At 34.9% G+C, this 144,179-nt stretch overlaps 6 protein-coding genes, 2 long non-coding RNA genes, 1 other non-coding gene and 3 pseudogenes across 13 annotated transcripts; 7 read left to right on the top strand and 5 right to left on the bottom strand.

Moving 5' to 3' along the window:
* The first annotated feature begins 6,153 nt into the window (after positions 1-6,153).
* On the top strand, positions 6,154-6,259 carry LOC132305895 (small nucleolar RNA R71). The gene has a single exon (XR_009481734.1). It is a non-coding gene; the product is annotated as a small nucleolar RNA R71 (small nucleolar RNA).
* Positions 6,260-19,199: 12,940 nt separating this feature from the next.
* Positions 19,200-24,370, top strand: LOC132303791 (replication protein A 32 kDa subunit B-like). 2 transcript variants are annotated; one of them, XM_059801216.1, is made up of 5 exons: positions 19,200-19,440; positions 20,301-20,407; positions 20,525-20,623; positions 20,712-20,791; positions 23,898-24,370. In XM_059801216.1, exons 2-5 carry the CDS (start codon positions 20,309-20,311, stop codon positions 23,899-23,901), a joined length of 282 nt encoding a protein of 93 aa, XP_059657199.1. In that variant the 5' UTR covers positions 19,200-19,440; positions 20,301-20,308; the 3' UTR covers positions 23,902-24,370. The 2 variants fall into 2 exon arrangements, 1 of the variants encoding a protein (XP_059657199.1); XR_009481333.1 differs by having other exon boundaries at positions 19,227-19,440; positions 20,332-20,407.
* A 10,805-nt stretch (positions 24,371-35,175) lies between these two features.
* On the top strand, positions 35,176-35,274 carry LOC132305814 (small nucleolar RNA R71; annotated as a pseudogene).
* Positions 35,275-52,771: 17,497 nt separating this feature from the next.
* On the bottom strand, positions 52,772-62,955 carry LOC132305269 (cytochrome P450 736A117-like; annotated as a pseudogene).
* Positions 62,956-63,883: 928 nt separating this feature from the next.
* On the bottom strand, positions 63,884-66,883 carry LOC132305268 (cytochrome P450 71A3-like). Its single transcript, XM_059802938.1, has 2 exons — positions 65,957-66,883; positions 63,884-64,784 (listed from the first exon to the last, which is right to left on the bottom strand). Exons 1-2 carry the CDS (start codon positions 66,881-66,883, stop codon positions 64,155-64,157), a joined length of 1,557 nt encoding a protein of 518 aa, XP_059658921.1. The 3' UTR covers positions 63,884-64,154.
* Positions 66,884-73,455: 6,572 nt separating this feature from the next.
* On the bottom strand, positions 73,456-79,889 carry LOC132303790 (cytochrome P450 736A117-like; annotated as a pseudogene).
* An 8,540-nt stretch (positions 79,890-88,429) lies between these two features.
* On the top strand, positions 88,430-93,150 carry LOC132303788 (serine/threonine-protein kinase AFC2-like). 3 transcript variants are annotated; one of them, XM_059801213.1, is made up of 12 exons: positions 88,430-88,660; positions 89,950-90,142; positions 90,638-90,664; positions 90,758-90,911; positions 91,016-91,064; positions 91,162-91,276; positions 91,548-91,639; positions 91,808-91,964; positions 92,059-92,123; positions 92,234-92,331; positions 92,459-92,561; positions 92,693-93,150. In XM_059801213.1, exons 1-12 carry the CDS (start codon positions 88,559-88,561, stop codon positions 92,840-92,842), a joined length of 1,305 nt encoding a protein of 434 aa, XP_059657196.1. In that variant the 5' UTR covers positions 88,430-88,558; the 3' UTR covers positions 92,843-93,150. The 3 variants fall into 3 exon arrangements, with proteins under 3 accessions (XP_059657196.1, XP_059657197.1, XP_059657198.1); XM_059801214.1 differs by lacking the exon at positions 89,950-90,142 and having other exon boundaries at positions 88,521-88,660; XM_059801215.1 differs by lacking the exons at positions 88,430-88,660; positions 89,950-90,142; positions 90,638-90,664; positions 91,016-91,064; positions 91,162-91,276 and having other exon boundaries at positions 90,762-90,911.
* Positions 93,151-93,350: 200 nt separating this feature from the next.
* On the bottom strand, positions 93,351-94,135 carry LOC132303789 (uncharacterized). The gene is made up of 2 exons (XR_009481332.1): positions 93,967-94,135; positions 93,351-93,877 (listed from the first exon to the last, which is right to left on the bottom strand). It is a non-coding gene; the product is annotated as an uncharacterized LOC132303789 (long non-coding RNA).
* A 6,263-nt stretch (positions 94,136-100,398) lies between these two features.
* On the top strand, positions 100,399-109,514 carry LOC132303787 (manganese-dependent ADP-ribose/CDP-alcohol diphosphatase). The gene is made up of 2 exons (XM_059801212.1): positions 100,399-100,515; positions 108,016-109,514. Exon 2 carries the CDS (start codon positions 108,019-108,021, stop codon positions 108,997-108,999), a length of 981 nt encoding a protein of 326 aa, XP_059657195.1. The 5' UTR covers positions 100,399-100,515; positions 108,016-108,018; the 3' UTR covers positions 109,000-109,514.
* A 5,045-nt stretch (positions 109,515-114,559) lies between these two features.
* LOC132303786 (uncharacterized) lies at positions 114,560-120,581 on the top strand. 2 transcript variants are annotated; one of them, XR_009481330.1, is made up of 6 exons: positions 114,560-115,053; positions 115,731-115,922; positions 119,630-119,740; positions 119,829-119,939; positions 120,035-120,103; positions 120,191-120,581. It is a non-coding gene; the product is annotated as an uncharacterized LOC132303786 (long non-coding RNA). The 2 variants fall into 2 exon arrangements; XR_009481329.1 differs by having other exon boundaries at positions 114,560-115,922.
* Positions 116,166-119,396, top strand: LOC132303785 (uncharacterized). Its single transcript, XM_059801211.1, has 2 exons — positions 116,166-118,270; positions 118,358-119,396. The coding sequence occupies exon 1, from the start codon at positions 116,628-116,630 to the stop codon at positions 117,414-117,416; it is 789 nt and encodes a 262-aa protein (XP_059657194.1). The 5' UTR covers positions 116,166-116,627; the 3' UTR covers positions 117,417-118,270; positions 118,358-119,396.
* Positions 120,582-123,556: 2,975 nt separating the features above from the next.
* LOC132302294 (high-affinity nitrate transporter 3.1-like) lies at positions 123,557-124,893 on the bottom strand. The gene is made up of 2 exons (XM_059799137.1): positions 124,697-124,893; positions 123,557-124,275 (listed from the first exon to the last, which is right to left on the bottom strand). The coding sequence occupies exons 1-2, from the start codon at positions 124,821-124,823 to the stop codon at positions 123,791-123,793; spliced, it is 612 nt and encodes a 203-aa protein (XP_059655120.1). The 5' UTR covers positions 124,824-124,893; the 3' UTR covers positions 123,557-123,790.
* Positions 124,894-144,179: the final 19,286 nt, after the last annotated feature.

The raw sequence follows: 144,179 nt of genomic DNA, 5'->3' as shown, positions 1-144,179 counted from the left end.
ATTGATGGGTCTCATCGACTATCAATAATAATCAACCCTTTGCAATAGCACAAATCATTATAAAATAGGGTTATTGGACAAGTAAGTTAAACCACTAAGATTGCTAATTTATGGTAACCAAGGTCTTTAAATTCACTTTTAGTTTGATGAAAGGGGATATAAGAGTTATATTTGATTTGTCACTTAGAAACTAGGAATTAGAGATTGCATAAAACAATACTTGCAAGGAATTGAAGAGAAAAGAAATCTAGGTAGAGAGGACTAGGGAAGTGAATCCACTACCTACCCTATAAACATGCTAGAAAATGATTTACATGGAAGAACAACATATATAGTAGTCATGATATGTAGCAACACATGGTTGCTACATTATCTTCGAGAAGTTCATTGAATTAAAAGGCAAGAATAACCTATCAAAGTTTCACATGCTTGAACTACCTAAACTAGGGTGTAGCCTTAAACATGCTCACTAAGCTAGAGATTATCAAGCCCTTAATCAAATGATGAAAGCACATGAAGCAAGAAATCAAGAATAGTCTATCAAAGGAAGGCCCTAAGCTATAGACTATCAAACTTTCTAAACATCATGCCATTAAAGCCATTCCACGTTCTCATTTTCATTGTCACTATGAAAAAAAACAAGCAAAACAATCATGAGAAATTGTTATCTAAGACAAGAAAATAGCTTCAACATAATTATTTATAGAGATTAAAATTCGTTACATCAAAATGAATGCTCTAGACCATGAAAAACCCACATATATACATCATTCCCCAAAAATAAACCAAAACTAAGACATGCTTACAAGATAGGGCTTCATCACCTCCCTAGAAAGGGAGTTAGTTACCTATAGGAATAAGGAATGAAGGAGTTGAGATGTTCATCATCTCCATTTTCGCGCTTCGAGCAAGCTCCAACCTAAAAACCCTCTAGAACAATATTTCTCTCTCAAACTTGCAAAAATGTGTTTTTTTTTTTTTTTATACCACCCTCCAAGCCTTCTATAAGCAACCATAGACTCCTAAACACCCCAATTTCGTGGTCTAAAATCCCTAAAAGCAGCAGAACCACACAATAGGGTCAAAGGGGACAACTTTCAGTAAATCCATGGAGTGGTTGATCTGCTATCTGCAAATCGGAGGGCGCCTGCAGGCGCAAGGCGGGCGCCCGCGCCTTCACGAAGATACTGGCCAAACGGGCGGGCGCCCGCAAGTTCTAGGCGGGCACCCGCGATGTCTTGTGCTCATTAGTTAAATGGGCAGGCGTCGGCCTAGAAGCTGCTGGCGCCCGCGATGCGTCGGGCTCACTGAATAAATGGGTGGGCGCCTGCAGCTTCTGGGCGGGCGCCGGTAAGTTCTGGGCTTCTGTTCTAAATTTTTGCTCTTGAACCTCCTTTGCGCAGACTGATGACGCAACTCTTCTTCCTAGAACATTGTATAGAGCGTCATGAGTTCCATGGATCACTTGACTTGGCCAAAATGACGGTCCCCGGCAACGGCATACTTTGATCTTCAAAAACTTATCAAAGCATCACTTTTAACTTTCTTTAGGGAACCAACCTGAAAATAGACAAAAGCATGCAAATAAAACTAATATATGCAGTATAACCAACTAATGAACTTAACTAATGCAAATAAGGGCGCTTGAATATGCAATATTCGGCGTTTATCAACAAAAAGATGACACCATTTACCATAGACAAAATGGTAAGGTGACATACCAATCGGAGTCTTATATGCAGTCTGGTAAGCCTACAAAGCATCATTCAGCCTATAAGACCAATCTTTACTATCTGGCTTAACCGTTTTCCCAAGAATTCTCTTAATTTCACGATTGAATATTTCTACTTGGCCACTTGTTTGGGGATGATAGGCAGAAACAACTTTATGGGTGACGGAGTATCTTTGCATTAAGGTACGAAAATATATATTACAGAAATGAGTACCTCCATCACTGATGATAGCTCGTGGCATACTAAACTGACTGAAAATGTTTGTTTGAATGAACCTAACCACAATTGTGTGATCGACGGTTTTGGTAGCTACTGTTTCAACCCATTTAGACATATAGTCAACAGCCACAAGAATGTACTCATTTTTATTGGACAGAACAAAAGGACCCATGAAATCAATACCCCAAACATCAAAAACCTCAATAATTAAAATTGGAGTTAAGGGCATCATATTTCTTCTAGAAATTGATCCTAACTGCTGACATCTAAGGCGTTATTGGTAGAATAAATATGCATCCTAAAAGAGTGAAGGGCAAAAGAAACCGCACTGAAGAATTTTAGCTGCAGTTTTCTTTGCACTGAAATGACCTCCACATGCCAAACTATGATAGAAAGTCAGAATACTATGAAACTCACTCTCAGGAACACATCTATGAATGATTTGATCAACATAGTATTTGAATAGCTGAGGGTCTTCCCAATAATACATCCTAATTTGGGAGAAGAATCGATCATTTTCCTGCTTTGACCAAGACAAATGAATTTTGCCTCTTGTGAGGTAATTCATAATATCAGCAAATCAAGGCAAATCCTTATAAAAAACCTCAAACAGTTGTTCATCCGGGAAGGAATCACAAACTGGAAGTGAAGTTGAGGTATCCTCAATTAGAATTCTAGAAAGATGGTCAACTACAACATTCTTTGACCCTTTCTTATTCCGGATTTCGTAATCAAACTCTTGAAGCAAGAGGATCCATCGAATCAAACGGGGTTTGGTTTCCTTTTTGGAGAGAAGATGTTTCAAAGCAGAATGATCAGAATAGACTACGATTTTGGAACCTAATAGATATGATCTGAATTTATCCAAAGCAAAGACAACTGCAAGTAACTCTTTTTCAGTAGTGGTATAATTCAATTGTGCATCTGAAAGAGTTTTACTAGCATAGTAGATAACATGAGGAAGTTTATTCACTCGTTGTCCCAAGATAGCACCCATAGCATAATCAAATGCGTCACACATAATTTCAAATGGAAATGCCCAATCCAGAGGATTCATGATAAGAGCTGACAAAAGAAGATAGCAAAGCTTTTGGAAAGCTTCAAGGCACGATTCATTAAAGACAAAAGGAGCATCCTTTGTAAGTAGATTACACAAAGGATGGGAAATTTTGCTAAAATCTTTAATGAAGCGTCAATAGAACCCAGCGTGTCCAAGAAATGATCGCACTCCCCTCACAGAGATAGGGGGAGGCAATTTGGAGATCAAATCTAATTTAGCTCTATCAACTTCAATACCTCTCTTTGAAATGATATGTCCTAAAACAATACCCTTTTGAACCACAAAATGGCTCTTTTTCCAACTAAGAATAAGATTCGTTTCCCTACAGCGCTGAAGCACTAGGGAAAGATTTTGAAGACAGATTTGGAATGAGGACCCAAAAACAGAGAAGTCATCCATAAAGGCCTTGAGAAACTTTTCAACCATGTCCGAAAAGATAGACATCATATACTTCTGGAATGTTGCTGGAGCATTACATAATCCAAAAGGCATCCGTCTATATGCAAACGTACCGAATGGACAAGTGAAGGTAGTTTTCTCTTGATCCTTAGGATTAATAGCCACCTGATTATAGCAGGAATAACCATCTATAAAGCAATAATAACTCTGGCCAGCCAATCGCTCTAGAATCTGATCAATGAATGAAAGGGGAAAATGATCTTTTCTAGTAGCGGAGTTGAGTTTCATGTAATCAATACACACACGTCATCCAGTGGTGGTACGCTATGGAACTAATTCACCCTCAGAATTCTCAACTACTGTAATACCTGTCTTTTTAGGTATTACTTGAGTAGGAGTCACCCACTTGCTATCTGATATGGGATAAATTATTCCCGCGTCTAGCAACTTCACAACTTCCTTTAACACTACCTTCTTCATATTAGAATTCAATCTTCGTTGGAGTTCCTAAGATGCTTGAGAATCCTCCTCCAAATGAATCTGATGTATGCAAATTGTGGGACTAATTCCTTTCAAATCAGCCACACTCCACCCAATAGCCTCTTTATTTTGCTCAAGAACTTTTAAGAGACTACTTTCTTGGGAACTTGTAAGATTGGAAGCAATGATCACCGGGAGGGTCATTTAAACCCAAGAAAGCATACTTGAGCTTTTCCGATAGTGGCTTAAGCTCAAATTTAGGTGGAGACTCTAAAGAAGGAATATGCGAAGTACTAGAAAGTGGTGGAAGTGGCTCTAACTTAGATTTCCATGGAGGAAAATATCTGATAGGAGTAGAACCTAACAAAGAATTCACTTCAGCTATTGAAGAATCAATATCAAAATCTTCATAATTGAAGTGATTCAGACACGCTTCTAAAGGATCCTTGGATAAAATAATTGGGAGTGATTCCTCAACCAACTCATCAATAACATTAAGGAAGAAGCATTCACTATCATTGTAGGGATGATGAATAGCATTGAAGATGTTTAGCTTGACTTTCATGTTTCCAAAAGATAAATCCATGGCTCCAGTCCTACAGTTAATGCAAGCATTTGCTGTGGCTAGAAAATGTCGCCCAAGAATAACTGGAATATACTTTTTGGAATCGTGGACCGGTTCCGTATCAAGAACTAGAAAATTGACTGGAAAATAGAACTTATCCACTTTTATGAGTACATCTTCAACAATACCTTGTGGTTGTTTAACAGAACAGTCAGCAAGCTGTAGAACAACCGGCATAGGTTTTAACTCTCCCAAACCTAACTTCTCATACACCGAGTAAGGAATAAGATTAACACTTGCTCCAAGGTCAAGAAGTGCTCGCTCTATCACATTGTTTCCAATGGTGCAAGAAATTGTTGGAGCTCTAGGATCTTTAACCTTTAGAGGAGTGTTATACTTAAGAATAACACTAACATGCTCGGTGAGACAAACTTTCTTAAGAACTTGGCTTTTGGATTTTCTCTTTAAAGTGCACAAGTCCTTTAGAAATTTAGAATAGGCTAGAATTTGCTTTATAGCATCAAGCAGAGGAAGATTGATTTTGACTTGTTTAAAGACCTCCATCATATCTTGAATTTTCTCCCCTTGTTTACCAAAGTGGGAGGGTTCTTTGAGACGTTTAGGATAAGGCACTTTTGGCTCATAAGCTGTCTCAAGGTTAGGAGCAGATGAAGAAGTGACTCCACCTTCAACTCCTTTTGTGGATTGTGGAATAGCACTTGAGGAAACATCCTTGGGATATGGATTATGAATGATAAGAATAATGGGAATCCTAAACCTTTTTTTTTCCTCCTGTCCTTTCTCGACTTGGTTTTCAACCACTCTACCACTCCTCAATGCAGTGATAGCCTGAACCTGCTCATGATGAATACCTAAATAATTGGTTCCATCAATTATGTAAGTCTGCCCTTTCGGGGTTGGCTATTGGCTAACTAGGCAGCTCTCCATCCTCTCTTCGAGATCGAGTATTCGCTATTTGCCCAACTTGTGCCTCTGACTTTGCTATGGCTTGAGAATGAGAATTAAAAAGTTGGTTGTTGGCTTTAATTTCACCAAGAGCATTGAGCACTTATTTCTCAAAAGCAGAATTTCTAAAAGGAGGTGGAAGATTAGGAGCTTGAGTAGATTGATTCCTAAATTGGGGCGGACGGTAAATACCAGATTGGTTGAAAGAATTATTTTATGGCATAGGATTGGATGAATTTTGATACTGTCCCTGAGATTGGGAAATAGTATTCCCTTGATTAGGATTACGCCATAACAGATTGGGATGATCTCTCCAACCAAGATTATATGTAAAAGAATAAGGATTATAAGCTGGCCTAGAGAATGCAGCATTCACTTGTTCTTGTGGGATCTCAGATGATTGTCCTAGCATAGGGCAAGCGTGATTAGTAACAGGAGCAAAGCCAGATGATAGGATTTGATCGAACCTACAGTTTAAAGCTTCTATTTGAGCGGCTAACTCACTAGATTTATCTACCTCATAAAGTTTTTCAACCTTATACATTCCAGGTGAAGACTTAGACCTAGAGGAAGAAGCATATTGCACTGAGTTTTCACTTAGGGCCTTAAACAGTTCCCAAGCATCAGCCGGACTCTTATGCAGAAAAGCTCCATTACTGGAAGCATCAACCATGTTTCTATACGAGTCTGTAAGACTATCATAGAAGATCTGTATTAAGTGTCATTAAGCAATATCATGGTGTGGACACTTTCTTAGAAGATCATTATATCTCTCCCATGCAACATGGAGCTGTTCCCCCGGGATTTGGGAAAATGCCATGATTTCTTTTCTCATTTGTGTGATTTTACCCACAGTGTAATATTTATTCAAGAACTCCTGTTGCAACATGTCCTATGAAGATATGGAATTTGTTGGAAGGGACTGCAACCAAATTCTTACTTTATCTTTAAGAGAGAATTAGAAAAGACGCATTCTGAATGAATCATTGGATAAAGTGGTCAACTTGGTATATGAACACAATTCCAAAAACAAAACCAAGTGCTTATAAGGATCCTCTGTTGCATACCCATGGAAGGTATGAAGCATTTGGATCATAGTAGGCTTGATCTCAAAATGGGTTACATTAGCATCCGGAAAAACAAAGCACGAAGGGAAGGAATGAAATGATCCCTCAATTGTGGTTGTTGTGGAGGAACAGGTGGAACCCGTTCTCAATTACCATTACCATTATTACCCGGTGCATTATGTTGCTCAGCCATGTTATCAGAGGAACTATCAATATTATTCAAATGTTTTTTAAGCTTTCTTAACTGAATCAAAGTTCTCTCTATTTCAAAATCATGCACTAAAGGTTTTGACCTAGTTTGGCGAGTTAACATGTACTAGTTCCACTAATCCTAACAGTAACAAAAAGAAAATATTCCAAGTAACAGAAAAATAATAAGAACTTACAAAAGGTTTAATAAACTGAAGCTTTTCTCCCCTAAGTGTCTTTATCCTCGCTGCTAATTTGTACCTGAAAAGAAAAAGAAGTAAGATGAGATATCAGAAAGTCCAAAGACTAGTAAACCAAAATAACTAATTAAAAACTAAAACAAAAACAATCTCCCCGGCAACGGCGCTAAAAATTGATGTGTCTTTCTCAATCGTACAATATCGTGTAGGATATAGCTCTATGCAAAGAGGATGTCGAACCTACAGAGAGATAGAATTTGTATTTAGCCTTTAAATTAGGTTTATGGTTTATAGAAACTTGGCTATAGAGTTTGTTGGTTGTCATTATTTAACAAACTTGAATAAAACAAAATATTAAATTAGAGCAAATTAAACAAGATTGAATAATCAGAGAGGGAAGATCTTATTGAATAATCAGAGAGGGAAGATCGTTATACTATGGTCAATTGAATCAATTCTAGGATTTTAACCAATTCTGTTTTCAAATGAACTGAACTTAATAACATTCGTTCAGTTCGGAGTTTAAAGAAAGATGTTTTATAAATTTAGCTAACTATAACCTATCTGCGGTTAGCGTGAACTATTCACCTACCTACGCTACCTACTTTAACTACTGTGTGAATAAACCACCTTTCCTAAGCATAGATTATAAAAATGTTCGTTTGTAAAATTCATTGGAACACTATTATATTACCTTTATCCTTGTGTCCAGCAGGGCTCTGCCAGATACCGTACAACAAGGTAGGTTAAGAATAGAACATAAATTATTCTATCTAAGACAAGGTAATAACAATTTATATTCTATTAAAGCTTGAAAAACCACTTGAGTTGTCTCAAGTGTTCATAGTCATATAATCAAGAAAACATAATATATTGAAATAAACCCAGAGTCAAAACAATCAAACCATAATATAACGTTGGGTTTCATCAGTGCCCTAAGAAATGGATTTTTTACTCATGACAAGGTTGGATAACATTTGTGTTGAGTTCATCTTATCGTCATGGACGGCACCTATCTTATCAGGATCTGCACTTTCAAGTTTGTAGAAACCCTAAAAGCCACCACCCCTTCATCCTTCTGAATAATATATAAAAGAGATTGGAATTTTGAACCCCCTTCTATCAAGGCTTACGCCTTCTTTTATAGAAAAAAAATATGTATTTGGTGGACTTTTAGGTCTTCTGACCCAACTGGGATGAGATACGGCTGAAAAGATAACAATCCCGCAGCTTTTAATCTGACATGTCATGCAATGCTCGAGCTTTAGGAATGGATGCTCGAGCTTTAGGGCTCATTCTCAAGCTTTAGGAACCAATGCTCGAGCAATACTGGGTGGATGCTCGACTTTCAATAAGTGGTGCTCAATCATCACATTGACACTTAGCCAATTTTCTTCAACTATTTTCCGAAGCATCTTTTTCTTTTAACATTGCTTGATCCAAGCTTCTTGGGCTCGATCACTAGGTACCATGCTTGAGCATCTGGGGCTCAATGCTCGAGCATCAAGGGATGATGCTCAATCCTTTGTTGATAGTGGTCGATCATGGAAGTGATGCACGAGACCTGGGAGCATAGCCTTCAATTCAAAATCAACTTATTAATTTTTGACGCCTCATGCTCGAGCTTCAGGGTCAAGGCTCGAGCACCTTTGGTTAAGGCTAGAGCACCCTTGCAGTTAAGGCTCGAGCATCTTTGCAGTAAGGCTGGAGCATCAAGGTATTGATGCTTGAGCATTTGGCCTTGTTGACTTTTTTCTTTTCTTTGTTGTCATGCTCGAACCTCAACACTTGGGCTCGAGCTCTAAGGCTTCAATTGCTTCAAACTTCACCAATTTAGCTCTCGGCTTACTCTGAATAACCGGCAACGACTCAGTAAGCTTCGATATCAGCATAAAATCCCGATTTTAATCATTTATCTAGGAAAGTACTTGAAACACACATTAAGCATAAATTAGTCTAATAATGGATAGAAGTATCACTTTAGGCCTTAACATATACGTACTTTGGGGCTCGAATATGCATATATTCAGCGCTCATCAATACCCATGTTTTGTGCTAGCCGTCCTATTATCATCCTTCTTCTTTGCTTTTCCCTTCCACTTGGGCCGAGAAGAAAATGGTATAAACTAGGTTAGATTGATAGGAACGCCTATACTTTTGATTATCCCTTCATATGTTACCAATTCTATAAGAATATCAACGAGTGTGAACTCAAACTGGTTCCTTATTTAATTCACTCCAAAAGAGTCAAAAACAATCATGTCAACTTGAAACTTACCACCCAAGTCAGCCCCTATTGACATCCAGTTAAATTTTTAAATAATAAACAATCATTTTCCAAAATTCGATCTCATACTGGAGTTCCTTAGGCTATCTTGATGGTATTCAAGTCTGACATAATACTTGGGCATACTTTCTATCTAATCTCACCAAAACATCTCATTGATATTTAACATGATGCTTACAGAAAATAAAATAATGCAAATGTTAGCCTTGGAACGTATTCGAGATAAACTCTAAAATATTGCACCAAGTCATATTATTTGTCTTATTTCACTTATTAAAAACATTAATGTTCTCTTGGGTATCTGAAAATAAGAATAGAGTAATAAATACATTTGTATCCTTACGTTGTGAATAAAATATCTAAGTTCTTTTTTTTTTTCAGTCAATATAAATGAGGTCCAAATACATTGAATATGTAAGCAAGCAGATAAAATGGATTATACATAATTAATCTGAATATAAATGCATTCATACAATATGCAAGGTGAATTATTAATACTACCATGCATATTTAAAATTAAAATGAGTTTGTTAACCACATAATATAATAAATCTCAATAGAATAAGAGATCATTATCATTATTGGTGAACAATCCCTTTTAATTAATGTGGGTTCCTCAACTTCGTAGCATAATAAATCACACAATCAATACGTTAATAACTTATCATGTTGGAGGAGTTCATTATTACTATTGTTAAGATTCATTTGCTATTAGGCGAGCACTTCCTTTAAAATAGTATGTGGGTCCCTTAACCACTGCATGAAAAATCGGATAACCAATACGCTAATAACTTATTCGGTTGGCGAAATTCATTATTGCTATTGGCGGGAAAATCCCATCATTTTCATATCTCTTAAGACAATGCCTTGTCTATCTATATGAAATGATTCCCGATTATGTTTAGCCTTTCTAAAATCACCTAATGTAGACCACTCCGTTGGGGAACTAACACTATTGATTTTAGATTGAGTGTATAACGTTATTAATACTCCAATAAAAAATAAAACATTAAATATCTTGCCATTATAATCTAGACTCTTTAAATCATGCGTAGGGCCTTATTTTTAAAGATCTAATTACAATAAATATTTAATATTTTTATTTTCATAAGACAACTATTCTTATAATATTAAGACTCTTCAAATCATGCATGGGGCCTTATTTTTGAAAATCTAATTACAATGGTTTTAATAACGAAGGCCATAGGGTAATGTATAAAAATCCCCGCTCCCACTCAATTTTTAATCGTTCATAATTAGGGTTTTTAATTTATTCATTTACATGATATAATGCATGCAAAATGCCTTGATCTTAATCCAATTAAATTTAGAAAATATTTGGACTTTTAAATGATTCACTGATATTTAATTTGAAGCACACTTTAAAAATAATTCACAAAAATAATTTTTCTTTTCCCAATAAATGCCCTCAAATTAATTAGCAATCAAATCCAATTAATTTTCATAATTTAATTAATATAAATCAAGTCATCTAATTAAGGGCAAACTACAATGACCTCCCCTGAGGTTTGAACTAATTGCAAGTAAGCCAAAGGTTTGTCTCTTTTTTGCAAAGACCTCCCTTCTGACAGATTTGAGGATTTTTTAGATGAATTTACTCAACTACCCTTATTATTATATTGTTAAAAAGGTTTAAAATATTTGAAAATAATAAATGACCATTTTGCCTATGACACATTTTTTTTTTTTCTCTTCCTTCAATCCTATTTAGTATTTCCTCTCTCCTTTATCCGTTCCCTCTCTTCCTCCACTGCCCCAACCACGACCCCTCCTCCCACCATTACTTCCACTAAACCACCCCCAAAAATCGCCACCGCCCACCTTACCCTCAAATCGCCACCACCACTCAACCTCGAACCTCTACCACTACATTGCCCATCTCAAACTGAACCACGGGCCAGCAAAATTCAGGTCACCGGCGAGGCCAGAATGTCACCGTCAGAGACAAACAGGAGCGTCCATTAAAACCGGCGAGCTCCGAGCGGCAACGCCCATTGAATTCCTCATGTTTCGAGCAGCTCCATTGAAAACCCAAAACTGAGAAGCTCCATTGAAGACCCAAAACCAGTGAGCTTCAGAGACGAACCAACAGTAAGTTCCATTAAAGGTCAAAGTGTCAACCTGATGCACACCATTGAAGACCCAACTGAAGCCACGCTATATATTGAAGACCCAACAGCTCCGGCGAGCTTGAAGATTGGTGTCCATAGCCTAAGTATATATATATATATATATATATATATATATATATATATATATATATATATATATACATACATATACTGACAGAGAGAGAGCTTCATTGATGATCAGAGTGCTTCAGCGACCCAACCGAAGTTGAGTACAGAGCTTAAACGATCCAAATTAACCATAGAAGATTGAGCAAAAGCTTGATATAGAAGAGCTTCCCTAATCGTCCCTCTAATGCACAATGCGAATCCAATCCCAACTCTGTGATCAGCAAACACGATTTCCCAAATCTCGTCGCCATCGTCCAGATCAATCTCGACGTTAACCCCAAACCAACATCATCACACTGTCACCACCAGACCAGCATCATTGTATTGTTGCCGCCACGGCGAGATCAATCTCGACATTAACCCCAAACCTCATTGCCGTCGTTGTCCAGCCATCTTCTAAGGTTCTCTGGAGTTTTAGGGTTAATTCTCTGCTATGTATATATACAACTTCTTAAGGAGGCAACTAACATCTCGTCGATGGGATTTAGAATAGCGATCTGGGTTAGCTTATTAACTCCTTGCTCAATCTCTCACCCAAGCAAGCTGTAATGTGATCAAATTGGGGTTTGGAACCCGTTACAAAGGAAGGAATATGAATCGAACCCCCTTTTTGCCGTCGAGTGAGTTTATATATATTGTTCTCTGTATTTGGCTCACTGTATGTGTGTATATATGTATAGCTCTATGTATATAACTCATTGTATTTGTATGTGTGTGTAGATATATATATATCAGATAACTACGAGGCTTTCTTATTGGGTCTCAGTTGGAGCGGCAAGAAGCTTCGATTGAGTCATTATCTCGGTCTCGGATTAGATATGATCTTCAATGGAGTTTCAGTTTGGTTCAAACTGCTTCAGTGCCGGCTTCAATGGAAGTTGCTGCTCAAAGCTTGCCCATTTCAGTGTAATTACTGTAGCTTTTGGGTGGGTGGAGAGAGAGAAAAAGGGTAGGAGAGAAAGGTATTTCTGTCCATTAAAACAAAGATTTTTTTTATTATTTCATGAAATTATAAGGGTAATAGAGTCTTTACACTCAGTTGATAGGCATTTTGGTCTCTTCAACTAATTTTTCTGACAAAAAGTACTAATTTTTGTAAGAAGGGGAGGTCTTTGTAAAATGAATCAAACCTTAGGGGAACACATTATAAAAAAAAGGCAAATCTCAGGTTTACTTGCAATTAGGCCAAACCTCATGGGAGGTCATTGTAGTTTGCCCTTTAATTGATCCAATACATGAATAATAATTAATAAACAATTATCTATTCCATGCACTTTATATATCACATAAATAAATAAATAACAGATAAAGCAAATAAAATGGCCAATGAATTTAACTTTTAACATTTAAATACTATTCTTGTTGTACAGGCATCCACCAACGGCTTATAAATACCTGTAGGGAGCTGGTACGAGCTGGGAGAAGCAAAACGACGCTTAGAACGCGCCTGGAGGACCCCACACGCGCTTGTACGCGCCTGGGGAATGCAACAACTCGTGGCACACGCTGAGACGCGCCTTCACGCGCCAGGTAAGCTTTGCAACGCGTGGCACGTGCAAGGACGGGCCTCCATACACCTGCACGTGCCAGGAAGGTGCGTCAGCTACAATCAGCACGTGATCCCACGCGTCTGGTCTTCAAGTAAGTGCGCCGCACCAGATCCAACCTCCTGTGCTTGATGTGATCCAACCACTAAGGATTCGGGTGCACCGAATGATGGTGCATCGCAAAGCATGGGATAAGCCGTATCGTTTCCGGCGCTGCTGAGCCATCGGCGCATCTCCGGTCGCCGGTTTCTTGCCGAAAATTGTAGAAAATAAATAAAAATTCCCAGAAAATTAAATTTGGCCTTAAAAAATTCTAAAAAAATTCTAAAAATTCCCAGAAATTAAGCCTAATTTAACCCTTTTGGACCTTCTTAAAACTTTATGGCATCCTTTAATGAATATTACATGGCTTTAAAAATATTTACACTTGAAATACAATGAAAAAAATTAAATTACATCATTGAACTTTTAAACGGCTAAATCAAAGCCTATTATATACATAATCCTCCATTAGATGAGAAAGCAAACCCTAAAATCTAGAGAGAGAAAAATATATATTGCTTTTTCTTTTCTTCCAAAAGTCTGCCCTAAAATATACATGAACCCATGTATATATAGGCATTATAAAAATAAGAAAAGGAAATAATAAATCATTTTCCATCTCTAATTCACATATCTCAAATCTAATAGGATTCCAATATCAAGTTGGGCTATGACTAAGAATCCTATTGGGCTTATTATTTTCTTGGCTACAATGAATTAATAATTGGCTCGATCCATGGACCCAATTCAATTAATTCATAAATTAATTTCTACTCCACTAAAAGAAATTAATTGAACTCCAATTAAATAATAAATAACCTCTAAATCAATATTGCACTTTGACCCCTCTATGCATAATTAGTTATCGGATAAATAAAGCCATCAATCCGACTACTTAATTAATATATTTATTTTGATACCTTTGATTATTTTCAGCTTGATCACAACAAAACATTTGTTTGACAAAAATAATAATTTAAATAAATAAATATATAATAAATTATTTTGTCTAAAAACATACGAAGACCTTTGAATTTACTTTGTGATCAATCATAATCAATACAAAATAAATACAAGTAGCAATGATACAAATATTGAAAATATAACACTCTAACTATTAATTATATAATTACCCAAAATGCTGGTCTAAGGATTCCGAAGATTCCGCCGAACAAATCAAAGTAATTACTAATTAATAAAAGAGTTCATATTTATCTTATGCTTAAGAGTCAAATGCCATGACGGTGATAGGGAGCAATTGCATACGACAGCTCTCGCAATATATCTCAACCTAACACGGATCCAGTTCAAGTCTTAATTAATTATGAGTCCATCCATAATTACCAACTTTGAACAATTTATGATTACTATTTATATTCATCTATTAATCGTCATCACATATATATATAAATATCTCTTATAATCAAATAGACACTATCAATTCCATAATGCATCGAAACATAATACATTGAATTCACCAATTGTATAAAGCACAAATATTTCAGAAACGTTAGGAACATATGCCACTATAATCCAAATAGGAATTTGCTATACCAGGGCACATAAATCCCAACAAGAACACCTTGAACATAGACGTTAAGTGGAATGATCCCTTGTATTCATCTATATTGATCTTGCAATGATATTGAAACTTTAGGGTATACGCATATGCTTCTTCCTACGAGTAACTTGATTACTCACCCTAGTGGTTTGGGTTGTTTTATAGGTAAGGAGATTATGTTCTTGGATGCTCACCATCCTTAGGAGCTTATGAGCAATTTGAAACATTTTTGTATATTGACATGCAATTGTTTAGCATGCTTTACTTTTGAAGTTATATTTTGTAAACCATGGGTGTATGGTGCTTTAAAAGCTAATGTAGCTTCCTTGATGTGTAATGATACTTAAGTACTTATTTCTGACTCTATAAGTATGTATATAATGAGATTAAAGGTCAAGCATGTTTACTTTAGTACTTGTATTCATTTGGTACCAAATTTCGCTTCAAAAATGTATTTAAACCAATTTTGGAGGTTTAACATGAAATTCTTAAAATTGACATGTATGAGGCCATTGGTGGTTCGCCGTCCCACCACAAGCTTAAGAATGTGCATTAAGGCGAGGGCCAAGTTTTACATTTATAAAAACCACTACTTCTTTCACTAAAAATATAGTTATGGTGAGTAGGGATCGTCCCAAGGGATTGAGTTGTCGTACTAGCTTGAGGAATCATAATTAGGGTTAGTAGGTCGAGTGATCAAACAAATAGTTGGTTGGTTATTAAACTAGAGAACAAATTAAACTAAATAATTGAATACAATAAAGAGTAAGTAAGAGAGAGAGATCTTGGGGTTTAGAGTTCACCACCAAATAATACTTTTTTACACCCTTAACAAGTGACTAATAAGGGAAATGTGTGTTGTAATATTGTTGTGTGTGTGTGTTTGATTGATTCAATTAGCAAGGATGACCGATTAAGTATATATTATCTAAACAACATGTGAAATTGTCTATGTAGCATGTGAAAAGCATAATATATCTAACAAGTCATTAATCATTTCTTTAAGCTCACAAGCCAAATACACCACAAGGTTAGAGACATATACTACTTGCATTCAAAAGTATGGAACATCAAACAACAAGTACGGATTGTCCTCCCATCTAACAACTAAACTACCACTACACTACAATTAAGCTAATGACATGAAATTAAACTAATTAAGCTAAGGGAGAGGCATAATCCATCAAGAAATGAGCATGAACCATCAAGAAAATTACAAAAGCATTCCATTAAGCACTATGTTTTGACAATCTCTAGATCTATGGCATTAATACACATAGACATGCATCAATAACATAAGAAATAGAGACAAACACATGAACATCTATTCTAGCATACATAGATATATGGATAGAATGAAATGATCAATTGGAAGTATTAAACCACATAAATCATTGAATAAACAGGATCTATATATATAAAAGTGCCAAAACATGTATTACAACACTAATCTCAATAATACACAAAATCAAGATATAGAAAGCATGCTTGGGGCTAACTCTAGCTCCAAGAGGGTGTCTAGCCACTCATGGTAATGCCCCCTACAACAAACTTGGTCTTTTGCGACCAAATTATTTGCGACCAAACTGAAAAAGTCGCAAATACTGTCGTATTTGCGACCAAAATGAGTTGGTCGTAAAAGTTAATATATTAGCGACTAAAGTAAATTTTGGTCGGAATTGATAAGTACATTAACGACCAAAATAAATTATGGTCGCAAAAGGATTATTCTTCTACGACTAAATTTTATGGTTGCAAAATGATCAAAGTTTGGTCGCAATTGGTTAACGTATTAACGACCAAAATAAATTATGGTCGTGAAAGAATTGTTCTTTTACGACCAAATTTTATGGTTGCAAAATGATCAAAGTTTAGTCGCAATTGGTCAAAGTATTAACGACCAAAATAATTTATGGTCGTAAAAGAATTGATCTTTTACGACCAAATTTTACGGTTGCAAAATGATCAAAGTTTGGTCGCAATTGGTCAAAGTATTAACGACCAAAATAATTTATGGTCGCAAAAGAATTTGTCTTTTACAACAAAATTTTATGGTTGCAAAATGATCAAAGTTTGGTCGCAACTGGTGAAAGTATTAACGACCAAACTAAATTATGGTTGCGAAAGAATTGGTCTTTTACGACCAAATTTTATGGTTGCAAAATAATCAAAGTTTGGTCGCAATTGGTGAAAGTATTAACAACTAAACTAAATTATGGTTGCGAAAGAATTGGTCTTTTACAACCAAATTTTATGGTTGCAAAATAAGCAAAGTTTGGTCACAATTGGAGAAGGTATTAACGACCAAAATAACTTATGGTCGCAAAAGGACAAATTTTGGTAAGAATCGTACTTGCTTGTACTTTTTAAGTCTCTTAGAGAGATGACTTCTAAATTTTTTGTAAAATAACATGTCAACTAATTAATGACTCGGCAAAAATATCATTAATGGCAAGATAGACAAATTAGTCATTTATTGTTTCAAGCTTAATTAATTTGTAAAAATGTTGATATAAGAAAAATATAAAGAAAAATATGAATATATAATTACTAAATGTTTTATTAATTCTCAATCTAAAATGACCTGTACCTTAAATATTTTAATAAATAACTATTGTTAGTTAATAAAAATATTAAAAAATACTAACAGGCCTGTGGCCTAACGGTACTAGACCTATACTTTCCAAAAGGAGGTCAGGTGTTCAAACCTCAGTGGAGGCATGTAATTGACTAAGGTTTAAATATTGAAAATTTTAAGAGCGATATCAACGTCGCAAACACTATTATTTTATAAAAAGTATAAAGAGTTTCAGTGTTTTAGTATTTCAATGTTTCAGTATTTCATTATTTATTAATTAATATAAAAAATGTTTATTAATTAATATAAATTACCTATTTATCCATTTATTATGAGTTTTTTAATAAAAGAAAATCTAATTAGACAAGAATTATTAATATAAAAAAATATAAAAGAATTTTTTTAATAGAAAAAAATATTTATTAATTGATATAAAAAGAGTTTTTTAAAGAATTTTTATAAAACTCTAACACAAATTACCTATTTATCTATTTATTATGAGTTTTTTAATAAAAGAAAATCTAATTAGACAAGAATTATTAATATAAAAAATATTTACTAATTGATATAAAAAATAAAATAATTTCTCTATAGCTCTAACGATGGCCATCTCTACCTCTTACACCTCCACCCTCTAACGATGGCCATCACCCCTCTCTCTCAACCTCCTACCACCACCCCCCTCTCCCCCCTCTCCACCTACCACCATACTTATGGATGCATATACCTTGGTAAGGCTATGCCCCTAAAACCATATATATAAATCTAATTTAAACAGGAACCAATGTATCACGCAAATACACTCGTAAATAAATAAATATATATATATAATCACACATTGTTCTTTTTGGTTGAATTTTTTTTTAATTTTTTTCAATTAATTTTCATCATGTTGATTTATTTTGAGGGTTGATTAATATTCCAAAAAATGCAAAATAGATTATTTAAAGGAATGGACAAATACCACCTTAATTAGTTTAATGTGATTGCCAAATACATTTATTAGTAATTGTTAGTATTTATTTTTTCATTGGCAAAATAAACACACATTACTTACACTCACTTTGCCTCTTTTGGTACTCGAACCCTCACCATCCACTTTGAGTGATATCATGGAATTTAATGTCGTAAACTAAAAAAATTGTTTTTTTTTTTTTTTTTTTTGAATGAAATTTAAATATTTATAACTTTTCTAACAAAATGTTTTTACTTTAGATAAATTTTGAATTTTGTTTTTCTTATTTTTTGCATAATGGCCAATGTTAAAACATAAATTATATATTAATTAAATACATTATATAATTAATAATTAAATTTTTTAAATGTGACAGTCTCTATAAATACATTTATGAGTAATAGCTAATAATTAAACTTTTCAAATGTTCTTTACAAATATATATTTCAATTAATTACAACTTTATAGCAAGTCACGCCAATTTCTCCATCATCGATCATTGAGTAAAGTTATCCCTAATTGATCAATTTATTAGCAAGTAGGAACAGAGCCAATGAACGCCTAGGGGGGGCATGTGCCCCCTGAGTTGGCCCACACTCTATAATTAGAATTTATAGTTATTTGTTACTTAAATATATAAATTAGATTAATAAAATCAAATGTAGAAACATTAATATGAATGTGTGTATATATAAATATATAATATTCATAAATACCCAATAATAACAATTCATACCATTAATTGATAAGTTTTGCATTTATTTTAAAAGATTATTTGTTTGAAAATCATATATAAAATGTAAAATGTTTAGAAAACTTAAATTTAAACATATATATTATAAAAAATAAAATTACTTGTAATTAAATTTTTTTAATTATTTTATTAATTAAGTTGATTTAGTTAAATATGATAACATATAGTAAGTAGTTTATTTATATATTTAAATAATTTATAAAACATTTTAAAGGAAAAAAATATTAAAAATATTTTCAAAAAGTTTTTATTTATTTATTTGCTTTTTTACCAAAAGTTTTTAAGTGGGTTGAAGCTGGAAAATATCGCGCTTCGGATTTACCCAAAAAAAAAAAAAAAAAAAAAGGAATCTATTTGAGGCCTGCAAAGTTACCCGCAACAAATAAAGTAACAGAACCCAGGTCCGGGTTTGGTAAGCCGGACGCTCTGCTCTATCTTCCCTATACCCTATTCGCGCTCTCTATCATCCTCTACTCCGTAGCGAGTATTCAACGCTCTGTCTTAACGTCTACCCGTAGCAAACATAGCCGAAGCAAAGTTTGGTTGCCTTGAGTGGATTAAATCATCTCAAATCAAGGTTAGATTTTTGGAAAACCCTCATTCGTAATGCTTGCGATTTTTACTGCTTTTGGGTTGATTTTTTAGAGTAATTTTTTGTTCCTTTTTGCGTTTATTGTTGAATTCCATTCAATAATCATGAACTTGAATCATTTATAAATTGTGTATTCTATATATATGGGTATACCTGGGCATTGGGTTTTTAATTTTTAGGGTTTTTTTTATATCAAATTGTTAGTTGATTTTTTAGAGAACTTTTTGTTAATTTTTGTGTTGTATACTCCTGAGTCATTAATCATTTGCATTTATTATTGATTTCCATTCAAGAATCATGAACTTGAATCATGTATAAATTGTGTATATATATTTTATTCTATGTATGTGGGTATCATTGGTAATTTTTAGGTTTTTTATTTTTTTATTTTTATTTTTTTATAAAAAATTGTTAGTTGATTTTGGTTACATTAATAATTATTTGCTGGTCTAACATGATTCTAATTGTTTGGAACACGAGTTTGATTCAAATTGATCATGTATGGGTGTCTATTGTGGGTTTTTTGGTTTGGGTTTTTTTTATTCGAATTTTTTTTTTTTTTGGCATAAGTTTAGTTTCTCTTCAGAATTATTGTTTCTGGTAGAAAGAGCTTTCTTGTTAGTTCAACGCTCCATTTTTGCTGATAGAGTTATTCCAATGCATTCTCAGTGTTTGATCTTTTCCTTGGTTTTAGTTCATTTGTTTAGTTTAGTTTACTGAGTTCATCTACAACAAGAAGTTGTAATATTTTTGTAGGACACATTTCCAATGATATATTCACACACAAAAAAGAAGTCCTGTTGGTTCATTTCTTAATGCATGTTTTTGTTCTATTTCTGATTAAGATGTAATCATGAGCTTGGTGATGATGTTCAGGCCAGTGACGGACCACAATGAGATTGCATGCCACTTCGTTGAATGCATCTATGTTTTCAACAACACTAGATTACGGGTATTGATATTGCTCATTTTAAATTAAATGTGAAAAGTAATGTACAAGGATCTAAGTAAACATTCTATACGTTCTGCTTCATTCTCATTCTGATTTTTGTATTTTTGCTAATTGAAGCTAGAGGGACAGGGTGGTGTCCCTGCTCCAGCCCATATGCTGAATTCATCAGTTAGCAGCATCCCTTCAAAGGGATATCAAGGTGCCCGACCAAATCAGGTACGATAGTTGATATCAGGAGTTCTATACTCTGCTAGTTCATAACTAACACATTTACTCGTCCTTTTGATTTTTTTTATTTAATCAGTTTTCTGGACAATACAACATTGATGGTCTCAAGGGCATTGATCAAATGGTCATAGACTATTTGCAGCAACCTTCATGCTTGTGAGTTATCTATAATGACCTCTATTCTTTTACTTTTGTGTTGTTCTTCCTCCAGCCTATAGGCCATTAAATTACTCTCACATGTGCGCTTCGTGTTTGCGCAAGTGCACACGATAATTTAGGAAGAGATGAATTGGAATCTCTGGTGAAATGTTCTAGAGAGCCGGGTTTCTTAGTATATTGTATCTGAGGTGCTTTCTTAGGTTCGACTATGTGCACCCCAGTGCAAACTCCTGCTATTTATAGGGTTACTACAGAAAGAACTTTTACTCCATTGCCAAGTTAGAGGTCTGCCTCTTTGATTTACTGCATATATGGCCATAGACTAATGGTGGGGGAGAAAGGTGTTTTTATTTTTTATTTCCAGTTGAGAAAAGTAACAAAACAAAGACAAAAAATGCATATTTCTCTTCTACCGTTCACAAACCATAATTACATTGCAACCAAAAAACCAAATTCAGCAGAAACAATAAATTGTAAATGTGTCAAATTGTGGTGATTGATATCAAATAACAATGAAAACAATGAATTCAAACCCAAATTCAACACAACAACCCAATTAGTGCCTCAATCTCGCCATCAGATTTTTATTCCCAAAATCTAACTCACAACATTAGAATTGAAAAGAAAGTAGAAAGTCAAAATAAAACTCACAATTAGTTGAAGACCTCCTGTTACTCATCGATATGTTGTTACATATTCCTCGAAAGATCTCTATTTTGGCTAGTAGCGTTCCATGACAATGTATATTAGGGATGAAATAGATTAGGGAAGTCTGGTTTGCAAGCTGTATTTGCCTCTCTCTGATTTTGCGTCTTTGTGTTGCTGCTTTGCTTATCGCTGAAACATAGGGTTTATAATGGGAAGAGAAACGATGTAAGTGTAGCTGCAGACTCGTGTATAAGTGTGCTTAGTGTGATTTTGTTTAAATCTAATATGAAGGAGTCAACAACAAACAAAACCCAGACATACAAATCAAGAGACCAAACCCAACCAATAGTTGCAGGGCTCCAAGTTGTCACTGAATATTTAGCCGTTGTTTTGTCTTGTTTTGATTCAGAACTAAAATTCTTAGATAGCTTTCTCTGAAGTTTATATAGAAAGCCATTTAACCTTCTTGTTATGTGATCTTCATTGACTTACTCTAAATGTGACTAGTACTTCAAATTTTAGTAAGTGGGTAAAAATGGGACCTTTTTTTATTTTATTTTTTTAAGTGGGAGTAAAACAGATGAAGAAGCTAGACTATGGTAATTGCATTTATGGCAAGGTGTCCTTCTTTGGTTGTTCCTATTAATGGCGTGCTTTTCTTGCATTGATGCCTTTTATCCTACTCTTTACTGAATTGATGCTCCTAAAAAAGTCATTGCTGGACTATAAAGTGAGTTAGAACTTAGAAATAATTGAAGTACTTTTGTTTCTTCAAGTTCTAAAATTAATATTTCATCTATACATATAATAAAAGCATAACCTGAATAACCTGAATTCATCTTAGATAGAATGCTTATAAGGGGCTTATGGTCTTATAATGCTACAAATTAAATTAGACAAAAACCTTTCATATATTATGCAATCCATTTATGATTTTCACAGGATTCAGTTCCTGCCAAATTGTGGAATTCTTAGCACAAAGACTTTACAACCCTCAATTCTAATTAATTATAGACAGAACTTGTTTATTCTTTTATTTTTTAAAATAAAAAATTCAGAAGTCCATCATTTATACCTGTCTTTTACCGGCATGTGTGTACACAAAGACTTATTTTGGAAATTATGTACACAATTACACATATTACAATATATATATTTTTATATATTTTTCCTTTGATAAGGTTGTTAACATTGTCTAATTAGCAGAGGGAGCTCAATTAAATTAATTTATGCGTCTGTCAAACGTAGTTCGGAACTACTCGAATATGGACTTTCATGTACAAATGAAATTATTTATGCTTTGCTCTTAAATTCACTTTCTTGTTACTTTCTCGTATTCTTATTAGCTTAAACCCTTCCAAAGACAACTTTTCCTTATCACCATTGAAGAATATCTGTTAGCTCTCTCTTACAAGAATTTTAGATGACCACAATTCAATACCATTCATTATATAAATGATAAAAATTAATCTCGACAAGCAAGATATTCTAATAGCTCCTCATTTAATATTGCAGTGTAATTTTATATATAGTTACAACTTAATTATATATATACTGTGTCTAATGGACAAAAAGAAAAGGTTGATTTAACCATCTCCTATTAGACAATAGATTGCTGTTAAATTATTTTCTACTGTACAATTTGAATTTAAACAACCTTTATTCATAGTTTTTGAAGTTTACAATATATTTGAAATGTTTATATTTTTGTTTCGAATCCTAGTATAAAGATTACTATGATTATGCTAAATCAAAAGGGCTGGATGTAGGTGTATCAATATTTTGACATTTTTACAAAATAAATAAAGGTTACATTTTTACTAAAAGTTCTATGAATCAATATTTGACATTTGCACTTTAAATCATTATAAAGATTACTATGTTACAATTTTACTTTAAATTAACATTACATTTTAATTATTAGGAAACACTACCAATTGTATCCTACCAACTCCCTAGTGAAAAACTTTTTGAAAAAAAAAAAAAAAAAAACTTACTAGGAAAAATGTTGTAATTTATCTTTTTTATTCTGAATTTAGTTTGATTCTTTATTTTACAAAAATAAATTTTCTACACTTATGTGTGATTGCGAATGACACACTAGGACCGAGTCTGGTGGAATGGACCAAGTTATATTTTCTTGTTATGGGACAATAGTTCTTTTGCTTGCGTGTCCATTCTGGAATTTATTCTCCACTACGATTGTATTGGCTGATTGGAAATCAATAAAGTTGTAATTTTTATTCAATGTAGGACAACTAAAGTGTTGTCATCCTTTCATTCTTGATGATAAAATGACTTTAACTTTTTATATTATTTTATGAATCATCATATTCAATTTTAAGATATTGTATTTCTAATTGGGACACTCTAAAAAAAATTGTGTTGGCCTGCTCATCATATGAATTATTTGGTGGTCATAACCTATCTTTAAATTTCTTGTTTCTCTTGACAGGTAATCTCTATCATACCTAAGAGAAATGTTGTTATAAAGACAAATTGCATCAAATAAATGGAATGCTGTGAAGAAAAATTATTGTTCTAGGGAGTCTACAGATGCTTAAAGTGAGACTGAGTATGGAAAGTCGAAAAGAAAAACTGTTAAGGCTTTGGAGCAATACGAGTAAACGACACAAATGTATAAAACTATCACGAACAAGCTTGGCATAGCCTAATTCCCTGAGCAAAGTGATATTTTTAGTAGTTAGTTCATATTTTGTTTTCTTATGGACATGTTAGTTCTTTTATAGTTTATTAGCAGGTTTTAAATGTACATATCATTGGTAGATTGAATGGAAATACTATACATGAATGTATTTAATAGTTTTTCTTTTTTCATGGACAAGCCATACTGATATATGTATACGGTGTGTGATGGATGTATTTTATTTGAAATAATTAATTGAATTATTTTTTTAGTTTTTACTATATGTGATTAATGGTATTTAATTACTAGTGTATTTTAAATTAAAAAAATTGAAATGTCGATAGATTTATTAATTATATTAGCTTCTTCTTTTTTCTTCTTCTTCTTTTTTTTTTTACAAATTTGCGACCAAATTTTATGATCACAAAAGGATTAAATAGGGTCGCAAAAGGGTAGCTCATTTATGACCAAAAACAACAAAAGAATTGGAGATTTGCGACCAAATTTTATAATCACAAAAGGATTAAATAAGGTCACAAAAGGGTAGCTCATTTATGACCAAAAACAAGGGTCGCAAAAGGGTACCTCATTTGCAACTAAAAATAATGGTCACAAATGGGTAACTCATCTGCGACCAAAAATAATGGTTATAAAAGGGCACCTCATCTACGACAAAAAATAATGGTTGCAAAAGGGGAATTCATCTGTGACTAATCATAATGGTTGCAAAAGCGTTCACGATTTGCGACTATATAATTTGGTCGTTAAAATTCATTTTGGTCGATAATATAATGGTCGCAAAAAAGGGCTTATTAGCGACCAATTCATTTTTTGGTCGCTAAAAACTATCCGCGTCGCAGGTATCGTCGACCACGAGACGACCAAAACGTTTTGGTCGCTAAAGGGCATTTGCGACCAATTTTTGACCTTTTGCGACCAACAATTTGGTCGCAAAAAGCCCAATTTGTTGTAGTGGCTTCTCCAACCCTCAAGGGCAAACTCCATGGAATAAATCTACCCCTTGGTTGATGAAGAGTTCCCAAGCTTGTGTCTCTAGCCTTCTCCTCCTTTCTTCCTCCCTAAGAATAGCCTCTATTGTGATAGATGGATCCTTCTCAAAAAGTGTATCATATTCTATATATAAGTAGGTCAAGTGACACACAAAATGAGCTGGGGTCGTGCACAAAAAATATTCCCCAATGATTGGATAAGGACAGCTTTCAATGAACTGGAAATTTAACTTTTTTGCACTGGAGGAAGTTCGATCGATCGAACCTTGGACTTGGATCGATCGAACATAGCTGAGATCTATCGAACTGAAGTTGGATCGATCCTCAATGGTGGCGCCTTTTTGGATAAAAACAAATCTAAGATATTTCGAAGATATTTTTGGGAAAAGGACAAAAGTGGTTGGTAGGGTATTACAACTAGATAAGATCAATCATTTGGATATGAACAAGGTAGTTCGATCGATCGAAGAATGATGTTGGATCGATCGAGCTTTTGAGATCTTTGAAAATGTCATCATGGCTTAGATTTATCTTGAAGTGCTGAGATCGATTATGTTGGATCGATCGAACTTTGATCTGAGATCGATCGAAGATGTTGAATTCCACCTTTTGCTTCCACTTGGCTCATTTCTTTGATTCATCCCAGAATTGCTTCATTTTTGCTCTTATTTGGCTGAGTTAGCTTATTTTCGGGATAAGTGCCTGAAAATGGAAATAACACGAAATCAATCTAAAACGGTAAAGTAAGATAGATAAAGGTACTAGAATGCCTAAGCTTAAGGGGTTTAAATACGCACTTTTCAGTACTCATGACCGTGGCGATGCCGCACCACCGTCAAGCTTGAAGAGTGTGTGCATTATAAGGCGAGGGCCAAGAGTTTTACATTTATAGAAGCCACTACTACCTTTCACTATAAATCTAGCTAGGGCGAGTAGGGATCGTCCCAAGGGATTTGTGAGGATCGAGCAATGTCGTGGAATCGTTATTAGGGCTAGTAGGTCGAGTGATCAAACAATTGGTTGGTTGAATGATTAGAGAGCAACTAAATTAAACTAAGTGATAGTAAAAGCATGCAATTAAGAGTAAGTAAGAGAGAGAAATCTTGGAGTTTAGAGATCACCACCAAGTAATACATTTCTATACCATTGACAAGTGATTAATGAGGGCAAATGTTGTGTTGCAATATTGGTGTGTGTGTGTTTGGTTGATTCAACAAGCAAGGATGACTAATTAAGCATGTATTGTCTAAACATCATGTGAAAGGCACAATATATCTAAGCAATGAAGCATATATTGTCTAAATAACATGTGAAAGGCACAATAGATCAAAACAAGTCATTAATCATTTCATTAAGCTCACAATCCAAATACAACACAAGGATAGAGACATATGCTACTTGCATTCAAAAGGTTGAAACATCAAACAACAAGCATGTATTGTCCTCCCATTTAACACTACACTACAACTACACTACATCTACATTACTAGCATGAAAATAAATTAGGGGAGAGGCATAATCCATCAAGGAATAAGTATGAACCATCAAGAGAATCACAAAAGCATTCCTTTAAGCACTATGTTTTGACAATCTCTAAATCTATAGCATCAATATACATAGACATGCATCAATAACACAAAATCTAGAGACAAGCACATGAACATCTATTCTAGCATACATAGACATATGGATAGAATGAAATGATTAATTGGAAGTATTCAACCACATAAATCATTGAATAAATAAGATCTATATATATTAAAGTGTCAAAACATCAATTACAACACTAATCCCTCAATAATAAACAAGATTAAAATAAAGAAAGCATGCTTGGGGCTAACTCTAGCCCCAAGAGGATGTCTAGCCACTCATGGTGATATTGCTCCAACCCTCAAGGGCTAACTCCATGGAAGAGGCTTGCTCCTTGGTTGATGAAGAGTCTCCAATGGTGTCTCTAGCCTCCTCCTCCTCTAAACTTCCTCTCCAAGAGATTAAACCCTAGAATAGTCTATATGCTCGAAAAATGCATCATATTCCTTTTATAGGTAGGTCAAGTGGCACACAAAATGAGCTGAGGTCGTGCAAAGAATATTCTCTAATGATTGGATAGAGGACGGATTGCACAAGCTGGAATTTTAACTTTTTCGCACTTGAGGAAGTTCGATCGATCGAACTGGCTGAGATCTATCGAACTTAGGCTGGATCGATCCAACTGGTTAAGCTTTTTGGAAAAGACAAATCCGAGATATTTTGGGGAGATATTTATGGGAAAAGGACAAAAGTGGTTAGTGGGTGGTATAGCTATGGATAGGATCAATTATTTGAATAAGGTCGATCGAAGGATGGTGTTGGATCGATCGAACTTTTGGACTTTATACTTTTGGGCCAAGGCTTGGATCTATCTTGAAGTGCTAAGATCGATCATTGTTCGATCGATCGAACCTTGAACTTAGATCGATCGAACTTTGCTGCTTCCCACTTTTGGCTTCATTTGCTTTCTTCTTTCTCCACTTTGCTGCTTTCTTTGTTTAATCCCAGAATTGCTTCAATTAAGCTCCTATTTGGTTGAGTTAGCTTATTTTCAAGATAAGTGCCTGAAAATGGAAATAATACGAAATCAATCTAAAACGATAAAGTAAGATAGATAAACATACTAGAATGCCTAAGCTTAAGGGGTTTAAATACGCACTTTTCAGCACTCATCACACCCCTAAACTTAAATATTACTAGTCCCTAGTAATGAACTAGAAAGTAAAGAAATGAAATGAATAACTATACAACTATGAACTAGAAAACAATAAATGGATAATGCCACTTTCGTAGGGAACACGATTGCACTTAGCATATGTAACAAGCTTTTTAAACCCCTAGGTTACCCCTAGTGGACAAGTGAAGTCTCGTGAGGGTTTCCAGAAATGGTACCCACAAACATTAAGCTCATTCTTTCAAAAGAGGCACCAATATTGCAAACAAGTATTGGGAGAAAACTACTTCAAGTATGGAATTTTTCAAACATTTCCGAGCAATCTCCCAAAATTTTAACATCAAGCAAGCAAGTATGGTCCTCCACACATCAAGAAAATGATCATGCAAATCAAAATAACTCTAGAATCCTTTTAAGTGGACCGGCATCAAATGTGTTGCTATCTAAGCCAACAAGAATTAATCACATCCTTACCCTCAAACTAGCACACAAATCTAGTACCGATCATCAAGACAAAAAGTGGACCTTTTATTAAAGCTTCATTGTTCTATGTGCGCTTATTCTTTTCACTCGATAATTTTTTTTTTTTGATTAGGATCAAAGATGGAAGCATGGTGCAATATGTTGATCTATTAAGCTTTCTAGCGATTCATGAGGTCGAGCGTTAGGTCAATGACTCCCAAACCAAACGGCTTTAGGGCATTAAGTGTTCAAACACCCCTACAGACTTACAAGCTTAAATCAACTAGGCTACAAATCAAGACAATAACCATCTAATCATTTCCCACTTCTCACCTTTTGGGAGAAGTCCTCACACTTTTTTTTTTTTTTTTTTTTTTTTTTTTTTTTTTAAACAAGTTCAATTATTAACCTAGAGTTTGGGCCCTCCACTTTTCGGCGCAAGAAATTCAGTGCTTGATGAGGCTAGAATCCCGGTTACTTAGTGAAAAAGGGTTGTTATCCACCTTTATCAAGAATGAAAGCTTTCAATGCACTACTAGTCCAATTAGAATATAACTAATTCAATAATCAACAAAGCTTGTACCTCACAAATGAATGCTAGTGTGCGCCGGTACTAGTTTAGAATCCTAGAATGAATCGCAAAGTAATCACAAAATTAGGATGATGTGGACCACAAGTGCAAGCAAGATATCAATCTTTCGAAAAATTTACTCCTAAATGGTATTCATAAGGCATACAAGGAGTATTGGACCCTCAAGTCAAACAATTTTTAAATTTTAAGTAATATAGTCTTCAAAAGATCAAAATCATAGCTATATATGGACCAATCATAGAAATATCCCTCAAATACACAAGTCATGCTTAAAATTTTGAATTTAAAACTAACACTGTAAAGCACCATTCTCCCCAAACTTAAATGGCATAATGTCCTAAATGTGCAAGAGAATAAATGAAAGAGTATACCAGTGCAACTAAGTAAGAATGCTCAGGACTGAAGTATCCAAAGTGGCTGGCATGGCCCCCCCAAACTTGGGATGAACTGTGGTCCTGAAAATTGGCACTTGGATAAACTCATTAGATAACAAAATGGGATAATCAGTGCACAATGGACATGCAAGTGTAAATGTGATAAACAGATAAAGAAATGAGAGAGGCATAAGGGTGGTCCTGAAAATTAGGTAGCACTCTGTCACTGAAGTCACTGTAATGCACCTAATGGAGTCAAACATACAGATATGAGAATATAATCATATGACATCCATAGCAAAAACAGATATATATAAAATAGATAAAATGCAGGTATAACAAAAATATCAAAGCTGACAGACCGGCTGTAAAAATAATAATGTATAGTGACAATAGTAAAGTGTCAAAAGGAGAGAGGGATCATGAGATAGAAAGGACTGAGAGCTCAGGAGGATGAGGTAGGACGGGCAGGTCGAGCTCCGCGGATGTCTCTGGATAGATCTCGGAACATGGTCGCCACATCCGTGCAGAAGGCAGCAAAATTAGCTCTGTGGGCTGTGAGATCAGCTCGGATGGCAACAACAGCATGCTCAAACATCTGCAGACGTACTCTAAAACCGAGGGTCATATCTGGAGTCTCAGGCATAGATGAATCAAAAGAAAGCTCCTGATTCTGCTCCTGCTCATGAATGGGCGACATGGCTGGAGAGTCGTGCTCTGTGTCGTCTGCAGGGCGCTCTAAGTCCATGTCTAAATGCTCGGTAGCTGGATCGACTGGTGCGTTGTCTACTGCGGGAGCTGCTACTACTGCCTCTGCCTGGGCCTGTGCCTCTGCCTGGGCCTGTGCCTGTGCCTCCTCTAGCTTTAACTCTACTGCAGCCATTACCGCGTGGTCCTGTAGTCTGGTAATAATGGATCGGTAGCTCTTGTTCTAGTCCTTCTTAAGGAAGTAACAGGAACCTTTCTCGGGGTGCTCCCGAGGATGGATGGGGTCGCGCTGATCTATGAGAATCTGGGTGATGAAGTGGCTGAATTGAAGAGACTTAGCCCGTCCGGGCGTCTATTTGCTTATGTACTCGTCATACAGCTTCCTCATCATGGTCTAGATGAGCGCGAGAATAGACACCCAATGCCCGGTGTAGAAGGAATAAAGGGCTGTTAGATAATCGCCCCTCCTCTAAATCTTGTGCACGGCTATGTATATATTTCGATAGAGAACGGAATCAGTGAACCATAGGTCGTCTGGAAAGAATGTCCGAGTGGCGAAGGTTTCGCCACTGGCATGGTGACCTGTGAGAAAAACTGCCATGTTGGCATATGAAGGTCTGAATAGCCTCGGATATGTGTCCTAAAGCTCTGGAGTACAGCGGTGTGGACAGCGGCAAAAACGGGCTAAAGAGTCCACTGTGATGGTAATCGGATGGCCATCGACAGAAGTAACCATCTCGGCTGTCGTATGCGGCAATGGTCAGAGGTTCTGGTAGAACAACCATACCAACTGCGGGTAGATAGGCTCTGTGACCGGGGCAAGAATAATGACCAGGCCCCTCTGAATGATATCATGGTAGGCAGATCGGGTCAGCACTGATCTAGAGAAGAAGGCCGTGTCGAACTTTGACTCATGGTCGATCATCATGTGCGCATATCGAGGCGTGGGCCTATCACGCCCTAGATGAGCTGGCTGAGGTGGTATAGGTGAATGCTCAGCTCCAGTCTGCAGTGGAGATGGTGATAGAGTGAAAGCAGGATGAGCCGCAGAGGTGGATGGTATATAGTCATCCTCGGCCTCATGGGATGGTAACTGAGGTGGGGTAGCCTGTGCTGGCTCCCGCTGTGCATAAGAGGGCTCTGCTGGCTCCTCTGTCCGTGGCCTAATATGTCGGGTGGGCCTGTGTTGCCTGTTGGCAATGGTCTTCCTCTTAACCATGGCCTGCAAATAGAAAAAGAATAACTTGCAATGGGAGTTAGTGCCAGAATAAGAAATTGTTAAGCACGAAATAGAAACATGTATGTTAAGTAAACTAGACAAAACAAATATGACATGAATTTATACAAGTGGTAGAATGTGAAACATGCTAAACAATGTAAGTATGAAATGCATCCAATGTGGAATATCACAGGCATTGGGTATAGATATGATAACATGAACATAAGATATGATGAATGAAGTATGTGTGTGAAATCTGTGAAGTTCGATCGATCATAATAAAAAGTCAAATTAATCACAAAAGTTGGATCGATCGAAAATAAGTGAGATCGATCTCATAACTTCGATCGATCAGAGACATGAGTTCGATCGATCTCTCAAGATCTATCTGAGATACAAGTTCGATGGATCGAACTGTACGATGTTGAAAACTCAAGGGTCACAGATTTGTGACTTTAGAAGCATGGGGCCCACACGAACGTGTTCGTGGGCCCAACAACACATCAAATCAACAATACCCATCACTGAACGAGGCCCAAACTCCCAATATGAGATCAAAATCCGAAAGTATGCAAAATATATACACGAAGCAACACACACATATATATATGGAAATACAGTGCTTCGAAGCTCAACAATGGTGGATTTGATCATGTAATAAGCATGGATTCGACATCTAAAGCATGGATACATGAAATCTAAGCCGAAAATCAAGCATGAGGTTACGGATCTTACCTCAAATGGATGGGAAGAGACTAGATGAAGAGAGGAAGATGAAATCCGAGATTTGGAAAGATGAAAAAACGATTGAAGCTCGCTGATTTCGCCGGAGGTTCACCGGAAATGACGATGAAGATGGGTGCACAGTGGCGGCGACAAGAAGAGCTAGGGTTTGAGAAAGGGTGAAATCGATCTAAATAATCGATCTTGAGAACCCTCGATTCTATTTTTAAAAAGATTCCCGACAGAGTTCGATCGATTAAACTTCAACTGAGATCGATCGAACTTTGATGAACTCTCTTCAAAGTATTTTTGGATTTTTAAAATTTTTGAAAATTGCAAAATTAAAATTAAAAATTGGAAAATAAAATAAAATAAAATATTTTTGGTTTTTTTTTTTTTTTTTTGAAAACTTTTTGAAAAAAATAAAATAAAAATGAAATGAAAATAAAATAAAAATGAAAATATGTTTAGATTTTTGAAAATTTGAAAAGTCAAAACAAAGTCAAAATAATAAAATGAAGAACTGAAATCGATCGAAACAAGAGTTCGATTGATCAGACAGAGAGCAAAAATATACCGGTTTTTGGCTCAGAAAATTGACTAAGTGTTGGAACTTGAAGATCGATCGAACTTGGAAGTTGGATCGATCGAAGAACTTTTAGATCGATCTTGGAATGTTTTTATCGATCAGACAGAGAGGTGAAATATGCAAGTTGATGCAAACTCAAAATTATTCTTAGTGTTGTATCATGAGATCAATCGAACTTTGATGTTGGATCGATCGAAGATCTCTTGATCGATCTAAGAGTTAGTTCGAACGATGGGACAGTGAGGTGATTTGGATGCAGGTTTCTGCAGGTCAAAATTTTTTCGAAGTGTTGGATGTAGAATGGAGTTCGATCGATCAAACTCAAGTTTGAGATCGATTGAACTATGCAGAATGCTCATTTATGACATGAAAGCTTATGCCATCCTCACCAAAGTTCTTTGAAATGCATATGAACCAAAAACAAGTATCTAGACTGCGCAAGAAATGAAATGAAAGATAGAAATGAGGGAGGAATAGGGTTTTGACACCCTACGAAATGTCTTTGCTAGTCTTTAACGTCTCTAGCAAGACATTGGGCTCTTTTAGCTCAGATCAAAGATCTTATAATGCATCCCTTCCTTGTTGGGGTGATAGATGCTTCGAACTCCACCCAACAAATGGTTCTTTGAAGAACTTGTTGGATTAAGCTCAAAAGAAACCTTTGGTCCCTTGTCTATGCAATCACAACCTTTGGGCTTCCATGCCCTTTCAAAGCAAGAATTTGAAACAAGATTTTGAGAATGCAAGGTTGAAGATGATCCTTTGGAAGTTTTGGTTTTACACAAAAGCTCATTTCCTTGATATTAAAGATCATGACATTTATCTATAACATTAACCTCTCCTTCATATTTGTCAAATGAATTAGGTGTGGGATTAAAGATATTCAACTTCACCTTCATGTGGCCAAATGAGATCTTCATTATCCCCATCCTACTATTGATGTTGGCATTGGCAGTTGCCAAGAAAGGACGGCCAAGGATAACGGGAATTTGGCTCTTAAGATTGGGGACCGGTTCCGTATCTATGACAACGAAATCAACCGGGAAGAAGAATTTGTCAATCTTAATCAAAACATCCTCAATTATACCCCTAGGCTTCTTAATGGATCGGTCGGCAAGTTGCAAAACTATCGACGTCGGTTTCAATTCACCTAGGCCTAATTTGACATAAACCGAGTATGGAAGAAGGTTAACACTTGCTCCTAAGTCAAGAAGCGCCCGATTAATGGTATGATCACCAATAATGCATGATGTAGTGGGTGAACCGGGGTCTTTAAACTTTGGAAGAGTGTTATGTTGCAAAATTGAGCTTACTTGCTCGGTCAAAACCACTTTTCTTAGTGTTTGGCTCTTGTTCTTCCACTTTTGGGTGCACAAGTCTTTCAAGAATTTGGCATAAGCCGGAATTTGCTTGATTGCATCCAAAAGTGGAAGATTAACTTTCACTTGCCTAAACATTTCCATGATTTCATTAGTTTTTGCCTTTTACTTGTCTTTTGAAATGGATCCTTTTAAAGTATCCGGAAATGGAACTTTTGGTTCAAACACTTTTTCAAAATTTTCTTTTGAACTCTCTTCAACACAAGAAGTTTTCAAATTATTTTTCAACAAAACTTTTTCAACATCATTTTTCAAAATTTCTTTTTCAAACACATCTTTCAAAACTTTCTCATTTACAAGATCATGTATATGTAATGAAAGAGGAATGGGATGTGAAACAGGACGGGTGACAACTTGAGGTTGCACCGGTTCACTCTCTTCATTGGACATTCCAACTTAATTGTCCACAATCCTACCACTTCGCAAGGTAGTCACCGTATTAACATGTTCAATAGTGTGGCTTTCCGATGAGGAGTGGGTTTCTATAACACATTGTTGCTTAGGTGGGGGCATTAATAGGCATCTTTCCCTTCTTTCTTGCATTGAGAATGCTTACTATTTGCCCTACTTGGGTTTCTAGCTTCGTAATAGATTGAGAGTGAGAATGAAGCAATTGAGTGTTAGCCTCTAAAGTGCCCAAAGCATTCAAAACTTTCTCTTCAAAGGCGGGACTTCTAGTATTACCTTGGGAATAAGATTGGTTAGGAAAATGAGAATTAGCAAATTGATTCCCTTGTGATTGATAAGGTCTATAACCTTGGGATCCTTGGTTTTGAAGTGGAGGTGGAATGTACTTCCCTTGAAAACCGCCTTGGGAAGGGTTTGAGCCCTCTCCTTGGTTTTTTCAAGAGAAATTCGGATGATTCCTCCAACTTGGATTATAGTGAGTACCATAAAGATTATTCCCTTAGTTCACAAAAGTTGTATTGACTTGTTCATCAGGTTCATTTTTCACTTGTCTGTGAGGACAGTAAGAAGTAGAATGAAGAACACTAGAACAAGTCATACATGTTTCATTTGATACACGATGAGAATGGTTAGGGAAGGAAGATACTTGGGTCGCCGAGTTTTAGTTAATCAAAAATTGATCAAACCTTTGAGATAAAGTCGACTTGATGTAAGCCAACACTCTTCCTACCTTGTGAATTTCTACCATTCTTAGATGATAGTATTCTATGTAAAGAATTTTCACTCATGCTCTCATAGAGATGCCACACGTCATCCTCATACCTATCAATGTATGAGCCACCCATGGAAGCATCAACCATACCCTTATAGTTGTCCGATAAGCTTTCAAAGAAGTGTTGAACTAATTGTCATTTGGGCATGTCATGATGTGGAAACTTCCTAAGCAATTCATTGAAGCATTCCCATGCCTCACGAAACGTTTCTCCATCCCCATGTGAAAATTCTCAAATTGAGGTTCTCATGGCATTGGTCTTTGAAATCGGATAGTACTTCTTCAAGAACTCTTGTTGCATTTCTGCCCAAGAAGTGATTGAAAAAGGCCTAAGATTGTTAAACCAATACTTTGCCTTGTCTTTTAAGGTGAATGGAAAAAGTTTGAGTCTTAAAACCTCTTCCGGCATATCCGTATACTTTATGGCGGAACATACTTTAAGAAACTTATCCAAATGCTTATAAGGTTCTTCACTTGAAAGTCCATGATAGTTAGGAAACATTTGAATGGTTTGTGGCTTAATTTCATAATGATGTGCTCTAAATGGAGGCAATTGGATGCATGTAGGTGCATTATACTCATTAGGCACATAATAGTCTCTTAAAGCAAGAGGTGGATTAGCTACTTGAGGTGCAACATGAACACCTTGGTTTTGAATTCCTTGATTGTTGATAGGAGGTTGTGGAGCATACATTGGCCTTGGCATTCCATATGGAACTTGGCCTTATTGTTGTGGTGGTTGGTGAATGAATGGCCTAGGCATACCTAATGGTACTTATATGTTCTCATTGTGCACATTGGGATGAAGGATACCTTGTTGGTCTATGTGACCAAGGTCCTTAACATGATCATTATTATGGTCATCCATTGATAGATTGGCTCTATTTGAACTTCTTCTTCCCCTAGGATTTCTAACGATAGATTCAAGATGCAAATTAAGAGGGACAAAAATTGGTCTCAATGAACGACGTCCATGCATGCACAATGCAAAACACAAAGAAACACAAAGAATGACAAGCACTATGCCTTCACAACAATGCAATTAGACTTCTTCCACAAACACTTAATTCATACTCCCATTCTTTAACAACAATGATGCAAGACAATTAAAAATAAGCCTCCATGTGGGCTGACGATTTAACTAAGGGATTGACTAAAAAAAGAATTTTAACTTTTCGCACTGGAGGAAGTTTGATTGATTGAACCTTAGACTTGGATCGATCGAACTGGCTGAGATCTATCGAACTTAGGCTGGATCGATTTAACTGGTTGAGCTTTTTAGGAAAAGACAAATCCGAGATATTTTGGGGAGATATTTATGGGAAAATGACAAAAGTGGTTGTGGGTGGTACAACTGTGGATAGGATCAATCATTTGAATAAGGACAAAAGTGTTCGATTGATCGAAGGATGGTGTTGGATTGATCAAACTTTTGGACTTTATGCTTTTGGGCCAAGGCTTGGATCTATCTGGAAGTGCTGAGATTGATCATTGTTCGATCGATCGAACCTTGAACTTGGATCAATCGAACTTTGCTGCTTCCCACTTTTGGCTTCATTTGCTTTTTTCTTTCTCTACTTTGCTACTTTCTTTGTTTAATCCCAGAATTGCTTCAATTAAGCTCTTATTTGGCTGAGTTAGCTTATTTCGAGATAAGTGCCTACAAATGGAAATAATACGAAATCAATCTAAATCGGTAAAGTAAGATAGATAAATGTACTAGAATGCCTAAGCTTAAGGGGTTTAAATACGCACTTTTCAACTCTCATCAGCTCATCAGCCATGACCCATTGTTTTATATTCAATTATTCATTTTGAGGTTGTTGACATGTTCATATATTCACATCTCCTTAAAAATCAGTTTTAAACCTTTGTTTCCGAACTAATTCATGAGGGGGTTTGAGGTTTAGGTTAAGCCTCAATATTTTTGGCATATAGCAGGTCTTATAGCAGCTTTTCGAGTCAATTCGGTCGTCGAAATGTTAGTTCAGTAGACCAATGGCTTTTAGGAAACTCATTGCACAGTAAAAACTAATTTCCAGTAGCCTTTTTCACTGTTCAGGACCATTTCGGTCGACCGATGGCTTATTTCGGTCTACCGAAACAACCTCCCCTTAAAAATATGATTTCAGCAAAATTTTTGTCCATTTCGGTCGACCGAAATAGCTTGTATACACACAGCCTCTTTGTTATGTTTTAGCACTGATGTTCCAACTTCAAAATGTCATAACTCCTTCATTTCTAAGCCAAATGGGGTGATTATTGAGCCTAAACTCAAGGATTTTGAGTCAAATTTTCAATGGTACCAATGCCATTCTCAGATTCAAATCACAGTGGGAGTTATTCAGGTTTTAGTAAGATAAGGTCAGTTTTTGCTTAAACCTGGAAAGGGTATTTTTGGGAAATTCTTGGCCAAAGTTCTTAGAACCTCTTAAAATGTTGTGAAATGATTAGATTAGGTTGTATTCACCTTGTTTGACTTGTTTAGAGTCAATTCTATCTTTATAATTGTGAATTAACCATTTTGCCCTTAATTAACCGATTTTACCCATTTTAACTCTAGTTTCCTCTTTCGTTCTCTTTAAGTTCTGTGACTTCATGGAATGTCACATTGGTGTCCTAGAGATGATTTATATCTTAAAGGACTATGGTTTTATCTTTTGCTTCTGCATTTCAGATCCATTTTCGGGTTAACTTTTGGGTCATCACTGACGCACCGGGTTGAAAAACTTGGGCCGTCACAAGGAGGTTGGGCGTCGGCTACCCTCTTCATAGAGCTGGCTTCAAGGGCTAGGGAGCCGGCTCCATGAGCAATTGAGCCTGCTCTGTGGTTTTGAGAGCAGACTCTCTTGTTTTGATGCGTTCTGGAATGGTTTTGGGCACTGTTTGGACAATTTGGGTTTTTTGAACTGTTTTGAATATTAATGAGGGTTTTATATATTAAATCAAAGTGTATTAAAACCCTAGGAGGCATAATTTATCTCTATATGCTAATGGATTTCACAGTGTGGAAGTTTAAGTAATGTCGCACACTATTGACGGCTATAAAGTATTTAGTTGCTTAAACTTATTTTAGCAACTTGGATGACTAGAGTATGATTTTTAAAGTTGTTTTGGATGCATGATAGGGTTTTATACATATTAGATTTTGTTATGTTTCTCCTGGATTTTAATTGAGAAATTATTAAATTACATTCTGTCAATTACATGGAATTAGGTGTTGAATTTTAATTGCTGAATTATTATATTATATTCTGTAAATTACATGGAAGTTAACCTGGACTTTAATTAAGGAATTATTAAATTATAATATGTCAATTACATGGAATTATGTGTTGGATTTTAATTGCTGAATTATTATATTAAATTCTATCAATTATATGGATGTCATGGATTGTATGCACCGGTATGGGACGGTGGCATACTAGGGATGGTTTAGCTCAAAACACTGACCTACCCTATTGGAATAAGGGAATGGATTGTAAAGATTAAATCCTAGTTATATTTTGGTCAGATCAACTGAGTAAGTTGAGTGACTACATAGATTAATTGTTACTTGCGGTTAAGTCAGATCAACTGAATAAGTTGAGTGGCTAATTGGATTTTAAATTGTATGTTAGATCAATGAACAATTGAATGACATACTCTGGTTTTGGACGGAATTTAAATATATGATTATGGTACTACGAGATGAGCTTGAGTCTCAGGCTCGTTGGTTAAGGAGCGTATATGCATTAGGATGCATATATGCTCCCTAACCAAGATGCATAGCTGGCTATGACGGTTGTGGTCTACCTTGTTAGGTCTATGTACTCATGCCCACCACTGGTGTGTTTTGGATGTTACGTTCTATTCAGGTTGAGACCCTCTTTGTAGTCCAATGAGAGTCCCTTAGTGTGGATATATATTTATTTATGGACTAGATAGATATTGTTGAGATATCTATGATGTATCTGCGTATCAGGTCTCCGTTTGGATTGTAGTTAGAATAGAACTTATTCGTGAGCCTGACCCACTCTTATTTTTCAGGTGTTCGACGATTCCAGCCTTAAAGTTTGATCGTGCTAAGCGAAGACAGTCACTCATTCATCTGTTAACGTAGGACTTCTCTCTATGTTTTAATTTGGGATTTTATTTTCAGTTATTCAGTTTCAGTTGGGATTTTGGCTAGGGGTCCACTGGATGGATTCCCGAGTTATACTCTTGGAGGTTTTGGAAGGATTAGATTTTATTAATCTTTATTATTTGAGGATTTTATATTTAGAATTCCTTCGGCTTTATTATTTATTCTTTAATTCAATATTTTTTTTTTTTTTTTTTTTTTTTGTATTCTTGCTTATTTATATATTAATTGTTTGCTATTCCCTCGGCTTTCTACTTGGGCTTAATCAACCTATATCTCAGAGTCGAGGGGTATCACAGTTAGTATCAGAGCACTCCAGGTTCAAGTGTCTCTAGGATATTTCGTATTAAGACTTCTGCGCAGCGTTTTCTCTTGATCAGAGCTTAAGTTTAGGATTCAATGTATTCCTTTACGATCCGTTTAAATTGTACTGACGTCTATCTTTCTGTGTTAACAACATGGTTAACGCTAGAGGAGGACTAAACATGTAAGGAAACAGTCGACAAAGGAGAGCGGCACGTAGGCAGCAAGAACGCCTGCAGCGTCAGTAAATGAAGGAAGAGCAACAAATGCCTAGGTTTTAGGATGATGATGTTCAATTACAAGAAGAGTAGGAGGAGGTTCAGCAGGTTTAGGATCGAGGAAATCCGGAGTATCCTCCTCATATCAATGACCTCATTGCTCAGGCTATAGAACAAGGGTAACAGTTGTACTTTGGAATCAACCACAGATTTAGCAGGCACCGATACCAGCATCGGTTGTTCCAACTTATCCACCTTTATCAAGAATGAAAGCTTTCAATACACTACTAGCCCAATTGGGATATAACCAATTCAATAATCAACAAAGCATGTACCCCACAAATGAATGCTAATGTGCGCCTGTGCTAATGTAGAATCCTAGAGTGAATCTCAAAACAATCGCAAGATCAGGATGATGTGGACCACCAACGTAAGCAAGATATCAATCTTTCAAAAAATTTACTCATAAATGGCATCCACAAGGCATACAAGGAGTATTGAACTCTCAAGTCAAGTAATTTTTAAATTTTAAGCAATATAGTCATCAAAAGATCAAAATCATAGCTAGTCATGGACCAATCATAGAAAATCTCTCAACTACACAAGTCATGCTCAAAATTTTGAATTGAAAGCAAACACTGCAAATAACACCCATTACCCCCAAACTTAAATGGCACAGTGTTCTCAATGTGCAAAGAGAACAAAGGAAATAGTATACCAGTGCAGCTAAGGCAAAGAATGACCAGGACACAAGTATCCGAAGTGGGTGGTACAACCCCAAACTTGGGATTGACTGTGGTCCTGAAAAGATGGCACTAGGAGAAGAGCTGATCAGAGAACAAAGGGGATAATAACAGTGCACAGTGGACATGCAAGTGTAAATGGGATAGGAAATGAGGTAAAGAGAGGAGAGGAATAAGAATGGTCCTTAAAAATTTTGGGTAGCACTCTCTCACTGAAGTCACTGAAAAGTACCTGATAATGGAGTCAATCACAGATAAATATATCAATATAATAACTTGAAATCCAAATATATCATACATACGATAAAGAAAATAAAAGCAGTATAAGGTACAACACAGTGTCTGGCCAACAGATTGGCCGCAAAAATAATAGTATCAATGCCAAGGTAACAGTCAAATAGCACAGCTATATAAAATGATGAAAGAGATAGAGATATAGATCAAGCAGAGGAGGTCGGTCTGGCGGGGCGTAATCCTCGGATATCTTTGGAAATACCCTGCAGCACAGTCAATATGTATGAGCAGAGATTAGTCACGTCTGCTCGGAGAGAGATAACCGCATCCTCTAATGTTTGGATACGCTCTCCTAAGCTAGGTGTCTAGACTAGAGCATCAGGATGACTGGATCATGAAACTGAGGTACATCCTGACTCGGCTCCTGAGATTGTAATGGTGACCCTGCCGGAGAGTGATATGGTAACTCTGCTGGAGGCTCTTGCTCTAAGTCTATATCCATATGCGCGTCCGCAGCCACCAATGGCTCTGCTATATCATTTGCCGCTGTTGCTCTTGTTGCTGCCTGCTCCTCCATCTCTACTAGCTCTGCCTCTACAGCCTCCTCAGCTGCTAAGGCTGCCTCATCCTCAAGGCTCCAAATAAGAGCATTGTAGCTCTTGTCCCAATCCTTCTTGGCATAGCGGTAAGCACCTATCTCAGTATACTTTGCCGGATGGAAAGGGTAGTGCTGATCTCTAAGGATCTGAGTAATGAGGTGGGCAAATAGAAGGAATATGGCACGCCCAGGCTTGGCCTTGCTAATGTAGCTCGTATACAGTCTTATCATGACACTCCAGTAAAGTGCAGGAACAGAAAACCAATGGCCAGTGTAGAAAGCGTAGAGGGCTGCAAGAAAATCTGAACGCCTCTGAATCTTATAGCCCGTTATAAATACATTTCGGTACAGAACCGAATTGAAGAACCATAAATCATTGGGCAGATAAGTCCTGGTGGCATATGTCTCACCATCACTGTAATGGCTAGTCAGAGCAACGGCCATATCTACGTCAGATGGCCACCAGAGAATAGGATTATAAAGGCCGGGAGGGCAGACATGTGGGCATCAAGAGGATCTGGCCAATGTCTCAACTATGATATGGATGAGGTGGCCATCTATAGTAGTCCGCAGTTCCGATAGGTTACTCGGGGCCGGCCGGAGGTTCTGGTAGAACAACAGGACGAGCCTCGGGTAAACCAGGTAGGTGACTGGAGCAAAAATGGCTGAAATGCCGCACCGCTCAATATCATCAAAGGTCGCCCTGGTCAGAATCGACTGGGAAAAGAAGGCAGTGTCGAAGACTGACTTATGTGCCATAGTAAGGTGTGAATATCTCCTGCTAGGTTTATCTCGGACCTGGCCGGGCAGTGCCGGTGGTGATGAAGGAGGTGGTTCATGCTCAGCCTCATCGGCCGATGAAGAGGCTGAAGCAGAAGAAGAAAAGCGCTCAGACTGAGCTGGAGCTGGCTCCTCTACTCAATGTCGCACTTGGCGCTAATACTACCGGTTGGCAACAGTCTTTACTCGAACCATGGCTTGCAAAATAAAAGAAACACTAGCAACTGTAGTCAGTAATAGGAATAACATATGAAATATAGAATTTAAAGCACACAAATGAAACATGTTTATCAGGTAAAATAGACAACTCAGAATAATCGACATGAATCTATGCAAGTGGTAATACAGCCAGGCATGGACAGTGAATGTTCAAATAAGTGAAGCATGCTGAGCAATATAAGTTTGAAAATGCAAAATGATAAAATTTAATCGATCAAGGAAAAGATGAGATCGATCCAAGTTGGATCGATCTAGACATAGTGAGATCGATCTTTCTCTGATTGATCTGAGAACAATGTGATCGATTGAACTCTACAAAAATATGAAAAGTCACAGATCTGTGACGTGGGCAACACGAGGGGCACCCGAACAAGCTCATGGGTCCCTCTACACCTCAACAAATCGATATTGGTCACTTAAGATTGGCACATGACCCCCGAGATTGAAATTAGAACAAAATATATATATAAAAATATATACATATATATACACATGCTTCATCAACTCAAAAATGGAAACAAGTAAACATGGAGAGCTCAGATCTAATCATGGAAATCATGGAGATTAATAGAGTAATGCTCGGAAATGGAAAATAGGAACCAAAACTTACCCAAAATGAAGAGAGAAGTGGAGACCGAGAGAGGAAGGATGAGATCTGAAGCGAGGAAGAGTTTGAAAGTTTCTGGAAGGTCGCCGGAGGTTCGCCGAAGATAGGAGAGATGATGAAATATGGTGGGGAATAAAGGGGGTTTGAGATGGATGGTGAAATCGATCCAAAGGACCCCTGGGTCATATTTAAAAAAAAAAAAAAAAAAACGATCTCCGACGAGTTCGATCGATCACTAAGAAATCAGATCAATCGAACTCAGATCGATCATGAAGGAACTTAAATTGATCGGACTCACAAAACGACAAAGTATTTTTGAATTTTTTTGAATTTTTGAAAAGAATAAAATAAAATATTTTTCAATTTTTAGAAAATAAATAAATAAAAATAAAAATAATAAAAATAAAATAAAATAAAATATTTTTGGATTTTTTTATATATTAAATTAAATTAAAAACAAAATTAAAAAAGAAGTCAAAGTCAATAGGAAGCACTCAGATTGATTAAACTTAGATCGAACGAAATTGATCGATACAACAGGTGAAAACCTACCGACAAGTTCGAACGATCACATAGAGAGGTGATTTTTCATAGGCTTCAAAAAAATTTCGAAGTATGGAATGAAGATCAATCCAAGTGAAAACTGGATCGATCTTGGAATCTCAGATCAATCGAGAATGAAGTTCGCATAATGCACAGAGAGCTAAAATATGCAGGAAATTTACGCACGATGGGACAGAGAGGTGATTAGATGCAGAGATGATGTTCGATCGATTTGACCTCTTCTCAGATCGATCGAACAGACACTAAATGTCTAATTTGAAACTGAAAGTGCAAGCATTCTCAATCAAACTCCTTAACAATGTGTATAAACTCAGAACATATCTAGACAACGCAAGAAATGAAAGGTAAAATAGAAATGAGGGAGCAATAGGGTTGTAAACCCTACGAAACACTAGCCTTTAACGTCTCTAGCAAGACGTTGGGCTCTTTTAGTCTGGATCGAAAATCTTGTTGTGTATCCCCTCCTTGACGGGGTGAAAAGCACTTTGAATCCTACCCAATAAATTGTTCCCTAAAGAACTTGTAGGATTTAAATCAAAGGAGATTAACGGTCCTTTGTCCATGCAATTCTTGGGCTTCCATACCCTTTCAACACTAGCTTTGCACACATTTTTCTTTGAACTCTTTTTGGTAAGCAAACAATGGGAATATTTAACATCAAGCAAAGACTCAACTTTATCAAGTTCATTTTCAACATATTTTTCAACAACACAAACTTCTTCATGTTTACCCATTGAATTCGTGGTTGGGTTGAAAATGTTCAACTTCACTTTCATGTGGCCAAATGAGATTTTCATTATCCCCGTCCTACAATTGATGTTGGCATTTGCAGTTACCAAGAAAGGACAGCCAAGGATAATAAGAATTTGGCTCTTGGGATTCGGAACCAATTCTACGTCAATGACAACGAAATCAACGGGGAAGAAGAACTTATCAATCTTAATCAAAACATCCTCAATGATACCCCGGGGCTTTTTAATGGATCGGTTGGCAAGTTGCAAAACTACTGACGTCGGTTTTAAGTCTCCTAGGCCCAATGTAACATATACCGAGTATGAAAGAAGGTTAACACTTGCTCCAAAATCTAAAAGAGCCCGATTAATGACATGGTCACCAATGATGCAAGAAGTAGTAGGTGAACCGGGGTCCTTAAATTTTGGGAGAGTGTTATGTCGCAAAATAGAGCTTACTTGCTCGGTTAAGACCACTTTCTTTGGTGCTTGGCTTTTATTCTTCCTCTTTATGGCGTAAAGATCTTTCAAGAATTTGGCATAAGTTGAAATTTGTTTGATTGCATCCAAAAGTGGAAGATTAATCTTTACTTTCGTAAACACTTCAATTATTTCATTCACTTTGGTCTTTTGTTTTTTAAGAGAAATAGACCCTTTTAAGGTGTCCGGAAATGGAGCCTTTGGCTCAAAAACTTTTTCAAAATCTTTTTTTGAATCACTTTTAACACAAGAAGTTTCCGAATCATTGTTCAAATCATTTTTCACCACTTTCTCAACAAAATGATCATGCACATACAATAAAGGAGGAATAAAATGTGAAACGGGACAGGTGTCAACTTTTGGTTACACCGGTCCACTCTCTTCATTTTGGACACCAACTTGGTTGTCAACAATTTTTCCACTTCTCAAGGTCGTCACTGCATTAACATTTTCAATTGTATGACCTTCATTGGTTTCTACAACAAATTGTTGCTTTGGTGGGGTATTTAGAGGCGTCTTCCCTTTCTCTCTAGCATTCAAGGTACTAGCTATTTGCCCGACTTAGGTTTCTAGCTTAGCAATGGATTAAGAATAGGAATGAAGCAATTGAGTGTTTGCCTTTAGAGTACCCAAAGTGGTCAACATTTTCTCCTCAAAAGCGGGACTCTTAGAATTTCCTTGAGAATAAGATGATTGATTACGAAAATAAGAGTTAGAAAATTGGTTTCCATGTGATGATTGAAACGAAGATCTATAACCTTGGGAACCTTGGCTTTGCATTGGAGGTGGAACATACTTGCCTTAAAACCCACCTTGGGGAGGGTTTGAGCCTTCCCCTTGGCTTTTCCAAGAGAAATTTGTATGGTTCCTCCATCCAGAATTGTAATGTAAGCCATAGGGATTATTCCCTTGGTTGACAAATATAGCATTAACTTGTTCATGATGTTCACTTTGCACATGTCCATGTGGACAATTGGAAGTAGAATGTAAAACACTAGAACAAGTCATGCATGTTTCATTAGATGGATGACGAACATGATAAAAGAAGGATGACATTTGATTTGCCGAATTGTGGTTGACCAAAAATTGTTCAAATCTCTAAATTAAGGATTTCACCTTGGCTGCTATGTCATTAGAATTGTCAACTTGATATAAGCCAACATTCTTCCTTCCACCTAGAATTCTACCATTTTTAGAGGACAAAGATCTATGCATGGAATTTTTACTCATACTTTCATACAATTACCAAACATCATTTTCATGTTTATCAAGATAAGAACTACCCATAGATGCATCTACCATTCCTTTTTTATTATCCGGCAAACTTTCAAAGAAGTATTGGACTAATTGCCATTTAGGAATATTATGATGTAGACACTTCCTAAGCAAGTCATTACATCTTTCCCATGCCTTATGAAACAATTCCCCTTCCCCTTGAGAAAATTCACGAATGGAAGTTCTCATAGCATTGGTCTTCGATACCGGATAATACTTCTTCAAGAACTCTTGTTGCATTTCTACCCAAGAAATTATCGAAAAAGGCCTAAGATTGTTGAACCAATATTTTACTTTGTCTTTAAGGGTAAAAGGAAAAAGTTTGAGTCTTAACACTTCTTCTGGCATGTCCGTGTATTTCATGGTGGAACACACTTCAAGAAACTTATCCAAATGCTTATACGGTTCTTCATTTGGAAGTCCATGATAGTTAGGAAGAATTTAAATGGTTTGCGGTTTAATCTCATAGTGATGTGCTCTAAATGGGGGTAATTGAATGCATATCGGTGCATTGTGTTCATTTGAAACATAATGATCACACAAAGCAATGGGAGGATTCCCAACCGGTAGTGCTAAACAAACACCGTGATTAACTTGAACCATGGGGTGTTGTGGAGCAATAATTGGCTGAGGCATTCCCAATGGAATTTGGCCTTGTTGCTGTGATGGAATGAATGGTCTAGGCATGCCTATTGGTACACGGATGTTGTCATGATGCATATTAGGGTGGAGGATACCTTGTTGGTCTATGTGACTAAGGTCCTCCACATGGTCATCATTTTGCTCGTCCATTGATGAAATGGAGTGATGAGAACTACCTCTTTCCCTAGGATTACGAACAACTGATTCAAGATGGGAATTAAGTGGGACAAGGGTAGGATTTAATGACCTACGACCATACATGCACTAACAAAACGAATAACAAGTAATCAATCAAATAGCAATCACTTTGCCCCCACAACAAATCAATCAACAAACATCCTCCACATACATTGATCACATACTCCTATGCTTGAACAATATGCAAAGAAAAGTAAATTTACCACCACGCAGGCCAGCGATTTATCTAAGAATTTAAGAACTTGCCACCACGCGGGCCGACGATTTAACTAGAGATTGAGTTAAGAAATAGCTCACAAAGGTTCCTTAAGCACCTTCAATTCATTTTTCAATTTTTGCTTAGCTTGCAATTTTTAGATTTTAGCCTTTTATACTTAGCTTAGCTCCTTGCTTTTTAATTCTCCCTTGCTTGACTTCCTTTGCTCAATTCACCTAGCCAATCAAGAACAAATACAATAAGTAACTAAAAAGAAAATAAAATAAAAATATGATCAAAAGAGTACTAATTACTAATTGTTTCCAAAACACGGCGTTGCCAAATCAATCCCAGGCAACGGTGCCAAAACTTGGTGTGGTCGTGTCGTAACACCCCAAATTGCATATAAAAGTGTGGCTAAGTTTAAATTTATAAAGTGCCACTACTACCTCTAACTACTAATATAGCTAGGGTGAGTAGGGATCGTCCCAAGGAATCGAATGCGTGCTTGAAATGGAAACAAGGTCGGACTAATAGGTCGAGTGATCAAAAGGTGTTTTGATTGGTTAATTAAACTACAATATAAATAAATTCAATACAAGGCAATTAAAGTAAATAAAGGGTAGAGAACAAGAGATAGAGGTCTTGGGATCTGGAGGTCACCACTAAACATCACCATTCTAGATACTCAATGTGTAATGAATGAGGGGAAATATGTGTTGCAATACAAAGAGGTATTGATTGAATCAACAATCATATGTTGACTAATTAAGTATACATTGTCTAGACAACCTAATGAATAGCACAATATATCAAACTAAGTCATTATTCCTTCCTTTAAGCTCACAATCAACACACTAACAAGTTAGAGAATGATACTTCTTCCATTCATAAGTATGAAACATCAAACAACAAGTATGGATTGTCCTCATATCTATGAAAGTAAAGCAACTACACTACATTTAAGCTAAGGACATGAAAATTAAACTAATTAATCTAAGGTAGAGGCACAATCCATCAAGAAATGAGTATGAACCATCAAACAAATCATAAGAGTATTCTATTTAAGCATTTTGCTTTGACAATCTCTAGATTTATAGCATTAACACACATAGACATGCATCAATATCACAAAACCAAGAGATAAACACATTAACATCTATTCTAGCATACATAGACATATGAATAGAATGAAATGATCAATTAGAAGTATTAAACAACATAAATCATTATAAAAACAAGATTCATATATAAATCAAATATCAAGACAAGATTACAACACAAATCCCCTCAAAATACAAAACATCAAGGTCTAAAAGGCATACTTAGGGCTAACTCTAGCCCCAAGAAGATGTTTAGCCACTCATTGATGTAGTCATCTAACCTTCAAGGGCCATCTCTATAGTAAGAATGATCTTCTTCTTGATGGAAACCCTAGAAGAATAGAAGAACTTCCAAATAGTGTATGTCTCTCTAATCTCTAGCCTCATCTCCAAGATAATATATGATGATATGATATTCTATATGAGATATATGTAAAAATGGCTCAAAATCCTAATATAGGTAGCTCAAGTGTCACACCCAATGGTTAGGTCTCGTGCAGTAGGGTCCTCTTAATGATTGCACCATGAGCCATCTTTTAATGAGCTGGACTCTATTTTATTTCGGACTTGAGGAGGTTCGATCGATCGAATTCAGATGAGTTCGATTGAACTCTGGCCAGATCAATCGAAGTAAGGCCAGATCGATCAATCCTTGGCCGCGCCTTTTTGGAATAAGACAAATCTGAGATATTTTTGGGATATTTTGGGAAAAAGACAAAAGTGATAGGTGGGGATAAGATAAAGGAAGTTCGATCGATTTGAAGAAAGTTGGATCGATCGAAGATGAAAATTCTTAAAGATAAGGACAAAGGGTTTAATCCATCTTGGCAGGGCTAGATCGATCACTGTGAGATCGATCGAAAATATGTCTGATCGATCGAAGCTTGTTTTTTTCCACCACTTGCTTCCACTTTGCTCCATTCTTCCATTTAGCTTGAGATAGTTTCTTTTATGCTCTAATTTAGCTGAATTGACTTATTTTGGGGATAAGTACCTGAAAAGGGCAATAACATGAAATTAATCTAAAACGGGAAAATAAGATATATAAAAGTCCTAGAATACTCAAGCTTAAGAGGTTTAAATGCGCACTTTTCAACGCTCATCAATTAATATAAGGGACCACAATTGAAATATAACAACAAAAAGATAATATATAGGGTCCTAATCATATTTAGTGTTTGATGCAATCAAAAAAAAAAAAAACGACTTTTTACCTTTAAACTTTCAACAGTGAAGAACAAAGCATATAAAGCCACAATATAAAAGGGGTTGGTCGGCCATTCTGAAACACACAACAGAGACCTTCATAAATCATGTATAACAGTTAAATCGATCTTCATTTGATAGATTTAGGTTTTTGGGCAATAATGAACTTCCTAACTTATAGAAGTAAAAACAAAACAAACAAAACAAATTTGGGTAAAAAAAAATCAACAAACATAGGTTTTCATTTCTTTCTAAAACAATTTGTCATATCATTCCACATTTGTATAAAACACACTGATGATTATTTAGGGTTAAAAGAATTACTGATTGAATACCACTTCAAACTTCATATCCAGATCAACTGAGTAAAAAATGTTAAGTTACCCAGATTATTAAAGCTTGGTGCGAAGAAAAAGGCGCAAATGCAATGGTTGAGAGAATGATTGGCTTTGGTGGGTTATGGCAGAGGTGGGTTAGTATGAAGGGATGAGGCTGAATAAGGCTAGTGTTGTCGCTTGGTTATTGGTCATGGAGATTGTAATCTGCCACGTCATTAAGATAACCCAGCTAACTCAACATATGACCAATACTACACCGTTTTATTAAGGGCTAAATTGGTCATTTTCTATTTCCGATTAAGTCGCATGCCTCCAAGTATTTGACTGAGATATTGTCAAAAACCCTATAGACATGTCATAAAATTGACTGAACACAATACCCCATGTTGATATTTGTGGGAGCAAAAACCCCACCAATCAGGATATTACACCTGTGGCAGGAGATAAAGTAAAGCCCAAGCAGAATAATAACTAAATCGGCCCAGTTCAAAAAGAAGACCAGCCCAACAAAGCTAAGCCCGACCTACGTTATTGGGCGGGTCAAAAGCTTTCCTCACAAAAGTCTCACAAGGCCCAAATGGAGTTGTATTTCAACTAGCAAAAGGATAAATGAAAGTAAAAATCAAGGAAGACTTCTATGGCAAGGAAAGAGTTCAAAAAAGACTCTCTAAGGGTTAATCACTTGTACTGTTGAGACAAATACACGGGATTAAAGAAGGAATAATGATTTGTGGCTTTGAGGCGTGTAGTCACTTTCCTTAAGGTGTTATTTTTCCCCACTCTAATTGAGTTTGCTATCGGGTTCCATAGCAAAACACCTCCAGGATACAACAAAGCCGGAATCCGCTGTTAGCAATACAAAAGAATTCTCTTAAACACTCTGTTGAAACTGTTTTGAAACTATTGTAAGAATGACTGAATATAGAGTAGGAGATAATATATTAAGGATTATATTCTTATATCAAAACTAAATTAGCCACCCCTATTTATAAAGTATGTAGGGGTGTATACAACAGACATGACTCTTGGTGCAGAGGTTGTCACTTTTAGTTCCAATTCAAAAGTTATGTCTTTTCGTAAAAATTCAACAGGCATAACTGTTGGTACAAACTCAAGAGACGTGACTTTTGGTACATTCACTTAACTGCATTTCTCTCATTCCATATATTCATCTATATATATATTACAATATATTCAACAATCCCCCACTATATTGTAATATATAACTACTAGTCAAAATTACAGTAATATCATCACATATACAAGATGGTATCTCTCGATTTAAACCTTCAATTAGTGTAAGTACTTTAAAGTCTTAACGAAGAACAATGGTGGCCGCAGCTTAAACCAAGTCTCCTTAATGTTAAAATCTAAAATACCACACATGTGATCATATCCAGTTTCTATGAAATGTTCATAATTTATTTGGCACTATTATGGCCCTGTGCTCATCCTGGTTTCATGAACATTTATAAGAGTAAACCCAAATAACCCTTGTTAGAAGTGGCACCACTTCTTATGTTCATATAGGAGAAGTTCCACTATGTGTCCCTACTACTTTAGACATTTCACATTAGTTTGAACTTCTTTAAGAGTATACCATTCATCCTCAAAAAACGTAGCAGTCCGCACTGAACATCCTGGAAGGGGCATTGTACAATTGTTTTTCATTGTATGTACAATCACTTATCAGTAACTTGTTATTACCCATTAAACTTTGGACTAGTGGTATTCTAATACAAAGTCGGGTTACCATTACTGGTGATTTCAAGAAAAGGGTTGCAGCCCTCATTCCACTAGATGTAAATATTTCACTAGATTTTGATATTATTAAAATCTACTAAGTCATAACTTATAAAATATATTCTTTAATGTAATCGATTGACATACTTATTTGTCAAGCCAATATGTCTAGACATTTCATTATTCTTTAAATAGAACTAGCATAAACAAAGAAATAGAGGGCTCCAGTTGTGGCCACAACTTTATTATTATATTTTGATCATAATTCTCAGCCATTCAATCTTCTTTGTGTACCATTGTTTGTAACTCAAATAATGTAACATATACTTCTTTTTCTTAGAAGTCCAAGAGATATTCCTTTTCAATATTATACTTCTTTTTCTTAGAAGTCCAAGAGACATTCCTTTTCAAAAAAAAAAATTTATTGTCTCATAACTTTGCACAAGCATTCTTAAGCTTTGCAATTTTCATGCTCTAAGTTAGAGTACTAGTACTTCGCACAAATAATCAGACCTTTAATGTTTTACAAGCATGATAAATCTTGTAACTTTAAGAAGCTACACTTACCCCCACATTACAAAGTATCCATGTTACTCATATATCAATTATCTATCATGCATGACAAAATAATTTCATGCTTCTTAAGTGAATAAATCAACCAATAAATATATCATTCATATATAGCAGTGAGTAACAGAACTAGTAACCAATTTCACTAATAGGTGACTATCACACATATCCATTAATTAAATATTAACGGTTCATCAAACTCAACATAATATTATATGCACACAATTTTTTACACAAATAAAATGCGTGGAGTGAAGCATATATTCAAATTTGAGACAAACCCAAAATATAAAACGACGTACATAGTCACTGCAACTAGATTTTCTTATTATAAAGTCACGTATGGATTGGATCTCACTTAACCTTTAAAACTCTATCTGAACATAAAAATTTAATTAAAAATCAAATTCTAAAGATATTTGAAACATCACTTACCCTTACACACAAATTTGCAAAGAATATGTAACGACCTGAACCCGTGGGTCTGAACCGTTAAACGGGTCATTACCCGAACCCGAGGCGAGCTAAGGGCATAATCATCATTTCTTGTGTTCTAGATGGCATTTGATCCACTACAAGGCCCAAGGTACCCCAAGAATATAACTTAGAATAAGAAGGCAAAGTATTGGTCAAAGGGGAAAAGTTAGCCGGCTGATGGCCTTTGGTCGGCCGACTGACTGAAATAGTCAGTCGATCGAAACGATTCTCAAAGTTGCAAACTCTCGGGACTTTGCTACAGTGGCTCATCAGTCGACTGAATATAGGGTTCGGCCGGTTGATGAAGGAGTTTTGGTCGGTTGATGGTGAGGTTCAGCCGGTCGAAACAGTGTTTCTTAGGTCTTAACTCACTATAATGCCAAAATGAGCACTATCAGCCGGCTAACAGGCCCTGGGAAGCTGCTATCTGCAGCAAAAAAAAAAAAAAACAAAAAAAAACAAAAACAAAAACAAGAAACAAAAACCTAGGCTCGTTGTGAGCCAAACCTGATAAACACCTTAAGTCCGAGTTCATGGCAAACAATTTATACCATCCTTCCATCATAATCATCATCATAATTCAAATAGGAAATCCAAATACATTACATTCACAAGGATTACACAACATTATCATTTATACATTCCCCAATGATCATATACAAAATAAAGAATATAAATAAATTATGTGTTGCAAAATGATACATTTACAGTTAATACTTTACAAAATGGGGTCTAATTACAAAAAGTACAAAAGAAGTCAGTCCTCTAGTACAAGCTAAGGCTGTGGTGGATTGTCGTCCGCCACCTCTTTTCCCAAACTTAAAAAATGTTAAGATGAAGGGGTGAGCATAAGCTCAGTAGAAGGTGCCTAAGACACACCTCTTGTAACCCCGTAAATCCACGTAACGAATGGAAAATAAGGAAGCGGGGTCATGCCAGACCGGGGTAAACATAATAACAATAATCAACAGTCCAAGTCATAATAAATTATGTCATGCAATGGAATACAATGTCGTTCCCCGTTTTCAAAACATTTTCTGTCATCATTTCCAAACCGTTAGTGCAACTCATCCCATGGCAACTCCATGGTGGCACAAGAAGAGGATTGGTTAATTGTCCCTGACCCATGGCAACTCCATGGCATCATTTGGGGCTAGGTAACTCAACTACGCTACGGCGCTTTCCCCAGTCCCCTCAAGGCCATACTAACGCCACGGTCCCTAGGCAACTCTTAGGCGACCGGGTTTTCGCAAACTCTTTCAAAACTTTTTCCCAAAACCCATTTTTAGTTTCTTTCAAAACCAATTTCTCATTTCATTGCCCAATGCCATGTATGAATGCCCCATATAATTCAATATTGTGCAAATGGAGAAATTTCATGCTTTTCAAGTAAATAATCAACAATGGTCATGTTATATAAAATAATTCTCTAAGTATAATTCATGCTTTCAAATTCATAAATTCTAGCACTAAAGGCAACAAGGGCATAAAATTATCATCAATTTAACATACTTCATCATGATGAACCAAATAACACATAATCACATATTTGCACAACATATACATAATAATTGGATAAATATTCACAAATTTAGCATGATAAATCACAAATTCTAGAGAAAATGACTCACAAGAACCAAAGAGATTGTGGATTAAGAACCCCTACCTCAAAAGGAAGCAAAACCCCCAAAATCCCCAAATCCAAACCCTAAAATTCAAAATTCCAAGGTGCACCAAATGGGGTTTGGCTCCGATCAAATTGTAGATCTCGTCGAGCTCTTCAATTTGCCTCAAATGGCATCAAAAATCTCTCAATGGTTTGAGAGAAAACAAGATTTGAAGCTTTAAGGGAAAAGAAAAAGAAAAAGAATGAGAGAGAGAGAGAGAGAGAGAGAGAGAGAGAGAGAAAGAAAAAAGAAAAGTGAGGCCAAAAATTAGCCTTTTGGCCTTTTTCTAAAAATAAAAATGTGGGTCCCACCTTTTAATACAAATTTTCTTTTTAACTTTAATTTCCACCACATACACACACACACACACACACACACACATATATATATACATATTAATTCACAACCTCATAAAACACATTAAATAAAAATGAATGCGATGCAAATGGACCCAACCATAACCCTCGTACACAACAATTCCAGTAGTGGGTCCCACATGGGACTTTCCGGTCCAAAAAACGGAAAAATGCCAAAATGGCAACCGTTGCATTTCTAGGAGTCTTGAACTCAAAAAAATGCCTCAACTCTCGGACACACCCGGCACACCCCACAGTGTCCAGCACGCAAAACGAAAAAAGATGAAAATACCCTCAAGGAAAAAAAAAATTCCAAAAAAATAAAAATGGCGAAAATCATAAACATTAAAGAATATATATGCCGCCAAAAATTTCTTTCTTATAAATAACACCTTAAGATTGTTGAGACAAATACACGAGATTAAAGAAGGAAGAATGATTTATGGCTTTGAGGCGTGTAGTCACTTTCCTTAAGGTGTTATTTGCCCCCACTCTAATTAAGTTTGCTATCGGGTTCCATAGCAAAACATCTCCAGGATACAACAAAGCCGGAATCCGCCGTTAGCAATATAGAAGAATTCCCTTAAACACTCTGTTAATACTATTATAAGAATGGCTGAATATAGAGTAGGAGAGAATATATTAAAGATTATATTCTTATATCAAATTTGAATTAGCCACCCCTATTTATAAAATACGTAGGGGTGTATACAACAGACATGACTCTTAGTGCAGAGGTTGTTACTTTTAGTTCCAATTCAAAAGTTGTCTCTTCGTAGAAATCCAACAAGCATAACTGTTGATACAAACTCAAAAGACTTGACTTTTGGTACATTCACTTAACTGCCTTTCTCTCACTCCATATATTCATCCATATATACATATATATACATATATATATATTACAATATATTCAACATCAACGCACGCGTGCCCAGGCGCGCAGCGCACATGGGCTCACAAAGGGGTATCAGCGCGGGCATGCATGGCTTGGCATGCTGTGCACTCAGAGACATTTATATGTAAGTTCAAACTTGTGGGCTTGACTTAATGTGGCTCGTGGACCATGGCTAAGGCCATGGCACCGACATATCACTTGGTAGGCAGCAGGTGTGTTTATTAAGGAAGAATCCAATCAAAAGGAGGCATGGGGAGCAGTTGAGATATGTTGTATGGCTTATGTTCAGTTGTTCCATATATGTCTTATGGCATATATTCGGTTGTGATAGGTTATACAGATATGTTGTATTGCTTATGGCAGTTATTGGGCAGTTCCTAACAGTTGGGGGTTGTTCAACTGAGTATATGTATCTAATGTCAGACACATATAAGCTGTTGAGAGAGGAAATTGCTATGCTGAGTTGGACTAGATTGATTAGGTCATTTAGCTAAAAAGTTGGGCATGTCAACCTTATCTGTATGTATCTATAGACAGATACATACATACCAGTTATGGGCAGTTTTCTAGAGGGCCTATATATTGGGATGCAGGAGGCATGGTTTAGGCAGTGAGACATAGAGTGTGTATTCATAGCCTTGGTTCCTTATACGAATTTGGGTTCCTTTATAGTATGTTTAATGTGAGCCAAGGTTGAGGCTTGTTCCTGTAAAGTGTGTGTGCCTTCTTTATATTTCTGTATTGTGTGTGTTATGTTGTGTGTTGGCTGAGACTTGGTGGCCCCAAGTGTCATTACAAAGGCAAAAATTTGTGGTGTGATTTGACCTGTAACAATTGGTATAAGGCAGAAGCCTAGTAAAAATTCAATTCATTCTCCACTCATGTTCTTAGTGTACTCTCTCACTCACTTACATCCCTCTAAGTTAATGTTCAAATCAAATTTAATTAATAGATATTAATTAAACAATTCAAGACTCAAAAGTAAATATAAAGTTAAAACACAATTAACACGTTTTAACACCAAATTCTGCCAATACAATTACTAAGTTTATCACGTTACATAGTAAGTACGCTAGCAAGAGAACTCGGAGTCGCGACAGCAAGTAGAGGAAATTTTTTGTGGATAGTTATACCAGGGGCTTCAGCTATGTCAAAACCCTCTTCTCTTGCTCCACCTGGCAATGCAACATCAAACTTATCCACAAGATTTGCTAATGCAAGCTCATAGACAGATATGGCAAATTGAACGCCCGGACAACCCTTCCGGCCAGCTCCAAATGGAATCAACTTGAAGTCATGCCCCCTGAAATCTATAGAAGTATTCAAGAACCTCTCTGGCCAGAAACCTTCAGCTTCTTCCCACAACAATGGTTCTCTCCCAATTGCCCAAGCATTGATAATCACTTGTGTGCCAGCTGCAATGTCGCAACCCATTACTTTGACATCTTAAGTTGATTCCCTGGGAACTAGTAATGGGATCGGAGGATGTAACCGCATAGACTCCTTGATCACCGCTTTCAAGTAGTGCATTTTCTCTAGATCGTCCTTGTTTATGTCCTCTTTGCCTTTGGCTATTTCTCGCACCTCATTCTGCAGTTTCTTCATGACTTTTGGATGTCTTAGTAGTTCTGTCATTATCCATTCTAGTGCTGTGTATGTAGTATCAGTTCCAGCTGCAAAAATATCCTACAAGAAACAAAAGAAAGATAACCAATATGCATGAGAGTAAATAAGTCGGTATAGTTCTTTGAATGAGAGTAATTACAAAAAGTAATTTCTTTTTGCAGGCTGTACAAATTGGCTAGACTCTTTGCCAAAGCTTCAACTATGCAAGAACAACATTTCAATATTGGAAACTCCGTCTTTTTAACTTTTTATAAATTTGTTTATACCTTCCATAAGTTTATGCCATTGGAAACTCATCCTATTTAACTTGTCAAACTACCATAAACCATAGAAAATGTCAATTGAGTAGTTCTGCAATTTAAGCCCTTCATCAATTACTATCATGTTCATTACATGTTATCGATCATTAATAGAGCCTGAGGCCCACAATTAATGGAGTCAAGTATTCATGAGAAGAGCAATTCATAAATTGGTGGGTGCCAAAAGGATTTAAATATTGAATGGTACACAAGGCTAAGCTATTAAAGTTTCCAGTTCGAACAGCGTCATCACCGTGATAATAAAAATTTAAAAGTTCTTTGGACCAAAATAAGGCCACAGGTAAGAGGCCGTGTAGAAGGTTATTAACAATAGTAATGATTATCGCAACTACGTTAACATCACTGATTGAACTGATTCATCAATTCTTCAAGTGATCAAGTAAATTTTAAGGAGAGAGGTAGGCACCTTACATGTTAAAAATAAATTAATGCCATGCATGTTCATTGTGCATTTGGGTTTATTCATGTATTGTTATTGTATATGTATCAAGAGGGTACATGTATCAAGTGTGTACATGTATCAAGTGAGTGCCTGTATCATGTGAGTGCATGCATCATATGCGTGGTTGAGAATTGTCTTGAAAAATTCAAAGGTCTATGGGAGAATAGTATATATAGTGTAAGGAATTTGTTGTTAAGATATATCAACACAATAAAGAATTTAATACAATACAATATTTGTTTCTCTCCTCTCTTCACTTCTTAACACTTTGATAAGATGGCCACTTTGCCTTTCAACAAGCTTTTGAAATTTTTTGAAAATAGAGAACACATCTGATTTTTGTCTCATGAAATAAATCCATGTTATTCTTGAAAAATCATCAACGAAAAAAATAAAATACTTGTTACCAACATGAGTTGGTGTTGTCATCGGTCCACACACAACGGTATGAACAAGCTCCAATGGTGTTTCAGCCCTCCATGCCTTCTCTTTCGGAAATGACTCTCGGTGATGTTTGCCAAGAGCACAACCTTCACAAACTTCTTTAACTTCTTGTATTGTTGGCAGCCCATACACCATGCTATTTTGTTGTAAATTCTTTAAGCTTTAGAAATTCAAATTGCCAAGTCTCCTATGCCAAAGCCAAGACTCATCAACAACATCCATCTTCAAGGCCATATTTTTTTAACATGAAAAAAGTGGAAGGAAAGCATCTATTTTTCCCCATCTTGATTTTTGCCACAATATGATTTTGTCCTCCCTTGTCATAAATTTTGCAAGAGTTCTCATCAAAATGAATGGAGTACCTATGCTCTACAAGCTGTCCAACACTTAACAAATTTTGCTCCAAATCTGGAACAAGTAACACATCCCGAATATGCTTTCTTCCTTTTTTTTTGTCTCTATGGCAATAGTACCTTTTCCCTTTGCTTAGACCAAGGCACCGTTTCCCATCCTCACTTGAGAATTGGATGAAGAATCAATCTCCAAGAATATGTTTTTATCTCTGGTCATGTGGTTACTACACCCACTATCAAGAAATCACACATCATCCTTTTGTTCCGATGTCGAGTGACAAGCATAAAACATGCTCACTTCACCTTCTTGCTCTTTGAAAAAATTAGCTTGCTGATTTGTTTTCAACCGGCAATCTTTTTGAACATGTCCAAATTTCTTGCAATTGAAACATTGAGATTTTCCTCGAAACCAACAATCTTTGTCAATATGTCTACTTCTCTTGCAAATTCCACAATTTTGTTGAGTGGACTCTATATTTCCACTTTTCTCAAAATTATTTCTTCCTCTTCCGTGTCTTCCACCTCTAAAAGATTCACCTTTGGATTGATCAAAACTTGATGGGTATTTTTCTTGATTTTTGGAACTAACATTGAGCTTGGATTGAAAAGCACTTTCAATTGTCTTTTCGGAGCGCCTACTCAACCTTTGCTCAAATACTTTTATGGAACCCATCAATTCTTCAACACTCAAGTTTTCAAGTTCTTTAGTCTCTTCAATAACAGCAACAATAGAGTCATATTTTTCTGGCAAACTAATTAGAATTTTTTCAACAATTCTTTGATTAGAAATATCTTCCCCATAAGTCTTCATTTGATTTACCACCTCCATAAGTTTAGAAAAATAATCTTTCAACAATTCCATTTCTTTCATTTTCATATTTTCAAAATCTCTTCTCAAAGATTTGAGTTTTACAGTTCTTACCTTTGTGCTGCCTCTATACTCCTTCTCGAGGATATCCCATGCCTCATTTGCTTTAGAAGCATTGATAATTCTGAAAAATATTGTATCAGTAACTCCTCGTTGAATCAAGCCTAAAGCTTTTGCATCTTTCTTCTTATGATATTTCAATTATTGTCTTTGGGCATTCGTCAAAGTTGTTGTATCCTCCGGCTCATCATACTCATCTTTAACATAATCCCATAAATCATATGAGAGAAAAATGGTCTTCACCTTCACATACCAAAAATCATAATTTTCCCCACCAAAAATGGGAAGTGCTGATTGATGAGCACCTTGGTTTTGATTGCCTGTAGTCGCCATTACAATCGATCTTCTTCGGGTTTTGTTTTCCCGTCAATAAGCTTCATGCCCAGTTTGCTCTTGATCGAAATCAAGCTCTGATACCACTTATGTATACGGCTGTTTACTTGATGAATAAGAGTCCAACAAAAGTGGTGGAGAATAAAACTTCATTTGAAGCATGGAGTGGAAGGATGCCATCATTAAACGACTTGAAAGTTTTTTGGTGTATTTGTTTTGTTTATGTTCCAAGAGAAGTGAGGCACAAACTTGATGAAGCTAGTGAAAAATGCATCTTTGTGGGTTATAGCTCAAAATCAAAGGGTTGTAGACTCTTTAATTTGAAGAAGAATAAATTGATTATTTGTAGAGATGTTCTCTTTAATGAGAAGGCTGCTTGGGATTGGAAAGAGAAGAAAGTTCAAGATCAAATTCCCATTTTCAATGAAGAATCAGGAAATCAAGAAAGTGAAAATGAAGATTTTCTTGAAGTTCCACAAGAAATGTCTCTCGTATCTAGCTTACAATCAATCCTAACTTCTCCATCAAACTCAAATTCCTCATCTCCAAGTTCAACTCCAAGAAGAATGAAAAGTCTTAATGATGTGTATGCAAGTTGCAATTTTTGTGTTGTTGAACCGAAGAACTTTGAAGAAACAATTAAACAAAAGGCATGGAAGAAAGCTATGGAAGATGAAATTTATGTGATTAAGAAGAACAAGACTTGGGAGTTAGTAAAGAAGCCAGAAGACAAAGATGTGATTGGTATGAAATGGATTTTTAAAATAAAATTCAATCCGGATGGCTCCATTCAAAAGAACAAAGCAAGAAACGGTGGCGCAATCTTCTGCCGAGGCTGAGTATATTTCAGCATCATTGGCAGCGTCACAAGCATTATGGCTAAGGAGAATTTTTGAAGATCAAGTTGCAGACATTTTTACCAAATCATTTCCAAGAGATAAGTTTGAATACTTTAGAGAGTTGTTGGGTGTCACAACATGGCATTAAGGGAGATGTGTTAAAAATAAATTAATGCCATGCATGTTCATTGTGCATTTAGATTTATTCATGTATTGTTATTGTACATGTATTAAGAGGGTACATGTATCAAGTATGTACATGTATCAAGTGAGTGCATGTATCATGTGAGTGCATGCATCAATATTTGTTTCTCTCCTCTTTTCAGTTAGAAATTATTTAGTTGGTTGAAACTATAGCCAACATTACCAAGATGAATTGCCTAAGACATGTTTTGTTTTCTTTCTTTCTTTGTGTTTGTCTTTGGGCTGCCTTTTGGTAGCCTGTGCTGTTGTTTGTTTTTTTTCTTCAGGTTGAATAAAATTGACTTACCCAAAAAAAAAAAAAAAAAAAAAAAAAAAAAAAAAAAAAAAAAAGTGAAGAGAAAAGTCATCCATGTTCTCTCTGTGAATTTCAAACAAGATGTCCACAAAGTTCTGCTGTTTTTCATCTTGATCAAAAGTACTCCCACCACTATTGGTCTCTTTTTTCTTACTATCCATATGATCTTCAATCATACCCTCCAAGAATTCATCGAGCTCTTTAACAACTTTCTCCACTTTAGCATCCAAACCTTTGATTTGATTCAACCACACAAGCCAAGGGATAAAGTACCCCACATTGAAAACACCCATTAGTTCCCCAATATCCATCAAAATCTCCTTAAACTTTCTCCCAGTTTTTGAGCTTCCACTGTACTTCCTTCTAAGGTTGTTAAAATCGGGATTCTACCTACAATCGTTTTGGATTCTGTAGAATCAGAATCGTAGAATCGAATTGTAAATCGTAAGATTCTACCAAATTAATAAAAATACAACTCAAACTAACTTTCTCAATAAAAATTATTTTCAAAATAAATAAAAAATGAGCCAAAAACACAAATATATATACATATATATATAAATAAGTTCATATAAAATTATCAACAGATTCTTTTTAAAATTTACAATAGATTCTTTTAAAATTTAATTTATTTATTTAATTTTTTATATGAAAGACATATTTTATATAAATGTAAATATTACATTGGGCTTTAAAAACTTAAAGTTTGCAAAGCCCATTTGGCCCAGCTGTACAATAGAACAAATAGAGCACAAGAAAAGTAAAAGGCCCAAGACCAATCTTTTTTAAGCAAGTGTAACCTAGGTCAATTTGCCATCTGAAGAGAGCGACATTCCCCAACGGCAGATGAAGAGAGCAAAATTTCCCTTTTGCAATTCCCCGGCGGCTGCTCCTCTCATCTTTTTTAGGTAAGCTCTCCTAGCCTTTTGTTCCCTCTTTCCTCCTCCTCTGCTTCTTCTTCACCAAAACCCTAGCATTCTTTTTGCCCTTTGCATCTCATCTCTTCTCGGAGCTGTGCTGGAGGCCGCGAAAGTGAAGGAATTGTTGCACTGTGGTAATCGATTTAGGGTTTCATCACAATTCTTAAACCCAAAACAAGACCACAATCATGGATAATTCAGAATCGTTGGGATCGTTTGTAATTGTACGATTCCACGATTCTACGTACGATTCTGGCAATTCAACTCACGATTCTGCACAAGCCACGATTTTTCTGCTATTCGAATCGATTTAGACATGTTGGATCGCAAAATCGCACGATTCTACGAGTCAGAATCGCGATTTTAACAACCATGCTTCATCCCCAAGGCTACGCGACACACTACATCATTCGTAAGTGAAATAAACATTTCACTCAAATTCACATGTGAAGAAGAAGAAGAAGAAGCCTGTTTGATCTTCTTGATCAAAAGGGCTGTTTCTTCTTCTCTCACTCTATGGAAAGACTGAACCCTCCTATTACTTAAAAGGTTAAGCACACAAATGCTTTTTACTTGCCTCCAATACTCTCCATAAGGAGTGAACGCGACGTCCTTATCATAGAAAACTCTACTGGCAATGCTTGATTAAGTCTAGTTGAGAAGATGAGATCATGGGTTTTCATGATCTCGCGAGCTGCATCAGCAGAGGAGACGATTAGAACTGGCTTGCTGCCGAAGTGAAGTAGCATGAGTGGGCCATATTGTTGAGCTAATGATCGGAGGGAGCGACGAGGGAACACACCAAGTTGGTGGAGGTTTCCAACAATTGGGAGTTTTGGTGGAGAAGGTGGCAGATTTCTTTGGGTTTTTGCAGTGGACAACCATTTGAAAAGGAATATGCAGAAGAACAATGGAGGGAGAGAGTAAAGTAGAATATGCAATAAGCACACCATAACTCGTTGGTCTGAAGAGCTGATTGTGAAGGATCTTCGTAAGAAGAAGGCAGCTAATCTACTCAGGGTGTATAGTTTCTACTTCTTCTGGAGAAACTAAATAGGCCTATGTTTATCTTCGCTAGCTTGAGTGAAGTTTGCATTCGGCGAGAAGACAAATTTAGCAAAATGTAACGGTAAGAAGTCAAGTAAAGACAATGGTGATGCACGTGAAGGATGATACTAGAAGAAAAAATAAGCCCAAACAAACAAAATCTTAGAAGCTAAAGAACACAAAACTTTTGAGAACTATCCATAACAACCTTTGTCTAAACTATTCAAGACAAATTTACAAGTAGACGTATCAGGCGAGAAACTCTTAAAATTAAATTGTAAAGCGGTGCTTCTTTATGTCTTTTGGGTTTTCTGTGTCTATTAACCCTATGCATGTATATCAAGTGTTTGGCTGTTAATTGCCTTGAAAATATTTTATATTTTTTGGAAATAACAAGTAGACAAATCTACAAGTAGACAAATCTTGTTGATTTTTGGGAGAACAGAATACATCATTCAATGGTCTTGTAAAATAAACACATTCAATAAATCAACAAGATTATTATGTTCTATTTTCATCATCTTCTTCTCTCTATACCAAAAAAAATCCCTATGGTTGGTTGAAATTATAGCCTACATAAGTGGTATCAGAGTTTGGTAGTTGATTTCAATATGGTTGGTTGAAATTATAGCCAACATAAGTGTTAACAGAGTTTGATAGTTGATTTGGATTCTATTAACAAGTTGAGTGTGAAGATTATTGACAAAAAAATAAACCCCATGGAAGATCGACGGCAATGGCGACCACAAGCAAATAAAATTAAGGAGCCCAACAATTAATCTGCACTTCCCATTTTTTATGAGGAAAATTATGATTTTTGGTATGTGAAAATAATGACTATTTTTTTCTCATATAATCTGTGGGATTATGTTAAAGATGGGTATAATGAACGCGGATACAATAATTTGACGAATGTCTAAAAACAACAATTGAAGCAATACAAAAAAAAAAAAAAAAAAAAAAAAAAAAAAAAAAAAGAATTATTTATAAATATTAATAATAAAAGCTATAATTTCTTTCTTAATTTATCATCTTTATATTTAAGCACTTATTTTTTCTACACGTCATAAAGGTTTACATAGTACAATTTCCATCCATTATGTTACTATGAAGCAAGTACACTAGCAAGAGAACATGGAGTTGCAAAGGCTAGCAGAGGATACTTTTTGTGGATAGTTATACCAGGAGCTTCAGTTATATCAAAATCCTCTTCTCTTGCCCCACCAGGCGCCGTAAAATCAAACTGATGCACAACATTTGCTAATGCAAGCTCATTGACAGTTCTGGCAAATTGGATTCCCGGACAACCCCTCCGGCCAGCTCCAAAAGGAATCAACTCGATGTCATGCCCTTTGAAATCTGTTGAAGTTTTCAAGAATCTCTGTGGTCGGAAATCTTCAGCTTCTTCCCACAACGACGAGTCTCTTGCAATTGCCCAAGCGTTGATAATCACTTGTGTGCCAGTTGCAATGTCGTAGCCCATTACTTTGACATCTTGTGTTGATTCCCTGGGAAGAAGTAATGGGACCGGAGGATGTAATCGCATAGACTCCTTGATCACTGCTTTCAAGTATTGCATTTTCTCTATATCATCCTCGGTTATTTCTGGCTTGCCTCTAGCTATTCCTTGCACCTCATTTTGTAGCTCTTTCATGGCTTTCGGATGTCTCAAGAGCTCTGTCATCGTCCACTCTAGAGCTGTGGATGTAGTATCAGTTCCAGCAGCAAACATATCCTACAGGAAACAGAAGATAGATAACAGAATTTTCCTGAGCAAAAAAATTAAAAATAAATAATAGAAGAAGGATAATTACAAATAAAATTTTGTATGTGCAAGTGGTACCTTCTTAGAAGAATTACCAAGTTTCAGTAATTTCTACACCAACAGTGCTATACGTCTTGAATTTTCTTAAAAGAATTATCAAGTTTCAGTAATTTCTACGCGAACAGTGCTACACATCTCGATTTTTCGAATTTTATTTTGAGATTATATCTTGAATAACTAAAAAAAAAAAACAAATATTCTCTATTTTAATACATATTTTCTATTTTAACAAATAAAACAAATTGACAATTAAAGGAAAAGGTAATAATTTATACTGAGTTTCTTTCTCTATCTATAATTTATTTTTCTTTACTAATATTTTTATATTATATTATATATATATTCTCTTTTGTACTATTCCAACTTTTTTGTATCATTGTTAGGTAATCTCTTTAAAATTTAACTCTAACAAGAAAATTCTAAATTAAATTACAATTATTAAAGGTTTTAAGTGAATTGTGCAAATTAGGGTTCTTATTTACAAAAAACATATCACTCATTCATTGAAGATTTAATAAATTGTAACTTCTAATTTTAATTATTTGAAGATTTAATAGAGAGGGTCTCCCAAACGAAGATATATAGATAGAATTGAATTCAAATTATTGAGTTATATTAGGGTTTAGATTATATAATGAAAAGTTATGCTATTTTTTTTCGATCTTTCCTATATTAAAAAATTACTTTTAAAATACATAAAGCAGCCAAATAAGCAGTCACATAATTCAATATAAAATCACAAGTCTAAATTCGTGAACCATATCATTTTAAAGATTCTGCCAAATTAGCCTCAACTATATATGCAAGAACATTATTTTATTTTTATTTTGATGTAATTCAAGAACAGTATTTCTTTGGAAGCTCATCTTTTTTAACTTTTTATAAATTTTTAACTTCCCAAACAGTCATAAACCATGCTGTTTCAAAAAAATAATAATGGTAATGTAAATTGAGTAATTTATAATTTAAACCTTTCACTTTTTTTTTTTCGAAAATTTAAACCTTTCAATTACTATCATGTTCATTGCAAGTGACAAATTCTAATGTGAAAGTCAGATCATTTACCAAAAAAAGCCACTTACCACTATGAGTGCTTTGATACTGTCTCTTTGAAGGAAAAACTCTTGCATGTTCTCTCTTTGAATTTCAAGCAAGACATCTACAAAGTCCTGTTGGTTTTTAGCTTGATCAATACTCCCACCCCCATTGCTCTCTTTTTTCTTACTATCCATATGATCTTCAATCACACCCTCCAAGAATTCATCGAGCTCTTTCGCAATTTTCTCCACTTTAGCATTCAAACCCCTAATTTGATTCAACCACACAAGCCAAGGAATATAGTCCCCCACATTGAAAGCACTGAATAGTTCCCCAACATCCTTCAAAAGCTCCTTAAACTTTCTACCACTTTTTGAGCTTTCACCGTACTTCCTCCCTAAGGCTACCCGGCTCACTACATTATTCGAAAGCGAAGCAAACATTTCGCTCAAATTCACCACTGAAGAAGAAGAAGAAGCTTGTTTGATCTTCTCGGTCAAAAGGGTTGTTTCTTCTTCTCTCACTCTCCGGTAAGACTGAACTCGCCTATTACTCAGAAGGTTGAGCATAGAAATGCTTTTTAATTGCCTCCAATATTCTCCATAAGGAGAGAATGCGACGTCCTTCTTATCATAGAAAATTCTACTGCCAACGCTTGATTTAGGTCTGTTTGAGAAGATGAGATCATGGGTTTTCATGACCTCGCGAGCTGCATCAGCAGAGGAGGCGATAAGAACCCGCTTGCTGCCAAGATGAAGCAGCATGAGCGGGCCATATTGTTGAGCTAATGATTGGAGGGAACGATGAGGGAACGAGCCAAGTTGGTGGAGATTTCCTATAATCGGGAGCTTTGGTGGAGAAGGTGGTAGATTTCTTTGGGGTTTTGAAGTGGGCAACCATTTGAAAAGGAAAAATATGGAGAAGAACAATAGAGGGAGAGAGTAAAGTAGAATATGCAATAAGAATACCATAGCTTCTTGGTATGGAGAGCTAATGCTGGATATCTCCTAAAGAACAAGTCACCTGCTCAGAGTATATATATACATGTACTACTAGGTTAATTCTTCTCCTATTTCAGTACGTATATATATACTTGTACTACTAGGTTAATTCTTCTCCTATTTCTATATTTCTATAGGTTTAAATTAACAAGGCAACAATTATATATTGAGAACGCAATTACTATAAGTTATTAATGGGTTAATTTCACTCGTACCTTTTTAGGTTGGACCATTTTGCATGTTCAAATCTCTTTTGAAAATAATTATACTCCCTTGGACAGTTCTGACACGATGTTAAATACCACCTTTGCTTTTGTCAAAATAACCTTTATCCTAAAAAAAATTTACATTAAAAGACTAAAATATAACTCAAAATTTTGTAAAATTAAAAATTATATGTATATATATATATATATACATATACATAGAGACATATATATACATATATGTGTATAAACACATTCACATATATATATACACACACACACACAAGCACAACACCACCACCAACACCGGTGAGAATCTCAGCGCAGGAGACGGCGACGGAGCAAGTGTAGGAGGCGACGGAGGGGCAGGTGAGCCATCATGGTAACGAGATCCCGGGCAGCGACGGCGATGATGTCGGCGCAGGAGACGACGACAGGACAGGTGAGCTCGAGGACAGTCTTGGCAAGGACGACGACATTGAAGTCGGGGAGAGAGAGGTACGTTGATGTAAGCGTTGCGCTAGGCCTTGTTGATGGGAGTGGAGGAGATGAGGACGGAGGCGTCGTAGCCCTCTGGTTCGTCTGGTTCATCGTCTTCCTTTCCACCAATGGTGCCGACGTGATCCTCTTGCTGTCCTTCAATTCTGATATGGGTTCAGTAGAATTTGGGGACATGGTAGAATCTGGGGTGGCCGTGAAATTTTGGTGGTGGTGAAAGATGAGATTGAATAGAAAATGAGTTGGCCATGGGGTTATAGTGATGGCCATGGCTGTAATTGTGAAATCGAGATCCAGGAAGGTCTGTAAAACAATGGCGTAGTACTCGATTCGGGTGGGTGAGGCGTCCAAGGGTGGTGATGAAGCCACCAGATGGAGTTGTAATTGTGAACCAAGAAACTGTTGAAAATAAACTTGATTTTAGTATTTAGTATTTTCAAGTATTTTTGTATCCATGATGCATGTGTTAATTTAGCATGTTAGTGGATAGTAAATTGTCTTAGTGGGAGTTAAGGTTATGTAAAATAAAGAGTCATGAGAGTTAAACCTAACAAATACTATGTTAGTAGGAGTTATGCATATTGAAGATTATGTTAGTGGGACATAGGAGAGTTATGGACATTTAAATGTAATGGTTACACATACATATGTGAGGCCTATATATTCATGTACTCTAGTCAAATAATAAATCAAGTGAAATAAAAAGTATTTTCCTCCATTTCTATTCTCTTCCAAATAGTATAGTGTTGTGTGTGTAACTAGGCCACTATTTCCAACAGAAACTGCGATTACGAACGGAAAGCAAGAACCTAGGTCGGTAGGTGTAATGATAATGGCTATATTAGTCAATTATATAATTTGATATTTGAAAATAAAAGAGATTAAAAAATTAAGAGTAAAATTGTCTTTTTCTATATTTTTAATGAAAATCGTAACAAAAAAGTGAAAATGGATCTAAGTAATAGTTATTTTCAATAGATAATAGATAATAAAAAATGGCCAAACTTAAAAAGATGTGAATGAAATTAATCCAATAATTAATATAAGAATTTTAAATTAATACAATAATAATGTAAAAATGTTGAATTATTGATTTAATAATGTTGCAGGCCGAGCATAATGTAATATATTACTTTATTGTTATGCTTGTGTATAATTACATTGTTGTTACACCAGTGTGTATGTAAATTAAATAACATGTACTGTGATGAAGCGTGATGCACAGTGAATTTAATGGTGCACAGATCGGCAAAGGACAGGTGAAAAACATGGTCCAAATTCAGATTCAATGGACTTGTGTATATCTTCTTTTCTTGAATGAAGTATGCATTTGACAAGAAATCAAATTTAGAAAAATCGTGTATTATGAGATTTGCTGATTAACTTTTTATATTAAAAAAATGAACAAAATGACAAATAGAGACAATGGTTATGCACGCGAAGGACTATGATTGAGAACCATGCATGCATCACAACTCTTATCTACACATTCAGGACAAATTCTACAAGTCAGTCATTGGTACCATTACCAAAAAGAAGTGGGGTCCAACAGAACAATCTGGAAAGCATATATATATGTATACATACATATATATATATATATATACATGCAGGACAAATTCTACAAGTCAGTCATTAGTACTATTATCAAAAAGAAGTGGGGTCCAACAAAACAATCTGGAAAGCATATATATATATATTGGTAAATCAATGCAATATTGGAAAGGAGAAAATTTGTACACGCAAGGGCAAGCCCAAGCAGGAGGAGAAAATTTGTACAACCAAGGGCAAGCCCAAGCAGGAGGCCCAAAGGCAAACAAAACAAAACAAACAACATGGACAAATTCAAAGGCCAGCCCAAGCAAGAGGCCCAAAGGCAACAACAAACAAAATGAGAACATAAACCACTCAAACCCAGGGCAGCCAAAATCGAAATGGGGAGAGAGGAGAGAGACACCAATAGGTAGTGATGATGATTGTGCTCTGAAGGTTCCACGAGGCTGCAATATTCCTGGAGCTTTTGCAGTTGGGAAGTTTGATTGAGAGAAGCCGCACTCTGACGCTGTGGATGATCGATTTCTGAATTTCATCAACCGATGCCTTTTATCCCACTGAAGATGCGACTATTTCTTTCCTTCCACAAGAAGTAGATACAGCTATTGAACAAAGTTTATAGACGTATGTTGCCAGCCTCTGAATTTGGGCTCCATAAGGAGGTGATCCAGGCTGCGATCGACTGGTAATTAAGATCGCCATGATAAATACCACACATATGCTAAAAGAAATCCCAAATCGTAGCAGAGAAATGGTAATTGAAGATATATGCATGTGGGGTTCGGTGCATTAGAGCAGAGAGTGCAGGAAGTAGAGGTGTTAGATGGACCCATACTCTTAGTGTCTCTAGTCTTGAGTCTGTAGTTCAGGACCAACCAGGTGATGAACCAAACGACAGAGGGGCAAAAGTGAAGGGGCCAACAAGGCCAGGTAAGCTTCCTTGAGATTAAAAGAACCCGTAGTGGAGGCAGTCCAGATGGGGTAATCAGTACCATTGAATCAGAGCATAAATATAACCTCAAAAGATGCAATGAGTGAGTGAGAAGGGTTTTGACATATATTTTCTTTCTTAATTCATAGTAGTGAAGTCTCTATATATATGCTTATGTTGATGTTATTGATGATGTTTCCGTTATATGTGGTGAAGGTTTAACTCTCAACAATAAGAGACCGTTACGTGGTTTAGTGGTTTCGTGGGAGTTAATATCCCCAATAATTGGTATCAAAGCCAATGGTGCATGGATCAAAGCCGATGGTTGGTCTTGAAGATTATGGCAAAAGATTGGTGTGAAGTTAATTTGGCAAAGCAGAGGGTTGATGGTAGTTCCTATGGAGATTTAATCAGAGTTGATGATGACACGAAGATGGATAGATGATGTGAAGATACAAGCCCACGACGACAAACTAGAGAGTAGATGCTAGTTCTCAAGATGGGGTAAGTATAATGTGAGGAATGAAGAGGGTTGATTTAAACCCAATAAAGAGCTGATGTGTGAAGAGTGTGGAGAGGTTTGTTGCTTTGAACCATAAAAGCAATTGATAAGGATGAGTTGATTGATCGTGAGCAATTGAACAACAACGGTAAAGTTGTTGATAAAAGATAGAAGAAAAAGTATGATGGAATTTGAGAATTGTAGAGATTGTTAAAGTGTTTCTCAATTTCATTGTAGTGTTTGATTCAAGATAGAGAGATCTTCAATTGAGGATGAGCCATAAAGATCTTTTTGTTCCAGGTTAAGCCATGTATAGGGATGGTAATTTGCCCTCGCGAGGATGAGTACCCGCCCCACCCTGCCCCGTTTAAAGCGATTTTGGGGGACCGTTTAACTTATTTGGACAGGGATGATTTTTATTAATAAAAACCAGTGCGGGTTCGAGGCAGGGACCAGGAAGGTCACCCCACCCCGCCCTGTCCCACCATTTAGGTAGATAAATTACTAAATTACCCTTATTTTATTAGTATATATAGTTTTAGAAAATTTAAGTCACACTTACTCACTTTTTCAACTGTTCTAGTGAGCGGCAGAGTCCTACGAACTCAGAACGCTCATAACCTTGAATTTTATGTAAAATTATTGATTGCCCATTTTTTATTATATTTTTTAATAGTTATATAATTGTATTTAAGGAAAAAAAAATTAAAAAGATAAAGAAATTCTGGAACTAAATGGGGCGGGGATAGGGTGAAAAGGTTCCTAGTTTAGGCGGTTTTGTGCAGGGACAGGGCATGGGAGGGTACACCCACCCAAAACCACCCCCGTTGACATCCCTAGCTATGAAAGAACACGTGAAGACCGAATCCAATCCAAGGTGGAGATTTTGGAATTTTGTGGCTCGAATTTGGTACACAAGTTATGTTCTGGCAGAAGTAAACATGTTTAAGTTATTTGAAACCTATTCAATTGGGGTGAATTAAGATAGAACCAGTTCAAGTTATTTGGAACGAATTCAATTAGGGTTCCTAATCCGTTTTGGAAGTCAAAGGACTTGCGAAAATAGGATGAAGATTTGGGAACAAAATTTGTAGTGTATTAAACTGTTATTTTATAGTTAAAAACGGATATGGTAACTCTTTGTGGGCAAGTTGGGAAATTCTTGTCCAAAAAGAAATTAGATTTGAAGACTCTATAAATAAAGATAGATTTAAGAGGTAGAAAAATAGAGAAGAAATATGTAAGGGTTTAAAGGTGACTGTTGTGAGGAGATGAGGGAATATATGTAATTCGGAGTGTAGAGATATAGCCTCAAATGATATGATAAGTGAGTAAGTAGAGTTTTGATATCTAATTGTATATTTTCTTCCTTGAATCATAGTAGTGAACTCTCTCTTTATTGACGTAGACCTAGAGTTATGTGAGACATGTAAAATATTGTATTGTGCGTGAATATATATGATTGTTATTTCTGTATATAATTATGTTAGATGTGATGTAATAATACTTCCGCTATGTGTGGTGTAGAAGAGATTTAATTCTAAACAACATCTCACCATTGAATAGATTGAAGGGAGTTAATATTCCTAACAACCTAAGTTTAAATTAGGTGTTTAAATCTAAGTTCACCAAGATCTCAAAAGTAGAAAATAGCGCAAGTATGTGAGTTTTTTACACGGATTAAAAAAATAAATATTCCATAAGAGGTATAAAAATAAATAATAAATAATTAAAAGTAAAAAGTAAAAGGATTCATATTACCTTCAATTCTGATCTGTATTCAAATAAAATTCCGATCAAATAGATATTTTCTATAGACATGAAGATAATCCAAATAAATATCAACATAATTAGATTAAATTGTTTTAAAAATTAGGAGAAAAATTAGACAATTAGGAATGAGGAGAGATAACCTTCCAGGACAGTTTTTTTTTTTTTTTTTTTTTTTTTTTTTTTTTTTTTTTTTGTAAGTAAAGTACAAAGGATAATTTCTTTGAATTATTTTTTGAACCCCAACCCCCCCAAGTTCCAATATTAATATTATCATTTATGGAGTCCATGTAAAGTTCGAATTATGACATTAAAATTTTAAATTTCAAAATTTTTATGTCATAATTCGAACTTTACATGGACTCCATAAATGCTAATATTAATATTGGAACTTGGGGGGGTTGATTTCAAAATTTTTCTATGATTCTCAAATTTATCATCAATTAGAATTTTCTATAATTTTCAAATTAATTTTCAATATTCTTGTAATAAATTTTTTTTTGGGAAATTACATTAATAACCTCCATTGAGGTTTGAACAACCTGTTTTTAATTTGTAGGTATTTCTTTTTTGTAAGTATCCACCTTCGTTTTGGATCCGAGCCTCCACGGTTTTACTCTTGAATTTTACTCTAAAATGTCTCATACCAATTGGAGTGTACAAATTTTACATATATAGCACTTTCTCTTTCTACAAACAGGCAATATAGGATTATGCACTTATAACTTACCAAATGTGATAGCCTGTTAATGCCTCTTGCACCCGCCCTTAACATGCCCGTCCAAAACACTGCCACATTTCCCTTGTATAATTTTTCATGATATATAATAGAAAACAATTGCTTACCATAGGTCAAAGGTACTACATTGTCTGTAGCTTTGGGTACCCCATTATTTCTCTTATTTGCCTTCTTCCACCAGACTCTTCTTAAATTTCTCTTTATGAAGCCATAATTTTATTTTCAACAAAGGCAAGCTAATAAATATTCATATATTGCTCCATTTTAGAATTAGTAACACATATCACAATTTCTTCCTCTGCTAATAAAAATTCATTTATTGCTCCATTTTAGAATTAGTAACACATATCACAATTTCAACTTCTTAAAACACAAGGCAGGGGACTCGAACACGGGCACCCGTTCGAAAAGTCAGCACTCTACCAACTAGGCCACTGAATAAATGCCCCTACCACAATTCTAACATTCAACTGTATATGTGGACCATTACAATCTTCCCCCCTAAAAAGAGCAAGGAGTTGCCACAACAAGAAGAGGAGATTTTCTATGGATGGTTATCCCAGTAGCTTCAATGACATCCAAAGCCTCCTCTCTAGCTTTACTAGGCAATGCCCAATCAAACTTGTGCACAAGACTGGCTAATACAAGCTCAATAATGGCAACAGCAAATGTTGTTCCTGGACAACCCCTCCTTCCAGCTCCAAATGGAATCAATTCAAAGTCATGCGCTTTAAAATCTATACAAGTTTCCAAGAACCTCTCTGGTCTAAACTCCTCAGCCTCTTTCCATGTCGCAGGGTCTCTCCCAATTGCCCAAGCATTGTCAAAAACTCTTGTTTTTGTGGAGATGTCATAACCCAGTACTTTGACATCTTGAATCGATTCTCGGGGAATTAGCAATGGAACTGAAGGGTGTAGTCGCATTGTCTCCTTGATCACTGCTTTCAAGTAGTGCATTTTCTCAAGATCATCCTCGGTTATGTCGGGTTCGCCGCCGACAATTCCTCTGACCTCCTCCTAAACTTTTTTCATGGCTTCAGGGTGCCTTAGCAGCTCTGTCATTGCCCATTCTAGAACTGTGTAACTGGTATCACTTCCAACAGCAAACATATCCTGCAACAATAACATGCATAACATAGGTGACAACTACTTGATATATTTAATTAACTATTATAGATTTTTGTTAGTAATTTTACTAATTTAAGAGACGGAGTGATAAATTTCAAGACAATACTTGTCTATTCACTGGTAAGTAGGAAGTCCCTATTGACTCAATAGGTGACATAATAAAATTATGACAAGTGTTTCAAATTTTATAAAATATAAAATATAACAAAAATAGAATATTTGATCTATTTTAATCCGGTTAACCACATCTCTCTCTCCATATATCTATACACACACTTGCACATGCATATATACAAAATTAGCTTTTAAAGTAAAGAGAAATTAGGATTAAAGCTTCCTAAAACAATACCTTCCAAAAACAAGATTTTCCTAAAACAATACATTATTTTTGTTCTTCGAAATCAGAATCAAAATTTGAGTTCCACCATAACTGTACAAATATATATATATATATATATATATATATATATATATATATATATATATATATAAACAAACAAAAATCATGTTATTAAAATTCTCATTCACCTCCATTTCCAAAGTAATCCTCATTCTCACTGCAACAGTCCTAAGTTGGATAAGAGAAGGGCAAGACCATTTTTTTTTTTTTTTTAAAAAAAGCACAAACCAGAAGCATTTTATAATTCTAGCAATGGTTCTTCATATCAATCACAGATCTTAATTCAAATTTATTTATTTATTTATTTTTGTGATGCCTAGACACATATTCTGATATTTATAGGGATAGTGGTCAAGGATGTATATGGTGTACGAGACAATATTTGATTTGTATAAGATCAGATAGTGTACTATAGAACAATGGCACAAGCAGAAAATTGTGTTATATCATACTAGAGATAAGCTACAAGATATGTTAATCCAATTAAAAATGGATCAAACTAGTTCTGATTTTATTTTTGTTATATTTATATTTTGAAAATTTTAGAACACTTGTCATAATTTTATCGCGCCACATACTTAATTAGTAGATATTGCCTACTCACCGGTGAGTAGGAAAATATTATCCTAAATTTTATATATATATATATATATATGACCACTTATGCAAAGATAAGACCTCCTGACCACTTAATTAAGCAAGTATCAACAATCCCGAATTTTTCTCTTTATAATCTTTGTCAATCACAATTTTAGATACATAAGTGTTAAGTTTTTTATTTACACGTCGAATTGTGATTAGTTGAAACCATATAATATACTAATTCAGTTCTTACGATAGATTTCTCTTTATTTATATATATACACATACATATTAAGATAAATAATAAGAAAAATTATCTCCATTTTTTACTAAAAAGTCCTAACAAAAAAAGGTTAAGACCAATAAGTTCTCCTCTTGCATATTTTCTCATTTAGATCCTAAATCACTAATAAATGTTCCATTTACACCCTTAGTAAATTAGTTCTATTATGCTCTTGCTAAATTTCAAAATTTGATTAAAGGTATACATTTTATTGTTTTTTAAAAATGTATTCTACACTAAAGTTTTTGAAATGGATTTAAATTAGATTGATTATTATTTAACTTAAAACTTAAAGGAATAAAAAATAAAAATAAAAATAGAATATATATTGACTCTTGAGTAAATTTATAATACCAACCCCTACTTTCCAGAGGAATGTAGGGGTTCAAGTCTCAATGGAGGCATGTGTGTCTTTGAATATCAACTAAAGAAAAAAAAAAAAAAAAAAAGAATAAATTAAACATAAAATTTTATTTCTATTTATAAAGGGTATAAATGAAAAATTCAGTACTTTAGAACTTAAATAAAAATAAGGGTAAAGTGCATTAAACCCCCTTGAACTATTGGTCATTTGCAAGAAACCCCCCTGAACTATAAAAAAACCCCCCTGAACTATGATTTTGTTGCAATTTACCCCCTTGAACTATTGGTCATTTGCAAGAAACCTCCCTGAACTACAAAAAACCCCCCTGAACTATGATTTTGTTGCAATTTACCCCCATGACATCAGCTTCCGGTACCAAAAATTTTGAAAGACCAGTTTACCATTATAACACGTACACTGCGTCGTTTTAACTTATACACTTCTTACTTTTTTTTTCTACCAAAAGATGCCTTTCACCCAACATAACCCAAAACTGAGAGCTAGAGAGAGAGAGAGAAGAGACCAAAGAAATCCGAGGTCGGCGGGATGGCTCGGTCTCGGATGATGGCGGCTTGTGCGCTGAGGACTCGGCTATGATGAGAGCTCGGTTGACTTGGCCGTGAACTGTGGAGGCAGCGGCGAGCTCAAGGGGGCTCGGCGGTGAACTGTGGACGGCTGTGTGCTCGAAACACAGATGGCGATGTGCTCGGCTATGGAGATGGCGGAATGGGCCGGCAAGGTTGGAATGGACGGTGGAATGGATCGGCGAGCAAGGTGAGTTGAACGGCGGGCAAGACGGTGACGGCGATGGGCTTACGCAACGGTACAAAGAAGTGCGATATATATGGCCGACGAATCTGGCTAATGGTGCAACGGTTATGATGGAGCTATGACAGGAGACCCACCGATCCCAGCAACAAATTCCTCAGCTTCATCGTCCCTTTCAGTCAATCAATTCGCGTGGATGGGGTAAACTGCAAAAAAATATATAGTTCATGGGGGTTTTTTGCACATACCCCAATAGTTCAAGGGGATTTTTTGCAACTTTTATAGTTCAGGGAGGTTTCTTGCACATACCCCAATAGTTCAGGGGGTTTTTTTGCAATTTTTATAGTTCAGGGGGGATTTCTTGCACATACTCCAATAGCTCGGGGGGGTTTAATGTACTTTATCCTAAAAATAATAATAGTAATAGTAATATCTCAAAAGTGAGAGTGGTATTGAGTGTTGCACCCACCTTTTCTTTCCAACAACTAAATATATATATATATATATATATATATATATATATATATATATATATATATTTATTAATTTGTGACTTTGAGACTTGAGAGCCTTATGGGATAAAAATTTACCCATTTTTAAATCTGGAAGGTAGGGGTTCAAGTCTCAATAGAGACATGTATGTCTTTGAATACCAACTAAAGAAAAAAAAAAAAAAAAAAAAGAATAAATTAAACATAAAATTTTATTTCTATTTATAAAGAGTATAAATGAAAAATTCAGTACTTTAGAACTTAAATAAAAATAATAATAGTAATAGTAATATCTCAAAAAGTGAGAGTGGTATTGAGTGTTGCGCCCTCCTTTTCTCTCAACAACTAAAAATATATATATATATATATATATATTTATTAATTTGTGACCTTGAGACTTGAGAGCCTTATGAGATAAAAATGTACCCATTTTTAAAAAATTTAAAAAAAAAAGTGAGGCAATATGTTAGAAATTTATTTATTTATTTATTTATTTATTTTTTTAACCATTTGATGTCACTGCCAGGTACAAGTTCATCTTTTGCTTGTCTTCTTCTCAAAGGTAAAGATTGATCTAAACCACTCAATTGTGATTCTCTTATCAACCCCTTACTTATCCCAAGATTTTTTTTTTTTTTTTTTTTTTTGTTTTTTTTCTCTCCTCCCGACAAAACACGCACATCTATTTATTTTTATACAGACTTTAACTTTTACGAAAAGAAATTATCACTAAATTATAATATTTTAATGAATTTTATTATCAAAATGTAAAACAATCATTATATGCAAAATCACATTTAGGTTCTGTTCCAATAAATTTTCAATGATTTAAAATTAAATATAACATTATTTAATGAAGTTGGATCCTAAAGTAAGATGATAGTACCATACTAGAGATGTGAAGGACGTATTTTATTAAATTATTACAATCATTTTATACTTATAATTAGAAACTTAGAATCCTTGGCACCTCATTTTGAAATAGCTTATGATAAAGAACTTCCATGATCGTGGTGAGGACACCTATCCCTTTCTTTCTTTTAAAAAAGAGATGTAGTACCGTAGACTTTTATATATCATTGGACCATGGGCTCGATGGTCCATGTATCTAAGACTCAAAAAAACAAATATATATATATATATATATATATATATATATATATATATATATATTTTTGACTCGGTCTAAATTTAGGCTTATTCTTTTAAAGAACAATGGTTTCTTTTACAAGATAAAGAACAATGGTTTCTTTTACATTAATTCATAAACATCATTGCATGTTAAGTAATCAATGGATCTTAGTCCAATGTTATAACCTCTCTTCTTTCAAAGAGGAGATAAAGAAAGTGTTCAATAATTTATAAAATGTGTATATTTATTTACCTAATAAAAAAATAATTTAAAAAATAAAAAATTGTTAAGAAAAGAATTTAATATATGGATTGTACGAAATGTTCCCTCAACCTTTCAAAAAATAAAAAAAAAATTAAAAATTGTTCCCTCTAACTCTAAGGCGATCTATGTTGCAAGTAGCCTCTGATAAACTTAATATATAGTACTATATATATATATATATATATACACACACACACACACAAGTTCCCAACTGGATTCAGTGAATTGATTGTTGTATAGTTTTTTCATTGGAATTACCATAAACTGATACATATGGTTAAATAACTTTTTCCATCTAAAAAAGTGTCAAATGAAAATACAATTAACATCCTTACCAAGATAATGGCTTTGATGTTATCTCTACCCATGGAGGCACCATCTATGCTATTTTCCTGAATGTCAAGCAGAACATCCACCAAGTCCATTTGATCTTCCCCTTTACCACGATCATCCACAACCCCATCAATGAACCGATCAAATTCTCTGAAGTTCCTTTCAACTCTGGCATTCAAACCAGTAACATAGTTCACCCAACCAAGCCATGGAATGAAGTCCCCAACATTAAAAACACCCAACAAAGCACCAAACTCTTCCAACAACACTTTAAACTTCTTACTCTCTTCACCCTCAATATACTTTTTCCCAAAAGCAACCCTGCAAATCACATCAATCATAAGCGAAGCCAAAAACTCAGTCAAATCAATTGGACAACAACCAGCAGTACACGATTGTTTGATCTTTTCAATCAGGAGAGCAGCCTCTTCTTCTCTCACTCGCCGAAAAGACCGAACCCTTTTCGTGCTGAGAAGCTGCAGCACACATATGCTCCTCATCTGCCTCCAGTACTCGCCGTAAGGGGCCAAGGACAGGTCCTTGTAGTCATAAAAAAGTCTTCTTGGGATGCTTGAGTTTGGCCTGCTTGAGAAGATAAGGCATGGGTTTTCATGATCTCCCGAGCCGCGGCAGCAGCGGAGACCACCAGAGTTGGCACGTTGCCGAGGCGGAGCAGGATGAGCGGGCCGTGGCGTTGAGCCAGAGATTGCAGAGTGCGGTGTGGATGGAGACCTAGTTGGTGGAGGTTACCTATGATTGGGAGCTTTGGTGGGGTTGGTGGCAGATTTTTGGTGCTGGTTTGAGGAGTGAAGAACTGTTTTAGAAGAAAGAGAGAGACCAGGAGGAGTAGGAAGAGATAAAAGGGGTGAAGAAGAGTTCCATAAAGCTCAAGCAAGTACAGAGTAGACATGTTTTTCGTCTTGTGAATGTGCGTGTAGATCGAAGAGAGGTTCTTGAGGTATCAAATTGTCAATGGGAAAATATATGGGTTGGGAGACGAGAGGTGTCCAATGGATATGGGTAGATTGTGCTAGTGGACCTGTGGTAGCATTTTAATTGCTAGTGCGTAAAAGAAGTGACTCATTCATAATAATGTAAATAAATAAATGAGAAAAATTTACTTTTGTACATAACAAAATATGTTATTATTTTTTAACTAATCTTTACCATATTCATTCTATGTTTTTTTTTTTTTTTTTTTTTTTTGTGAGTTTTTGTTGTATGGTGACTAGGTATGATATTGTACTCACTTCTCATGTCTTTTACTGTGTACTTAATTTTTTTATTATTATTATTATTTTTTAACTAGATCAAACCATATCATTCAAGAAGAAGAAAAGATAATCTAACAACCACGGGGAAAATGAGCAGCCACGTTTCCTCCACGAGGAACCCAAGCAAGAGAAGAGCCTAAACAGTCCTTCAGAAGGGCTTTAACATCATGGAAAATCACCATCAATGCGTCAACAGAAGCTTACAATCTCATCACAGGTCGAAAATCCCCCTCAACACTAACATCATGGTAACCCCAGACCTTGAGAAGCCGAAGGCATTCGCGTAAAATCAGACCTTCAGCAAAAGAAAGGCCACTAACATTAGTCAAAAAGATTGAAGCAACCTTAATAAGCTGACCAAAATGATTTCGGAGGATCATGTCGCCACCACAAGTTCGTCTGGAAGAATTAAAAGCTGCATCGAAGTTGAGCTTATAGCAACCAACCTCCAGCGCCAACCAACTCAACAACGGGGGAACAAATGGAGAAAGGGGCAGAGATAGCAACCGCAGTTGGCGAGAAATCTCTAGAAATTCTTAAAACGCAACGAACGCTGTTTGAGCAGCATCAAACGGATCCCATCTTTTTTGTTTAAAAATAAAATCATTTCGGCACTTCCATAAAGTCTAACAAGTAAATGCAGCTAGACTTATGCAATCATCTTGGTTCTCAGAAGAGCTCCAACATTCAAAAAGATCCATCCAACTCTTTGGCCAAAAGGAAGAGCTTTGACCATCAAAATTAATTCGAAGAGGACTGAGCTTCCATACCGTAATAGCAAATGGACAGGTACAAAGAACATGATCCACAATCTCAATAGAGGTTTCACAAACTGGGCAACAAGATATATCAGAAGAACCACGCAAGAAAAACAGCTTGTTAACCGGAATTTTGTCGTGCAAACTTTGCCACAAAAAAAGAAAAATTTTACGATGGACTTTAACAGTCCACAACTTCTTCTACATACTGGCCTTATCAGCTTCAAAACTGCAGCCTTCTATAGGGACCAAACTAGTTGGGTTATGAAGAAGAGAAAGTGCAACACGATAAGCACTCTTTACGAAAAAATAACCATCATGTGATACACCCTAATTTTTGCAATCCACACCTCCCATAGAACTCAAAGGGATTTGAAAAATCAATTATTTATCCCTCTGATTAAAATTTTGACCCACCAAACTTATGTTCCAAGAATGAGAAGAATAATTGATCAAGTAAAAAACTAAAGTAAAGGAAATGCCAATATACATGGAAGAAACAGAAAATTTGGAAGAGTCGGGAAACCAGTTGTCCTTCCAACAATTTACCTTTGAGCCTTACCAATACGTCATTTCATACCACGTTTGATAACATCCCTAGCAGACAGAATACTCTTCCAAGCCCAAGATGTTATCCGACGATTCGGGGCATCCACAAAGGTGCAATTTTTGAAGTATTTCTTTTTTAAAGAATTAAATAACAGGGAGTCATCACCCACTTCCATTCGCCATGCTAATTTCACTAATAAAGCCAAGTTGAAAGTTTCAACATTCTTTAAACCCAGACCCCATCAACCTTGTAATGACAGAGCGTATCCCATTTAATCCATTTAATTTTATATAATTTTTCTTTACAACTCCACCAAAAGTTGAGAAACTTACTGGTTAAATCCTTGCAATTCTTCTTTGGGAGCTTAAGACATTGCATAAAATAAGTAAGAAGGGCGGAGAGCACTGCTTTTACCATAACCTCCCTGCCTGCCTTTGACAATAACTTGCCTTTTAGCATCTTGGTTTTTGAAGAAACTCTCTCCGAAATGAAGTTAAGCGTAACCACCTTAGATCTGCCAAAAAAGGATAGAAGACCCAAATAATTGTTAGCCCAGTCAAACCAGTCAACATTAAGGATACCCAAAGTGTGCCTGCAGAAGGATTTTTGAATTGTAAATGTATTTGGAGAAAAATAGATACAAGATTTGTCCAAATTAACAAGTTGTCTAGTTAAGGCTGCATATCGATCAAGAATATCTTCAACACTTCGCACCTTGGGTTCTTTAGCTTTGCAAAACAGAAGAGCATCATCGGCAAAAAGTAAGTGGGAAATAGGAGTGTAGCCTCTGCCCATTCAAAGTCCCAAAAGCTGTCTTCATCTCTCGTAATACTAAATTTACTCTTATTTTTATAAAATGATAAAATCTATATAAAAATGTATAATAGTAAATACATTAAAATAGTTTTCTTTTCTTTCTTTTCCTAATAAGACTATTATCAATTATAATAATAAGAATGTCGCTAAGAAGTGCTAGCAACACTCGGCAACTGCCAATGTGATTGAACTAAAAGAAATACAATAATTATTAATCAATCACTCGAGCTCGTTGTAGTTATAGTTAGTAATTGTGGCTAGTACTTCTCACATTATCATTTTTTTTCCTTTTGTTATTTTTCATTTATAAATCAAACACGATACATGGCTAATACTATCATTTCTATTCTTTTATAGACTATGCTTAAAACCTCACCAGTGAGTGCTGGCAGAGCGAAAACCGTGAATTTTCACAAAGAAATGATAAACAATTTTGAATCCACAAAGTTAAAATAAAATTTTAAAGTAATACGATAATTCATTAATCAAAAAGTTTAATTATGCTCTTACATACATGCATATTTTAAATTTTTTGAAACAAAAACAAAAAACAACCTTAAACTGTAAGGAAACCTATCAGAAAACTAAAAAACATAAGGAAATTAAGCCTAAAAATAATTCTTTTTAAAAATTCTGAAAAAAATAAAATAAGTAGCCTAATCAATAAAAACTACTAAATATAAAAATCCAAAAGAATTTGACTTCATTCTTCATTTAGACTTCAAACAAAAATCACAAAATATTTGACAGACTTCCTATAAGACTAAAAAAACGTTATTTCAAAGTCCCGAACGAAATTTTTTAGCCGAAAAATGATATGAAGCTAGTGGGTTTTGCTTAACGGGTCGTTTCCACCCAAAAAAAAAAAAAAAAAAAAAAAAAACAACTAACTCATTTCAAGTTAAAAACGGACTTATTGAACTGACTGAAATTCTATCTTACATCAGTCCCCTCCACTTCAAAAGCATTCGTCCTCGAGTTTGATTGTGAATAACATGAATTATTTCCTGCCACAAAATCATAATATTCATTGCCAAGAGAACCTCCAAAACAAGACACCAAAATATATTCGTTAGCACTTTTCGGAATAAAATTGTCTTCACTTACAATCTGCTCACATGATGATTCTTCATCAATTTGATGCCCATTTTCTTCCATACGATCTTGGACAAACAACTTGAAAAAATCATTGAACCGCTGATCATCAATTTATTCATATTGCTTGCTTTCATTATCGAATTTCTCGTCACCATCTTTTTCTTTTGTAATACTAAAGTCCTTTTTTCCATATCTACCAACTTGTGTAAAAGAATTGATGTTTTCACATCACTAATTCCTTCATCCTCAATTGCAATAGATGAATCTTTTGAGCATCACTAATGACTTCCATAAAATTATTGTGATTCTTGATATAACTATTTTTATTGTAAAATTCCTCCGTAAACTCGTTGACATACAAACTCTTTTTACTGCAATATTGATATTGGTTATCCGACAACTGTTCATAATCAAATGGAATAAATCTAGCCAAAATTAACCATTTCATCTTTGGCCACAATTGAAAAGGTTGTTTTCCTTGCCTCATCTAGTGTTAATCTTTATCCTTCCTTACCAAACTGAAGCACAACATTTAAACTTAAGAGCAACAATCGAAACTTGCTTATTTTCAGGTATCTTAAAATATTCGAAAAAGTCTTCAACTTAATCGAGCCAATCTAAGACAATATCAACATAAAACCTTTCATAGAAAGTGAGTAAATCAAGTTTTTTCTGAAACTCAAACTCATGTTTGTCCGGATATCTACAACTCTTATTGCATCTACCTCAAATTTGAAGTCCTCATCGTCGGACTAATCATCGGAATAACTTATATAGGTTGGATGCTTACATCAATATATAGGATCATAAATCATGTTCGGTTGGCTGCGAGACACATCATCAGCACGATCCCAAACTAAACCACAAACCTAGTTGCCACTAATCCTAAAACCAGCTGGCACGAACCATTCTTGAGCATGTATGGCTGCCTAAGGGAACTTCACTCTACAATCATCGTCGCCAAAGTGGGTGCTAACAAAATAACCAATCACCATCAAACTAGGGTAAAACAAGGCTTTGATACCAAATGATTGAGCGGAAGCTATGAATGTTTATAAATGAATGATAAACAATTTTGAATTCCCAAAGTTAAAATAAAAATTGCAAAACATTATGATATTAATCAAAAGGTTTAATTATGCTCTACCATACATGAATATTTATAATAATAATAATAAAAAATAAATAAATAAACCTAATTTTTGTAAGGAAACCTATCAACAAAAACAAATTAAAAATATAAGGAAATTAATACTAAAAATAAATCTAAACAATAAATAAATAAGAAACCTAAATAATAAAATTACTCTAGGTACCTTGCTAACCAAATAATAATCATAATGCCAAAACTACCCCTTTTTTTTCTTCTTTTTTCGGTAAATCAACAACTATAGGAAAAGAAAGAGAAATACACGCAAAAGCAAGCCCAAACAGAGGCCCAAAGGCAAAAAAAACAAAACATAGCAAGCACGGGCCAAACCCAATAACTAGCCTAAAAGCAAAAACAACAAGAAGACACACACACAACCTCAAACTCGCCCCAAAGATGTCTAACCCAACTTCACGATGATTGAATAATGTGAAGCTAAGGCAGCCAAAATCAAAACTAGATAAAGGCAAAACGGAGTGATACACTAATCGGCGACGATGATAGTGTTTGGAAGATTCCACGAAGCAGCAATGTCTCTTGACTTTTTGTAATCAGGAAATTTGATGTCAAAGATCAGTTTCTGGACTTCACTAGCTAATGACTTCTTTCCACTGAAGGTGCAATTGTTATGTTTCTTCCATAAGAAATAGATGTATCTATTAAAACATAGCTTGTAGACGTACACGTTGCTAGCCTTAGAAGTAGGGCTCCCTATGGATGTGATCCAAGCTACAATAGATTGGTAGTTCAGATCACCATAGTAGACACCACACATGTGCTGCAAAAAACCCCAAATCGTGACAGAGAATGGACAGTTGAAGAAGATATATGCGTGTGTGATTCGATGCCATTGGGGCATGAAGTGTAAGCAAAGGAAGAGTTTGATAGACCCATGCTTTTGCTATCTCGGGTTTTGAGTCTGGAGTTAAGGGCCAACCAAGTGATGAACGAGTGCGGGGGAATATGGTTGGTAAACCATACCACATATGGTTATATAGGCAAGATCGAATGTGCTAGTAATGCCAGGTAAGTATCCCAAATATTGAAAGACCCTGTACGGAAGCAATCCATATAGGACGATCAATACTATTATGTTTGAGCAGAGGTAAGTGTTTCGAATGGCTAATTGTCCGAACCATTTGGTAAAATAACCGTGGAATTCTTCATTGGTACCTCATAATTAAGGAGCTAACTTTAGATGTCTCTCCCACGGAGAGTGGTTAATGAATCTATGGTCAATTCTTGTGTGTAGCAAAATTACTAAAATAACCTCACCAACCTAAAAGGTCTTGGTTCGATATTATCCTCATTTTATTCTCTCAACCTAAAAGGTCCATTTCTTGTGTATAGTGAGATCTCATCGATAAACACTTATATTGCATTTAGTGTGCAAGAATGGAATGCCCATTCCAACCATTCCTTTGTTTGGTATGTAATTTAAAATGAAAATGTCATTCCATTGAAATGAAAATCCATTCTACAACTAAATTTATGGAATGACTATTCCCAAGTAATTTTTATCTTTTAAAAATCAATTTCCCAAAAAACCCTCATGTTCAAGTCCAAAAACCTCCACTACCTTCCACCACAACCACCTCCGCCTTTCACCACCTCGACTACCGACTTCCATCACTATCATTGCCTTCCACAACCACCAACGCCATCAACTTTCACCACTGCCCACCGCTTTCCACCACCACTACTATTGCTTTTCACTACAGCTACCACGTTCCGCCACCGCTATCACTTTCCAATACCACCACAACCACCTTTCACCACTACCACCACTGTGTTCCACCGCTACTACCTTCCATCACCACCGTCACCATCTTTCACCACTGCCACCGCCTTCTACCACCACCACCACCACCACCATCATCACCGCCTTCCACCACCACCACTGTCACCGCCTTCTACCACCACCATCGCTACCACCACAATTACCGCCTTCCACCATTACCACTGCCGCTGCCTTTTACCACCACCATCACTGCCTTCCACCACCGCCACCGCCTTTCACTACCACCACCGTAATCGCCTTTCACCACCACCACTGTCACCACCGTCACCTACATTGCCTTTCACCATCACCATAGTCACCTCCATTGGCTTCCACCACCATCACCTACACCACTATCTCTTTCCACCACCACCGCCACACTACTGCCACTACCTTCCACCAACACCACTGCCGCATTCCACCACTACCGTCGTCGCCGCTTTCCACCATTGCCACTACTTCCACCTTCCAACACCATCACCTACACCACTACCACTTTCCACCTCTACCACCATCGTCACCACCAACCATACACCACCGCCATTGCCACCCTTTATTTTTAAAAAAAAAAAAATTATGGAAGAATGTTATTTTGTTAATTTAATTTATTTGTTACTTAGATGGATATTTTAAAGAACTCAATTTTAAATTTATTCCATTTTAAATTTTAAATTGGTTCAACTAAACACTAGAATGCTTATTATCATTTCATTCCTACACATTTCATATTTACAACCAAATAATAAAATAAGAATGTTAATTACATTCCATTTCCATTCTCATTCCATTCCCATTCTTATTCTTATACCATTCTTACTTACTGTTTGGTTCGGAAAAGTAAAAATAATGGGATAAACACTTACATTTTATTTCATTGCATTATTGTCGTTTTATTCTCTCAACCTAAAGGGCTAGTTTGGTACGCAGAAATGAATTGGAATGGAGTGAGAATGGAGGTGGGAATGGAATGAGAATGTTGATTCTCATTCTATCATTTGGTTGCAAACACAGAATGTGTAAAGTTGGAATGGAATGAATTTATATTATTTTCTCTAAATACATTTTATTATTAGTAAAAAAATTAGCAAAGCAAAAGGGAGAAGAGATGTTAAAGAGAGAAAATAGACGAGATAAAGAGAGAAATACAGAGTCTCCATAACTATCAACATTCCCGCCGCCACAACCACGACCATCAGTACTATTCATTTCGATAAATGAATTCTGAAATCCACCAAAAATACCAAAAACAACTGTGAGAGAGGAATCAACTAATAGAGAAAAAGATACTTTTGTTCTACCAGATCGTCACCGACAGAGGGGACAACTCCAATGACCTGCAAGAGATCTGATTCCGGCCAAATAACGAACCAACAATGTACTTCAGTCCGGCGACACTACAAGCGTCCTCGACGAAAATTAAAGTTAAGGGCATCGCCGTCCTTACCGGCCATTTAAAGTTAAGAGCATCGTCATCCTTCTTTATATTGAATTAATTATATAACAATATTAATTTTTAATAAAACCCAATTGTTCGCTGGAGATACTGCCAGAATTTCATTTGGTTCTTTCTGATTTGCATTCCTAAAAAAAAGTTATGAAGATGGTCAATAACTCGTCAGTTCATTCCGCCGACAGTCTTGCTCGTCGGGGCCGACTTTGCTTCTTCATTGTTCGTGTGTTTACAAGATTGTTGTGGTGGGTTTGTAATTTGTTAACGACACCACTTCAACTTTATTTTTTAATATTTTTTTTAGTTTGTATTTTTTTAAAGTAAGAATAGAAAAGGCGGAATGATTTTGATGAAATGATTATTCTTCAAAAATGGTGAAAAATGACAATTTCAAATTTAAAATTGGATACCAAACACCAGAACGAAAAAAAATAAAAAAATAAAAAATAAAAAATAAAAAACAACTTTCTTTGTAATTCATTCTACCGCACCAAACTAGCTCAAAAAGTTTTGGTTTGACATTATCCATTATAAAGTAATTAAATAAATAAAATAAAATAAACTATTTTTATAAAAATAAAAAATAAAAAAAAACCAAAGGGCGAAAGATGACACGTGAACGGTGTAGATTTCTTTTATGTGAAACAGAGTTAGATTGGAATTGGGATTAGGTTTCCGATAGAAAGATCTCTTTCGTCATTCAATCGTCTTGCAACTTTTCTGTACTCTTGCAATCCTCCCTCCTCCTCCTCCTCCTGCCCTCTCTCTCTCTCTCTCTCTCTCTCTCTCTCTCTAAACCTCTTTCGTAATTCGACTGATCGATCATGGAGATGGAGCGTGTTACTGAGTTTCCCCACACGTACATGGACAGGCGACCTAGAAAAAGGCCTCGTTTGGGCTGGGACGTTGGTCCTCAGGACCCTAAGGTATCTAACTCTTTTCAATATCTCATATTAATCTGATTTTTTTTTTTCTTTCTATTTTGCTCTATCTTGTCAAAATTAGATACATCGTAGATGCGGGAAAACAAAATTAAACTGTGATCCTGTTATATTTAATTTTACTATATTTGACGGTTGGAGGGTTTGTTCTTTTCTTTAGATAGATCTGCATAATCTGTGAAGATTTGGTTCTTTTTTCTTCTTTTTTTGTTCAATTATAACGTTATTAGCTTGATCTGGGGTTAGCTTTTGATTCTGATGTATTATTTTTTTGGGTGATATCAATTTTTATGTTATTTGTGAATTATCATGGTTTTTGAGATGTATTGTGATGTTGTTAGGTGGATTCTCTTGGTTTTTGAGATGTATTGTTAGGTTTTATTCTGTGTTTGGTTTAGATAGTTGACTCACTTTTTTCTCCTTATGAAGCTACGTTATTAGAATCTGTTTAAGTATATGAGAAGAAACTTTTTTGATTCAATAATTCATTAGCTTCTGTCTCCTCAGATTAAATGCTTGTGTTAGCGGAGATGGTGTGATCTCTCCTCCTCCAAAGGGGAGGTTGAGTGTTCGAGCCCTGCTAGGGCAATATTGTGGGTGTCTGTTTTTGCTTCAACTTCTGAAAAAATATATAAATGATTAAATATAAATTTAGTGATTTTTTTGCAAGAAATTGTATTTTTAGGTATAGAGGGAAATTGTTACTCAATGATATTAATATAATCATATAATATACATACAAATAAATAAATTGATATCAAATTTCATTCCTAAAATATTTTTAAGAAGCTTCACCAAGAAAGATTTGACAGAGGATGTTACATATGTAATAGGCAGCATGTGTAGGTTTAGCTTTGTTATTTTTTGTGGATACTGGTTTAAAGGATTTATCTTATGATTTAGTTTGTAGTGTTAAAATTGTTTCGTGTGCATTGAACAGTAAACCTAAAACTAATGACACAACTTTTAGGCCTGTAATTTTGTGAAATCGCAATTGGGTTGGCCTTCAATTTTGTTCTTTTTTCCTATTTTTTAATTTTGATTAGCTAGTATTAATATGTGAATTCTGTTTTATCGGTGGTTGATTTGCTGTATGAGTTGAAACCTTTATTTGTGGTGCAAGTGTTGGCCTTCTTTGGCATTTCTTGTATCCATAGTCTAATTTTATGTGATGTTTATAACAACTAAATCGTGGTTCAAAGTTCATAAGGCATCAGGGAGCTGAAAATTTAATTTTTTATATGGGTGGAACATGAATGGGTGCCTGTGTGTAGGCTCAGCTAGGAATGTTTTGTGGACAAGAGGTTGGAAATGTGACAAGCTTTGCATCTTCAAAGGCGCCTTCAGGCAATACTAGTTCTTCTCTGTTTGTTAAGGGAGTGGCTCGAAATGGTTCTCCCCCACGGCAAGTAGATGACAAAGATGGGCATTACATGTTTGCAATTGGAGAAAATTTAACTTCTCGCTGTAACTACACTTTACCATCATTAAGAAATTTACATTTATAGTTTTCCTTGATTCATTTTAACATCCAACTATTTTATTATTAATGTTTTTCTTATTGACCTTTTGTTGATTTTTTTCTTCTTATTATTATTTTGATATGTAATCTCTTTTTTCAATATAACACACTTTTATTTTCTTATCCATATTGTTTCTCCGGGGTGTCGTGGTATGATTCCAAAACAATTTCAAGCATATGATTTTTTTTTCTTTCTATATTAACGTACTATAAGTGTTCTTAAAGGTGCAATTTGGCTTTCCAATGCAATCTATTGAAATGCTTCTGATATTGAGTGGGTCTACATTTCTTGTGATTTATTATTTATCTAATTAAAACTAATTTAGCTGAGGCAATATCTTCCATCATTTGTTCTCAATTTTTTGTAGTCGTATGTTCTGTATTATAATCTTGTTTTTCTCTCTGATTTTTCTTATGTTGCTTCATTTCCATGTTTGCAGACAAAATCCACAGCAAAATGGGTGAAGGTATGTTTAGAATGAAATTTTGTATGTTGAAATCCCAAGTTGAGGGCACATTGTTCTGATGTTTTGTTTGTCTCAATCTCTTTCTTCATACAGGTACTTTTGGTCAGGTTTTGGAATGCTGGGACAGAGACAAGAAAGAAATGGTAGCCATTAAAATCATTCGTAGTATTAAGAAGTATCGTGAATCAGCGATGATAGAAGTTGACGTGCTGCAACAGCTTGGAAAGCATGATAAAGGTGGCAACCGGTGAGTTTAATATCTATTTGTTTACCTCTTTTACTGCTTTTCTTACTGGTCTTGTGGACTTTCATGAACTTGTGTCAAAGGTTAAATGGGTTTATTCCTTGCAGTTGTGTGCAAATACGGAACTGGTTTGACTATTGTAACCATATCTGTATTGTAAGTATATAATTGATTTGGTGGATTAAAAAGTTCACCAATTTCACAAATATTATTGAGTTAAAGACTTGTCGATGAATTTAAATGGTTTTAACAGGTTTTTGAGAAGCTTGGACCAAGCTTGTACGATTTTCTACGGAAAAACAATTACCGATCATTTCCCATTGAACTTGTTCGGGAGATAGCCAGACAACTGTTGGAATGTGTAGCATGTGTGTATTATTTACTTAAATGCTAGTTTCTTTCAATTTCATAGCTGGATATCCTGTTTTTCTTCACAAGTATTAATTACTACTTCCATATGATAGATAATGTTAACTATTTCTCATTTGTTCCTGTATATATTTCCTTACCCTTTTCCCTCTGCCCTCTTCCCTCTTCCCTCTAAACCTTACAAAATTTTAACCGAGGTAGATTCTTAGTCAGTTGGATCTAATGTCGCTCTAGTTAAATAATGTTGGTCCTGCTTCTAAAAATTTGCAGTTATGCATGATTTGCGTCTCATACATACTGATTTGAAGCCTGAGAACATACTCCTAGTGTCTCCGGAGTGTGTTAGAGTTCCAGATTCCAAGGTAAAGAATCACTAAAGATGCATCAAAGATATCACTGTTAACATTCTTTTGAAGACTAGATGGACAAGTGCCTCAAAATAGTGAAGAGAGAGTTACTTGTGTATCCGGCTAGAGGTTTTTTAGTAAGGCTTTACTGAAGGTTATTGTCTTTGTCCTTTTCTATTTCAGGTTCAATCAAGATCACCAAAAGATAGTTCTTACTATAAGAGAGTGCCAAAATCAAGTGCCATCAAGGTAATTGATTTTGGTAGTTCAACTTGTGACCGTCAGGACCAGAGCTACATTGTATCAACACGACATTATCGTGCACCTGAGGTTATTCTGGGTATGGTATTTGCATTTGTTGTTTTATATCATGTTATTATGATATGTGTGGACAGGAAGGATATAATTTCTAGTTGTGATTTTTAATTGTGTAGGGCTTGGATGGAGTTACCCTTGTGACATATGGAGTGTTGGCTGTATTTTGGTGGAATTATGCTCGGTACATTACTATTGTTGTTATTGGGTTTTCTGGTTATGTAGCGGTATAATTTGTTGTGTTTGCTTTTTGTGAAGGATAAAATTTTTCACCTCGTTTTGTCATTTAAACAGGGAGAAGCATTGTTTCAAACCCACGAAAATTTGGAGCACCTTGCCATGATGGAGAGGGTCCTTGGTCGACTGCCTCAGCATATGTTGAAGAGAGTAGAGTGAGTAATTTTTCACACAGAATCTCTGTATCTGATTATTTATTTTTTTAATTTTTTGAGTAAGATTTGACACTTTGGTCAACAGTAGTGATTAAGATTAATTAATTACTTGCAATTTGTCGTTCAGTCGGCATGCAGAGAAGTATGTTAGGAGGGGTAGATTGAATTGGCCAGAGGGTGCAACCTCTAGAGAGAGTATCAAAGCTGTTCAGAAGCTACCGTGTCTTCAGGTCTTAATTTTGAACATTTTCAGTCTGACATTTGTTCGAACTAACACAGTAATACTCCAGTAGTCTGGCCTGGCTTTATAAAAGTTGCTTTTCCATCTTGTCTGAAACATGTGAATTTGTTTATATGGCAGAACTTAGTCATGCAGCATGTGGACCATTCAGCAGGGGATCTCACACATCTTTTGCAGTTACTTCTCAAGTACGATCCCTCCGATAGGCTGACTGCACGGGAAGCCCTCAAACATCCTTTCTTCACCAGAGACCATCTTAGTAGGTCTTGAGCAGTGAGATAACAGCTAGTTCGTGTCATTTTTGTATATGGTATGCCGAATTTTCAGCTGGTCAGCGGAGGGCATTGATCTTATTTTGTTGCATTTGTGGAAGGTTTGGATGGATCACTTGCTAATCACCGCGGTCCATTGTGTGTATATATCCCCCTACGCAAGCCGTTTGCATATAGAAAATTCTCTAATTCCGATGTGTATTGATTGGGTTTTTTAATCAAGGACAAGTTGAAATTCTTTTTTGGCTGTTGATTTCTGCAACTAGTTATGTTATGAATTGTATGCTTCTTGATGTTTCGCACCAATTTTCCCTTCAAAATGGATTACCTATAATTATTTGTGGCAGAGGAGACAATTTGTGGTGTTTAGGATACTTCATGGCATTATATTGTCAACTTTCGGTTCGACCCGAAAAGTAGGGCTGATTACGGATCGGTTCGGTTTCGTTAAGTAACGGTTCGGTTCCACGGATTGGGATTTCTCAAACAAAACAACCATGTCAACAAAGAACAAAACACAAAAAACATAGAAATTGTTTATACACACCAATTCAAACATGCAACAGATGTAAATCAGATCTAAGCATTTAAATACAAAAGCCAAATGACATAGATATATATACAAACGTTTTCAAAGACCTTACCACGACTGAATTGACTGAATTTCCCAATTTATTCTTCTATATATAGATATAGATATATATAACAAAGAGGGGTTTTCTTTAACTCTCTGATTGACCTACTATGAACGGCAATTTCACTCAGATCTGATCCACTGTTATCATAATTTGAATACAAGAAAATAAAGAAGGCATCAATGGATGACTTTGGAACGTCAGCCAGAGACTACGGGTTCAGACCCAAGGCAAATCGGCCCCTATGGCTTCATCCAAAACTAACACGGCCGTTGGATCGGACGGTGGAGATCGCCGAGCTCGGGTATCGTCGTCGTTCAGCATCAACGATCACAATCGAGACGGTTTGTTATATACTGATGTCTTCGATCATTGGCCCTCCCAAATACAATACTAAGCTGAAATTTTGAAGAGAGAGAAAGTAGAGAGAGATTGGGCCTAGGAAGGCATGAGTGATGGAAAGAGAAAGTAGAGAGAGATTGTATACCTTATGATGAGTGATGGAGATTTGCAAGATTTCAAATCTTATGGTTTCTTCTGGAGACGAGGAAATGAGGAAGAGAGAGTCGAGAAACAGACTGAGAGGATGCACCATCAGATGTTATGTTAGAAAACTAGGGTAAGATACAGGGCTGAATTTTAAAAACAAATAATGAATAAAAAATAAATAAATAGAAATAATATATTACAGTATACATATAATTATTTATATATATAAACGGATCGGATCGGTTCAATTAACGGATCGGATCGGTTTTTTCAGGTTCAATCCGTTAACCGAACCGTTCATTACGGATTGCTGATTTTTAAAACCATTGCCGAACCATTAGATCAAAAAATCAAACTGAACCGCACGGATCGGATTGATTCGGATCAGTTTAGATCAGTTTGACGGATTAACGGATTATTTGAACACCTCTACCGAAAAGATAACATCACATATAAGCATTTCACTTGTGCACTTGTAGTTCATCTGCATCCGTTTGAGGCACAGACACATACGTCCATAAGATTGTCACAATTACTCCCTCCTTTGGGCCCAAGGTGCCCAACGTCCTCATTCGTCGTAATTCTACAAGGTTTTTATTTTATTTTTATTTTATAATTAGCTAGAGAAACGGTGTTGTAGCGAAACTGTTTGCAAAAGAGGGGAAATCGGCCACATTAAAATTACCTTCTGGGGAGGTCCGTTTGATATCCAAAAACTGCTCAGCAACAGTTAGACAATTAGGAAATGTTGGGGTGAACCAGAAATGTTTGGGTAGAGCCAGATCTAAACATTGGCTAGGTAAGCGTCTTGTAGTAAGAGAAGTAGTTATGAACCCTGTAGACCATCCCCATGGGGGTAGTGAGAAAGTATGCAATATCTTTGGTATTTTTTGTGGTGTTATCAACCAATGGGTAGTTGTCGTCGTTTTTTTTTTTTTTAATCCTAGGCAAATTGAGAGTTGAGATTTTTTTATGATTATTCCGAAGAAATTGAGAGTTTTTATGACCATCCCAATAATTGTGCAAATTGAGATTGAGAGTTGAGAATTTTTATGACCATCTTGGACAAATTGAGAGTTTTTATGACCATAATATGTTTACGTACTACCGAATATATTTAAGTTCTCCGAGTAGTGCTCCGAATATTGTAAACTTTATGTGAAATGGTCACTTAAAAGGGGAATAGGGCTATAGAGGTAGAAATAGGACTATGGAGATGTGAGGCCCGTTTCGATTGGCTTTTTAAACACTACTTTTGGCTTTTTGGACTAAAAAACTATTTTGAGCTGTGTTTGGTAAATTTTTTAGAAGAGCTTTGGGTCTTTGGAAAAGCGTTTTGAAAAAGCTGGGGGTCTCCAGCTTTTTTAAAACGCTCTTTTGTAATAATAAGGAAGAGTTGTGGTATTTTAATGAAACTTGTACCTTTTTATCACCTAACAAAAAAAATATAATTCCAAGCATATCCCTATAAAAGTTCCTTTATTTTTCTTTCCAAACCTTAGTATTACAGATCTCGCCTTTGCATTCTCAAAAAGAAAAAAAAAATATCATTACATATCCCCCTTCATACTCAAAAGACTAATCTGATAGAACATTCAACTAGAGGGAAACTCAGAAGAAGAAGATTCAAGGATGAGAACATTATATATATATATATGCCTGTTGTAATCTGTAAATCGATTTTTTTTTTTTAGTTTTTTTTTTTTTTGTGCCTATTCTCAAATTCATTACCATCCATCATATGTTTTTTCCCTTTAATTTTATTTTGTCTAAGTTTTTCTTGTGAAGATGTGGGTGTGTATACAGGTAATATACGTGTATATATATAATATGTGTATATATATTATATGATTTACTTAATGATGGTTATGAAAAAAATCTCCAAGGCTAAGGCATAATAAAAGACAGACGATCACTACCAACAAAATAAAGAAAATAAAATTCCTTCTTTGATTTTTTTTCTTTTATTTATTTATTTATTGTTGGTCAACTCAAATTGAATTGGGAAAAAGTGAACTTATATGGAAAGTGTTGTTTTTTTTTTTTTTTTGTTTTTTTTTTTCCGGTTGTTTTTAGTTTCCTTCCATTTTTTAATTTATCAAAACACTATAGAAGAAAACAATTACAAAATAAGTTAAATATAAATTATGTTGAAAAAAAATAAGGAAAGAAAAATAATTGACTGTAGCAATAATTTCTTTAGAGTATAATTAATTTTGTTATTTAGATCATTTTACGGGCATCAACATGTAAAAAAAATAACTTGGTAAAAATGGTTTACATAGTAAAAAATAACTTAATTTTGTTATTTAGACCATTGTTTTGGACTCGTTTCATTGGTTTAGATGGTAAAAATGCTCATTTGATTGATTTTTTAATGGCATATTGAAACACTCTTACTAAATTTCTTAAATTGCAAAATAGTTTTTGCAATCTTTATTTATTTATTATTATTATATTTATGACTTGTTACAGATAAATTTGATAAATTGAATGAAGGGCAAAATAGTCATGTTAGTAGTAGAAGAGCTTTAGCAAACTTTTTGCCAAACAGATAAAAAAAACTCTTACAGTATTAAAAGCTCTTCTACAATGCAATTCCTAAATATTGACACATAAGCCAAATAGAAGTAATGGCTTCTACTTATCTTTTTCATTGGTGCAAAAGCAGAAGTAAAAGAAAGTGTTCCACCATGTATTCCCAACAAACAGGCATTATATATAAAATAAATTTTCACTCTTTGGAATTTAAAATTAGATTTTTTTTTTTTTTTTTTTGCTTCTTAATCATTTATTATTTTTCTAATTAATTTATAAATAATAATATTACATTTTAAATTGTTTTGAATCTCATCCATCTAAAAGAAATACTTATAAAAGCAACTGGTGTTGACTGTTGAGAGACTCGAGTTCCATGTGGATTCAATCCATCTAAGAAATACTTGCAAAATCAACGTGTCATGTTGAGACCGTGTTCCACATGGTTTCAATCCATCTAAAAAAATGTACTTATAAAAGCACCACATGACAGCCAACTACCCTTTTATTTTATTTTATTTATTTATCATTATTATTAGGTACACGACCATCCAAGACCAACAAAATAACTCTAAGATAATAATAATAAAAAAAAAGAATAAAGTGCAATAAATCCCCCTCAATTATACCCAAATGAGCACAAAACCTCCTTGAATTTCTAAATTAACAGAAAACCCCCTTAAACTATCTTATTCGTTAAAATTTACCCAATCCGGTAATCGGAGATTAAATTTTTAACCCATGCATGTCATGTGATGGATTTCTTTTCACTAAATGACAAAAAAGCCCTTATGATAGTTAAAAGACTATAACACCCTTTTTGTTCATACATAAATCATGTATCATTATGCTTGGTGACGAGAAACTAAGGATCCGGAATGATGACGCGATTCCGACGAAGGCGCTGATGCTACGATGAGGGTAAATTTTGTAAATTCTCCGAGCTAGGCTTGAGCGAAGTAGTTTGCGAGCTTTCTCATCGCAGTGGCTTACGACATCGCTAACAACCCTGTATGCTTCACCAGCGCGTCGGCGAGTTTGAGATTGTCTTCTTAGACTGCCTCGGCACAGGCTATCAAGCTGTGGACAAGTAGGAATCCTCTCTTCTGCGAATCCACGAGCACCACCAGCCGCCATGGCTCCACTGTGGCAGCTCCAATTTCGGGAATTGGTGATACAAGCGGCATAATTCTCAACCCCAATCACAAGCAAACCAAATCGCAAAATTCTCAACCCCTCACCAAACCTAATCACAAGAATTGATTTGCAAAATCCAATCGAAAACGTACCCAATTGCAAAACCCCATGAATATTTTTTCACAATCACCAAGCAAATCCATCACAAAATTCTCCATGGCCAAACCTAGGAAGGAGAACTGTGGAGCGTAGGGTAATGCTCCAGTTGGTTTCTGAGAAATTCTACAGAAAATCAAGATGAGAATTTTAATCATATGACACCTAGGAATTAAATTTTAAAAAACCCAATATAATACCAAAACAAGAAATTGGGATTTAGCAAAGTTCAATGACAAAATCAAGCTCGCCGACGAGTTGGTAATCCGGCGGAGTCATCATCGTTTATTTATCTCTCTTGCTCCAGTTGGCAATCCGGCAGAGTTACAATTAAATATTTTTCACTGTTCACCATCTTCTTTACAGCACTGATTAAAAAATAAATAAAAAATCCTCTTAAACACCCAAACTACAAACACATCATTATATCAAAACACATAGAGACATATATATATATATATATATATATATATATATATATATATATATAAAACTGTTCATCATCTTCTTCATAACGCACTGATTTAAAAAAAATCCATGTAAACACCCAAAAACACCTCAATCACGCTCAATATCCGTTCGTGGGCACAAATCATCTCTATCAGTCTCGGTTTGTCATGGTCTCCTCTCCCTATCTCTGTCTTTGTTTTGAAACTCAAGAAATCGAAGCGGTGCACGAATCATCTTTGCACGACATGTTCCCGAATCGGTGCACACTAATCCGAGCCAGCTCAGTCAACTCGTCACCTAATTGTCGCTCCTCTTGCTCAATCACAGCCTTCCTGCCCGTGTGCAGCAAATTGCTTAAACGCCATAGTAAAATCCGACACCAGCGGCTTCAACTCACCCCGACTCAACACAGCAACCATCTTCGAGTACATAAAGTGAATGAGTTGACTCAGAAGCAAAACTCGTGGCGACAGAATCTTGATGTGCTCACTCTGATCAGGTTCTTCGTGAGTGAAATTCTGGTATTGTCCTTATCGTCCTCCTCCTGAAACGCATTGTGGTAAACCCGCTCATCAGCGCCGTGGTGAGCCGGAGCAAGTGGTCAAGTTCTAGTTTGGAGACTTGGATCATTAGTGTTGATAGCGGCGGCGAAACCGGCTCAGAAGAGGCAGTTGGTGCCGTGGTGAGTCCGGAGCGAGTGGGTGAGTTCCAGTTTGGTGATCCGGGTCATTGGTGTTGATCGCGGCAACGGAACCGGCTCGGAAGATGCAATTGGTGCCGTGGTGAAAGGCGGTTGTCGCTGAAATATCTGATGGCCTTGATGATGATGACGACGACGAGGGCTTGTGGGACTCTGTGATACATGTGTCGATTTCCTATTAGTTTCGAAGATTACAATTTGCCACTTCAATTATTTAGCTAAGAAACTACCAAAACTATGTCGTTTTAGTGAGGGTAAATGCTTCTTTAAATTAGTTAAGTTCAATATTTCAAAAACTACGTCGTTTTTTAGTAAGCGTATATATGTCTTTTGATTTTTCCGATCTACCCAACTACCGGGATTGGGTAAAATGCAACAAAATAATAGTTCAGAGAGGTTTCTTGTAGTTCAGAGATTTTTTTTGCAAAATCACAATAGTTCAGGGGAGTTTTTTGCACTTTGTCCTAAAAAAAAAATTATTATATGATTCTGGGATTTTTGACTTTCAATTAATCAACACTTGACACAACAATATGTTCCTATTGAAAAAATTACATAAAACTCACCTACCCAAAAAAAAAAAAAAAAAAATGCACTGCCATAAAATCCCATAAGTATTTTGGTTATTGCAACACTGTCCCCTCAATCAGAAAGATTCTTTTATGAGACGAAATTGACCTTCCCAACTATTTGAAGGTTTATTTTATTTTATTTTATTTTTATTATTAATAATTGAAACAATGTCACTTCAAACTATATATATATATATATAAAACATAAAAAAGGCCTTCAAATACAATTAGCTAGACATAAATGCATTTGAAGGTTTTTTTTTTCTTTTTTCTTAATAATTGAAACAAGATTACTTTAAACTTTAAATTATATGCATATTTAAAAATAAAAAACCTTCAAAATGCAATTAACTAGTACGTAAATGCACTTAAAGTGGGTGTGCAAGTGGTATGTGTGAGTTTCTCGCTAATGACATTAAAAAAAAAAAATGCATTTGAATTTTTTTTCGCTAGTACATAAATGCATTTACGTACTACTCGTAACTAATTGCATTTGAAGGTTTTTTTTTATTATTATTATTATTTATTTACGTACTAGCTAATTGCATTTGCTTTTTTTTTTTTTTTTTGGTTTTTTTTTTAAAAAGGTTTGAAGTTACCTTGTTTCAATTATTAAGAAAAAAAAAAAAAAAAAAACTTCAAATGCATTTATGTCTAGCTAAGTGCATTTGAAGAGTTATTTATTTATATTTTTTTAAAAAGAAACTATATATATATACATACATATGGCGACCTTGTTTCAATTATTAAGAAAAAAGAGAAAAAAATAATCAAATGCTTAGGAGGGGGTAATTTAATCCCAGAAAATGATTTTTCTTACTGGGGGCAGTGGTGCAACAACCAAAATTCTTAGGGGGTTTTATGGAAACAATTTTTTTGTAGGGGAGTTTTCTGCCAAAAATTGAAACTGATCTTTTACTGCTTTGATTTGTAGAGATCCTCACGGACCTCTCTCTCTCTCTCTTTCTTGTTTATCTGTTTCATCAATATATCGGTACGTAGATCTCTCTCCTTGTTCTTCTGTTTCTGTTTCTGCTTCTGTTTCATATTCTGCTTATTTTTCTGTGTTAAACTTGCATTGTTTGATTAAACAACTTAGGTTATTTTATCAAAATTATATGTATGTGTGTGTATTTGAAAAGGGTACAAAAAAATTTAATTTGTTGAAGGGAGATTCGCCATTATTTTGATGTTCAGCTAAGTCAAGCTTATAATTAACCCACTATGTCTCTTTTCCTGGCAAATATATATAATGAAATTGAACACCATTATCAGATAAATTAATGCTTCATAAGTCTTTTATAATTTGTGTTATTTCATTCCTTCTTTAATTTATGATCTGGGTGACCAAGTGTAGCATATAGTTATGGAATTTTTGTTTTTTATATAAATAATTTCATGTCCTGAATTTCCCCAATTGGGTTATGGCAGTGAAGTGAAATTTTAAGTTTATCTTATGATTTTCAAAGATTCCTAGTCATATTTTTCTGGGTTAAACTTGCATTGTTTGATTTAACAACTTCGATTAATTTGTCAAAATTACATGTATTTGTTGGTTTATTTGAAAAGGGTCAAAAGAATGTTACTTTGTTGGAATTGAGATTCACAATTATTTTGATGTTCAGCTAAATCAAGCTTATATTTAAAGCATTCTCTCTCGTTTCCTGGCAATCTACATATAAATTAACTTGAACACCATTAGCAGATAAATCAATAATTCATACGTTTATTTTATACTTTCTGTTACTTATTCCTTCTTTCCTTCTTTAATTTGTGAAACATATAGTTATAGTTATAGAACTTTGTATTTTCTATAAGAATATCATGTCCTGAATTTCCCCAGTTGGGGTAAAGCGGTGAAGTGAAATTTTAAGTTTATGTTACGATTTTCAAAGGTTTCTATTCATGTTGGTATAATCATTTGCTAGCTCTATTTGTTTTGATGGGAACAAGTTTGTATAACAATTCCATTTCCTCACCTTCCGCCTTTCCACCCACCCAAAAATTTAGAAAAGAATAAAAAGGTGAATGAAAGAAAAAGAATCTTACTTGCTGCATTCATCCTGATGAATGATTTTTAATTTCTATCTTATCTATTTGGGAAGTTTTTCCATGTCTCTTTAGTAAGCTATGCCAATATACTCTCCCTCACACACACACGAACACATACATATGTATTGTTGGAAACGGAGCATTAAAAATATAAACTTTGGATGAAATTTGAAATAAATTCGGCTAATAATTTTTTTGCGGATCTCTAGACGAGCACGTTTCTCTCCGTAAGAAGATGAACGTGGTATATTTACTTTTTCAAATCCGTTTCCGGGTGAATGAGAAATTAGTTCCAAAGTGTGGTGTTTTGATAAACCTAAATGGGTATGCAAAATGTGGGAAGTGTTTGTCCCACATGGAAAAAATATTGAAACTAATGGAAATTTAAATAAGCCAAATTTGGGCTTGGGCTTGGGCCTAATTGTAAAGTCCAATTATTCTTTTTACTAAATAGAATATTGGATTGGCCCTTTAATTTTGGGCTGGGCTTATTTAAATGGGTGGTTAGTTTTTGAATTTAAATTAAAAGTTAGTTTTTTTTTTTTTTTTTTTTTCCAAAATGTTGCATCTATTTCTAAAAGGTTGCATCTGTTTTTCAAAGACTTGCATCTGTTTCCAAAGGGTTGCAACTCAAAACCAACAGACATAACTATATATGTGAACCATTGCAACCTATTGGAATGGATGTGTCTATTGGTGAACAGACACCATGTGAACCATTGTAATCTATTGGAGTGTATGTATCTATTGGTGAACAGACACCATGTGAACCATTGCAACCAGTTGGAGTGGATGTGTCCAGTGTGAAGAGACACATATAAATGGTTGTGTCCAATGATAAAGAGACACACCCAATCTGTAAAGGCACCTTACTTAAAAACTACTTTTTAGTTTTTTCCAAAGGGTTGCACCCAATCCGAAAAGACACCTTGTTACCTATAAATACCCCCCTTTGGATCATTTGTAAATCATTCATTTTCATTTTCTTCTATCTCCCTCTCTAGACTTTAACCCAACCCAAGTGGGTTCAAACCATAGGTTAAGTGGTCCGAACCACTTAGACCCTAATCCAATTTCATCGAGCCATATTAAGATTGGTCCGAACCATTTGGTTCGGATTGCATTCAATTCAGCATATATAGAGTATAGATGCATTTTTGAGTCAAAGAGAGTATTACACGGAGAAGGTTCGCCATATCCACGAGTTTGTAGTGCTGCTACTGGTGGATGTAGACCGTTGTATCCTGGGAGATAGACGCCATTGAGTCCGTAAGCACCGTAGCCGGGCGAATCTGTCTTAAGGACATAGTATCCAATACTAGCCTCGGTCCAGGTTCTTTATTTATTATTATTATTTTATTACTTTATTTTGTATATTTAATTAAATATAGAGTTGCATATTTAATTAATGATTTCTTAGCATATTGTTAATTATCTTATTACATATTAGTATAAGGTTTGTTATATCTTAAATGTTACATGAAGCATATATATTTACCAACATGTATGTATATGTTTGAATGTCAAAACCAACAGACTTTCAGGATAAACAGTCCTTAACCATCCTAATAGGTACTGTTAGCTTGGTTAATGGCTTCAATTTTCTTCAATGGCATTATTCTAGATGATGAAATTATGTTTCCCACCTTCACAATACACACACACACACAAACACATGTATATATGAGAGAAGAGCCAGTTAAAGTTTTATCGAGTAACCATTCAACATATATACGAAAGGGTTGGTGTTTTCTATCTTCACAATATATATTCCATTTGTTTCTTTTGGTGTCAAAAAAGGTGGCTGTGGTGTCTTATTTATAGAATGATATGAGCAGCAAGACATATTGTCATTAAAAAACCAAATATAAACTAAGAGCTTCAGAATAAAAATTCAGATTGGTTTTTGAGAAAAGAAATGAATAAAAATTTCCCTACTTGATAGAAAAGTCTAACCTTCTCCTCCCTATAGGTTTTCTATTAATTGCTTAAAAAGATAAGGTGTCATAGGATAGTGGTGTGTATTACTAAACCAACAATAAATGTAGTTTTTTTGATCAAAACATAAAAAATTATTATTAAAACAATGAAAAAGTTCTTTAGAATTAAAAGAACTAAGATATACTTATTTTTTTCATAAGCAAGTAAATAAGATATACTTAAATGTCATTGCCAAAGCAGTTACTTAAAGGAACTCTATGTTAAAACAATGGAAAAGGTCTTTTAGAATTATTTCTGCTTAAAAGATGATAAAGTATATGTTGTGATAGAAAGGCAATGATAATAGCTAGATAGAAGTAAAGATCAACTACTTTGAATATCTGCATATAATGATCATTAAGGAGATAGATTTGTGAGGGTGTCTCTTATTGCTGGATGAAGTGGAGTAGTGTTTTATGACTGAGTTATACCTGTCATATTGGAGGATAAATAATGTAAGATGAGCATGTTATAAGGCTTCCATTTATGGTAGAAAATATTCAGCAAATAGAAAACATTTATATCGGATATAGTACTTGAAATGAAAATAATTGATTATCTGCAAGGATCTAGAAGATTGCATCAGTTAGGCTAAGATGAAATCATTAGAGGAAGTCAGTTGAAATGGTTTGATTGTGTGGAATAATGTCTAATTGCGGTTATTTTATTTTATTGGGGGGACAAGATGACGTTGTTTGATTGAATTTTTAAATGAAGAATGTACCATTTACCAACAATGATGAGTAGTTTGCAGTTGTAGTTAAGGTAATATTTAAGGTGTTTAGTGATGTAAGACTGTCACAGAAAAGGATGAGGCTGTATACATTCAAGGGAAGGTGGATTGAAGGTAGGGTTAAGAGTGGAAAGGGGGTAAGTAAGTTGAACTTTGAAGAAAAGTGAGAACCTCTCAGAAGCAAGGGATTCATCCCCATTTAAGTATGCTCTGTCAATCACCTCTCAGTCATTGTAAGTTTGTTAGAAAGAAACCCAATTTGGAAACTTCTCATTGACCTTTCTTTTATATGAAGAAACCTTATTTCCTCCAAATGAAGCTATTGAAGGAAAGCTAAATCTTTGATCAATTCAAATTTGGCATATCCTCTTTTCTCTACAAATTTAGAATAACTTCATAAAATATTTTTACAATTTTCTTCTCTCAATATTCAGTAAATTTAAACATTTGAAATTTTGGGGGGTTTAGGTTTTGGAGCAAATGAGCAATGATTAAGCTAGTTAAAATGGCATTGGTGTTAGAAAATTTTTATTGAGTTTGTAATTAAGAGTCTCAGAGAGATTGAAGCAACAATGGATGGTATTGTTATATCCGGGGCTTAATTAACAAGAGAATTAGAGCATAATAGAGCCAAGAAGGCAGTGAAAAACATTTTTGAGAGTTGATCGGATTTTATTATTATTATTTTATTTTATTTTATAAGTGAGAGGAGATCAGATTCTGAGTCAAATTTGGTTTAGATGATGGGATTTGTCTTTTTATTTTACTTTTTAAGTCTATTCTAGGCTGTATATCGTATGGCAGTATGGAAATTCAAATCTATTAATGGGTTTAAGGGAAAAGTAAAGAAAAGACGATTGATATCTTTCCTGGTAATGCTAAATGATTAGATAAAATTAGTGACATCTATTTCATGGGCTCTCATATTCCTTTGCATGTAAACCATGTCGACGCGACATGGGTATGGGTACAAGATATGTGTTCGACACATGAAACCATATTGGACACTATGATCCTTCACATGGCATGATTGAAGAAGGAAAACCTCTAATTTAATAGTGAAGATGGGTTTCTTATCTATGAGATAAATGAAAACCCTTTTATTTTACCACATCCAATTAAATTTGAGTAAATTGAGTATTCATACAAAACAACATTAAACATTACACTATAATAAAACATATAGGGCCAGGTTGATTTGTCACTTAGAAAACAGTTTTCTATTATCAGAGAACTGAAAATCAGGAAAACGTAAAAAATTCTGCTTGGTTTAGTTTTCTGAAACCGTTTTCAAAAATCTAGTTATAAAAATGCCTATTTTAAGAGAATTGTCTTTTATAGTTCTCTGAAAACAGTTTTCTGTTTCTGAGTTCTTCAAAACTGTTTTCTAAGTGACAAACATAAAATTTAAAATGCGTAGTACGTGTCCTGCATCCAACTTCTGGATACATATTTATGTATCTTAAGATCTGGTATTCGAGGAGGTCTAATACTTAGGCACACACCCGCACTCGATACACTTGTCTGAAGTCCAGTTAACATAGATAGTGACAAGTGATGGGTGTAGATTTATTGGATGTCGTTTTTCTTCTCTAACCCATACAAAGAAAGAAAAAAAAATCTGCTAACACTCAACTAAAAATTGTATAGTAATAAACATGGTCAAACCACTCCCAAGTGAGACTCCGTTATGAGACTCAAATTCAAAACATCAATTTATGGGATGGAAAAAAGAATATTTTAAAACAAGTTTTTGATTTTTTAATAATGAAATTAATAAACTAATACTAAGTAGATGTGATCAAAATAATGGGATATAGAAGGTGAATCGACCACCACAGATCAATATAAATAAATTTTCTATTTTTGTTATATGAATTTTCCTCCAATAAATTAAGCACTCCACCAATCCAATTACAACTTGGAAAGATGAAGGAAAATATGACATAACTTACTTGGTTATTTATGAGAGATGTTCTTGCAAAATTTCTGTCACCACCTCATGTTAGAAACATAAATAGTGGTAGGCATTTTCTAAATTACCATTATTTGGCAAACATGAAGAATCCTCCGTTTATTTCTTTGGCCTCCAACCTCCATTGTGAGGTTTTTGTCATTGAGATTCATAAAAGAATACTCTTGCGAGGAAAAATTATACAAGAAATAAAAGACATTTATTTATACTTTAGCTATGGTGGCTTCGTCACTCCCCTGAGGGGTGTTTATGCTAGCATGTCAACAAGAAAATGACACAGAAATAAAATTGCTTTTGAGGAAAAAAATTACAAGAAAATAATAAACTCTCTCTAATTCACTCTATTCTTCACTTACTCTCCTCCTTCCTCCCCCTTCAGATAGTCCATATTTATAGAGTTTAGAAGGGAAGAATTAGGAGGGAAAAGACAAAAATTTAAAATCAAAATACAGGAGGGGAAAAGAAAAATTTTAAAAATCAAAATACATTTAAATGCTAATTTCCAAGTAGAAGTGATGATGACGATATTTGATGGAGCGCCAATCTAATGCTGATCCAATTCAATCCAATTTTGAAATTGACTGTGCGTATATGATAACTAGAACATTTATGTTGCAATCAAGTCTTGAACTCGAGACCTCTTATAAAGTAGGTTATGCACTGGACCATCTCTCCTACAATGCTTCTGGTGTTCTTCTTCAGCTATAAACAAATATAAATAAATGTAATCATCCGTTTTTGCAGCCAAAATTTTGCCATTTTTGCTTCTTTTCTTCTTGTTTCGAAATTAACCCCTATAAAATATGAAAAGCAAGGATAAGAACATTTAACTAATATAAAAGATTGATTAAATATTTATTTTTGAGTACAAAATACCAAGTTTTGTGCACTTATCAACAACTACTTAAAATATCTTAAATTTGGATTAAGTTGGGGAATATTTTTCCATGATAGCTTGAATTTACAAACTCTTTGTATTACCCACAAATTTTCAGATAAAAATTTCTGATATATGACCTAAAACTTTGAAACTCAAACTGGTTGCCAAAAAGAAAAAAGAGAAGAGCTTTCTTTAGTTTGAGACTTGAGGCATGTTTCAAATGGCCTTAGATCAGTCTCGTGGTGGAAAGAAAAAAGAGGAGCCTTCTTTAGTTTGACACTTGAGGCATGTTTCAAATGGCCCTAGTTGGATCAGTCCCGTGATAGAATAATTGGTTATACTATGTTAATGAAATTGTTGGTGTACAGAGGAAACTTGCTTAAAAACCAGTGTAGAGCATTAACTTCTTTCTTTACTTAGCTAGACCATATCAATTGATTTGTGGTTGGTGTTAGGAATTGTCTAAAACTGTAGTAGCATTCCTCCCTCTGTTTTTAGCTTTTGGCTTTTCGGAGTGTTTTTTTAGTATTATACAATAGGAATTTTTCCTTTTTTGAATTATATACCTATGGAAATTTAATGTTGCCCCCCTGAAATTCCCCCTCCCCCAAATCATTTCTGAAAGAACAGGTGGCCGGTGATTGAGATTCACTGAGATAATAGATTTACCTACCAAAATGAAAAAAAAAGGGCTAGATACTGCAAATTAATTAGGGTATTCCATTAATAGAAAAGATCACTGTTGTTCTCGCATTGTGAGTGCATGATCAATCAGCACTTTTATTTGTTATGTTCTAATAGCAAGGCAACACATGCATAAAAACAAGTTATTAACGATCTATTGTTGCAATTTTATGAAATAAAATCATTCTAGCTGATGATGGGCTCTGCAAACGGGTTAATGAGTGCACAAGGGAAGCAACCACTTCTTTCTTTTGGGGTTATCTCCGATGTCCAGTATGCTGATATTCCTGATGGCCGTTCATTCCTTGGTGTTCCTCGGTATTACCGACACAGCATTTGTGTGTTGCAGAGGGCAGTCCAGAAATGGAACAATCACCAGAAGCTAAAATTTGTGATCCAGTTTGGGGACATTGTCGACGGATTTTGCCCCAAAGACCAATCTCTAATTGCTGTTAAGAAAGTTGCTAATGAATTTGAGAAGTTCAATGGCCCTGTTTATCACATGATTGGCAATCACTGCCTCTACAATCTTCCTCGTGACAAGTTACTTCCATTATTGAAAATTCCAAGAAGTGATGGCCGTGCCTATTATGAATTTTCTCCAATCCCTGAGTACAGATTTGTTATACTTGATGGCTATGATATCAGTGCCATTGGTTGGCCTCAAGATCATCCAAACACTCTGCAGGCTTTGGAATTCCTTAGGATAAAGAACCCAAATTCAGATAAGAACAGTCCAGTGGGACTGGTGGGCCTTGAGAGAAGGTTTCTAATGTTCAATGGAGCAGTTGGGAAAGAACAATTGGAATGGTTGGATGGTGTCCTCCAGGATGCAACACAATCAAATCAGAAAGTGGTGGTCTGTTGTCATCTCCCTTTAGATCCCGGTTCGTCATCCAAAGAAGCTCTTCTGTGGAATTTTGATGAAGTAATGGATGTGATACACCGGTACAACTGTGTGAAGCTTTGCCTATCTGGACACGATCATAAAGGTGGACACTCAGTCGACTTACATGGGATACACCATCGAGTCCTTGAAGCCGCCCTAGAGTGCCCTCCAGGTACAGACGCATTTGGATATGTAGATGTTTTTAGTGATAGGTTATCTCTTTTTGGTATGGACCGAATGGAAAGCACTGATATGATTTTTACTCCAAAGAATATCCGCCTGTAGCATCCTCCACTCATTCTTTTCTAATATGATGTCGAATGTACTTTACTGTAATAGGACCATAATCATTTAAAGGGAAGTTCACAAAGATTGGAATGACTCAGTATTAAACTAGATTTCCTTGCGAGTAGTTGAAATTAACAGCAAACTTCTGATGTCATGTTCTTGTGGAAAAGAGGCAAGGATGCTGTGCTAAATATTTACTAGCTGCATACCTTCAAAAAGGTTAAGTACAACTTCTATTGCACACGTGAGGATTCATTCTGCTGGAATTAATATGATTCTACAATTTCTTTCTACTCTTATGTGCTGTATTTTTTTCTTGCCTCTATTCTCAGGAGTCAGGACTTGTGATAAATTGCAAATTATGCATACTATAGCGAGGACCTAAAATTTTGCTTTCCGGGGGGTTGGGCGGGGTTAGATAAATTCCTGCTCATAGGTCATGTAAATTTATTCACTTTGTTTGGTTCCTGCAAATAGCTTTGGAATTAAAATTCTATGTCTCAATTCTACAACTATAGTTTTATAGTTGTATTTTTTTCCCCTCCTGATAAGTAACGTTGGCTTGTCTGGAACTGAATCCTCATAAGATCTCCACCCTTTTGATGTCTCTCACTCTCACTTCATGCGTGAAGAGCGGAAATGGCAGGTAAGTCCAGAATTGAGGACGACAGGAACCATAGTTAAAATGCCTATGGTGATGCGATGACGATGTTGATACCGTTTGTGTTTTTTCTTTATTTTTCTCAGCTCAATTGCTTGATACTCCTATGGAAAAAAGGGCCTCAATTCTTCTCTTGTCTTCTGGGAATATTTCTATCTGGAAGTGGTTTTGAGTTCATACTGGAACTGTTCCTTAAGATACACCTGAGCATATGGACACTACTGCAGTTTTGGGTTAAATGGGTTTAACACTGGTCCCCAAGTTCTTCATTCTCCATAGGGTTGGTTTTGTGGTAGTTAGTCTCTCAAAATATTATTTTTGTTTTTGTGTTACTTTATGAGTGCCTTGGGACTAATTTGAAACCAGCGGCTTGATAAGAATATCCGATGAGGGCAAGTTTTTGGTTTGTCAGTCTTGGAATTTCAATTGTAAGGTGTGTTTCTTACTGTTGAAGTTTGTTTGATGTCAAAATTGTATTTTGTTCAGTGTGTACTTCCATGGTTGCCAAGATAAGATGAGAACAATGGAGAGATCATTGCTCAATTAGAGTGAGAATTGCTACGAATGATGATAAATGGTGTTATGTACTGGCCCTTGTGTGGTTTTATGATATTCAGACTCATCCATGTTTATGCAATTTTCTGAACTAGCTGGTTAGTGTGACTTATATTAACTAGTTTTTCATCACACATTACTGAAATCTTACAATAGCTTCTTCCTCAAATTTTTTTTTTTGGTCAACACTCATTGGATAAAACTACATTTGGCTTTAGGTAAGAGTTGATATCCCTTTTTTTTTTTTTTAACTTGTTTGGTTTGTTTATTGGTGGATGTGGAGTAGACCAGATACTAAAAGGTTGTTAGCTTATATCAGAAATCTGAAGTATCCCAATTCTACTTGAACTTGCTGACACTGTTGGCATGCTGGTTATGGTTATTATGGAAATTGGTTTTGGCCTTGAAAATCACTAGCCAGATAGTCTTTTTCAATTCCTAGATAAATTATATGTTGATATGACAGAATATTGCTAGGCCAGGAGAAGATTGCGACGGAGAAATATCTTTAGGGTTCCAAAGTCTGTGAAAGACAGCTTCCCGTAGGGGGAGAACCTGAAGGCCTTTATGATGGTAAACAAGGGGACTACTGAAGTTGCACTTAGACATCTAGGATAGAGTTTTGCATTTACAGGGAAGGCTGGCTTTAGTTGTAGGACAGAATGGGCATTTGGTTTTACAACTGTCTTATGTTCCACTTAATAGTGTTTGGCTGCTCAAAGATCTATGGAGAGGTTCTCCTACTAAATGGCGTTCCATTGTCAGTTATGTTGGTTTTAAGTAGGTGTTTGTGGTTTAATGTATTGTTTTTTTTTGCTTGAATGAACTTTGTTGGTTGGTGTTTGTGGTTTAATATATATATATATATTTTTTTTGGCTTGAATGAACTTGGTTGTGTGGCTTGATTGGTCTTATAAAAAAGTTAGAAATGCCAAGTGACTGTATAATCTTAGCCTTTGGATCTGTGGACTCTGCTATGGCAACTGTAAGATTCAAAGTCTGAGTACGCTAAGCCTTTAATGTACAAGCACAACTCAAAAAATTAAGAGGACACTTTTGCGTGTAGTTGCACTCTCAACCTCTAGATCAAAAGGTTACATCTCAATCTAATGACGCAGCGCATGAACTCACGTAAAAATGTCCTCATCATAGATTTACTCTTAATATTATGTCATTTAGTTGTAATTAATTGCACATGATTTTTGTTTTCCATTCATTTGAGAGTAGAAATGTCAATTGTTGATGCAATTACTACTCTCGGCAAAATTTGTTGAGCCATCATAATAGTCAGTGAGGCAACTTGAATTGTTCTTTACCATTCAAAAAAAAAAAAAAAAACTTGAATGGTACTTGATCTGTACTTACATTAAAATAAAAAAGTTAAATACCTATATATATATGTTTTTTGAAAGTTCATAGTCTCATAGAGAGACGAATAATAGTTAATTAGGCAACTTGAATTGTACTTTGATCTGTACTTATTCATTAAAATAAGTTTGATATAGAGATAGAATGGTGCCATTCTTTGCACCAAGACTTGTTTAACCTCTGTAGCTATATCATTCTGAATCAATAGTTGGTGGATCCATTTTGATCGCTATCTGCAATCCCTCTCTCCTCTATGTCTAACATCTACCATTCACATATATACACACATATATATACGGATTATTGCAAAGGATGAGGTCAACTGGTGAATCCTTTTGCAGTTTTGACATTCGAAGAGGTCTGTTAAAAAATATGAGATGTTTCTATGGTGTCAAGGCTACTGTCATTTTGTATGAGGGTATGAATGTCATTTAACATTTTTGGTGAGGGAGTTTGACTTGATAAATTACTTTTGTTCTTAATTATAACAAATTGATAGCTAAAGGAAATTTCTTTAGAGGTGGTTGGTGGTGTTTTTTTGTTTTTTTTACCCTGGTCAATGAGGTTACTTGAATTGTACTTGATCTGTACTTACAGTAAAATAAATGAGTAAAATATCTATCTATTATATATATATATATTGAGATACAGGAATAATAGTTAATGAGGCTACTTGAGTTGTACTTTGATCCGTACTTACTTCATTCATTAAAATGAGTAAGATGTAGAGATAGAATGGTGCCATTCTTTGCACCAAGACTTTTTTAACCTTCTTACTCGACGAACATGCACTTGTTTCTGGACCATAGCCGAAATTGATGGGTTGACTTTCTGTTTCATTGTAATTTACTATTATATGTTACATGAAATCAAACTCAACTTGCTTTAATTATTAATATCTCTTATGCTTCTATTTATTAAAAGCAGGTGGTGGTTTCAAGAGAAATCTAGGTGATTTGTTTAACGAAGAACAGCCTTCAAACATTTATGCTTTCGTATGAAAGAAAAAAAAATTAATAGAATGGAAGGAGGAGGGATAGAAAAAATTTCATTTTTTTGGCTGAATGTAAAAAAGAGAAAAGAATGAACTAATAACTAACTGTGTTTGTTAGGAAAGAAGTGAGAAAAGGGTTTTAATTTAGTATAGTAGTAATTTACTGTGTTGGTATAATTTAGGATAAAAGTCATTTAAAACTTCTATATTAGTTTCAGTTGTTCGTTGGTTCTTTTTTTCTGTCCATATCTAAAGGGATGAAAATTTGTAAAGGAAGAAAAATAACTCATCCTCTTTTATTATTCTCTCTTTGTCTCTTCTTTACTAAATGAAACAAGTTTATTTCTCTTTTCTTATTTTTCCTCCGCACATCTCCCTTCCTTCTTACCAAACAAAGCATTTAATTCGAATCTAAGCAAAACTTTGGTATAATATAGCAATTTCAAATAAATTCTATCTAATGATAATATTTTAAATGTTTAATTTCAAGTTACTAATAGCATCATTACATGATATAATCTTAAAAATTTGGTCAAAAATACATATTAAAATATGAGGACTATAATTTTGTGAAAATGACATGAAAAGCTTGGTTGAAACCTCCTAGAAAAGGACGGTGCTATTATAATATTTGATTAAATCACATTTTCAAGGTTTCAAATGCAGCCTAGATCGATTCATAATGACCCATCTATCTCCAATTTCCTGCCCCTTCTCTCTCTCTCTCTCTCTCACACACACACACACTGATGAGCTGTATGCTGATGTAACTGAACTTGATGAATACCAATTTCAAGCCGTTAACAGTGGATGATATATAATCAAAGTCAATCGTGTCTCCACTAAGATATCATCAATCAACAGATAATCCTTTAAAAAACGAATTTGGTAGTTGTTAACCTCAACTACTTAATCTAACCACCATTAACATTACAGACTATAATTAAAGATTTTTGGAGCTAATCTTACAAATAATTAATTTCATATTAATCTAGTGTAGATCTGCCTGTACTTGGTATAAAGTATGGATATGAACATGGGTATGATTCATAAATAAAGACACGGTAAACATATATATGCATACACATAATATAAGCATCAATTATGTATAATAATATATATGTATATATGGATAAATTTAAATAAGAATTGTTTACATTGTTATTAAGATTTTCTTTATAAAATATTATGACAAACAAAATGAGAGTGTAGAATTATATCGCAGGATAAATTTTGGATTAAATTAGTCATATTATATCTCAATAATTCTTTCTTTAAGAAAACTTGAACCTTCATTAACAATTATATCAATACACGTAGGTTATTGATTTTTTTTTAGTTGTGCTTCATAGAGTCAACATTTCTGAACCATATGCAATCATTTGAAATATCCTACAATCATTCGTTTTTGGGTGATGGGTAGAAAATTCAACTGTAATTTTAAAAATGTGCAAATAACACTCTTTGCGTTCAAAAATCAAATAAAGACTTCTTGTCGGAGGGATAAGTAAATATATTAAAATGCCCCCAATATTCTTTATATAATAATAATAAAATTGGGTAAAGTGCATTAAACTCCCTTGCGTTCAAAAATCAAATAAAGACTTCTTGTCGGAGGGATAAGTAAATATATTAAAATGCCCCCAATATTCTTTATATAATAATAATAAAATTGGGTAAAGTGCATTAAACTCCCTTGAACTATAAGGTATTTTGCACAAAACCCCCCTGAATTAAAAAGAGCCCCCTAAACTATTAGAAAGTTGTAGTTGAGGACATGTGAGGTGTCCGGTACCAGAAAGAGAAGATTACGAAATTACCCATAATGAAACTGCACCGTTTTGATGCTTTATAAACTCATGTTGCTGATGTGTCATATAAAATTTCAATAACCAATTAAAATTGGACTGCACACCACCTACCCCACCTCATTTTGGCACCCGTTCCCACAATCCCACCATATTCTAGTACCACTAAAGACCACCTCTGCAACAAACCTGGAAAGGTCACATAGTACCAACGGCAAAGCAACGATGAGGACGACGACACCAAACACGCGACCTGGAACAATCACGTAACACCAGGGATGAAGCAGCGATGAGGACGACAACACCTCCTCCTCAACACCATCGCTCACCGCACTATCAATGACAACCGCCTCAACAACTCTGATTCATCTTCCTCGACTGCTTCTTCATCATTCGTCCACGTCCGCCACTAACCCTTTCTCTCCCACAAAGATTCTTCTTCCCCCAACCACCTCCACTGTTCACGGCCGCCACCCCTGTCTTCGATCCACCTCTCTCTCTTTTTTTTCTCTCTCCCTGATCCGCATCCAACTCCGGTCATATTCGAACCTATTTTTCATGATTTGTTGCAAGCTCGTGCCGGAAAGAGAAAATTCTACTTCTTTCGCAACCATTCGACTCTTCTTCACATTCAAAATTGTTCCAATTCTAGTAGTTTGATTCAGGTATTTTTTTTTTTTTTGGTTAAATTAGATTGTTTCTTTATGGGAGATGAATTGAAGAAATTTGAGCAAGAGGAGAGATTAAGAAAGCTTGAACAATGCTCAACACCACCTTGGTTTCTATCACTATAAATAGAAGAAATTTCACCTATAGAACGAAAATTAGGATTTGTTGATCACTTGCACTTCTTCGGTTAGTGAATCTTTAGTGCCTTGCATAGAATCAGACCTGTCCATACATAGAACGAGAGAGGACGATTTGCAATAGAAAGGGTTAGGGTTCCAATGGGCAGCAAGTCTTGAATTGGGGATTTATGTTTTATAGCATAATATATGGGATAATTTTACTTACCTCGCCTGAGGTTAGGCGTAATTACAGGCGGTACCCCTTACGTTTCAAAAATTACACTAACCACCCTCCAAACTGATCGGCATTTTATTCCGGCCATTGACCATGTTAAATGACTAAAACACCCTTCAATATTTTATTAATATCACGTGAAGAATATCTTTCTTTTTGAAATTATTAGATTTTCCCTAATGGTTTTGGAGGGAAAAAAACTGACGGCTAAGTCCCATCATTTGCAACCCTTTCATTTCACTCATTATATCAGGCAACCCATTCATTTCCTTTATTTATATCACTAAACCCTTTTATTTCCTTTACACATCTCATACAGCCGGATCGAGAGAGAAACAGAAGAGAGAGATGGAGAAGCACAGAGGTGAAGAGTTTGATGCGTTGCCTTTCAAACCCTATATTTCTAACGACTTTGATCTTCTGTTATCTTTGCTAGCCGTTACATAACCCATAATCGTTCAACAAACAGGCATCGGTATAATATTTTCAGAAGCAGGCATTGCTGGTGAAGGTAAGCCTAATTTTTTTTAAAAAATTAGGGGTTTTGCTATTCTTGTTGAGGTCTTAGGGTTTTTGCTTTATAGATATATAATAGGTTCCTGTTCATTGCTATTTTGTTATGCATGTCTATTTTCGCAGTGATTTTTAAAGTTTTTGTTATAGTTGTTCATAGTGTTTCGTTTCTGATATATATATATATATATATATATATATATTGCCTAATTTGTATTCTAATTTTACCATATTAATATGTAACGAGTATAGTTGTTTATAGTATGAAACTTTTTTTTTTTGAATCTGGATATTGTTGGATAGGTTCTTCGACAAGACATAATTAACACTTATATATGGTATGCAATTATTGTCATAGATTTTTTTTTTTTTTTTTGTATCAACACTTATATCAGTTGCTGGATAAGTTTTTTTTTTTATATGCATCCTAATTATTTTTATTTTTATTTTTATTTTTTTTTATGCAACGAGTACAGTTGTTTCATAATTTGGATTTTTTATTTATTTATTTATTTTTTTACAGTATAGTTGTTCACAATGTTTGGTTTCTAAAATTTTAGTGAAAATTACCATATTGAAATAATTTAGTGAAAATTCATTATATATATATATATTTTTTCTTTCTATATTGATATGTGTTGAGATTACCATATTGAAATAATTTAGTAAAAATTCATTATATATATAGAATTTTTTTTTCTAAATGTTTTTTGTATTCTATATATATAATGAAAATTGTGCTGTTATTTTGAAATATGCATGTGATTTTGTTATATGTATCATAATGTTTTTTGTTATGTGGTATAAACAGATGGTAGATTCTGAATTGCATGACATTATTGTGCACTACAAGTCCATTGTGAAAGGAATTTATAATGTTGACCCTGATAGGTACTGTTTTATTGATTTGATGGATGATGTTTTACAAGTGTCTTTAGAAAATTTACCTGCACAATTAGGAGTCTCAATTATCATGCATTGTGATTTGCCTGGGAGTCATGAGAAAATGGTAGTCCAGAGTGATGCTGATATGTTACAAATGTTTAGCTTGTATACTAATCCTTATAAAAAATTTGTTCATGTTCATGTTGAGTTAGAAACTGTTGAAAATTTAAACATGGTATGTGAGAGGAATGGTGCTGTGAGGGATGGTGAAAAGGATGGTTGTCCAAGGGGTGCTTATGTAAGTGGTGGTGAGAGGGATGGTGGTGAGAGGGGTGGTATGGTAAGGGATGGTGATGAGGAAGATGACGATGATGTAGATTATATATTTGGTTTCAGTTCAGAAGATGAGGAATGGGAAGATGAACATGAAGGGTATTCTAGTGATAGTGGACTAGTAGATGAAGGTACTATGGGGGGAGTTCAAATAAGTAGTGATGATGGTTTGTCAAATTATGGGTCAGGGGATGAATGTGGATCAGAATCAAATATTGAAATATTGGGTGATACTAATGAAGAAGATATGGCTAAGGGTAAAGCCTTTGATTAATGTTTGTTTGGGATAGAATTTCATAGAGTTCCAGGATAAAAGATAGAGCTAATGAAAGGTCACCTAGTTGACAATATTAAGAAATTTAGGGAAATGTTGAGGGATTACGCAATTCAAGAGTGTTTTAAAATGGTTAGAAAAAAAAATGAAAAATTTAGAATAAGATGTCATTGTGCTGCTACAAGTTGCCCATGGATGATACATGCATCACCTCTCTTTGATAAAATCACCTATCTGATTAAAAAAATAAAAAAGAGCATACTTGTGTGAAGGAGAGCACTTCTAGGGAAGTAATATCAACATGGATTGCTATGAAGTTTGCAGATAGGATAAGAGAGAATCCTGAGATTAAAATAGCATCTTTAGGAGCTGCAGTGAAGACACAATACGGAATTGAACCTAGAGAATACAGTTGTATAGGGCAAAGAGGAAGGCACTAGAGGAAATTGGGGGTAATCATGCTGAAGCTTACACATTACTTCCAGTTTATGCAAATGAAATTGATAAAACAAATCCAGGAAGCTTGGCTAAAATTAAGAGGTTTAGGGCAAATTTGTATGTGAACCCAGTCTTTAACAGAATTTTCATCTCTTTTGAGGCACTAGCCACTGGTTTGAAGAAATGATGTAGACCATTTATTAGTCTAGATGGCTGCCATTTGAAAGGACCCTTTGGTGGTGTTCTACTTGCAGCCACTGCACTAGATGGCAACAATGGCCTTTTCCCAGTGGCCTATGGTGTTATGGAAAGTGAAGGAAGGGAAAGTTGGGGTTTTTTTTCTAACACATCTATAGACTATGATTTGTAAAGATTTTGAGGACAACCCATGGACTTTCATGTCTGATCAACAAAAGGTATTTTCATATTCAATGTTATTTAATTTTTATTTTATTACCTTTGATAAATTTAATTGTTGACATTGTTTTAACTGTTTTATTTAGGAACTGGATTCTGCATTTTCTTATATCTTTCCTAAGGCCCACCATAGATATTGCTGCAGACATTTATTTAATAACTTTAAAAAGAAGTACCTTGGTTTATTGTTAAGGAAGTACTTTTGGAGGACTGCAAGAGCTTACAACCAAGCTGATTTTGATATTGCCATGGGGCATTTGAGGAATCTTACAGAAGAAGGGTATAATAATTTGATGGAATTGCCTGTATCATCATGGTCTAGGCATGGGTTTGATGAAAATGTGAAAAATGATCATGTCACAAACAATTTAAGTGAATCATTTAACAATTGGGTTGGTGCATAAAGAAATAGTAAAATTCTGAACATGTTAGAATGGATTAGGATGCAATTGATGGGTAGGATTTAAAAGAGGTATGAGGTGGCATGCAGTTGGCAAACAGTGTTGACTCTTAACATTAGGAAGAGGTTGAACCAACTGATAGAGGAATCTAGACAATGTAGTGTCATCTTTGCTGGAGCGGATGAATATGAAATAATGGATGAAACTAGTACAATTGTGGTAGACCTTGGTGCTAGGACTTGTGTATGTATGGCATGACAAATTTTTGGCCTCCCCAAGCATGCAACTGCTGCAATGGCTTACAAGAGAATGAATATTGATCTGTTTTGTGATGAAATTTTTGTAAGGATGTTTATTTAGAAGCTTATGGGGGAATGAGATATCCCATAGTTGACTCAAAACTATGGCCACCTACTCATGGTGATCCACTTGATCCTCCTCTACCTTATAGAAGGCCTGGCAGGCCAAAGAAAAATAGAAGAAGAGATGCAGATGAACTTGCAGTAGGGACTAGTCAAGTGAAAAGGTCAATGACCATAAGATACATGATTTGCAAGGCTCTTGGACATAACAAAAGAACATGTCCAAAAAATGCAAATAAGGTCCAGAAAGGAAGTTCTTCAAAAGCTGCAAATGCAAGTGGTCTAGAGGGAAGTTCAAGCACATCTTAGGTAATTTAATTATCTGGTTTATTTTAATTAAGTGTTTTAATAAAAACTGAATTAGTGCATGCTATTTTTTCTTATGTTTTGTTTGTTTTTTAATATCATAGAGTTAGGGAGGGGGGGGGGGGGGGGGGGGGGGGGGTTATCACAGCCCTTGGGTGCAAGTAGTTCTCAATCCCAACTTGGTAGAGGCACAACTCAAATGGTAACTTTTTATTTTTTATTTTTTTCATTTACAGATTTCCTTATTGGCCATACAATTATTTGAAATTATTGTGGTTGTTTAACTCAGGCAGTTAGAGGTGGGAGTGGTGGTATAAGCAGTTCTTAACCCCAAGGTGCTATATGGAGTTTTGGTACAAGTAGTTCTCAGCCCCAACTTGGTAGAGGGACAACTCAAATGGTAACTTTTTTATTATTATTTTTTTCATTTACCGATTTACTTTATTGGCCATACAATTATTTGAAATTGTTATGGTTGTTTTACTTAGGTAGTTAGAGGTGGGATTGGTGATATAAGCAATTCTCAACCCCAAGGTGCTACATGGAGTTTGGGTGCAAGCAGTTCTCAGCCCTAACTTGGTAGAGGCACAACTCAAATGGTAAATTTTATTTTTTTTATTATTATTTTTTTCATTTACGGATTTACTTTATTGGCCATATAGTTATTTGAAATTGTTGTGTTTATTTGACTTAGGCAGTTAGAGGTGGGAGGGGTGCGTCTATGTCTCAGCCCTAACTTGGTAGTGGTACCTCTTCTGACATGGTAAATTATAGTGTCATGTAAATTTTAGTTATATATTTCGTTTCGTTTTTTTTTTTTTTTTGAACTCCATTTATTTGTTTTCCACAGGCAATGTGGTAACTGTCATACTGTTTCAATCCTTCTGGCCTCCCTTGAAGAATGTTCTTTTGTGTTCTTATTTGGAGCATATGTGGATAACCTGTCACTTTTGATATTACCATTTTGTTTTGATGGCATGTGGACAAGGGTTTGCTCATAGTTATAGTTGCATTTGGAGTATGTATGGATAACCTGTCACTTTTGGAAAACTTTGCTTGCTACTTGTTGACAATTTTTGGGATATTGTTGGATAGGTTCTTGGACATGATATAATTATATACTTATACTCATGGGTCATGGGTATACTTTTGGTTGTTTTGTGTATGTAATGAAGTGGAGACAGTTGGATTAAACTATATATAAGCTTTTGGTTATTTTTTGCATGCCACTGTGTTTTGCAATGGAGTTCATACTATAAAAGCTTTTGGTTATTTTTGCATGCCACTGTGTTTTGCAATGGAGTTCATACTATATAACTTTCATATTTCTTCTTAATAGACTTATATTGCTTCTAGTTTATATGGAACATATAAGGGTCATATTTCTTCAAAAACATACTTACATTGCTTCTAAGCACAATACAAACTTAATAGCTACTAAAATGTTTTTAACAAAGCTAAGAAAGACAACAACAAAGCTGCAATAATGAACATCTTCATTTGTCCATTTCTTGCTTCAATTAGATCCAACCGCCTATTCATCGCTTCATATTGGTCTCTCAAATAAGCAGCATCATCATTTTGTTGAACTTCACCATCTTGATTTGTAGATGATTCATAACCACCTATTGTACCAATGGGGTTGCACGACTTCCACAATGAACATTTTTTTCGTTCACAGGTATAATACAACTTCCCTTTGTTGTGATAAGTGTCGTAAATTGTAACCCTTATTGTAGCTGTTACACCACAATAACAAGTCATATTATTGTACCTCAAATTCCTTGGAGCATTACCTCTTGCAATATTTGAGCTTGACTGAGACATCTGGTTAAGCAATAATGAAAAGGAAAAATAAAATAATTAAATAAAACCACAAAATATGAGAGATGGAGGGAAAAACTGTAACTATATATATATATATATAGAGAGAGAGAGAGAGAGAGAGAGAGAATCATATATATATATTGAAAGAGAGAGGAAAAAAATCATATATATATATTGAGAGAGAGAGGAAAAAAATCATATATATATATATATATATATATATATATATATATATAGCAGACCTTGAAGGAGACCTTAATGGAGAATAGACCTTGAAGGAGTAGCAGATCTTCAGTTTCACGTAGAGAAATTTTAGAGAGAGAATTGTTAGAGAGAGAAAGAAGGTAGTGTTATGTAGAGAGAGTGTGGGCTTATAAAGATATCATGTAAGGGCTTTTTTGTCTTTTTGTTCTAGGTATATAGGTAATTTTAATACAAAAGGAAGGGTTAAAATGTCTTTGCAAATATAGTAAGGGAAAATGTGGTATTACAGGATTAAAAATAGTTGATGTCATTATTGACCGGCATTGACTTTCACTGGAGGGGGCTAAATGTTATGACGGAGCAAACCTTGAGGGAGGACAGTGTAATTTTTTAAATGTAAGGGGTACTGCCTATAATTACCCCTAACCCCAGGGGAAGTAAGTGTAATTACCCCAGGGGATGAAATGGAAGGTTAAGAGTGTAAAGAGAGAAAGTTAGGAGGAGAGAGAAGATGAAAACTTGTTATTGATGTGGACAAATTTTGATTTATCAGCTGGATCAATTATATATATATATATATATAGAGTAATGTTCAACTGCTTTCTGGTGTGTAGAGGCTTATACACTCATTTTTAATAGTGGCCTTAGGATCCAATCCGATGGACAACCTTCCTTTCACTGTCTTTAAGAAATTTAATAATTCTTTCAATTACCATCCAATTGAAATGACAAAAGTAGACACTCCCTTAAAAGAAACAAAAATAAAAATATTTTATAACTAATTTAGGCAATTGAACACTACGGAATCAAATAAAAAATTAGCAAGTCTCTTATACCCAGAAAATAAAATTAGAGATTATTGTGTACTTTGTGCGAAGAAGAGAGAGAGAAAAAAAAATTCTGAATTACAAAAATTACACTAAAAAGACTTCTATGAGAGTTCTCTGAATTACACTAAAAATACTGTCACTAGTTTCGATGCCATTCCACTAATAATTACAAGAATTTGTGGTTGAGGTTTTGATAGTTAGGGTTCTTTTAAGATAATGTGTTCTTTAAGCCTAATTTTAAACTACGTTTTTTGGGCACATGAACGATAAAGGTTAGAGATGATACAGCCCCAAAGATTACAATCACAACACGACTTCATAAAAGAAAAAAAAGGAAAAAAAGAAAAAACAGGTCAGATTAACCATGTACCAGTATGCTGTCAAACTTAAATAATTTTAAACCCTCTTAGACTTTAATTGATTTTCTTCAAACTTAAATAATTTTACAAGCCTAGAAACCCCTAGTTGTTTCCTCTTCTGTTTTGTTTAGGGTTGCGGTGTATAGGACTTAACTTTTTTGCCCTAATTTTCTTCTGCTTTATACAAGGACTGTCATACACGAAGGGAGTCAAACCTATATTACAATTAGAGTTCCACAAAGATTAGAGGAGTTAGAATGTTTCTTATGCAACAAAAAAACAAAAATCAAATCTTGAAAATTGTAACATTATATCCATAAACAAACCTATTTTTTATTTTTTAATTGTGATCCTATTTGATAAAAAAATTTAAAATTCAAATCTGAAAAATGGCTTATATCTTATAATACACACACAATTTCAGCTAATTATGATAATCTCTAGTTTTATTTTTTGGAAAGAAGAGACTAATTGTCACTGTGAAAGAAAGGTTGTTCGTTGGATTAGATCCTAAGGCAACTATTAAAAGTGAGTGTACAATTTTCTACTCATCAGGGAGCAATTGAACACTACTGTGTATGTGTGTATATATATATATATATATATATTAAATAAGGTTATTATATATAGAAATGAGAGAAAAATCACTTTAGAAATGAGAGAATATATAAAAATATATATAAGGTTATTATATATATTATATATAGAAATGAGAGAAAAATGAGTAAGGGGACGTTTAGTTAGTGCAAAAGGGTAGTATGGGTATTTAATGGTTATTTTTAGTCACATGATAGACACATGCCACTTTAGGAGGTCAGAAACTCTTATTTATTAACTTTTCATATTACAAGAATGGTTTTTCAACGCAAGAATTGTTATTTGCACACTTTTAAACTCGGAGCGGAGGTTCATCCCATTATTTTCTATGTAGGTTGGAAAGCGGCTTTTTCTTTTTTTAGTCCGTGCAAATTAGGAGGTGAACTCGACTGCTCATTTGGTAAGAAAATTACTTTTTGCCGTCAACCTCTAAAAACACAGAATGAGAAGTACATGATTTTCATGCTTTCTTAACAAACATAGACTGTTCCATCCATTCCAAATCCTATAGTACAAGAAGGTTTATTTAATCCCCACATAACACTTCTCCAGATTACCCTCAAAAAGATTAGCCACTTGACATAACATTACAACACTTAAAGTCTATGGCTTAACAACCACCTTTAATTCCCTTCATTTCTGCTGTGACATCTTGGCCTTTCTCTTCTCCAAAAAGAAGAATCCAAACAATGACACAACAGAGAAAGCAGAGAAGCAAGCCGAAGCGATATCGAGTGACATGTGGCGACCGGAGATTGACTGGATCTCGAACAAGTTGGCAGTCTTGTCAGCACTCGTGGTCTGACCATAGGCGGCCTCATGGCCCTCGGAGTTGAGGGCATATGCCCTTATGAAATAGATTGCAGTGGGCACATCCTTCTCAACAGTCCAAGTGAAGGAATTGTTTGAAGGGTCATATGGTTTGTCAATGATCTTGAATTGGCAGGTCTTGTCCTTGGCTAGGTTGTCCACTGTTTTCCTCCAGGCTCGGTCCACTTGGCTAATGGGTGCATAGCAGAGCTTCACCTTCACAGTCTTGTAGGCTGAGTCTGTCCCAGCTGGGAAGCTCTGGTTATATGACCATGTCACCGTGATTAGGTCCTCCCCGGCTTTTAAAACTGCAGGTTCAAACACAATAGGAGAAACTTATAAGCATTAAATATTTATCCAAAAAGAAAAATACAAAAAAAAAAAAAAAAAAAACCAAAAAGACCAGTTAAGGGTTACAAGGATTAAAATTCAAAGGAAGATAAAGTGATTTCATTTTCAAAAATCGCAACGAGTTCAGAGGACGACGGTTGGTAAAGGTTTACCAGGATTAAAATTCAAAGGGAGATGACGTGATTTGATTATCAAAAATCGCAACGAGATCCGAGGACAACTGATATAAATGTAAAGTCAACCCAAAAAGGGAAATTAAATGCAGAATTTATTTCTTCAATATACAAACTCCCAAAAATTGATTTGCTGTAGTTTAGAGAATTGACTCAAATGTGTGTCTGTGTGAGAGGGAGGAGAAAGAGAGAGGCGGAATTATACCTTGTCCCGGACTAGGTGAAGCAGTGACCATAAGAGTCCTTTGCAGGGAAGAGAATGTGATGATACCATAACAAGCCTCTGCCAAGCAAACAAGTACTAAAACCATAAATTGACCACTAATTGCCATCCTTTATAAACTTTCAAAACAAACAGCAAATGCAAAGAAAAAGGAAAGAAACTATATATATATATATATATATATATATATATATATGATCCCAATGTATTACCCTGAGTGATAATGAATTGAGAACTGCACGTTGGGTTGCTTTATATAGAGGTCACAACAGATCTACTAGTCCAAAGTATCCATAAATAGATGACGTAGTAGTGTTCTTAAAGAATATAGAACAAGTCAACTCACCGAATTGGCCCTAGACCATGTCGACGGGGTGGGATTACGTGGGTTTAATTAATTACGTACTAACAAAAAGAGTTGGATTGGTAGGGGATGTGTTTGGCTTTTAGTTTATTCCATTGACTTTTATTGGATGTACAAATACTCCTTTCTATTGTTTAACCGTGATAGTTGAGGGATAAAATTTTTTATTTTGGGAGATAAGAATTCATTCTCAATGAAATTTAATTATATATATATATATATATGTATGTATATATATATATATATATGTATGTATGTATCAATTGCTATCATGTGATTTTATCCTTTACTAACTAAATCATTTTTATCTCTTATATAGAGAATTATCTCGCAATAAAAAAAAAAAAAAAAAATAAAAATTATCCCTCAACTATCACTTTTAAACAGTAACTAAAAGAAAATAAAAGAATCCATTATTATATGTGTGTGTATATATAGATATATGTGTGTATGTAAACACAAGGGGTGGAAAGTAGAGACAAATGAAAGAAATAAGGTAGTTTTGTGTTAAAATTAATCATTTAATGTTCGGTTAGAAGTAGGAAATATGTAATGTATTAATGACACTTTTGATAAGATTTAAGTGAGGAGAGAGACTAAAAGGGTAATATTGTCAAATATATATATATTTTTAGTGTTTCATACAAATAGAAAACATACAATTAATAAATACATTAATTATAAATATCAAGACCAATAAAAAAAGCAATTGTTAATTCACAGTGGCCTAGCATTGCTCTTAATGTTTTGGTGTGTTATAAATTCTCCCAATGAACATTTTTCCAAAGTTCAATGATGAATTTATGGGATGGGCTCCACCCATAATAAAAAAATTATATATATGTGTGTGTGTAATGAATTTCTTGTATATATTGGCGGTGAGACTGTGTGTGAGGGTTGGTGTGTGAGTACGCGTGAATGTGTCCAAGTAAAATGGATGTGTGTGTCAATGCAACGAGTGTGGTGTAGCAGTAAAAAATCATTCATGGATAGACGACCATCACTACATTTAGAGATACAAAATCTCAAGTTACATGATGAGAAGATTGCTCATAAATTATTTAGAAAGACTGTGAAGTCCACCTTTCCCTAACATCTCTCTCAATTAGGGCTGAAAGTTGGACTATCTTAACCCAATCCAGTCCCAACCCAATCTCAAATCGAAATTGGATTGAGTTGGGTCAACTCGAATTCTACTTAAAATGGGTTATATCCATAACCAGCCCGAATATTTTGGTGGGGTTGGGCAGGTTTCATGGGTCATTTTTTTTAAATTTTAAATTTTTATTTATTTATTTATTTTTACATTTTTTTTACAAATGTGTAAACATCAAAATTTTAAAGAAAATTTTATTGTTTAATTCATTAATACTTGCCATTTTTCTTTTAATAAATACTTAGAAGGGCAAATTATCTATTACAATTGAAATAGTGTGTTGGGTTTTAACTTATATTGTCTCAGCCCAACAGTGACGCGTCAGTTGTGCGCGTGAGGACTTTGAACTCTTGAAGGCCAATTTTTTATGGCAACATGGAACTGTGGATGAATGTGAAATTACTGTTAACTGTGGAAGTAATGTTTATATATACTCTTCCAAAATTCTTATTCATTATCGAATCAAAACCTTTATCCCATACAAACATCAAAATATAAACTGATAATTTTTTTTTACTGATAAAATTATTATTATTATTATTTTCTCCCTTCTCTCTCCTCTCACTCTCTCCCATTTTCTTTTTCCCTTCATTTTTTCTTCTTACAGGCGAATGAGGGAGATAGAGAAGAGAGAGGATCCGCCTGTAAAAAAAAAAAAACCTTAAGTTGTCTCCCTCCTCTCTCTCCTTTCTCTCCTCTCTCTTCTTTTCTTTTTCCCTTAATTTTTTTCTTCTTATAGGCAAGGGGAAGGAGAGAGAGAAGAGAGAGGATCCTTTTTTAGCGAGTCTCACTAAAATTCTTTCTTTTTTTTTTTTTTTTTTTTTTTTTTGTAAATTTTATCGCCTAAATTTTATCGTTCTTTAACAATTAGTAATAAAACTACCAAACCCAGAAGGATCAATCACAGGAGAAAATAGACATCCAAAAACCCATCAATTTCATGGAAACCATGAGTTTTCCTCCATCTTCTCTTCTCACTCCTCAACTTTTCCGTCTCTCTTCTTCTTCTTCCTTTCTTTTCTATTCCAAATCCACAAATTTCATTTCCTTCGTATCTTTATTTCCTCGGAATGGTAAGGGTGTGTTTGAATAGATAGAGGAGAAAATAAAAGAAATGATAGTATTAATTAGGAAAGAAAAGAAAAGAAATGATAGTAATAATTTCTATTCGTGTTTGGATAGATATGGAAGGAAAGAAAAGAAATGATAGTTATTTTTATTTGGATAAGATAGAGGAGAAAAAAAAAAAAAGGATAGTAACCAAATTATTGTCATACCCTTTCATAATCACTTCACATATTTTATGTATTTTGATTTGTAGAGGGTATTTTTGGTATTACTAATTAATCACTTACTCCGCTATCCTTTCTCCCTCTATCTTTTGAAATTGGGAGAGAAACCAAATGATCCCTCCCTATCCTTTCTTTTCTCTACACTTAACCCACCCAAACATACTCCCACCCTATCATTTCTTTTCTTTTCTCTCCCTATTCCTCCAAATCAACCCTATCAAACACACCCTAAATGAAATCTATACTTCAAAACTCTTCTTCCCAAGTACCCCCTCCCTCTCTCTCTCTCTCTCTCTCTCTCTGTGGAATGAAGGACAACAAAGCCAAATAAAAATACCTTTTCATAACAATTAAGAGTGATTTAGATGGATTAAACTAACTTTTGGTTAAATATATAGGATAAATTATACTAACCTTTTTCTGGGCAAATCTCAAACATATTGAGTGTTTGATGTTTATTATTTTCTCCTCTACTAAAATTTGGTGTATTTGCTCAATGTCCCTGACGGCAATAAGCGGTTACATCTGTCAAATAAATTTTATATAATGTCTTAATTGCCTTTGTGGTATTTGAAAATATTTTAATAGCCTTACAAGTTTATGTAAAATTACATAAATACCATATACCCGGTTTACATCCACTAGTAACGGCACTTCAAATTCGTGGATGCGGCGAACCTCCTTCGTGTAATACTTCTTCTGACTAAAAAATGCATATATATTATAAAAAATATTAATTAGGTTTAATCTGAACCATTTGGCTCGAACCAACTGCAATATGGCTCATTGCTAAAAATGTTTGGTCTAATAGTTCGAACCACTAGACGAAATGGCTTGGACCTGAACACATTTGGGTTGGGTTTAAACTGATAGAGGAAGAAAAGAATAAAATGAACGATTCATTTATGGCAGTCCAAGGGGTATTTATAAATATAAAAGTGCCTTTTCAGGTTGGGTGTGTCTCTTCATCACTGGACACAATCATTTATATATGTGAGTTCATCACTAGATAGACCCATTCTAATAGGTTACAATGGTTTACATTGAAATTGATTTTGAGTTGTATCTTTTCATCTCACAACCAACCAGTGATCACACATGTTCAGTCTAACATATCAATATAGTGAAGGTATAGCCTAAACGTAGACAATCACCATCTTTAATAATGTTATGGCAACAACCATATTTCTTAAAATGTTTTAAGGAATGGATGGACCCTTCACACTAGGCATATCAATTGTACATGCCTTTCACGTATTCTGTTGATGACTGATCAAACAATTTTCATTCACAAATTCTAACAATCCCCTACATGAATGGAAATTAGCTGGTTAAATACAAAAGATAATTATGCAGGTACTAGAGAGAGTATAATTGGAAAGTCACTGAATAAGGATAGGTAGCTTTTGGCTTTGAACCTTACCTAGTATATTATTATCGGATTTACTGGTTAACCCATGAACGTGATGTTTTGAACTATTCAGCAATTGATAACCAATATTACAAATACACAGTTCCTTCCCGCATAAAGTAGGTTCCCACGGTTGTGTTCATATGGCCTTGAACAACTTCTGGTATTTTATGAGTGCTCTAGAAAACTTAGCCTTCATAGTTCTAATAGAAGCGATCCCATTTCATACTTATATATGTGACTTCTTATTAAGAGTATCCTACTATACCCTACTTGGATTTTCAAGGTATAAAAGTCATTAAAAACATAGCTTATCCTAATACTCGTTATAGGTAGCACTGTTTCTTCATCGAAATGGGTAGAAGATTTATATCTTCCCAGTGCTTCTGGTGAGTCTGGCGAGTCATTCATTATCCTTTTGAACCTAGATCTTGGGATCTCCAGTCAGTTAGGTTGGGTTTCCATTAAGATGACTCGTTAGCTTTCGACTTTAACCTCATTCCCATCGATGATTTGTACAATTACTCTCTAGTACAACCCTCAATTTTATGTCTGGCCACAAGGTTGTATTAAAAATATTATACTCTGCAGAAATTTTCCTAGTTGAGAGCAATTGTATACTTTGTGCCTTAAAATTGCTTATAGTAATATCCTTTTCTTTAGTGGCATAGATGTAGACTTACTTTGAAATGTTATCTTCTTTAAATTTATTCACTTTTCTATTTGATTTATTCAAAGCTCCTAGCTTTGATTTATGTTAAGATCATACAACTACACCTTTAATATTGAAGACATATCCACTCTTGGATTTAAAGTCTTTAATATCCCACATCCAGATTGCATCACTATTACACCTCCAATTTATTTTGATACCTTGTTCAATGCAATATTTGACTTAGGGTATTTCACAACTACCATATTTATCACTTTTTAGTGATCCTATCATGGATTGATTGTGTGCAAATAATCACACTTATTAAGTTGCCTTATATTCTTAACCCGTGATATACTTTGTTTAGTATTTATATTTGAGATTCAAATCTACAAAAGTTAACTAGGATTTTGTTATCTTAACTAGTATTATCTTAATCTTACTTTATTAAGAATATACTACATTATCTGATGTTACATCTTTCATATCAAATACACTAGTTAATATATCACCAATATTTTAAGGCATACAATTACTTATGTACCACATTTATGTCATTGTATCGGTACCTACTTTAATCCACTTAAGGACTTTGAACCTTGCACACTAACTCTTCAGCTGGAACAATGAACTCCTCTTATTATCCCATTAAATATTTTCCTCATAGGAAACAACGTGCATTACTATTATAACACTAATCTTTGGTTTTATCCTAAATATTTTATGATTCAGAACCCCTACATTTATAAGTATTTCTCTTAAGATGTAGTGACTAGTAGCAAATTTAATCTATGGATAGTATCTACCCCATAACTTTGGAATAATCCTGAAATTTTATTTATGATGTATTTATAATGTTTTTCTAACTCTTGAAATACCATAAATTAAATATTTCACCTCATCTACCTTTTTAAGGTTTCGTATTCGTTTCTCAACAAACGTGTATAACAGTCTCTAGTGCATATATATACACTTTATCTCTAGCTTGTTCTTATAATAATTCACCTACATTATTGTAATTTAACACTAGATATACTAATTACAATGGAATAATAATTAATATTTGCTTCTACATCTCTCACATTTATGACTTGAGTTATTTCTGTTTAGATTCATGTTAAGTTAGCTTATATTAATACGTTCTAACTTTCTGTGAGTCTCACATCACATAACCCAATTATATAAGCAAATAATTCACTCTAATATTTTAGCTTTCGATACATCATCTTATAGTGCAGACACATTTTTCAGCTATCACTGCAAGTTTATAGTAAGCACACTATTCTCATCGCTCACTATTAGCTCATGGTGAGTACTTACTTCTCAGCTATTACCACTAGCTTGAAGTTAAGGGTCCCTAACTGGGTCTTGACCCGACCCAAGAACACCCATGAGTAAAATAGTCTTTTTGACCATTACAGTGTACTCAGGGTCATGATAATGTCATAATAGTCATTACTAATTGAATCGGTTCACTTAAGGGTGAAAGAATCAACTCTATCCCTAAACTGGTCCAATTAGGGTTACAAGGGTAATTCGGTCTTTTTGGACTGTGTAACACATTAGGGACCTTACAACTTCCATCTAAGTCATAATTAGTCGTTTGAAGTCACTTGTAAATTTAAGAAAACAATTTGGTTCGGAGTCACCCATTTTAGGCTAAAAAGTGTAAAAATGACCTTTTGGGCCATCCCACTTGTAACCAGACGTAATCATTGTGTTCCGTACATCATAGAGTCCATGTTGGACCTACATGATGAAGCTCGGAGTGATCCGAAGAAGTAAAAAAAAAAATAGTAGCTAAGTTCTAATTGCGCACGCAAGGCATGCCGCACACAGCCCTAGTGTCAGCCGAGCATTCAGACGCTTGCTCCGAGCGCTGGGGTTCCCAGAAAATGGTGCTCTTGCCCCTTTTGTCCTCGAAACTGATTCCGAACCTCTTTTTTGGTCATTGTGACCTTAAAGTCCCTCTCCCAATTCACAACATGTATGAAACAATCATTCATTTACATTACACATCAATATAAAAGTCATATGAAACATTTAGCAATCAAATCGTCCCAAGGTAACAACATGGCTAATGCTTACATTTAAATGTCGATCATTGCATGCCTCATTTTACATCAAAATAGTCCCCAAAAGAATAAGGTTACAACTTTTAGGCTTTTGATGCCTCAAATACAATGTTTTACAAAAGAATAGCTAGGACTATGCACTGATTACAAAAGTCTACATAAAGTACATTCATTGACCCTAACTACACTTATGAGGGTCCTTCATCAATTACATCCTTGCCGTGACCGAAAAAATGGTAATAAAGGAGTGAGCACAACGACTCAGTAGGAAGTGCATAAAACACACTCTTTAATGATCCCGTGAGTCACATACAAATACAGAACATAAAAAAAGGGGTTATGCTCAATTTTGGGAAAAAAAATAATAAATTAATCATCTTCACACAATTCCAAGCATAATGGATGAAATGAAATGCAATGCCAATGCAATGCAGATGTCCAATCCCATTTCAAAAAATCTTTACACAACATAACAACCGTCAAACTGTTAATGTAACCCGACACGGGGCTACTCCCCGCCGCCACGAAAGAAGGATTGGCTAATTATCCCTAACCTAAGGCAACTCCTTAGCGTCATTTGGGGCCTAGGTAATTCAATCACACATAGGGCAGTCTCCCGATGTTCCCTTTAGGTCTCATTAACCATACGGACACAAGGCGACTCTTTACCGTCCGATTTTTGCAAACATCTTTTCAAAACTTTTCAAAAATCAATTTTTCTTTTTGAAAATCAACTTCTCATTACTCACATAATGTCAATGAATGAATGTCTTTTGCATTATATCATCATATCAACATGAGAAGTTATACAATGTTCATAATTATGCTCACATGTCTGTTTTTTTTTTTTTTTTTTTTTTTTTTTTTTTTTTTTCCCCTATTTTGATAAGTAAAATAAATCAATCAATGCTACACCCATGACTAAAATATATATAATTAATTATGCTCACATGCTTTAACAAGCATTTGAGATGATAACCTCCACATAAAATTAAGCATTTCAGCTATGGCATTTTCATAGCTTGTAATCATGTAGCAACACCAATCAAGCACATAACCTCAAGGTAGTCCACCTAATCATGTAATCTATCACATAAGGCATAGACATCATGCTTCAAATTTCAAATCTTAACAAATCATAAGACAATTTTACAATTATACATGTTATGAACACAAATACAAGGTATTTACTCACATTAGGATTCATTGTACTCTATTTACGGTTCGTTAGGAGGAGCTGATGTCAATTATATTCCGTAGTTACGGAATGGTTAACACTAGGAAGAGGATGGGGCCCAGAGCGAAATCAATAACCCAAAGAAGTAAAGGAGTACGTTATCGATTTCGTTGTCAGAAGGCAGAATCAGGGATCAAAGGTTTAGGTTCGTTTGGCGCTATTTTAAAGTATAAGCCAATGAAGGATTTAGGTGTACGTGATAGGTGACTGCATATCAGGGCCAACACGACTTCAGTTGATCTCAAAAAGGGGACAAGCTAGGAGTAGGAGCCCAAAGGGAATCCTAATAGAGGAAATTTTTGCATGTCCAAGAAAGACGGTACTAAATCTTTAAGATAGATGATCGCGCGAGGGTGATCTTATTTGCTGTTAGTATAGCGAATGATATTAGTATAGTTGGTGTTGATCAATCTACATATAGTTAAATTTTCTTATCATCTCTAAAAGAGATATATAAGAAGTACTCTTCTGGAATGTGGGGATTTGATGGGGTTCTTATCAGAACGAAACATATGATTTTGTATCACGTACAGGAGAGCATTAGTATTATATTGAGATGTTTGAAGTTTCTTTATAAAGCCACGTTAGACGGTTTGCAGTACGCGTATAAGGAGACTGAGGGTTAAGTCCTTGGTATTTGCTTAGGTAAACATATGTTACTTTTAAGCTATGTTTAAAGGATATGTTTCGAGGTTGGATGATTATCTACGAAACTATAAAAGGAAAGTGTGAAACAATCTGGTAAGATTGATTTCAAAGGAGACTTTCTTTTCTAGAAAGAACAATGTCTTAAGTAGGAGTATATTTTGTGCTATTATGTTTGTCATACATGTTTTATTTTCGTTGATTATTCTGGGTAATGGTATGTGGTTTAATAGGGGATACAAGTATGTGATCAACCAACTACTGTTTTTAATAACATGGAGTAATAGTGCTATTTACGCTAGATTTGTGAGCATGCGGTCGTAGGATTTGGGAAATATACATAAATCTAGCCAATCAATTGGACCTGGACATATGTCATTATGGTATGTTATTTATGATGTGATAGTTAAACCATCACTACGAGTCAAATAATCTTGAATGATTCGTTTGATATACTTTACGCTAGGTATAGATTCGTTTTTTTTACAACGCCATAATAATGGTGGTTGTTAATATTTCGGTACTTGTGAGGTTATGGTAAATAAAGTCACAGTAATGCCACGATGATTTATCAGGGGTGCCGGATTTGTTGAACATCTTTTTGAAAATTCTAGAAGTTGTTACCAAGTCGGAATGAGGATTTAGTACTGGTCTAGGTACTGATCGGAATGACACCAAGTGAGGATAGTAGGTTGAATAAATCTTCATCAGTTAATTCTTAATCAAGAATTTATTCACGATAGTGTGTCATTAGGAGGAGTTGCCGGTGTTGCACATAAGGAGGAAATCAAGTCTCTTCATTTACATAAATAATATGGAATTTTTTTTTTTTTTCTAGTCACAATTTGCAACAATTAGCTGTTGCTTAGAAATTGATGACTTATTTGGAGGATAGAGAGATTTCATATACTTTTAAAGTTAGACAAAGATGTCGGATTAACACTAACTTGTCTTAAAGAAGCAGGGTGTATCAAAGATAAGATTGTGAGACCAAATACCTATATCAAGAAGAGTTGCACGGTATGTATGGAAAGATCATAGTTAGTTGAATTTTGTTGTATTGACTCTCTTTATCGGTAAATCTATCACAAATTAATGATGCATGGATTCAGTTGCAAAGTTCGCTTTTGAAGATGGTCCAATTTAAACAATGGGTACAGACGAAAGTTGGTGGCACCGGACTAACGGTACTTTCTGCAGACAAATTAGATGGAGGATGCAAGGACTGAGTTTCACAACTCTTAGTTCTTTATTCATCCTAGTGGAAACATGATGCTTCATGGTATGAAGTTGATGTTTGGAGGACAGGCAGGAGGAGGGACATAGTGATTTTGTCTCCCAGTGTAATATTTATTAGATAGTAGAGAGGACTATCAGAGATCACTAGATCTTTGCAGCCATTTCCTATACTAAAGTGGAAATGAGAGAGCATTTTACGGATTTAACTGAGGGATTTCTGATTTTACACACGGGTTAGGATTCTGAATGGGATATTGGTTGACTGATAAATCAGTTCAGCTTAATTCTTGTCTATTTTGAACTGGTGGGACTTCAGTTTATATGAATAGAAAGGATCACGAGATGGTTCAGATGGATTACGGTGGTGATTCACACTTTGTATCAAGTTCCGTCTGTTGGAAGCGAAGATGGAAATGGATGCTCTCAACAAACGATAGAATATTTAAATCTTTCAGTTAGTTGTTGAGTTATCAGATGAATTTATAGCATGTGTAATAATAACACTTGCTATTATTAAGGAAGTTGAGAAGGTTAATTTTGAATATCGGAGCTGACCCTGGAGACGGTGTACTTTACTCAGATGGAGTTTAAGGTACTAGAGGAGGATTTAGTAGTTTCTGTAAATAGTGATATGACGGTTGGGTGACTGAGATGGAAAGTTTATAATTTTTCTTGGTGTGCTCAGATGGTTAGAGGTACATCATGACATCAAATGTCGGTTTTGGTGAACAGGTATGGATATGGACGTGTATATAATTGCCCTAAGTGTACCATCTACTAGAAAGGTGGAAAGTTGATCATCGGATATCATAAGATTCTTTAGCCACTTCCTATAAAGAATATGGAAGTAGGACTAAACAGGAGTGGACGGTCGGTGGGGATTATCGGCATTGATTTGGAATTTTAATTTTTCATATGGAATAAGAGTGGTTGATTGAGGAAATTAATTGGAATGATGTTCATTTTAGAGCTTCATAATAGTTCTATAGTACAGTGATAGGGGTGTTATAGCATGTGGATATCCATTATAGTGGATGCAAAGTGCTATTTTGAAGGAGCTTTTAAAAGATTTTAGAGCAGTAGCTTTGCTTCATATCTATAGACGGAGGAATTGATCGAGAGATTAAATTAGACCATAAGGGATATGTTTGAGGCGTATATCCTAAGTTTTCATGGACAATTGAAAGTATTTACTTCGCTTTTCAGTTTTTGTCTGTGGTATTGTTGGCACCAAGAGGTTGGGGTGACAACGTTTGAGGTTTTATATATTACCTTGTGCATACCTCTCATTTGTTGGTTTTAAATGGAAGTAAAGGTTGTACAATCAGACATTGACTTCATTTAAAGAGATGTCGGATAGAAATACTCTCCTTTGTAATGGACTGCGCGCGGTTTGGAGACGGCAGTAGGATGTTGTAAATAGTCGAACTCGTACACTGGAGTTTTTTAACAGGGAGTAATTTACTCGTTCTATTTTCCATATAAGAAGAAAGGCGATTTTTGGGAAAAGGTCAATTTTACTTATTACATTTACCAAATCATTAGCGCTGGGTGCATCAGAGTTTTGTGTATATATTCTATGGACCTTGGAGGAATATTATTCATTACCTTGTCAAATTGAGAGGATTACGTTGCTGTTCGATCCAACCTATGCATTGTACGATTATTGTGTTTCATAAATATAAGAACCATGTATACGACATGATACATTGAAGTTAAGTGGAGCCATCATAGTGAGGCTGTGTCTACTTGGGAATAGGAGGATGTTTTTCGCTCACAATTTCCAAACATAATGGAAGAAAGTAAGGGCGAATTCCGATGACAGAATTCCTTTTGTTAGGAGGAAGAATGTAATACCCCTAATTTTAAAAGGATAGTCTCGATATTTATTTATTTGTTTTTATTGCATTTTTAATTGTTTAATTGATTATTTGACTGATTGCTTATGTGTTTAATTGAATTAAGTGTTTCTTGATTAATTGGTTATTTGTCTATGTATTATTTGTATTTTATCTAGGTGTTATTTGTATTATTTGTTTAATTAGATTGTGTGCTTAAATGATATATTTGATTAATTATAATTAATTGTAAATTAAATGATTGAATATTTTATTTTATGGTTATGGTTAGTAGTAATGGACCAACAATTTTACAATTATACATGTTATGAACACAAATACAAGGCATATTCAATTCTCTAGTGAGGTATTGATTTATTATTTTGAAGTATTTTTATGTCATTATTGAGTGTTTTACATGCATGGAAGAGAAGGACTTGTATTTTGCCCTTAAACTGTTTTAACTTGAAATTAATTTTGTCAAATTAAATATAGAATATGAAAATATACTCAATTAACTTTCATTTAGTTTTGGTTTCATGTAATTTGGATTTAAAATGAATTAATTATGAATTTTTGAAGTTGTAAGCTAGTTGCTGGAAATTTGAAGCTTTTCCTTTTTGGTCCAGAAATGAATTTTTATATGGAGCTGTAGTGCTTCAATTGCCTTGAAATTTTTACTGGAACTTCCCCCATGGGTTTTACACTACTCAAAATTTTTTCACAATTTTAGAGCATTTGTAAATTTTTTTAAAAATCTGAAACTATCTGCTATCCATGTTTTAATTGCAGCTGGAAAACATATTTTTAGATGATTTATTTCACTAACCTTTTGACATTGGATCATGGCTTAAATTTTCAGTTTTATACTCTCATATGTTTGCTTGCAAAATAAATTAGGTTTGCCCAATTTGGATGTGAAATGAATTTTTCATGAATTTTCAAAGTTGGAAGTTACAGGCTGAAAATGTGTTTTCTGGACAGAATTTGTTTCAAAGTTGTGGGTCAAAACTGTTTCAATTGGGAAAATATTTTGTTAAACTAAATTGATATTATCAAATTACAGTGTTTAAGCTTTCATTGGGCTTTGGATTCATTCAATTTGGGTTAGAATTGAATTTTTTAATGAATTTTACAAGTTGAAGGTAGCAAGCTGAAAAATCTGTTTTGCGGATCAAAAATTTGGAGCGATTTCATTTCGGTGGTAATTAGGATTTTCATTCCAATTGAGGTAGGGAATATTTTAGGATTATTTGTGTGTTGTATTGTGTATTTTTCATGATTATACAACATATATGTATGCCTTGTATCAAATCTAGAAAGTTAGTAATTTTTATTTCTTTGTATAAGATTTAAAATTTATGATGATGTATAACTTTAATTTGAATTGTAACATGCTAGGAAATTATGCTTAGATATGTTGGTTAACATATATTAAATTTGGATCATTTGATTAAGAATTATAACTTTTATTTAATATTTATCTTTAGTGAAAGTTTAATTCACATGGTTGTATCAAGCATTAAATCAAGTTGTAATGTGATATTTAAATAGGCCTTAGCATGTTCTCTAACATAGATTAAATTGAGGGTATTTGGAATTATTTAAAAATCTAGAGGAAATTAATTAATTAGCTTGATTAATTTTGTTTTAAGTATTTTAATCACTTAACTTGTCATTTGATGTTATATATATGATGACCATGACATGTCTTTCAATATATATTAAATTGAGGTTATTCGGATTAACTTGGAATTTAGAGAATTTAACTATTTATGTTTAATTAAACTCTACTTTATTACTACATGAATTTAATTGCATTTTGGAAGTTGTTTCTATATTTAAATCATGGATTTGGATTTGATGTATGTTCACTTGATTACTTTTGAGTATTGGATAACATAGTTGTTACTTTTATATTCATGAGAATATGTTTTTCCTTATTGAATATATTGTTGCTATGTGTAAGGAATTGCACACTTTGTATTTTACATCTTACATGCCATAGTAGTTGTGAATTTTGAGCATGTATTGTATAAGTTTCCAAAATTTGGATTGTGCTTGGTAAATAGTTGATATCTTGTATATACATGTTGATATATATACGTTGTTGCACAATTTGTTGATTTTGGAAACTTGGGGATGTCGTTATTTGGCTACGGCTAGGACTTGGTTCTAGTACGGAGGATTGTCCCTCTATATAGTCTAGTGCGCACATAGGGAGGTTACCCATGGGCTAGTAACCCTAAAGTAACTATGTTGTCGGTCTGATCCTGCGTGACGTCCGAGTATCCACTTTGTTTGATTTCGTATTTCATTTCAAGTTGATAACTAGATGATATCGTAACTTGTTGTTCCTTATTTGATTTCCTATTTTGAGCTTAAGATATAGCTTTGTGAAAGCATGCTCCATGCGTTGTATTGGAAGTTCCATTGTTGGTTAAATTGCATCGATATCATAATTTGTGTTTTGATGTTTAAATGTAGTTTAGGAATGACCTTATAGATTCATTTTGAACATAGACGTTAGGTGGCATGACTCACACTTGTTGTTTTCATATTTTGGATTTCAAGTTGAAGACTTTGAAAATCTATATCTTGTTGCCTCGTATAACATGTTTCCATGTTGTTTGAATTGCATGAATAATGTGATTATGATAGAAATGATCTAGGTAGCTTAGGATGCTCCCTGGGTCTCATCTTGACATAGACATTAGGTGGCATGAGCCCCTTTAACATGTTTCACCATAAGGTGATAAAATTGTAAAATGCTAGGTCGATGCATGCTCATCTCCTACGAGTAGCTTTATGTTACTCACCCCTACGATACTGGGGCATATTTCAAGTACAGGACTCAGGATTTGAAGATTCCATTGCTCCTTGGATGGCTTATAGTTTCTAAGTTTCTATTTTATGCAAGTGTTAGCATAAGATGCCTCTTTGTAGCCCTATTTGTTTAAACTTGTATTCGTTGATTCGTATATGTAAAGTGTACGTAAGTGCACTCTTTTCAATATACTTAACATGTATGAGATGAGGCCGGAGGCCAATGACATGTCTCTTGTTTTCTATGTACTTTTGTTTTCAAAGTTTATTATGAAAATATTGGAAAATGTTAAGTCATTACTTCATAACTTTCGCATCGGGTATTGGAATTTCATATCTTTTCTGCCCGGACTCAGAATCAGATGATTCTTGAGTCTAATTTTGTTTATTTTTCGTTGTCCTTCCAATGGTGTGCACGGTGGCACCCTTTTCAGTGAGAAATGACCATTTTGCCCTTAGTTTATCTCTTTTCGGGTTAGGCATTCTTGCTTCATTTGCTTGGCTCATTTGAGTTCCGTGGCTTCATGGAGAGTCATTTTGGGGCCTTAGGGATGACGTACATCTCTTGAGGTCATTTGGCTTCTTTCGCTTCCGCATATCTGGTCAACTTTCGGTTCATCACTAATGCACCGGGTTGAGAAATCCGGGTCGTTACAGGTATTATGTAGGAAGGGGTTTATGTAGAACAACCAAAATGTTTCATTGATCCACATAATCCTGATTTTGTGTTTCATCTTAACAAAGCTCTTTATGGTTTAAAGCAAACACCTAGAGCATGGTATGAGAAGTTAATTTCTTATTTAATGCATAAGGGCTTCAAAAGAGAAGGAGCAGATAAAACATTATTTATGTTCAGGAAAGGAAAAGATTTTCTTGTTACTCAAATTTATGTGGATGATATTATTTTTGGTACTGCATGTGATAACCTTGTTCATAATTTTTCTAAAGATATGAATAATACTTTTGAAATGATCATGGTTGGTGAACTGACTATCTTTCTAGGTCTCGTGAAACAACTTGATGGCGAAATTTTCATATCTCAATCAAAATATGCAAAGGAGCTAGTTAAGAAATTTGGTATGAAAGATTCAAAGCATATTCAAACCCCTATGAGTACTTCATCCAAATTGGATAGAGATTTTAATCATAACAAGGTTGATCATTTTTTGTATAGGAGTATAATTGGTAGTTTGTTATATTTGGCAGCAACTGGGCCAGATATTTCATTTAGTGTAAGTGTTTGTGCTAGGTATCAAGTTGATCCTAGAGAGCAACACATTCTTGCAGTCAAGCGCATTATTCGTTATGTCAATAGTACATTAAATTATGTATTGCGTTATTCTTCAGAGTCTAACTCTGAGATTGCAGGCTCTACTGATGCTGATTGGGCATGTAACAAGGATGATAAAAAGAGTACTTCAGGTGGTTGTTTCTATGCTGGTACTAACCTTGTTTCATGGTACAACAAGAAGTAAAATTGTATATCTTTATCATCTTGTGAAGCTAAATATATTGCTGCTAGAAATTGTTGCACACAATTGCTTTAGATAAAACAGATGCTTCTGGATTATGGAGTTGATTAAGGTACTATTACTATCTTTTGTGATAATACTAGTACAATTAATATTTCAAAGAATCCAGTTTTGCATTCTAAGATTAAGCACATTGACATTCGACATCATTTTCTTAGGGAACTTGTTGAACAACATGTCGTGTCTTTGAAAAAAGTGCATACTGATCAGAATTTGACTGATATTCTCACTAAACCATTAAATGCTCCTAAGTTTTCTTATTTTATGAAATCTATTGGTGTCTGTTGTCTTGATTAGATATATTACAAAGACATAGTCTAGAAAGGATTTCCATGCATATATTGAGAGTCTAGATTATATTTTTGGGAAGTTAAGCAAACCATATTGATTGAGTATGTTGAATACAAGGAGATTAATTCAAATGGATTATCTGTGGAAAGCATACAATGGCTATCAGTTGATGAAATTGGTTCTACTTACTTATTTCGTATATGAAATGAATTATTGATAGTACATTTACTTGAAATATCATTATTTTGGTCAAAGATAATGTTGACGTGATTGAGCATTGTCTTGGGATTTAAACTTGATTTATGTATTTTCAACCAAAAGAGTGAAAAGAAAAGAAAATTGAAAAACAGCTTGGAATAAAAAAGTTTTGAAAAAGAAAGAAAAATATTTGTAATTTTGAAAAAAAAAAAAAAGTGAGATGGAAAAGGGTACTTTTAGGATTTGTCTGAAAGTTACCTTGACTTGAAACAAATGGGAATAAGAGAAAGAGCTGGCTGCCCATAAACGTGAAAGCCGCCAATGTACAAAAAGAAAAATGGAGCACAAAGAGAGATAAAAAAAAAAAAAAAAGTCTTTTGCACATGTTAATTGTTTGATTTCTAAGGATATATGATATCTTATCTGAAATCTGAATAATTGATAGATCATATGTTTTTGGATCTTGGTGGTGATTTTACTATACTTACTAAGTTTGTGGAACTTCATTCAATTGATCTTGGTTATTTCTGTTGATACATATAATCTTGTGGAGTCTATATCTTCATTGGTTTCAATTTACAAGATTCATGTGGTTGGTTGCTTCCTACTTCTAGGATATTTCTTCCTTAAGACCCTTGTTAATTTGTGGCAAAAAGGGGGAGATAAATTTCGATCTTATCATTCAGGGGGATAGATACTTTTGTATTAAGGGGGATAACTTTTTGCATTGAGGGGGAGAAGAACCATTGTTATCATTACATGTGTTTACATTTGCGTTGATATTCAGGCATTGAAATTTGTTATTTTTATGCTTGTGTTTATTTTCTTGATTAAGCTTCACGGGTAGTTGTGTTTAAGCTAATGTGCAGATTACAGGTTGCTACATGTGTTGAAACTTCATGAGGTTCAAGAAAATTCCAAAGTTTATTTCCTTTAACAATCATTGTAATTTACTTTCCTGCTTGGGTAAATTGCTGAATTGTTTTTAGGGTTTTGTCATGAAATGGCCAAAGGGAGATATTGTAAGATATATATTTTGTAATTGGCTAATTTTGTTGTCAAAACAAGTCCATGTCGAGTTGTAATTCAAGTTACTTGTACTGGAAGTTATCAAGATCGACAGTACTATGGAATTGGAGAGGTTTGAGATTATTTAAAGAAAATTAGAAAGGATTCTGAACAAGGTTGGACACATTCTACACTTTCCGTATTGTTCAAAACTTACCGTATAATGAATTTAGGCTGAAAGAACCAAGGAAATCAAGTCTGCCAAACTTGACCTGGTTCAGCCCCTTTGAACCGGTTCAGCCCCTCAAGGTTGGCTTCGAATACACTCTGCCAATCTTTAACCGATTCAGCCCTTCTGAACTGGTTCAAGAAGTCCGGGTACGATTCCAATTTCTGTTTCCCTTTTCTGATTGTTTCCTTTTTGATCCTAACTTCTTTCTAAGTCCTATGCACAAAATTTTTCATATTTTCTAAAGGATTGGGACTTTCAAAACTCTATATAAACCTTGTCATACACATAGATTTATTCATGGCTTTAGGGAAAGTCAATTCTATATTTTGAGAAAGCCTTTTAGAGAGAGAAAATTCAGAAAATAAAATCTGATTATTTTAAATTTATTTATGAGGGCATACACATATATTCATGAGTGATTTAGTAGTGTTGTTCTCTATCTCATCGAAATTAGAGCTATATTGAAGATTCAGATATTCCATATGAAGAGTAGGATTTAATTCTTCTACATCGAGTTCAGATCTTGAGGAACAGAAGTAAAAACGATCACACTTTGAAAGGATTGGAGCATTTGAGGAGCGTTGTCTGATCTACCTACTACTCTTCTACAAATTTCAAGCATAAGCCTGAGGTTAAGTTACTGTTGGACGGGGAGTCGCAAAGTCAAAAGATTGTCAACAATTGGTGTTTGGTAGAACGAAGGGTGTGAGCCAGAGATAAAGTTCGGTGTACTTTGTTTCAAATATAGTGGATCAGTTTACTTTGTTTCATGTAAACAGTTGATATATTTTATCAACTGGGGTTTCCTCGCTAAAAATACTGGTGCAATTTCTCTAAACTTTTACTTGTTTTCCTTTACAGTATTTATATTTGTGATTGTGGATGTTTAAATTGATCATATAATTTAATCAATCATAAATTGAGTAAGTTGACCTAATAATCAAATTTAGGTCATTAAAGGAGTTAGTAACAATTAAAATCAACTAACTGTTTCCGCATCCCGCGTAACTCTATTTTCATAGAAGCTAATGTTAAATTATTCTTACAATTAAACAAGAAAATAATGTAATAGCAAGCATAGCAATTTACTAAGCTTTTTCCCTTCCCCTCTAGCATGTTTTTGAATCTTACTTTCCCACCCAAAAAGTAGACACGCTCTATACATATAATTCACATTTCATTTCAAACTCATATTTTAATACATTAAGCACTAGAAATCATAGAAGCAACTTAATGTAGGCATGGTTGTTCTCATAGGGGTTGAAACTTATAAAGAGGCATAAGCACATAATACTTTGGCATGCTTTACACACCCACACATCCCAATAAATACAAGAAATTCATTATTTACAAAGGTATCGTAGCCCCTACCTCAAATTGGGGTGACAACCCCAATACCCACCAAATCCAAAATGCTCCGATTGCGAAACAAATTTCAGAAAGTTGAAGACGATGACGAGGAGAATGGA

Source organism: Cornus florida, unplaced genomic scaffold, assembly GCF_030987335.1.
Source record: "Cornus florida cultivar Cherokee Brave unplaced genomic scaffold, ASM3098733v1 CherokeeBrave_3.0.0_Hap2_Chr04, whole genome shotgun sequence".
In the NCBI taxonomy this organism is placed as follows: Eukaryota; Viridiplantae; Streptophyta; class Magnoliopsida; order Cornales; family Cornaceae; genus Cornus; species Cornus florida.
Note: the sequence above shows the minus strand (reverse complement) of the source record. Positions and strands in the feature narration are given on the sequence as shown.

What these genes read in the sequence shown, in the direction of transcription:
- LOC132303791 (XM_059801216.1), top strand. Translation starts at nt 20,309, where the DNA reads ATGAGCTTGGTGATGATGTTCAGGCCAGTGACGGACCACAATGAGATT. An exon ending in TCAACAACACTAGATTACGG is followed by an intron (nt 20,408 to 20,524) that starts GTATTGATATTG and finishes TGCTAATTGAAG; the next exon opens with CTAGAGGGACAGGGTGGTGT. An exon ending in AAGGTGCCCGACCAAATCAG is followed by an intron (nt 20,624 to 20,711) that starts GTACGATAGTTG and finishes TTATTTAATCAG; the next exon opens with TTTTCTGGACAATACAACAT.
- LOC132305268 (XM_059802938.1), bottom strand. Translation starts at nt 66,883, where the DNA reads ATGGTATTCTTATTGCATATTCTACTTTACTCTCTCCCTCTATTGTTC. An exon ending in GTATCAAAGCACTCATAGTG is followed by an intron (nt 64,785 to 65,956) that starts GTAAGTGGCTTT and finishes TGTTTCCTGTAG; the next exon opens with GATATGTTTGCTGCTGGAAC.
- LOC132303788 (XM_059801213.1), top strand. Translation starts at nt 88,559, where the DNA reads ATGGAGATGGAGCGTGTTACTGAGTTTCCCCACACGTACATGGACAGG. An exon ending in ATTGTAACCATATCTGTATT is followed by an intron (nt 91,065 to 91,161) that starts GTAAGTATATAA and finishes TGGTTTTAACAG; the next exon opens with GTTTTTGAGAAGCTTGGACC. An exon ending in AGAAGCTACCGTGTCTTCAG is followed by an intron (nt 92,562 to 92,692) that starts GTCTTAATTTTG and finishes TTTATATGGCAG; the next exon opens with AACTTAGTCATGCAGCATGT.
- LOC132303787 (XM_059801212.1), top strand. Translation starts at nt 108,019, where the DNA reads ATGATGGGCTCTGCAAACGGGTTAATGAGTGCACAAGGGAAGCAACCA.
- LOC132303785 (XM_059801211.1), top strand. Translation starts at nt 116,628, where the DNA reads ATGTTTTTTGTATTCTATATATATAATGAAAATTGTGCTGTTATTTTG.
- LOC132302294 (XM_059799137.1), bottom strand. Translation starts at nt 124,823, where the DNA reads ATGGCAATTAGTGGTCAATTTATGGTTTTAGTACTTGTTTGCTTGGCA. An exon ending in TTCACCTAGTCCGGGACAAG is followed by an intron (nt 124,276 to 124,696) that starts GTATAATTCCGC and finishes TTGAACCTGCAG; the next exon opens with TTTTAAAAGCCGGGGAGGAC.